The sequence below is a fragment of the Macaca nemestrina genome, chromosome 6 (assembly GCF_043159975.1).
Source record: "Macaca nemestrina isolate mMacNem1 chromosome 6, mMacNem.hap1, whole genome shotgun sequence".
Taxonomy (NCBI): Eukaryota; Metazoa; Chordata; class Mammalia; order Primates; family Cercopithecidae; genus Macaca; species Macaca nemestrina.
This window is the reverse complement of record NC_092130.1, coordinates 126,172,658-126,316,836: the sequence shown is the minus strand read 5'-3', so window position 1 is coordinate 126,316,836 and position 144,179 is coordinate 126,172,658.

Below are 144,179 nucleotides of genomic sequence, written 5' to 3'. Positions count from 1 at the left end.
GCTAGCCTTATTTCTGTGGAATCTGAGAACAGATATTTCGGATCCCTTTGAAGACTATAGGGCCAAAGGAAATATCATCCAATAACAAAGAGAAAGAATCTTTCTGAGAAACGTCATTGTGTTCTGTGAAATAATCACACAGAGTTACAGCTTTCCCCTCAAGTAGTCTTTCTCTAAGACAGTTCTTGTGGAATTGGCAAAGTGATATTTGGAAGCCCATAGAGGGCTACGGTGAAAAAGGAAATATCCTCAGATGAAATCTGGAAAGAAGATTTCTGAGAAACTGCTCTGTGATGTGTGACTTCCACTCAAAGAGTTACATCTGTATTTCGTGGATCTCTTTGCTAGCCTTATTTCTGTGGAATCTGAGAACAGATATTTCGGATCCCTTTGAAGACTATAGGGCCAAAGGAATTATCCTCCGATAACAAAGAGAAAGAAGATTTCTGAGAAAGTTCTTTGTGTTCTGTGTAATCATCCTACAGAGTTACAGCTTTCCCCTAAAGAAGTCTTTCGCTAAGACAGTTCTTGTGGAACTGGCAAAGTGATATTTGGAAGCCCATAGAGGGATATGGTGAGAAAGGATATATCCTCTGATGAAATCTGGAAAGAAGCTTTCTGAGAAACTACTTAGTATTCTGTTAATTCATCTCACAGAGTTACATCTGTATTTCGTGGATCTCTTTGCTAGCCTTATTTCTGTGGAATCTGAGAACAGATATTTCGGATCCCTTTGAAGAATATAGGGCCAAAGAAAATATCCTCCGATAACTAAGAGAAAGAAGCTCTCTGAGAAACATCTTTGTGTTCTGTGTAATCATCTAACAGAGTTACAGCTTTCCCCTCAAGAAGCCTTTCGCTAAGACAGTTCTTGTGGAAATGGCAAAGTGATATTTGGAAGCCCATAGAGGGCTATGGTGAAAAAGGAAATATCCTCCGATGAAATCTGGAAAGAAGCTTTCTGAGAAACTGCTTAGTGTTCCGTTAATTCATCTCACAGGGTTACATCTGTATTTCGTGGATCTCTTTGTTAGCCTTATTTCTGTGGAATCTGAGAACAGATATTTCGGATCCCTTTGTAGACTATATGAACAAGGGAAATATCCTCCGATAACAAATAGAAAGAAGCTTTCTGAGAAACTTCTTTGTGTTCTGTGAAATCATCTCACAGAGTTACAGCTTTCCCCTCAAGAAGCCTTTCGCTAAGGCAGTTCTTGTGGAATTGGCAAAGTGATATTTGGAAGCCCATAGAGGGCTATGGAGAAAAAGGAAATATCCTCCGATAACAAAGAGAAAGAAGCTTTCTGAGAAACTTCTTTGTGTTCTGTGAACTCATCTCACAGAGTTACAGCTTTCCCCTCAAGAAGCCTTTCTCTAAGACAGTTCTTGTGGAAATGGCAAAGTGATATTTGGCAGCCCATAGAGGGCTATGGTGAAAAAGGAAATATCCTCAGATGAAATCTGGAAAGAAGCTTTCTGAGAAACTGCTTAGTGTTCTGTTAATTCATCTAACAGAGTTACATCTTTATTTCGTGGATCTCTTTGCTAGCCTTATTTCTGTGCAATCTGAGAACAGTCATTTTGTATCCCTTTGAAGACTATAGGGCCAAAGGAAATATCCTCCTATAACAAAGAGAAAGAAGCTTTCTGAGAAACTTCTTTGTGTTCTGTGAACTCATCTCACAGAGATACAGCTTTCCCCTCAAGAAGCCTTTCGCTAAGACAGTTCTTGTGGAATTGGCAAAGTGATATTTGGAAGCCCTTAGAGGGCTATGGTGAGAAAGGAAATATCCTCCGATGAAATCTGGAAAGAAGCTTTCTGAGAAACTGCTTAGTGATCTGTTAATTCATCTCTCAGAGTTACGTCTGTATTTCGTGGATCTCTTTGCTAGCCTTATTTCTGTGGAATCTGAGAACAGATATTTCGGATCCCTTTGAAGACTATAGGGCCAAAGGAAATATCATCCAATAACAAAGAGAAAGAATCTTTCTGAGAAACTTCATTGTGTTCTGTGAAATAATCACACAGAGTTACAGCTTTCCCCTCAAGTAGTCTTTCTCTAAGACAGTTCTTGTGGAATTGGCAAAGTGATATTTGGAAGCCCATAGAGGGCTACGGTGAAAAGGAAATATCCTCAGATGAAATCTGGAAAGAAGATTTCTGAGAAACTGCTCTGTGATGTGTGACTTCCACTCAAAGAGTTACATCTGTATTTCGTGGATCTCTTTGCTAGCCTTATTTCTGTGCAATCTGAGAACAGACATTTTGGATCCCTTTGAAGACTATAGGGCCAAAGGAAATATCCTCCTATAACAAAGAGAAAGAAGCTTTCTGAGAAACTTCTTTGTGTTCTGTGTAATCATCTCACAGAGTTACAGCTTTCCCCTCAAGAAGACTTTCGCTAAGACAGTTCTTGTGGAATTGGCAAAGTGATATTTGGAAGCCCATAGAGGTCTATGGTGAAAAAGGAAATATCCTCAGATGAAATCTGGAAAGAATCTTTCTGAGAAACTGCTTAGTGTTCTGTTAATTCATCTCACAGATTTACATCTGTATTTCGTGGATCTCTTTGCTAGCCTTATTTCTGTGGAATCTGAGAACAGATATTTCGGATCCCTTTGAAGACCATAGGGCCAAAGGAAATATCTTCCGATAACAAAGAGAAAGAAGCTTTCTGAGAAACTTCTTTGTGTTCTGTGAACTCATCTCACAGAGATACAGCTTTCCCCTCAAGAAGCCTTTCGCTAAGACAGTTCTTGTGGAATTGGCAAAGTGATATTTGGAAGCCCTTAGAGGGCTATGGTGAGAAAGGAAATATCCTCCTATGAAATCTGGAAAGAAGCTTTCTGAGAAACTGCTTAGTGATCTGTTAATTCATCTCTCAGAGTTACGTCTGTATTTCGTGGATCTCTTTGCTAGCCTTATTTCTGTGGAATCTGAGAACAGATATTTCGGATCCCTTTGAAGACTATAGGGCCAAAGGAAATATCATCCAATAAAAAAGAGAAAGAATCTTTCTGAGAAACTTCATTGTGTTCTGTGAAATAATCACACAGAGTTACAGCTTTCCCCTCAAGTAGTCTTTCTCTAAGACAGTTCTTGTGGAATTGGCAATGTGATATTTGGAAGCCCATAGAGGGCTACGGTGAAAAAGGAATTATCCTCAGATGAAATCTGGAAAGAAATTTTCTGAGAAACTGCTTAGTGTTCTGTTAATTCATCTCACAGAGTTACATCTGTATTTCGTGGATCTCTTTGCTAGCCTTATTTCTGGGGAATCTGAGAACAGATAATTCGGATCCCTTTGAAGACTATAGGGCCAAAGGAAATATCTTCCGATAACAAAGAGAAAGAAGCTTTCTGAGAAACTTCTTTGTGTTCGGTGAAATCATCTCACAGAGATACAGCTTTCCCCTCAAGAAGCCTTTCGCTAAGACAGTTCTTGTGGAATTTTCAAAGTGATATTTGGAAGCCCTTAGAGGGCTATGGTGAGAAAGGAATTATCCTCGGATGAAATCTGGAAAGAAGCTTTCTGAGAAACTGCTTAGTGATCTGTTAATTCATCTCACAGAGTTACGTCTGTATTTCGTGGATGTCTTTGCTAGCCTTATTTCTGTGGAATCTGAGAACAGATGTTTCGGATCCCTTGGAAGACTATAGGGCCAAAGGAAATATCATCCAATAACAAAGAGAAAGACTCTTTCTGAGAAACTTCATTGTGTTCTGTGAAATCATCACACAGAGTTACAGCTTTCCCCTCAAGTAGTCTTTCTCTAAGACAGTTCTTGTGGAATTGGCAATGTGATATTTGGAAGCCCATAGAGGGCTACGGTGAAAAAGGAATTATCCTCAGATGAAATCTGGAAAGAAGCTCTGAGAAACTGCTGAGTGTTCTGTTAATTCATCTCACAGAGTTACATCTGTAATTCGTGGATCTCTTTGCTAGCCTTATTTCTGTGGAATCTGAGAACAGATATTTCGGATCCCTTTGAAGACTATAGGGCCAAAGGAAATATCCTCCGATAACAAAGAGAAAGAAGCTTTCTGAGAAACTTCTTTGTGTTCTGTGTAATCATCTTACAGAGTTACAGCTTTCCCCTCAAGAAGCCTTTCGCTAAGACAGTTCTTGTGGAATTGGCAAAGTGATATTTGGAGGCCCATAGAGGGCTACGGTGAAAAAGGAAATATCCTCAGATGAAACCTGGAAAGAAGCTTTCTGAGAAACTGCTTAGTGTTCTGTTAATTCATCTCACAGAGTTACATCTGTATTTCGTGGATCTCTTTGCTTGCCTTATTTGTGTGGAATCTGAGAACAGATATTTCGGATCCCTTTGAAGACTATAAGGCCAAAGGAAATATCCTCCGATAACAAAGAGAAAGAAGCTTTCTGAGAAACTTCTCTGTGTTCTGTGTAATCATCTCACAGAGTTACAGCTTTCCCCTCAAGAAGCCTTTCACTAAGACAGTTCTTGTGGAAATGGCAAAGTGATAGTTGGAAACACATAGATGGCTATGGTGAAAAAGGAAATATCCTCAGATGAAATCTGGAAAGAAGCTTTCTGAGAAACTGCTTAGTGTTCTGTTAATTCAACTCACAGAGTTACATCTGTATTTCGTGGATCTCTTTGCTAGCCTTATTTCTGTGGAATCGGAGAACAGATATTTTGGATCCCTTTGAAGACTATAGGGCCAAAGGAAATATCCTCCTATAACAAAGAGAAAGAAGCTTTCTGAGAAACTTCTTTGTGTTCTGTGAAATCATCTCACAGAGTTACACCTTTCTCCTCAAGAAGCCTTTCGCTAAGACAGTTCTTGTGGAATTGGCAAAGTGATATTTGGAAGCCCATAGAGGGATATGGTGAAAAAGGAAATATCCTCAGATGAAATCAGGAAAGAAGCTTTCTGAGAAACTGCTTAGTGTTCTGTTAATTCATCTCACAGAGTTACATCTGTATTTCGTGGATCTCTTTGCTAGCCTTATTTCTGTGGAATCTGAGAACAGATATTTCGGATCCCTTTTTTAGACTATATGAACAAGGGAAATATCCTCCGATAACAAATAGAAAGAAGCTTTCTGAGAAACTTCTTTGTGTTCTGTGAAATCATCTCACAGAGTTACAGCTTTCCCCTCAAGAAGCGTTTCGCTAAGACAGTTCTTGTGGAATTGGCAAAGTGATATTTGGAAGCCAATAGAGGGCTATGGTGAAAAAGGAAATATCCTCCGATAACAAAGAGAAAGAAGCTTTCTGAGAAACTTCTTTGTGTTCTGTGTAATCATCTCACAGAGTTACAGCTTTCCCCTCAAGTAGTCTTTCGCTAAGACAGTTCTTGTGGAATTGGCAAAGTGATATTTGGAAGCCCATAGAGGGCTATGGTGAAAAAGGAAATATCCTCCGATGAAATCCGGAAAGAAGCTTTCTGAGAAACTGCTTAGTGTTCTGTTAATTCATCTCACAGAGTTACATCTGTATTTCGTGGATCTCTTTGCTAGCCTTATTTCTGTTCAATCTGAGAACAGATATTTCGGATCCCTTTGAAGACTATAGGGCCAAAGTAAATATCTTCCGATAACAAAGAGAAAGAATCTTTCTGAGAAACTTCTTTGTGTTCTGTGTAATCATCTCACAGAGTTACAGCTTTCCCCTCAAGAAGACATTCGCTAAGACAGTTCTTGTGGAATTGGCAAAGTGATATTTGGAAGCCCATAGAGGGCTATGGTGAAAAAGGAAATATCCTCAGATGAAATCTGGAAAGAATCTTTCTGAGAAACTGCTTAGTGTTCTCTTAATTCATCTCACAGAGTTACATCTGTATTTCGTGGATCTCTTTGCTAGCCTTATTTCTGTGGAATCTGAGAACAGATATTTCGGATCCCTTTGAAGACCATAGGGCCAAAGGAAATATCTTCCGATAACAAAGAGAAAGAAGCTTTCTGAGAAACTTCTTTGTGTTCTGTGAACTCATCTCACAGAGATACAGCTTTCCCCTCAAGAAGCCTTTCGCTAAGACAGTTCTTGTGGAATTGGCAAAGTGATATTTGGAAGCCCTTAGAGGGCTATGGTGAGAAAGGAAATATCCTCCGATGAAATCTGGAAAGAAGCTTTCTGAGAAACTGCTTAGTGATCTGTTAATTCATCTCTCAGAGTTACGTCTGTATTTCGTGGATCTCTTTGCTAGCCTTATTTCTGTGGAATCTGAGAACAGATATTTCGGATCCCTTTGAAGACTATAGGGCCAAAGGAAATATCATCCAATAACAAAGAGAAAGAATCTTTCTGAGAAACTTCATTGTGTTCTGTGAAATAATTACACAGAGTTACAGCTTTCCCCTCAAGTAGTCTTTCTCTAAGACAGTTCTTGTGGAATTGGCAATGTGATATTTGGAAGCCCATAGAGGGCTACGGTGAAAAAGGAATTATCCTCAGATGAAATCTGGAAAGAAATTTTCTGAGAAACTGCTTAGTGTTCTGTTAATTCATCTCACAGAGTTACATCTGTATTTCGTGGATCTCTTTGCTAGCCTTATTTCTGGGGAATCTGAGAACAGATATTTCGGATCCCTTTGAAGACTGCAGGGCCAAAGGAAATATCTTCCGATAACAAAGAGAAAGAAGCTTTCTGAGAAACTTCTTTGTGTTCTGTGAAATCATCTCACAGAGTTACAGCTTTCCCCTCAAGAAGACTTTCGCTAAGACAGTTCTTGTGGAATTGGCAAAGTGATATTTGGAAGCCCATAGAGGGCTATGGTGAAAAAGGAAATATTCTCAGATGAAATCTGGAAAGAAGCTTTCTGAGAAACTGCTCTGTGATGTGTGACTTCCACTCAAAGAGTTATATCTGTATTTCGTGGATTTCTTTGCTCGCCTTATTTCTGTGGAATCTGAGAACAGATATTTCGGATCCCTTTGAAGACTATAGGGCCAAAGGAAATATCTTCCGATAACAAAGAGAAAGAAGCTTTCTGAGAAACTTCTTTGTGTTCTGTGAAATCATCTCACAGAGTTACAGCTTTCCCCTCAAGAAGCCTTTCTCTATGACAGTTCTTGTGGAATTGGCAAAGTGATATTTGGAAGTCCTTAGAGGGCTATGGTGAAAAAGGGAATATCCTCAGATGAAATCTGGAAAGAAGCTTTCTGAGAAACTGCTTAGTGTTCTGTTAATTCACCTCACAGAGTTACATCTGTAATTCGTGGATCTCTTTGCTAGCCTTATTTCTGTGGAATCTGAGAACAGATATTTCGGATCCCTTTGAAGACTATAAGGCCAAAGGAAATATCCTCCGATAACAAAGAGAAAGAAGCTTTCTGAGAATCTTCTTTGTGTTCTGTGAAATCATCTCATAGAGTTACAGCTTTCCCCTCAAGAAGCCTTTCGCTAAGACAGTTCTTCTGGAATTGGCAAAGAGATATTTGGTAGCCCATAGAGGGCTATGGTGAAAAAGGAAATATCCTCCGATGAAATCTGGAAAGAAGCTTTCTGAGAAACTGCTTAGTGTTCTGTTAATTCATCTCACAGCGTTACATCTGTATTTCGTGGATCTCTTTGCTGGCCTTATTTCCTGGGAATCTGAGAACAGATATTTCGGATCCCATTGAAGACTATAAGGGCAAAGGAAATATCTTCCGATAACAAAGAGAAAGAAGCTTTCTGAGAAACTTCTTTGTGTTCTGTGAAATCATCTCACAGAGTTACAGCTTTCCCCTCAAGAAGCCTTTCGCTAAGACAGTTCTTGTGGAATTGGCAAAGTGATATTTGGAAGCCCCTAGAGGGCTATGGTGAGAAAGGAAATATCCTCAGATGAAATCTGGAAAGAAGCTTTCTGAGAAACTGCTTAGTGTTCTTTTAATTCATCTCACAGAGTTACATCTGTATTTCGTGGATCTCTTTGCTAGCCTTATTTCTGTGGAATCTGAGAACAGATATTTCGGATCCCTTTGAAGACTATAGGGCCAAAGGAAATATCCTCCGATAACAAAGAGAAAGAAGCTTTCTGAGAAACTTCTTTGTGTTCTGTGTAATCATCTCACAGAGTTACAGCTTTCCCCTCAAGAAGCCTTTCGCCAAGACAGTTCTTCTGGAATTTTCAAAGTGATATTTGGAAGCACATAGAGGGCTATGGTGAAAAAGGAAATATCCTCAGAAGAAATCTGGAAAGAAGCTTTCTGAGAAACTGCTTAGTGTTCTGTTAATTCATCTCACAGAGTTACATCTGTGTTTCGTGGATCTCTTTGCTAGCCTTATTTCGGTGGAATCTGAGAACAGATATTTCGGATCCCTTTGAAGACTAAAGGGCCAAAGGAAATATCCTCCGATATCAAAGATAAAGAAGCTTTCTGAGAAACTTCTTTGTGTTCTGTGAAATCATCTCAGAGAGTTAGAGCTTTCCCCTCAAGAAGCCTTTCTCTAGGACAGTTCTTGCGGAATTGGCAAAGTGATATTTGGAAGCCCATAGTGGGCTATGGTGAAAAAGGAAATATCCTCAGAGGAAATCTGGAAAGAAGCTTTCTGAGAAACTGCTTAGTGTTCTGTTAATTCATCTCACAGAGTTACATCTGTATTTCGTAGATCTCTTTGCTAGCCTTATTTCTGTGAAATCTGAGAACAGATATTTTGGATCCCTTTGAAGACTATAGGGCCAAAGGAAATATCCTCCTAAAACAAAGAGAAAGAAGCTTTCTGAGAAACTTCTTTGTGTTCTGTGTAATCATCTCACAGAGTTACAGCTTTCCCCTCAAGAAGCCTTTCGCTAAGACAGTTCTTGTGGAATTGGAAAAGTGATATTTAGAAGCCCTTAGAGGGCTATGGTGAAAAAGGAAATATCCTCAGATGAAATCTGGCAAGAAGATTTCTGAGAAACTGCTCTGTGATGTGTGACTTCCACTCACAGAGTTACATCTGTATTTCGTGGATCTCTTTGCTAGCCTTATTTCTGTGGAATCTGAGAACAGATATTTCGGATCCCTTTGAAGACTATAGGGCCAAAGGAAATATCCTCCGATAACTAAGAGAAAGAAGATTTCTGAGAAAGTTCTTTGTGTTCTGTGTAATCATCTCACAGAGTTACAGCTTTCCCCTCAAGAAGCCTTTCGTTAAGACAGTTCTTGTGGAATTGGCAAAGTGATATTTGGAAGCCCATAGAGGGATATGGTGAGAAAGGAAATATCCTCTGATGAAATCTGGAAAGAAGCTTTCTGAGAAACTGCTTAGTATTCTGTTAATTCATCTCACAGAGTTACATCTGTATTTCGTGGATCTCTTTGCTAGCCTCATTTCTGTGGAATCTGAGAACAGATATTTCGGATCCCTTTGAAGACTATAGGGCCAAAGAAAATATCCTCCGATAACTAAGAGAAAGAAGCTTTCTGTGAAACTTCTTTGTGTTCTGTGTAATCATCTCACAGAGTTACAGCTTTCCCCTCAAGAAGCCTTTCACTAAGACAGTTCTTGTGGAATTGGCAAAGTGATATTTGGAAGCCCATAGAGGGCTATGGTGAAAAAGGAAATATCCTCCGTTGAAATCTGGAAAGAAGCTTTCTGAGAAACTGCTTACTGTTCTGTTAATTCATCTCACAGAGTTACATCTGTATTTCGTGGATCTCTTCGCTAGCCTTATTTCTGTGGAATCTGAGAACAGATATTACGGATACCTTTGTAGACTATATGAACAAGGGAAATATAAACCGATAACAAAGAGAAAGAAGCTTTCTGAGAAACTTCTTTGTGTTCTGTGTAATCATCTCACAGAGTTACAGCTTTCCCTCAAGAAGCCTTTCGCTAAGACAGTTCTTGTGGAATTGGCAAAGTGATATTTGGAAGCCCATAGAGGTCTATGTTGAAAAAGGAAATATCCTCAGATGATCTGGAAAGAAGCTTTCTGAGAAACTGCTTAGTGTTCTGTTAATTCACCTCACAGAGTTACATCTGTATTTCGTGGATCTCTTTGCTAGCCTTATTTCTGTGGAATCTGAGAACAGATATTTCGGATCCCTTTGAAGACTATAAGGCCAAAGGAAATATCCTCCGATAACAAAGAGAAAGAAGCTTTCTGAGAATCTTCTTTGTGTTCTGTGAAATCATCTCATAGAGTTACAGCTTTCCCCTCAAGAAGCCTTTTGCTAAGACAGTTCTTCTGGAATTGGCAAAGTGATATTTGGTAGCCCATAGAGGGCTATGGTGAAAAAGGAAATATCCTCCGATGAAATCTGGAAAGAAGCTTTCTGAGAAACTGCTTAGTAATCTGTTAATTCATCTCACAGAGTTACATCAATATTTCGTGGATCTCTTTGCTAGCCTTATTTCTGTGGAATCTGAGAACAGATATTTCGGATCCCTTTGAAGAGTATAGGGCCAAAGGAAATATCCTCCGATAACAATGAGAAAGAAGCTTTCTGAGAAACTTCTTTGTGTTCTGTGAAATCATCTCAGAGAGTTACAGCTTTCCCCTCAAGAAGTCTTTCTCTAAGTCAGTTCTTGTGGAACTGGCAAAGTGATATTTGGAAGCCCTTAGAGGGCTATGGTGAGAAAGGAAATATCCTCCGATGAAATCTGGAAAGAAGCTTTCTGAGAAACTGCTTAGTGATCTGTTAATTCATCTCTCAGAGTTACGTCTGTATTTCGTGGATCTCTTTGCTAGCCTTATTTCTGTGGAATCTGAGAACAGATATTTCGGATCCCTTTGAAGACTATAGGGCCAAAGGAAATATCATCCAATAACAAAGAGAAAGAATCTTTCTGAGAAACTTCATTGTGTTCTGTGAAATAATCACACAGAGTTACAGCTTTCCCCTCAAGTAGTCTTTCTCTAAGACAGTTCTTGTGGAATTGGCAAAGTGATATTTGGAAGCCCATAGAGGGCTACGGTGAAAAGGAAATATCCTCAGATGAAATCTGGAAAGAAGATTTCTGAGAAACTGCTCTGTGATGTGTGACTTCCACTCAAAGAGTTACATCTGTATTTCGTGGATCTCTTTGCTAGCCTTATTTCTGTGCAATCTGAGAACAGACATTTTGGATCCCTTTGAAGACTATAGGGCCAAAGGAAATATCCTCCTATAACAAAGAGAAAGAAGCTTTCTGAGAAACTTCTTTGTGTTCTGTGTAATCATCTCACAGAGTTACAGCTTTCCCCTCAAGAAGACTTTCGCTAAGACAGTTCTTGTGGAATTGGCAAAGTGATATTTGGAAGCCCATAGAGGGCTATGGTGAAAAAGGAAATATCCTCAGATGAAATCTGGAAAGAATCTTTCTGAGAAACTGCTTAGTGTTCTGTTAATTCATCTCACAGATTTACATCTGTATTTCGTGGATCTCTTTGCTAGCCTTATTTCTGTGGAATCTGAGAACAGATATTTCGGATCCCTTTGAAGACCATAGGGCCAAAGGAAATATCTTCCGATAACAAAGAGAAAGAAGCTTTCTGAGAAACTTCTTTGTGTTCTGTGAACTCATCTCACAGAGATACAGCTTTCCCCTCAAGAAGCCTTTCGCTAAGACAGTTCTTGTGGAATTGGCAAAGTGATATTTGGAAGCCCTTAGAGGGCTATGGTGAGAAAGGAAATATCCTCCGATGAAATCTGGAAAGAAGCTTTCTGAGAAACTGCTTAGTGATCTGTTAATTCATCTCTCAGAGTTACGTCTGTATTTCGTGGATCTCTTTGCTAGCCTTATTTCTGTGGAATCTGAGAACAGATATTTCGGATCCCTTTGAAGACTATAGGGCCAAAGGAAATATCATCCAATAACAAAGAGAAAGAATCTTTCTGAGAAACTTCATTGTGTTCTGTGAAATAATCACACAGAGTTACAGCTTTCCCCTCAAGTAGTCTTTCTCTAAGACAGTTCTTGTGGAATTGGCAATGTGATATTTGGAAGCCCATAGAGGGCTACGGTGAAAAAGGAATTATCCTCAGATGAAATCTGGAAAGAAATTTTCTGAGAAACTGCTTAGTGTTCTGTTAATTCATCTCACAGAGTTACATCTGTATTTCGTGGATCTCTTTGCTAGCCTTATTTCTGGGGAATCTGAGAACAGATAATTCGGATCCCTTTGAAGACTATAGGGCCAAAGGAAATATCTTCCGATAACAAAGAGAAAGAAGCTTTCTGAGAAACTTCTTTGTGTTCGGTGAAATCATCTCACAGAGATACAGCTTTCCCCTCAAGAAGCCTTTCGCTAAGACAGTTCTTGTGGAATTTTCAAAGTGATATTTGGAAGCCCTTAGAGGGCTATGGTGAGAAAGGAATTATCCTCGGATGAAATCTGGAAAGAAGCTTTCTGAGAAACTGCTTAGTGATCTGTTAATTCATCTCACAGAGTTACGTCTGTATTTCGTGGATGTCTTTGCTAGCCTTATTTCTGTGGAATCTGAGAACAGATGTTTCGGATCCCTTGGAAGACTATAGGGCCAAAGGAAATATCATCCAATAACAAAGAGAAAGACTCTTTCTGAGAAACTTCATTGTGTTCTGTGAAATCATCACACAGAGTTACAGCTTTCCCCTCAAGTAGTCTTTCTCTAAGACAGTTCTTGTGGAATTGGCAATGTGATATTTGGAAGCCCATAGAGGGCTACGGTGAAAAAGGAATTATCCTCAGATGAAATCTGGAAAGAAGCTCTGAGAAACTGCTGAGTGTTCTGTTAATTCATCTCACAGAGTTACATCTGTATTTCGTGGATCTCTATGCTAGCCTTATTTCTGTGGAATCTGAGAACAGATATTTCGGATCCCTTTGAAGACTATAGGGCCAAAGGAAATATCCTCCGATAACAAAGAGAAAGAAGCTTTCTGAGAAACTTCTTTGTGTTCTGTGTAATCATCTTACAGAGTTACAGCTTTCCCCTCAAGAAGCCTTTCGCTAAGACAGTTCTTGTGGAATTGGCAAAGTGATATTTGGAGGCCCATAGAGGGCTACGGTGAAAAAGGAAATATCCTCAGATGAAACCTGGAAAGAAGCTTTCTGAGAAACTGCTTAGTGTTCTGTTAATTCATCTCACAGAGTTACATCTGTATTTCGTGGATCTCTTTGCTTGCCTTATTTGTGTGGAATCTGAGAACAGATATTTCGGATCCCTTTGAAGACTATAAGGCCAAAGGAAATATCCTCCGATAACAAAGAGAAAGAAGCTTTCTGAGAAACTTCTCTGTGTTCTGTGTAATCATCTCACAGAGTTACAGCTTTCCCCTCAAGAAGCCTTTCACTAAGACAGTTCTTGTGGAAATGGCAAAGTGATAGTTGGAAACACATAGATGGCTATGGTGAAAAAGGAAATATCCTCAGATGAAATCTGGAAAGAAGCTTTCTGAGAAACTGCTTAGTGTTCTGTTAATTCAACTCACAGAGTTACATCTGTATTTCGTGGATCTCTTTGCTAGCCTTATTTCTGTGGAATCGGAGAACAGATATTTTGGATCCCTTTGAAGACTATAGGGCCAAAGGAAATATCCTCCTATAACAAAGAGAAAGAAGCTTTCTGAGAAACTTCTTTGTGTTCTGTGAAATCATCTCACAGAGTTACACCTTTCTCCTCAAGAAGCCTTTCGCTAAGACAGTTCTTGTGGAATTGGCAAAGTGATATTTGGAAGCCCATAGAGGGATATGGTGAAAAAGGAAATATCCTCAGATGAAATCAGGAAAGAAGCTTTCTGAGAAACTGCTTAGTGTTCTGTTAATTCATCTCACAGAGTTACATCTGTATTTCGTGGATCTCTTTGCTAGCCTTATTTCTGTGGAATCTGAGAACAGATATTTCGGATCCCTTTTTTAGACTATATGAACAAGGGAAATATCCTCCGATAACAAATAGAAAGAAGCTTTCTGAGAAACTTCTTTGTGTTCTGTGAAATCATCTCACAGATTTACAGCTTTCCCCTCAAGAAGCGTTTCGCTAAGACAGTTCTTGTGGAATTGGCAAAGTGATATTTGGAAGCCAATAGAGGGCTATGGTGAAAAAGGAAATATCCTTCGATAACAAAGAGAAAGAAGCTTTCTGAGAAACTTCTTTGTGTTCTGTGTAATCATCTCACAGAGTTACAGCTTTCCCCTCAAGAAGTCTTTCGCTAAGACAGTTCTTGTGGAATTGGCAAAGTGATATTTGGAAGCCCATAGAGGGCTATGGTGAAAAAGGAAATATCCTCCGATGAAATCCGGAAAGAAGCTTTCTGAGAAACTGCTTAGTGTTCTGTTAATTCATCTCACAGAGTTACATCTGTATTTCGTGGATCTCTTTGCTAGCCTTATTTCTGTTCAATCTGAGAACAGATATTTCGGATCCCTTTGAAGACTATAGGGCCAAAGTAAATATCTTCCGATAACAAAGAGAAAGAATCTTTCTGAGAAACTTCTTTGTGTTCTGTGTAATCATCTCACAGAGTTACAGCTTTCCCCTCAAGAAGACATTCGCTAAGACAGTTCTTGTGGAATTGGCAAAGTGATATTTGGAAGCCCATAGAGGGCTATGGTGAAAAAGGAAATATCCTCAGATGAAATCTGGAAAGAATCTTTCTGAGAAACTGCTTAGTGTTCTCTTAATTCATCTCACAGAGTTACATCTGTATTTCGTGGATCTCTTTGCTAGCCTTATTTCTGTGGAATCTGAGAACAGATATTTCGGATCCCTTTGAAGACCATAGGGCCAAAGGAAATATCTTCCGATAACAAAGAGAAAGAAGCTTTCTGAGAAACTTCTTTGTGTTCTGTGAACTCATCTCACAGAGATACAGCTTTCCCCTCAAGAAGCCTTTCGCTAAGACAGTTCTTGTGGAATTGGCAAAGTGATATTTGGAAGCCCTTAGAGGGCTATGGTGAGAAAGGAAATATCCTCCGATGAAATCTGGAAAGAAGCTTTCTGAGAAACTGCTTAGTGATCTGTTAATTCATCTCTCAGAGTTACGTCTGTATTTCGTGGATCTCTTTGCTAGCCTTATTTCTGTGGAATCTGAGAACAGATATTTCGGATCCCTTTGAAGACTATAGGGCCAAAGGAAATATCATCCAATAACAAAGAGAAAGAATCTTTCTGAGAAACTTCATTGTGTTCTGTGAAATAATTACACAGAGTTACAGCTTTCCCCTCAAGTAGTCTTTCTCTAAGACAGTTCTTGTGGAATTGGCAATGTGATATTTGGAAGCCCATAGAGGGCTACGGTGAAAAAGGAATTATCCTCAGATGAAATCTGGAAAGAAATTTTCTGAGAAACTGCTTAGTGTTCTGTTAATTCATCTCACAGAGTTACATCTGTATTTCGTGGATCTCTTTGCTAGCCTTATTTCTGGGGAATCTGAGAACAGATATTTCGGATCCCTTTGAAGACTGCAGGGCCAAAGGAAATATCTTCCGATAACAAAGAGAAAGAAGCTTTCTGAGAAACTTCTTTGTGTTCTGTGAAATCATCTCACAGAGTTACAGCTTTCCCCTCAAGAAGACTTTCGCTAAGACAGTTCTTGTGGAATTGGCAAAGTGATATTTGGAAGCCCATAGAGGGCTATGGTGAAAAAGGAAATATTCTCAGATGAAATCTGGAAAGAAGCTTTCTGAGAAACTGCTCTGTGATGTGTGACTTCCACTCAAAGAGTTATATCTGTATTTCGTGGATCTCTTTGCTCGCCTTATTTCTGTGGAATCTGAGAACAGATATTTCGGATCCCTTTGAAGACTATAGGGCCAAAGGAAATATCTTCCGATAACAAAGAGAAAGAAGCTTTCTGAGAAACTTCTTTGTGTTCTGTGAAATCATCTCACAGAGTTACAGCTTTCCCCTCAAGAAGCCTTTCTCTATGACAGTTCTTGTGGAATTGGCAAAGTGATATTTGGAAGTCCTTAGAGGGCTATGGTGAAAAAGGGAATATCCTCAGATGAAATCTGGAAAGAAGCTTTCTGAGAAACTGCTTAGTGTTCTGTTAATTCACCTCACAGAGTTACATCTGTAATTCGTGGATCTCTTTGCTAGCCTTATTTCTGTGGAATCTGAGAACAGATATTTCGGATCCCTTTGAAGACTATAAGGCCAAAGGAAATATCCTCCGATAACAAAGAGAAAGAAGCTTTCTGAGAATCTTCTTTGTGTTCTGTGAAATCATCTCATAGAGTTACAGCTTTCCCCTCAAGAAGCCTTTCGCTAAGACAGTTCTTCTGGAATTGGCAAAGAGATATTTGGTAGCCCATAGAGGGCTATGGTGAAAAAGGAAATATCCTCCGATGAAATCTGGAAAGAAGCTTTCTGAGAAACTGCTTAGTGTTCTGTTAATTCATCTCACAGCGTTACATCTGTATTTCGTGGATCTCTTTGCTGGCCTTATTTCCTGGGAATCTGAGAACAGATATTTCGGATCCCATTGAAGACTATAAGGGCAAAGGAAATATCTTCCGATAACAAAGAGAAAGAAGCTTTCTGAGAAACTTCTTTGTGTTCTGTGAAATCATCTCACAGAGTTACAGCTTTCCCCTCAAGAAGCCTTTCGCTAAGACAGTTCTTGTGGAATTGGCAAAGTGATATTTGGAAGCCCCTAGAGGGCTATGGTGAGAAAGGAAATATCCTCAGATGAAATCTGGAAAGAAGCTTTCTGAGAAACTGCTTAGTGTTCTTTTAATTCATCTCACAGAGTTACATCTGTATTTCGTGGATCTCTTTGCTAGCCTTATTTCTGTGGAATCTGAGAACAGATATTTCGGATCCCTTTGAAGACTATAGGGCCAAAGGAAATATCCTCCGATAACAAAGAGAAAGAAGCTTTCTGAGAAACTTCTTTGTGTTCTGTGTAATCATCTCACAGAGTTACAGCTTTCCCCTCAAGAAGCCTTTCGCCAAGACAGTTCTTCTGGAATTTTCAAAGTGATATTTGGAAGCACATAGAGGGCTATGGTGAAAAAGGAAATATCCTCAGAAGAAATCTGGAAAGAAGCTTTCTGAGAAACTGCTTAGTGTTCTGTTAATTCATCTCACAGAGTTACATCTGTGTTTCGTGGATCTCTTTGCTAGCCTTATTTCGGTGGAATCTGAGAACAGATATTTCGGATCCCTTTGAAGACTAAAGGGCCAAAGGAAATATCCTCCGATATCAAAGATAAAGAAGCTTTCTGAGAAACTTCTTTGTGTTCTGTGAAATCATCTCAGAGAGTTAGAGCTTTCCCCTCAAGAAGCCTTTCTCTAGGACAGTTCTTGCGGAATTGGCAAAGTGATATTTGGAAGCCCATAGTGGGCTATGGTGAAAAAGGAAATATCCTCAGAGGAAATCTGTAAAGAAGCTTTCTGAGAAACTGCTTAGTGTTCTGTTAATTCATCTCACAGAGTTACATCTGTATTTCGTAGATCTCTTTGCTAGCCTTATTTCTGTGAAATCTGAGAACAGATATTTTGGATCCCTTTGAAGACTATAGGGCCAAAGGAAATATCCTCCTAAAACAAAGAGAAAGAAGCTTTCTGAGAAACTTCTTTGTGTTCTGTGTAATCATCTCACAGAGTTACAGCTTTCCCCTCAAGAAGCCTTTCGCTAAGACAGTTCTTGTGGAATTGGAAAAGTGATATTTAGAAGCCCTTAGAGGGCTATGGTGAAAAAGGAAATATCCTCAGATGAAATCTGGCAAGAAGATTTCTGAGAAACTGCTCTGTGATGTGTGACTTCCACTCACAGAGTTACATCTGTATTTCGTGGATCTCTTTGCTAGCCTTATTTCTGTGGAATCTGAGAACAGATATTTCGGATCCCTTTGAAGACTATAGGGCCAAAGGAAATATCCTCCGATAACTAAGAGAAAGAAGATTTCTGAGAAAGTTCTTTGTGTTCTGTGTAATCATCTCACAGAGTTACAGCTTTCCCCTCAAGAAGCCTTTCGTTAAGACAGTTCTTGTGGAATTGGCAAAGTGATATTTGGAAGCCCATAGAGGGATATGGTGAGAAAGGAAATATCCTCTGATGAAATCTGGAAAGAAGCTTTCTGAGAAACTGCTTAGTATTCTGTTAATTCATCTCACAGAGTTACATCTGTATTTCGTGGATCTCTTTGCTAGCCTCATTTCTGTGGAATCTGAGAACAGATATTTCGGATCCCTTTGAAGACTATAGGGCCAAAGAAAATATCCTCCGATAACTAAGAGAAAGAAGCTTTCTGTGAAACTTCTTTGTGTTCTGTGAAATCATCTCACAGAGTTACAGCTTTCCCCTCAGGAAGCCTTTCGCTAAACAGTTCTTGTGGAATTGGCAAAGTGATATTTGGAAGCCCATAGAGGGCAATGGTGAAAAAGGAAATATCCTCAGATGAAATCTGGAAAGAAGCTTTCTGAGAAACTGCTCTGTGATGTGTGACTTCCACTCACAGAGTTCCATCTGTATTTCGTGGATATCTTTGCTAGCCTTATTTCTGTGAAATATGAGAACAGATATTTCGGATCCCTTAGAAGACTATAGGGCCAAAGGAAATATCCTCCGATCACTAAGAGAATGAAGCTTTCTGAGAAAGTTCTTTGTGTTCTGTGTAATCATCTCACAGGGTTACAGCTTTTCCCTCAAGAAGCCTTTCGCTAAGACAGTTCTTGTGGAATTGGCAAAGTGATATTTGGAAGCCCATAGAGGGCTACGGTGAAAAAGGAAATATCCTCAGATGAAATCTGGAAAGAAGCTTTCTGAGAAACTGCTCTGTGATGTGTGACTTCCACTCAAAGAGTAATATCTGTATTTCGTGGATCTCTTTGCTAGCCTTATTTCTGTGGAATCTGAGAACAGATATTTCGGATCCCTTTGAAGACTATAAGGCCAAAGGAAATATCCTCCGATAACAAAGAGAAAGAAGCTTTCTGAGAAACTTCTTTGTGTTCTGTGAAATCATCTCACAGAGTTACAGCTTTCCCCTCAAGAAGCCTTTTGCTAAGACAGTTCTTCTGGATTTGCCAAGTGATATTTGGTAGCCCATAGTGGGCTACGGTGAAAAGGAAATATCCTCAGATGAAATCTGGAAAGAAGCTTTCTGAGAAACTGCTGTGTGATGTGTGGCTTCCACTCACAGAGTTACATCTGTATTTCGTGGATCTCTTCGCTAGCATTATTTCTGTGGAATCAGAGAACAGATATTTCGGATCCCTTTGAAGACTACAGGGCCAAAGAAAATATCCTCCGATAACTAAGAGAAAGAAGCTTTCTGAGAAACTTCATTCTGTTCTGTGTAATCATCTCACAGAGTTACAGCTTTCCCCTCAAGAAGCCTTTCGCTAAGACAGTTCTTGTGGAATTGGCAAAGTGATATTTGGAAGCCCATAGAGGGCCATGGTGAAAAAGGAAATATCCTCCGATGAAATCTGGAAAGAAGCTTTCTGAGAAACTGCTTAGTGTTCTGTTAATTCATCTCACAGAGTTACATCTGTATTTCCTGGATCTCTTCGCTAGCCTTATTTCTGTGGAATCTGAGAACAGATATTACGGATCCCTTTGTAGACTATATGAACAAGGGAAATATCCTCCGATAACAAAGAGAAAGAAGCTTTCTGAGAAACTTCTTTGTGTTCTGTGAAATCATCTCACAGAGTTACAGCTTTCCCCTCAAGAAGCCTTTCGCTAAGACAGTTCTTGTGAAATTGGCAAAGTGATATTTGGAAACCCATAGAGGGCGATGGTGAAAAAGGAAATATCCTCGGATGAAATCTGGAAAGAAGGTTTCTGAGAAACTGCTTAGTGTTCTGTTAATTCATCTCACAGAGTTACATCTGTATTTCGTGGATCTCTTTGCTAGCCTTATTTCTGTGGAATCTGAGAACAGATATTTCGGATCCCTTTGAAGATTATAGGGCCAAAGGAAATGTCCTCCGATAACAAAGAGAAAGAAGCTTTCTGAGAAACTTCTTTGTTTTTGTGAAATCATCTCACAGAGTTACAGCTTTCCCCTCAAGAAGCCTTTCGCTAAGACAGTTCTTGTGGAATTGGCAAAATGATATTTGGAAGCCCATAGAGGGCTGTGGTGAAAAAGGAAATATCCTCAGATGAAATCTGGAAAGAAGCTTTCTGAGAAACTGCTTACTGTTTTATTATTTCATCTCACAGAGTTACATCTGTATTTCGTGGATCTCTTTGCTAGCCTTATTTCTGGGGAATCTGAGAAGAGATATTTCGGATCCCTTTGAAGACTGTAGGGCCAAAGGAAATATCTTCCGATAACAAAGAGAAAGAAGCTTTCTGAGAAACTTCTTTGTGTTCTGTGAAATCATCTCACAGAGTTACAGCTTTCCCCTCAAGAAGCCTTTCGCTAAGACAGTTCTTGTGGAATTGGCAAAGTGATATTTGGAAGCCCATAGAGGGCTATGGTGAAAAAGGAAATATCCTCAGATGAAATCTGGAAAGAAGCTTTCTGAGAAACTGCTCTGTGATGTGTGACTTCCACTCAAAGAGTAATATCTGTATTTCGTGGATCTCTTTGCTAGCCTTATTTCTGTGGAATCTGAGAACAGATATTTCGGATCCCTTTGAAGACTATAGGGCCAAAGGAAATATCTTCCGATAACTAAGAGAATGAAGCTTTCTGAGAAACTTCTTTGTGTTCTCTGAAATCATCTCACAGAGTTACAGCTTTCCCCTCAAGAAGCCTTTCGCTAAGACAGTTCTTGTGGAATTGGCAAAGTGATATTTGGAAGCCCATAGAGGGCTATAGTGAAAAAGGAAATATCCTCAGATGAAATCTGGAAAGAAGGTTTCTGAGAAACTGCTTACTGTTCTGTTAATTCATCTCACAGTGTTACATCTGTATTTCGTGGATCTCTTTGCTAGCCTTATTTCTGTGGAATCTGAGTACAGATATTTCGGATCCCTTTGAAGACTATAGGGCCAAAGGAAATATCCTCCGATAACAAAGAGAATGAAGCTTTCTGAGAAACTTCTTTGTGTTCTTTTAAATCATCTCACAGAGTTACAGCTTTACAATCAAGAAGCCTTTTGCTGAGACAGTTCTTCTGGAATTGGAAAAGTGATATTTGGTAGCCCATAGAGGGCTATGGTGAAAATGGAAATATCCTCCGACGAAATCTGGAAAGAAGCTTTCTGAGAAACTGTTTAGTGTTCTGTTAATTCATCTCACAGAGGTACATCAATATTTCGTGGATCTCTTTGCTAGCCTTATTTCTGTGGAATCTGAGAACAGATATTTCGGATCCCTTTGAAGACTATAGGGCCAAAGGAAATATCCTCCGATAACAAAGAGAAAGAAGCTTTATGAGAAACTTCTTTGTGTTCTGTGAAATCATCTCACAGAGTTACAGCTTTCCCCTCAAGAAGTCTTTCTCTAAGACAGTTCTTGTGGAATTGGCAAAGTGATATTTGAAAGCCCATAGAGGGCTATGGTGAAAAAGGAAATATCCTCAGATGAAATCTGGAAAGACCCTTTCTGAGAAACTGCTTAGTGTTCTGTTAATTCATCTCACAGAGTTACATCTGTATTTCGTGGATCTCTTTGCTAGCCTTATTTCTGTGCAATCTGAGAACAGATATTTCGGATCCCTTTGAAGACTATAGGGCCAAAGGAAATATCCTCCGATAACAAAGAGAAAGAAGCTTTCTGAGAAACTTCTTTGTGTTCTGTGTAATCATCTCACAGAGTTACAGCTTTCCCCTCAAGAAGCCTTTCGCTAAGGCAGTTCTTGTGGAAATGGCAAAGTGATATTTGGAAGCCCATAGAGGGCTACGGTGAAAAAGGAAATATCCTCAGATGAAATCTCGAAAGAAGCATTCTACGAAACTGCTTAGTGTTCTGTTAATTCATCTCACAGAGTTACATCTGTATTTCGTGGATCTCTTTGCTAGCCTTATTTCTGTTCAATCTGAGAACAGATATTTCGGATCCCTTTGAAGACTATAGTGCCAAAGGAAATATCCTCCGATAACAAAGAGAAAGAAGCTTTCTGAGAAACTTCTTTGTGTTCTGTGTAATCATCTCACAGAGTTACAGCTTTCCCCTCAAGAAGCCTTTCGCTAAGTCAGTTCCTGTGGAATTGGCAAAGTGATATTTGGAATCAAATAGAGGGCCATGGTGAAAAAGGAAATATCCTCAGATGAATCTGGAAAGAAGCTTTCTGAGAAACTGCTTAGTGTTCTGTTAATTCATCTCACAGAGTTACATCTGTATTTCGTGGATCTCTTTGCTAGCATTATTTCTGTGGAATCTGAGAACAGATATTTCGGATCCCTTTGAAGACTATAGGAACAAAGGAAATATCCTCCGATAACAAAGAGAAAGAAGCCCTCTGAGAAACTTCTTTGTGTTCTGTGAAATCATCTCACAGAGTTACAGCTTTCCACTCAAGAAGCCTTTCGCTAACACAGTTCTTGTGTAATTGGCAAAGTGATATTTGAGAGCCCATAGAGGGCTATGGTGAAAAAGGAAATATCCTCAGATGAAATCTGGAAAGAAGCTTTCTGAGAAACTGCTTACTGTTCTGTTAATTCATCTCACAGAGTTATATCTGTATTTCGTGGATCTCTTTGCTAGCCTTATTTCTGTGGAATCTGAGAACAGATATTTCGGATCCCTTTGAAGACTATAGGGCCAAAGGAAATATCCTCCGATAACAAAGAGAAAGAAGCTTTCTGAGGAACTTCTTTGTGTTTTGTGAAATCATCTCACAGAGTTACAGCTTTCCCCTCAAGAAGCCTTTTGCTAAGACAGTTCTTCTGGATTTGCAAAGTGATATTTGGTAGCCCATAGTGGGCTACGGTGAAAAGGAAATATCCTCAGATGAAATCTGGAAAGAAGCTTTCTGAGAAACTGCTGTGTGATGTGTGGCTTCCACTCACAGAGTTACATCTGTATTTCGTGGATCTCTTCGCTAGCCTTATTTCTGTGGAATCTGAGAACAGATATTTCGGATCCCTTTGAAGACTATAGGGCCAAAGGAAATATCCTCCGATAACATAGAGAAAGAAGCTTTCTGAGAAACTTCTTTGTGTTCTGTGAAATCATCTCACAGAGTTATAGCTTTCCCCTCAAGAAGCCTTTCGCTAAGACAGTTCTTGTGGAATTGGCAGAATGATACTTGGAACCCCTAGAGGGAAATGGTGAAAAAGGAAATATCCTCAGATGAATTCTGGAAAGAAGCTTTCTGAGAAACTGCTTAGTGTTCTGTTAATTCATCTCATAGAGTTACATCTGTATTTCGTGGATCTCTTTGCTAGCCTTATTTCCTGGGAATCTGAGAACAGATATTTCGGATCCCTTTGAAGACTATAGGGCCAAAGGAAATATCTTCCGATAACAAAGAGAAAGAAGCTTTCTGAGAAACTTCTTTGTGTTCTGTGAAATCATCTCACAGAGTTACAGCTTTCCCCTCAAGAAGCCTTTCGCTAAGACAGTTCTTGTGGAATTGGCAAAGTGATATTTGGAAGCCCCTAGAGGGCTATGGTGAGAAAGGAAATATCCTCAGAATAAATCTGCAAAGAAGCTTTCTGAGAAACTTCTTAGTGTTCTGTTATTTCATCTCACAGAGTTACATCTTTATTTCGTGAATCTCTTTGCTAGCCTTATTTCTGTGGAATCTGAGAACAGAAATCTCATATCCCTTTGAAGACTCTAGGGCCAAAGGAAATATCTTCCGATAACAAAGAGAAAGAAGCTTTCTGAGAAACTTCTTTGTTTCTGTGAAATCATCTCACAGAGTTACAGCTTTCCCCTCAAGAAGTCTTTCTCTAAGACAGTTCTTGTGGAATTGGCAAAGTGATATTTGGAAGCCCTTAGAGGGCTATGGTGAAAAAGAAATTTTCCTCCGATGAAATCTGGAAAGAAAGTTTCTGAGAAACTGCTTAGTGTTCTGTTAATTCATCTCACAGAGTTACATCTATATTTCGTGGATCTCTTTGCTAGTCTTATTTCTGTGGAATCTGAGAACAGATATTTCGGATCCCTTGGAAGACTATAGGAACAAAGGAAATATCCTCCGATAACAAAGAGAAAGAAGCTTTCTGAGAAACTTCTTTGTGTTCTGTAAAATCATCTCACAGAGTTACAGCTTTCCCCTCAAGAAGCCTTTCGCTAACACAGTTCTTGTGTAATTGGCAAGGTGATATTTGAGAGCCCATAGAGGGCTCTGGTGAAAAAGGAAATATCCTCAGATGAAATCTGGAAAGAAGCTTTCTGAGAAACTGCTTACTGTTCTGTTAATTCATCTCACAGAGTTATATCTGTATTTCGTGGATCTCTTTGCTAGCCTTATTTCTGTGAAATCTGAGAACAGATATTTCGGATCCCTTTGAAGACTATATGGCCAAAGGAAATATCCTCCGATAACAAAGAGAATGAAGCTTTCTGAGAAACTTCTTTGTGTTCTGTGGAATCATCTCACAGAGTTACACCTTTCCCCTCAATAAGCCTTTTGCTAAGACAGTTCTTCTGGAATTGGCAAAGTGATATTTGGTAGCCCATAGAGGGCTACGGTGAAAAGCAAATATCCTCAGATGAAATCTGGAAAGAAGCTTTCTGAGAAACTGCTGTGTGATGTGTGGCTTCCACTCACAGAGTTACATCTGTATTTCGTGGATCTCTTTGCTAGCCTTATTTCTGTGGAATCTGAGAACAGATATTTCGGATCCCTTTGAAGACTATAGAGCCAAAGGAAATATCTTCCGATAACAAAGAGAAAGAAGCTTTCTGAGAAACTTCTTTGTGTTCCGTGAAATCATCTCACAGAGTTATAGCTTTCGCCTCAGGAAGCCTTTCGCTAAGACAGTTCTTGTGGAATTGGCAGAGTGATATTTGAAAGCCCATAGAGGGCTATGGTGAAAAAGGAAATATCCTCAGATGAAATCTGGAAAGAAGCTTTCTGAGAAACTGCTTAGTATTCTGTTAATTTATCTCACAGAGTTACATCTGTATTTCGTGGATCTCTTTGCTAGCCTTATTTCTGGGGAATCTGAGAACAGATATTTCGGATCCCTTTGAAGACTATAGGGCCAAAGGAAATATCTTCCGATAACAAAGAGAAAGAAGCTTTCTGAGAAACTTCTTTGTGTTCTGTGAAATCATCTCACAGAGTTACAGCTTTCCCCTCAAGAAGCCTTTCGCTAAGAGAGTTCTTGTGTAATTGGCAAAGTGATATGTGGAAGCCCATAGAGGGCTATGGTGAAAAAGGAAATATCCTCAGATGAAATCTGGAAAGAAGCTTTCTGAGAAACTGCTTACTGCTCTGTTAATTCATCTCACAGAATTACATCTGTATTTCGTGGATCTCTTTGCTAGCCTTATTTCTGTGGAATCTGAGAACAGATATTTCGGATCCCTTGGAAGACTATAGGAACAAAGGAAATATCCTCCGATAACAAAGAGAAAGAAGCTTTCTGAGAAACTTCTTTGTGTTCTGTAAAATCATCTCACAGAGTTACAGCTTTCCCCTCAAGAAGCCTTTCGCTAACACAGTTCTTGTGTAATTGGCAAGGTGATATTTGAGAGCCCATAGAGGGATATGGTGAAAAAGGAATTATCCTCAGATGAAATCTGGAAAGAAGCTTTCTGAGAAACTGCTTACTGTTTTATTATTTCATCTCACAGAGTTACATCTGTATTTCGTGGATCTCTTTGGTAGCCTTATTTCTGGGGAATCTGAGAAGAGATATTTCGGATCCCTTTGAAGACTGTAGGGCCAAAGGAAATATCTTCCGATAACAAAGAGAAAGAAGCTTTCTGAGAAACTTCTTTGTGTTCTGTGAAATCATCTCACAGAGTTACAGCTTTCCCCTCAAGAAGCCTTTCGCTAAGACAGTTCTTGTGGAATAGGCAAAGTGATATTTGGAAGCCCATAGAGGGCTATGGTGAAAAAGGAAATATCCTCAGATGAAATCTGGAAAGAAGCTTTCTGAGAAACTGCTCTGTGATGTGTGACTTCCACTCAAAGAGTAATATCTGTATTTCGTGGATCTCTGCGCTAGCCTTATTTCTGTGGAATCTGAGAACAGATATTTCGGATCCCTTTGAAGACTATAGGGCCAAAGGAAATATCCTCCGATAACAAAGAGAAAGAAGCTTTCTGAGAAACTTCTTTGTGTTCTCTGAAATCATCTCACAGAGTTAGAGCTTTCCCCTCAAGAAGCCTTTCGTTAAGACAGTTCTTGTGGAATTGGCAAAGTGATATTTCGAAGCCCATAGAGGGCTATGGTGAAAAGGGAAATATCCACAGATGAAATCTGGAAAGAAGCTTTCTGAGAAACTGCTCTGTGATGTGTGACTTCCACTCACAGAGTTACATCTGTATTTCGGGAATCTCTTTGCTAGCCTTATTTCTGGGGAATCTGAGAACAGATATTTCGGATCCCTTTGGCCAAAGGAAATATCCTCCGATAACTAAGAGAAAGAAGCTTTCTGAGAAACTTCTTTGTGTTCTGTGAAATCATCTCACAGAGTTACAGTTTTCCCCTCAAGAAGCCTTCGCTAAGACAGTTCTTGTGGAATTGGCAAAGTGATATTTGGAAGCCCATAGAGGGCTATGGTGAAAAAGGAAATATCCTCCGATGAAATCTGGAAAGAAGCTTTCTGAGAAACTGCTTACTGTTCTGTTAATTCATCTCACTGAGTTACATCTGTATTTCGTGGATCTCTTTGCTTGCCTTATTTCTGTTCAATCTGAGAACACATATTTCGGATCCCTTTGAAGACTATAGGGATAAAAGAAACATCCTCCGATAACAAACAGAAAGAAGCTTTCTGAGAAACTTCTTTGTGTTCTGTGAAATCATCTCACAGAGTTACAGCTTTCCCCTCAAGAAGTCTTTCTCTAAGACAGTTCTTGTGGAATTGGCAAAGTGATGTTTGGAAGCCCATAGAGGGCTATGGTGAAAAAGGAATTATCCTTAGATGAAATCTGGAAAGAAGCTTTCTGAGAAACTGCTTACTGTTCTCTTAATTCATCTCACAGAGTTACATCTGTATTTCTTCGATCTCTTTGCTAGCCTTCTTTCTGTGGAATCTGAGAACAGATATTTCGGATCCCTTTGAAGACTATAGGGCCAAAGGAAATATCCTCCGATAACTAAGAGAAAGAAGCTTTCTGAGAAACTTCTTTGTGTTCTGTGAAAATATCTCACAGAGTTCCAGCTTTCTCCTCAAGAAGCCTTTCGGTAAGACAGTTCTTGTGGAATTGGCAAAGTGATATTTGGAAACCCTTAGAGGGCTATGGTGAAAAAGGAAATATCCTCAGATGAAATCTGGAAAGAAGTTTTCTGAGAAACTGCTCTGTGATGTGTGACTTCCACTCACAGAGTTATATCTGTGTTTCGTGGATCTCTTTGCTAGCCTTATTTCTGTGCAATCTGAGAACAGATATTTTGGATCCCTTTGAAGACTACTGGGCCAAAGGAAATATCCTCCGATAACAAAGAGAAAGAAGCTTTCTGAGAAACTTCTTTGTGTTCTGTGTAATCATCTCACAGAGTTACAGCTTTCCCCTCAAGAAGCCTTTCGCGAAGACAGTTCTTGTGGAAATGGCAAAGTGATATTTGGAAACACATAGTGGGCTATGGTGAAAAAGGAAATATCCTCAGATGAAATCTGGAAAGAAGCTTTCTGAGCAACTGCTTAGTTTTCTATTAATTCATCTCCCAGAGTTACATCTGTATTTCGTGGATCTCTTTGCTAGCCTTATTTCTGGGAAATCTGAGAACAGATATTTCGGATCCCTTTGAAGACTACAGGGCCAAAGGAAATATCTTCCGATAACAAAGAGAAAGAAGCTTTCTGAGAAACTTCTTTGTGTTCTGTGAAATCATCTCACAGAGTTACAGCTTTCCCCTCAAGAAGCCTTTCGCTAAGACAGTTCTTGTGGAATTGGAAAAGTGATATTTGAAAGCCCATAGAGGGCTAAGGTGAAAAAGGAAATATCCTCAGATGAAATCTGGAAAGCAGCTTTTTGAGAAACTGCTCTGTGATGTGTGACTTCCACTCAAAGAGTTATATCTGTATTTCGTGGATCTCTTTGCTAGCCTTATTTCTGTGGAATCTGAGAACAGATATTTCGGATCCCTTTGAAGACTATAGGGCCAAAGGAAATATCCTCCGATAACTAAGAGAAAGAAGCTTTCTGAGAAACTTCTTTGTGTTCTGTGAAATCATCTCACAGAGTTACAGCTTTCCCCTCAAGAAGCCTTTCGCTAAGACAGTTCTTGTGGAATTGGCAAAGTGATATTTGGAAGCTCATAGAGGGCTATGGTGAAAAAGGAAATATCCTCAGATGAAATCTGGAAAGAAGCTTTCTGAGAAACTGCTTACTGTTCTGTTAAATCATCTCACAGAGTTACATCTGTAATTCGTGGATCTCTTTGCTAGCCTTATTTCTGTGGAATCTGAGAACAGATATTTCGGATCCCTATGAAGACTATAGGGCCAAAGGAAATATCTTCCGATAACAAAGAGAAAGAAGCTTTCTGAGAAACTTCTTTGTGTTCTTTGAAATCATCTCACAGAGTTACAGCTTTCCCCTCAAGAAGCCTTTCGCTAAGACAGTTCTTGTGGAATTGCCAAAGTGATATTTTGAAGCCCATAGAGGGCTATGGTGAAAAAGGAAATATCCTCAGATGAAATCTGGAAAGAAGCTTTCTGAGAAACTGCTTAGTGTTCTGTTAATTCATCTCACAGAGTTACATCTGTATTTCGTGGATCTCTTTGCTAGCCTTATTTCTGTGGAATCTGAGAACAGATATTACGGATCCCTTTGTAGACTATATGAACAAGGGAAATATCCTCCGATAACAAAGAGAAAGAAGCTTTCTGAGAAACTTCTTTGTGTTCAGTGAAATCATCTCACAGAGTTACAGCTTTTCCCTCAAGAAGCCTTTCGCTAAGACAGTTCTTGTGAAATTGGCAAAGTGATATTTGGAAACCCATAGAGGGCGATGGTGAAAAAGGAAATATCCTCAGATGAAATCTGGAAAGAAGCTTTCTGAGAAACCGCTTAGTGTTCTGTTAGTTCATCTCACAGAGTTACATCTGTATTTCGTGGATCTCTTTGCTAGCCTTATTTCTGTGGAATCTGAGAACAGATATTTCGGATCCCTTTGAAGATTATAGGGCCAAAGGAAATGTCCTCCGATAACAAAGAGAAAGAAGCTTTCTGAGAAACTTCTTTGTTTCTGTGAAGTCATCTCACAGAGATACAGCTTTCCCCTCAAGAAGCCTTTCGCTAAGACAGTTCTTGTGGAATTGGCAAAGTGATATTTGGAAGCCCATAGAGGGCTGTGGTGAAAAAGGAAATATCCTCAGATGAAATCTGGAAAGAAGCTTTCTGAGAAACTGCTTACTGTTTTATTATTTCATCTCACAGAGTTACATCTGTATTTCGTGGATCTCTTTGGTAGCCTTATTTCTGGGGAATCTGAGAAGAGATATTTCGGATCCCTTTGAAGACTGTAGTGCCAAAGGAAATATCTTCCGATAACAAAGAGAAAGAAGCTTTCTGAGAAACTTCTTTGTGTTCTGTGAAATCATCTCACAGAGTTACAGCTTTCCCCTCAAGAAGCCTTTCGCTAAGACAGTTCTTGTGGAATAGGCAAAGTGATATTTGGAAGCCCATAGAGGGCTATGGTGAAAAAGGAAATATCCTCAGATGAAATCTGGAAAGAAGCTTTCTGAGAAACTGCTCTGTGATGTGTGACTTCCACTCAAAGAGTAATATCTGTATTTCGTGGATCTCTGCGCTAGCCTTATTTCTGTGGAATCTGAGAACAGATATTTCGGATCCCTTTGAAGACTATAGGGCCAAAGGAAATATCCTCCGATAACAAAGAGAAAGAAGCTTTCTGAGAAACTTCTTTGTGTTCTCTGAAATCATCTCACAGAGGTAGAGCTTTCCCCTCAAGAAGCCTTTCGTTAAGACAGTTCTTGTGGAATTGGCAAAGTGATATTTCGAAGCCCATAGAGGGCTATGGTGAAAAGGGAAATATCCACAGATGAAATCTGGAAAGAAGCTTTCTGAGAAACTGCTCTGTGATGTGTGACTTCCACTCACAGAGTTACATCTGTATTTCGTGAATCTCTTTGCTAGCCTTATTTCTGGGGAATCTGAGAACAGATATTTCGGATCCCTTTGGCCAAAGGAAATATCCTCCGATAACTAAGAGAAAGAAGCTTTCTGAGAAACTTCTTTGTGTTCTGTGAAATCATCTCACAGAGTTACAGTTTTCCCCTCAAGAAGCCTTCGCTAAGACAGTTCTTGTGGAATTGGCAAAGTGATATTTGGAAGCCCATAGAGGGCTATGGAGAAAAAGGAAATATCCTCCGATGAAATCTGGAAAGAAGCTTTCTGAGAAACTGCTTACTGTTCTGTTAATTCATCTCACTGAGTTACATCTGTATTTCGTGGATCTCTTTGCTTGCCTTATTTCTGTTCAATCTGAGAACACATATTTCGGATCCCTTTGAAGACTATAGGGATAAAAGAAACATCCTCCGATAACAAAGAGAAAGAAGCTTCCTGAGAAACTTCTTTGTGTTCTGTGAAATCATCTCACAGAGTTACAGCTTTCCCCTCAAGAAGTCTTTCTCTAAGACAGTTCTTGTGGAATTGGCAAAGTGATGTTTGGAAGCCCATAGAGGGCTATGGTGAAAAAGGAATTATCCTTAGATGAAATCTGGAAAGAAGCTTTCTGAGAAACTGCTTACTGTTCTCTTAATTCATCTCACAGAGTTACATCTGTATTTCTTCGATCTCTTTGCTAGCCTTCTTTCTGTGGAATCTGAGAACTGATATTTCGGATCCCTTTGAAGACTATAGGGCCAAAGGAAATATCCTCCGATAACAAAGAGAAAGAAGCTTTCTGAGAAACTTCTTTGTGTTCTGTGTAATCATCTCACAGAGTTACACCTTTCCCCTCAATAAGCCTTTCGCTAAGACAGTTCTTGTGGAATTGGTAAAGTGATATTTGGAAGCCCATAGAGGGCTATGGTGAGAAAGGAAATATCCTCAGATGAAATCTGGAAAGAAGCTTTCTGAGAATCTGCTTACTGTTCTCTTAATTCATCTCACAGAGTTACATCTGTATTTCGTGGATCTCTTTGCTAGCCTTATTTCTGGGGAATCTGAGAACAGATATTTCGGATCCCTTTGAAGGCTATAGGGCCAAAGGAAATATCCTCCGATAACAAAGAGAAAGAAGCTTTCTGAGAAACTTCTTTGTGTTCTGTGAAAATATCTCACAGAGTTCCAGCTTTCTCCTCAAGAAGCCTTTCGGTAAGACAGTTCTTCTGGAATTGGCAAAGTGATATTTGGAAACCCATAGAGGGCTATGGTGAAAAAGGAAATATCCTCAGATGAAATCTGGAAAGAAGCTTTCTGAGAAACTGCTCTGTGATGTGTGACTTCCACTCACAGAGTTATATCTGTGTTTCGTGGATCTCTTTGCTAGCCTTATTTCTGTGCAATCTGAGAACAGATATTTTGGATCCCTTTGAAGACTACTGGGCCAAAGGAAATATCCTCCGATAACAAAGAGAAAGAAGCTTTCTGAGAAACTTCTTTGTGTTCTGTGTAATCATCTCACAGAGTTACAGCTTTCCCCTCAAGAAGACTTTCGCGAAGACAGTTCTTGTGGAAATGGCAAAGTGATATTTGGAAACACATAGTGGGCTATGGTGAAAAAGGAAATATCCTCAGATGAAATCTGGAAAGAAGCTTTCTGAGAAACTGCTTAGTGTTCTGTTAATTCATCTCACAGAGTTACATCTGTATTTCGTGGATCTCTTTGCTAGCCTTATTTCTGGGGAATCTGAGAAGAGATATTTCGGATCCCTTTGAAGACTATAGGGCCAAAGGAAATATCCTGCGATAACAAAGAGAAAGAAGCTTTCTGAGAAACTTCTTTGTGTTCTGTGAAATCATCTCACAGAGTTACAGCTTTCCCCTCAAGAAGTCTTTCTCTAAGACAGTTCTTGTGGAATTGGCAAAGTGATATTTGGAAGCCCATAGAGGGCTATGGTGAAAAAGGAAATATCCTCAGATGAAATCTGGAAAGAAGCTTTCTGAGAAACTGCTTAGTTTTCTATTAATTCATCTCCCAGAGTTACATCTGTATTTCGTGGATCTCTTTGCTAGCCTTATTTCTGGGGAATCTGAGAACAGATATTTCGGATCCCTTTGAAGACTACAGGGCCAAAGGAAATATCTTCCGATAACAAAGAGAAAGAAGCTTTCTGAGAAACTTCTTTGTGTTCTGTGAAATCATCTCACAGAGTTACAGCTTTCCCCTCAAGAAGCCTTTCGCTAAGACAGTTCTTGTGGAATTGGCAAAGTGATATTTGAAAGCCCATAGAGGGCTATGGTGAAAAAGGAAATATCCTCAGATGAAATCTGGAAAGAAGCTTTCTGAGAAACTGCTCTGTGATGTGTGACTTTCACTCAAAGAGTTATATCTGTATTTCGTGGATCTCTTTGCTAGCCTTATTTCTGTGGAATCTGAGAACAGATATTTCGGATCCCTTTGACGACTTTAGGGCCAAAGGAAATATCCTCCGATAACTAAGAGAAAGAAGCTTTCTGAGAAACTTCTTTGTGTTCTGTGAAATCATCTCACAGAGTTACAGCTTTCCCCTCAAGAAGCCTTTCGCTAAGACAGTTCTTGTGGAATTTGCAAAGTGATATTTTGAAGCTCATAGAGGGCTATGGTGAAAAAGAAAATATCCTCAGATGAAATCTGGAAAGAAGCTTTCTGAGAAACTGCTCTGTGATGTGTGACTTCCACTCACAGAGTTACATCTGTGTTTCGTGGATCTCTTTGCTAGCCTTATTTCTGGGGAATCTGAGAACACATATTTCGGATCCCTTTGGCCAAAGGAAATATCCTCCGATAACTAAGAGAAAGAAGCTTTCTGAGAAACTTCTTTGTGTTCTGTGAAATCATCTCACAGAGTTACAGTTTTCCCCTCAAGAAGCCTTCGCTAAGACAGTTCTTGTGGAATTGGCAAAGTGATATTTGGAAGCCCATAGAGGGCTATGGTGAAAAAGGAAATATCCTCCGATGAAATCTGGAAAGAAGCTTTCTGAGAAACTGCTTACTGTTCTGTTAATTCATCTCACTGAGTTACATCTGTATTTCGTGGATCCCTTTGCTTGCCTTATTTCTGCTCAATCTGAGAACACATATTTCGGATATCTTTGAAGACTATAGGGCCAAAAGAAAAATCCTCCGATAACAAAGAGAAAGAAGCTTTCTGAGAAACTTCTTTGTGTTCTGTGAAATCATCTCACAGAGTTACAGCTTTCCCCTCAAGAAGTTTTTCTCTAAGACAGTTCTTGTGGAATTGGCAAAGTGATATTTGGAAGCCCAAAGAGGGCTATGGTGAAAAAGGAATTATCCTCAGATGAAATCTGGAAAGAAGCTTTCTGAGAATCTGCTTACTGTTCTGTTATTTCATCTCACAGAGTTACATCTGTATTTCGTGGATCTCTTTGCTAGCCTTATTTCTGTGGAATCTGAGTACAGATATTTCGGATCCCTTTGAAGACTATAGGGCCAAAGGAAATATCTTCCGATAACAAAGAGAAAGAAGCTTTCTGAGAAACTTCTTTGTGTTCTGTGTAATCATCTCACAGAGTTACAGCTTTCCCCTCAAGAAGCCTTTCGCTAAGACAGTTCTTGTGGAATTGGCAAAGTGATATTTGGAAGCCCATAGCGGGCTATGGTGAAAAAGGAAATATTCTCCGATGAAATCTGGAAAGAAGGTTTCTGAGAAAATGCTTAGTGTTCCGTTAATTCATCCCACAGAATTACATATGTATTACGTGGATTTCTTTGCTAGCCTTATTTTTGTGGAATCTGAGAACAGATATTTCGGATCCCTTTGAAGATAATAGGAACAAAGGAAATATCCTCCGATAACAAAGAGAAAGAAGGTTTCTGAGAAACTTCTTTGTGTTCTGTGAAACAATCTCACAGAGTTACAGCTTTCCCCTCAAGAAGCCTTTCGCTAACACAGTTCTTGAGTAATTGGCAAAGTGATATTTGAAAGCCCCTAGAGGGTTATGGTGAAAAAGGAAATATCCTCAGATGAAATCTGGAAAGAAGCTTTCTGAGAAACTGCTTAGTGTTCTATTAATTCATCTCACAGAGTTACATCTGTATTTCGTGGATCTCTTTGCTAGCCTTATTTCTGTGGAATCTGAGAACAGATATTTCGGATCCCTTTGAAGACTATAGGGCCAAAGGAAATATCCTGCGATTACAAAGAGAAAGAAGCTTTCTGAGAACCTTCTTTGTGTTCTGTGAAATCATCTCACAGAGTTACAGCTTTCCCCTCAAGAAGCCTTTTGCTAAGACAGTTCTTCTGGAATTGGCACAGTGATATTTAGTAGCCCATAGAGCGCTAAGGTGAAAAAGGAAATATCCTCAGATGAAATCTGGAAAGAAGCTTTCTGAGAAACTGCTTACTGTTTTGTTATTTCATCTCACAGAGTTACATCTGTATTTCGTGGATCTCTTCGCTAGCCTTATTTCTGGGGAATCTGAGAACAGATATTTCGGATCCCTTTGAAGACTATAGGGCCAAAAGAAATATCTTCCGATAACAAAGAGAAAGAAGCTTTCTGAGAAACTTCTTTGTGTTCTGTGAAATCATCTCACAGAGTTACAGCTTTCCCCTCAAGAAGCCTTTCGCTAAGACAGTTCCTGTGGAATTGGCAAAGTGATATTTGGAAGCCCATAGAGGGCTATGGTGAAAAAGGAAATATCCTCAGATGAAATCTGGAAAGAAGCTTTCTGAGAAACTGCTTAGTGTTCTGTTAATTCTTCTCACAGTGTTACCACTGTATTTCGTGGATCTCTTTGCTAGCCTTATATCTGTGGAATCTGAGAACAGATATTTCGGATCCCTTTGAAGACTATAGGAACAAAGGAAATATCCTCGGATAACAAATAGAAGAAGCTTTCTGAGAAACTTCTTTGTGTTCTGGTTAATCATCTCACAGAGTTACAGCTTTCCCCTCAAGAAGCCTTTCGCTAATACAGTTCTTGTGTAATTGGCAAAGTGATATTAGAAAGCCCATAGAGGGCTACGGTGAAAAAGGAAATAAACTCAGATGAAATCTGGAAGGAAGCTTTCTGAGAAACTGCTTAGTGTTCTGTCAATTCATCTCACAGAGTTACATCTGTATTTCGTGGATCTCTTTGCTAGCCTTATTTCTGTGGAATCTGAGAACAGATATTTCGGATCCCTTTGAAGACTATAGGGCCAAAGGAAATATCCTCCGACAACAAAGAGAAAGAAGCTTTCTGAGAAACTTCTTTGTTTCTGTGAAATCATCTCATAGAGATACAGCTTTCCCCTCAAGAAGCCTTTCGCTAAGACAGTTCTTGTGGAATTGGCAAAGTGATATTTGGAAGCACATAGAGGGCTAGGGTGAAAAAGGAAATATCCTCAGATGAAATCTGGAAAGAAGCTTTCTGAGAAACTTCTTAGTTTTCCATTAATTCATCTCACAGACTTACATCTGTATTTCGTGGATCTCTTTGCTAGCCTAATTTCTGTGCCAACTGAGAACAGATATTTCGGATCCCTTTGAAGAGTTTAGGGCCAAAGGAAATATCCTCCGATAACAAAGAGAAAGAAGCTTTCTGAGAAACTTCTTTGTGTTCTGTGAAATCATCTCACAGAGTTACAGCTTTCCCCTCAAGAAGCCTTTTGCTAACACAGTTCTTGAGGAATTGGGAAAGTGATATTTGCAAGCCCCTAGAGGGCTATGGTGAAAAAGTAAATATTCTCAGATGAAATCTGGAAAGAAGCTTTCTGAGAAACTGCTTTGTGATGTGAAACTTCCACTCACAGAGTTACATCTGTATTTCGTGGATCTCTTTGCTAGCCTTGTTTCTGGGGAATCTGAGAACAGATATTTCGGATCCCTTTGAAGACTATAGGGCCAAAGGAAATGTCCTCCGATAACAAAGAGAAAGAAGCTTTCTGAGAAACTTCTTTGTGTTCTGTGAAATCATCGCACAGAGTTACAGCTTTCCCCTCAAGAAGCCTTTAGCTTAGACAGTTTTTCTGGAATTGTCAAAGTGATATTTGGTAGCCCATAGAGGGTTGTGTTGAAAAAGGAAATATCCTCAGATGAAATCTGGAAAGAAGCTTTCTGAGAAACTGCTTACTGTTTTGTTATTTCATCTCACAGAGTTACATCTGTATTTCGTGGATCTCCTTGCTAGCCTTATTTCTGGGGAATCTGAGAACAGATATTTCGGATCCCTTTGAAGAATATAGGGCCAAAGGAAATATTCTCCGATAACAAAGAGAAAGAAGCTTTCTGAGAAACTTCTTTGTTTCTGTGAAATCGTCTCACAGAGATACAGCTTTCCCCTCAAGAAGCCTTTCGCTAAGACAGTTCTTGTGGAATTGGCAAAGTGATATTTGGAAGCCCGTAGAGGGCTAGGGTGAAAAAGGAAATATCCTCAGATGAAATCTGGAAAGAAGCTTTCTGAGAAACTGCTCTGTGATGTGTGACTTCGACTCACAGAGTTACCTCTGTATTTCGTGGATCTCTTTGCCAGCCTATTTCTGTGGAATCTGAGAACAGATATTTCGGTTCCCTTTGAAGACTATAGGGCCAAAGGAAATATCCTCCGATAACAAAGAGAAAGAATCTTTCTTAGAAACTTCTTTGTGTTCTGTGAAATCATCTCACAGAGTTACAGCTTTCCTCTCAAGAAGCCTTTCGCTAAGACAGTTCTTGTGGAATTGGCAAAGTGATATTTGGAAGCCCATAGAGGGCTATGGTGAAAAAGGAAATATCCTCAGATGAAACCTGGAAAGAAGCTTTCTGAGAAACTGCTTACTGTTCTGTTAATTCATCTCAAAGAGTTACATCTGTATTTCGTGGATCTCTTTCCTAGCCTTATTCCTGTGGAATCTGCTAACAGATATTTCGGATCCCTTGGAAGACTATAGGGCTAAAGGAAATATCCTCCGATAACAAAGAGAAAGAAGCTTTCTGAGAAACTTCTTTCTGTTCTGTGAAATCATCTCACAGAGTTACAGCTTTCCCCTCAACAAGCCTTTCACTAAGACAGTTCTTCTGGAATTGGCAAAGTGATATTTGGTAGCCCTTAGAGCGCTAAGGTGAAAAAGGAAATATCCTCAGATGAAATCTGGAAAGAAGCTTTCTGAGAAACTGCTCTGTGATGTGTGACTTCCACTCACAGAGTTACATCTGTATTTCGTGGATCACTTTGCTAGCCTTATTTCTGTTGAATCTGAGAACAGATATTTCGGATCCCTTTGAAGACTATAGGAACAAAGGAAATATCCTCCGATAACTAAGAGAAAGAAGCTTTCTGAGAAACTTCTTTGTGTTCTGTGAAATCATCTCACAGAGTTGCAGCTTTCCCCTCAAGAAGCCTTTCGCTAAGACAGTTCCTGTGGAATTGGCAAAGTGATATTTGGAAGCCCATATAGGGCTATGGTGAAAAAGGAAATATACTCCTATGAAATCTGGAAAGAAGCTTTCTGAGAAACTGCTTAGTGTTCTGTTAATTCATCTCACAGAGTTACATCTGTATTTCGTGATCTCTTTGCTAGCCTTATTTCTGTGGAATCTGAAAACAGATATTTCGGATCCCTTTGAAGAGTATAGGACCAAAGGAAATATCCTCCGATAACAAAGAGAAAGAAGCTTTCTGAGAAACTTCTTTGTTTCTGTGAAATCATCTCACAGAGATACAGCTTTCCCCTCAAGAAGCTTTTCGCTAAGACAGTTCTTGTGGAATTGGCAAAGGGATATTTGGAAGCACATAGAGGGCTAGGGTGAAATAGGAAATATCCTCAGATGAAATCTGGAAAGAAGCATTCTGTGAAACTGCTTACTTTTCTATCAATTCATCTCACAGACTTACATCTGTATTTCGTGGATCTCTTTGCAAGTCTTATTTCTGTGCAAACTAAGAACAGATATTTCGGATCCCTTTGAAGACTTTAGGGCCAAAGGAAATATCCTCCGATAACAAAGAGAAAGAAGCTTTCTGAGAAACTTCTTTGTGTTCTGTGTAATCATCTCACAGAGTTACAGCTTTCCCCTCAAGAAGCCTTTCGCTAAGACAGTTCTTGTGGAATTGGCAAAGTGATATTTGGAAGCCCATAGCGGGCTATGGTGAAAAAGGAAATATTCTCCGATGAAATCTGGAAAGAAGGTTTCTGAGAAAATGCTTAGTGTTCCGTTAATTCATCCCACAGAATTACATATGTATTACGTGGATTTCTTTGCTAGCCTTATTTTTGTGGAATCTGAGAACAGATATTTCGGATCCCTTTGAAGATAATAGGAACAAAGGAAATATCCTCCGATAACAAAGAGAAAGAAGGTTTCTGAGAAACTTCTTTGTGTTCTGTGAAACAATCTCACAGAGTTACAGCTTTCCCCTCAAGAAGCCTTTCGCTAACACAGTTCTTGAGTAATTGGCAAAGTGATATTTGAAAGCCCCTAGAGGGTTATGGTGAAAAAGGAAATATCCTCAGATGAAATCTGGAAAGAAGCTTTCTGAGAAACTGCTTAGTGTTCTATTAATTCATCTCACAGAGTTACATCTGTATTTCGTGGATCTCTTTGCTAGCCTTATTTCTGTGGAATCTGAGAACAGATATTTCGGATCCCTTTGAAGACTATAGGGCCAAAGGAAATATCCTGCGATTACAAAGAGAAAGAAGCTTTCTGAGAACCTTCTTTGTGTTCTGTGAAATCATCTCACAGAGTTACAGCTTTCCCCTCAAGAAGCCTTTTGCTAAGACAGTTCTTCTGGAATTGGCACAGTGATATTTAGTAGCCCATAGAGCGCTAAGGTGAAAAAGGAAATATCCTCAGATGAAATCTGGAAAGAAGCTTTCTGAGAAACTGCTTACTGTTTTGTTATTTCATCTCACAGAGTTACATCTGTATTTCGTGGATCTCTTCGCTAGCCTTATTTCTGGGGAATCTGAGAACAGATATTTCGGATCCCTTTGAAGACTATAGGGCCAAAAGAAATATCTTCCGATAACAAAGAGAAAGAAGCTTTCTGAGAAACTTCTTTGTGTTCTGTGAAATCATCTCACAGAGTTACAGCTTTCCCCTCAAGAAGCCTTTCGCTAAGACAGTTCCTGTGGAATTGGCAAAGTGATATTAGAAAGCCCATAGAGGGCTACGGTGAAAAAGGAAATAAACTCAGATGAAATCTGGAAGGAAGCTTTCTGAGAAACTGCTTAGTGTTCTGTCAATTCATCTCACAGAGTTACATCTGTATTTCGTGGATCTCTTTGCTAGCCTTATTTCTGTGGAATCTGAGAACAGATATTTCGGATCCCTTTGAAGACTATAGGGCCAAAGGAAATATCCTCCGACAACAAAGAGAAAGAAGCTTTCTGAGAAACTTCTTTGTTTCTGTGAAATCATCTCATAGAGATACAGCTTTCCCCTCAAGAAGCCTTTCGCTAAGACAGTTCTTGTGGAATTGGCAAAGTGATATTTGGAAGCACATAGAGGGCTAGGGTGAAAAAGGAAATATCCTCAGATGAAATCTGGAAAGAAGCTTTCTGAGAAACTTCTTAGTTTTCCATTAATTCATCTCACAGACTTACATCTGTATTTCGTGGATCTCTTTGCTAGCCTAATATCTGTGCCAACTGAGAACAGATATTTCGGATCCCTTTGAAGAGTTTAGGGCCAAAGGAAATATCCTCCGATAACAAAGAGAAAGAAGCTTTCTGAGAAACTTCTTTGTGTTCTGTGAAATCATCTCACAGAGTTACAGCTTTCCCCTCAAGAAGCCTTTCGCTAATACAGTTCTTGTGTAATTGGCAAAGTGATATTAGAAAGCCCATAGAGGGCTACGGTGAAAAAGGAAATAAACTCAGATGAAATCTGGAAGGAAGCTTTCTGAGAAACTGCTTAGTGTTCTGTAAATTCATCTCACAGAGTTACATCTGTATTTCGTGGATCTCTTTGCTAGCCTTATTTCTGTGGAATCTGAGAACAGATATTTCGGATCCCTTTGAAGACTATAGGGCCAAAGGAAATATCCTCCGACAACAAAGAGAAAGAAGCTTTCTGAGAAACTTCTTTGTTTCTGTGAAATCATCTCATAGAGATACAGCTTTCCCCTCAAGAAGCCTTTCGCTAAGACAGTTCTTGTGGAATTGGCAAAGTGATATTTGGAAGCACATAGAGGGCTAGGGTGAAAAAGGAAATATCCTCAGATGAAATCTGGAAAGAAGCTTTCTGAGAAACTTCTTAGTTTTCCATTAATTCATCTCACAGACTTACATCTGTATTTCGTGGATCTCTTTGCTAGCCTAATATCTGTGCCAACTGAGAACAGATATTTCGGATCCCTTTGAAGAGTTTAGGGCCAAAGGAAATATCCTCCGATAACAAAGAGAAAGAAGCTTTCTGAGAAACTTCTTTGTGTTCTGTGAAATCATCTCACAGAGTTACAGCTTTCCCCTCAAGAAGCCTTTTGCTAACACAGTTCTTGAGGAATTGGGAAAGTGATATTTGCAAGCCCCTAGAGGGCTATGGTGAAAAAGTAAATATTCTCAGATGAAATCTGGAAAGAAGCTTTCTGAGAAACTGCTTTGTGATGTGAAACTTCCACTCACAGAGTTACATCTGTATTTCGTGGATCTCTTTGCTAGCCTTGTTTCTGGGGAATCTGAGAACAGATATTTCGGATCCCTTTGAAGACTATAGGGCCAAAGGAAATGTCCTCCGATAACAAAGAGAAAGAAGCTTTCTGAGAAACTTCTTTGTGTTCTGTGAAATCATCGCACAGAGTTACAGCTTTCCCCTCAAGAAGCCTTTAGCTTAGACAGTTTTTCTGGAATTGTCAAAGTGATATTTGGTAGCCCATAGAGGGTTGTGTTGAAAAAGGAAATATCCTCAGATGAAATCTGGAAAGAAGCTTTCTGAGAAACTGCTTACTGTTTTGTTATTTCATCTCACAGAGTTACATCTGTATTTCGTGGATCTCCTTGCTAGCCTTATTTCTGGGGAATCTGAGAACAGATATTTCGGATCCCTTTGAAGAATATAGGGCCAAAGGAAATATTCTCCGATAACAAAGAGAAAGAAGCTTTCTGAGAAACTTCTTTGTTTCTGTGAAATCGTCTCACAGAGATACAGCTTTCCCCTCAAGAAGCCTTTCGCTAAGACAGTTCTTGTGGAATTGGCAAAGTGATATTTGGAAGCCCGTAGAGGGCTAGGGTGAAAAAGGAAATATCCTCAGATGAAATCTGGAAAGAAGCTTTCTGAGAAACTGCTCTGTGATGTGTGACTTCGACTCACAGAGTTACCTCTGTATTTCGTGGATCTCTTTGCCAGCCTATTTCTGTGGAATCTGAGAACAGATATTTCGGTTCCCTTTGAAGACTATAGGGCCAAAGGAAATATCCTCCGATAACAAAGAGAAAGAATCTTTCTTAGAAACTTCTTTGTGTTCTGTGAAATCATCTCACAGAGTTACAGCTTTCCTCTCAAGAAGCCTTTCGCTAAGACAGTTCTTGTGGAATTGGCAAAGTGATATTTGGAAGCCCATAGAGGGCTATGGTGAAAAAGGAAATATCCTCAGATGAAACCTGGAAAGAAGCTTTCTGAGAAACTGCTTACTGTTCTGTTAATTCATCTCAAAGAGTTACATCTGTATTTCGTGGATCTCTTTCCTAGCCTTATTCCTGTGGAATCTGCTAACAGATATTTCGGATCCCTTGGAAGACTATAGGGCTAAAGGAAATATCCTCCGATAACAAAGAGAAAGAAGCTTTCTGAGAAACTTCTTTGTGTTCTGTGAAATCATCTCACAGAGTTACAGCTTTCCCCTCAACAAGCCTTTCACTAAGACAGTTCTTCTGGAATTGGCAAAGTGATATTTGGTAGCCCTTAGAGCGCTAAGGTGAAAAAGGAAATATCCTCAGATGAAATCTGGAAAGAAGCTTTCTGAGAAACTGCTCTGTGATGTGTGACTTCCACTCACAGAGTTACATCTGTATTTCGTGGATCACTTTGCTAGCCTTATTTCTGTTGAATCTGAGAACAGATATTTCGGATCCCTTTGAAGACTATAGGAACAAAGGAAATATCCTCCGATAACTAAGAGAAAGAAGCTTTCTGAGAAACTTCTTTGTGTTCTGTGAAATCATCTCACAGAGTTGCAGCTTTCCCCTCAAGAAGCCTTTCGCTAAGACAGTTCCTGTGGAATTGGCAAAGTGATATTTGGAAGCCCATATAGGGCTATGGTGAAAAAGGAAATATACTCCGATGAAATCTGGAAAGAAGCTTTCTGAGAAACTGCTTAGTGTTCTGTTAATTCATCTCACAGAGTTACATCTGTATTTCGTGATCACTTTGCTAGCCTTATTTCTGTGGAATCTGAAAACAGATATTTCGGATCCCTTTGAAGAGTATAGGACCAAAGGAAATATCCTCCGATAACAAAGAGAAAGAAGCTTTCTGAGAAACTTCTTTGTTTCTGTGAAATCATCTCACAGAGATACAGCTTTCCCCTCAAGAAGCTTTTCGCTAAGACAGTTCTTGTGGAATTGGCAAAGGGATATTTGGAAGCACATAGAGGGCTAGGGTGAAATAGGAAATATCCTCAGATGAAATCTGGAAAGAAGCATTCTGTGAAACTGCTTACTTTTCTATCAATTCATCTCACAGACTTACATCTGTATTTCGTGGATCTCTTTGCAAGTCTTATTTCTGTGCAAACTAAGAACAGATATTTCGGATCCCTTTGAAGACTTTAGGGCCAAAGGAAATATCCTCCGATAACAAAGAGAAAGAAGCTTTCTGAGAAACTTCTTTGTGTTCTGTGAAATCATCTCACAGAGTTACAGCTTTCCCCTCAAAAAGCCTTTTGCTAAGACAGTTCTTCTGGAATTGGCAAAGTGATATTTGGAAGCCCCTAGAGGGCTATGGTGAAAAAGTAAATATTCTCAGATGAAATCTGGAAAGAAGCTTTCTGAGAAACTGCTTTGTGATGTGTAACTTCCACTCACAGACTTACATCTATATTTCGTGGATCTCTTTGCTAGCCTTATTTCTGTGGAATCTGAGAACAGACATTTCGGATCACTTTGAAGACTATAGGGCCAAAGGAAATATCCTCCGATAACAAAGAGAAAGAAGCTTTCTGAGAAACTTCTTTGTGTTCTGTGAAATCATCTCACAGAGTTACAGCTTTACCCTCAAGAAGTCTTTCTCTAAGACAGTTCTTGTGGAATTGGCAAAGTGATATTTGGGAGCCCATAGAGGGCTATGGTGAAAAAGGAATTATCCTCAGATGAAATCTGGAAAGAAGCTTTCTGAGAAACTGCTTAGTGTTTTCTTAATTCATCTCACAGAGTTACATCTGTATTTCGTGGATCTCTTTGCTAGCCTTATTTCTGTGGAATCTGAGAACAGATATTTCGGATCCCTTTGAAGACTATAGGGCCAAAGGAAATATCCTCCGATAACAAAGAGAAAGAAGCTTTCTGAGAAACTTCTTTGTGTTCTGTGAAATCATCTCACAGAGTTACAGCTTTCCCCTCAAGAAGCCTTTCGCTAAGACAGTTCTTGTGTAATTGGCAAAGTGATATTTGGAAGCCCATAGAGGGCTATGGTGAAAAAGGAAATATCCTCAGATGAAATCTGGAAAGAAGCTTTCTGAGAAACTGCTTACTGTTCTGTTAATTCATCTCAAAGAGTTACATCTGTATTTCGTGGATCTCTTTGCTAGCCTTATTCCTGTGGAATCTGAGAACAGATATTTCGGATCCCTTGGAAGACTATAGGAACAAAGAAATATCCTCCGATAACAAAGAGAAAGAAGATTTCTGAGAAACTTCTTTGTGTTCTGTGAAATCATCTCACAGAGTTACAGCTTTCCCCTCAAGAAGCCTTTTGCTAAGACAGTTCTTCTGGAATTGGGAAAGTGATATTTGGTAGCCCATAGAGGGCTACGGTGAAAATGAAATATCCTCAGATGAAATCTGGAAAGAAGCTTTCTGAGAAACTGCTGTGTGATATGTGGCTTCCACTCACAGAGTTACATCTGTATTTCGTGGATCTCTTTGCTAGCCTTATTTCTGTGGAATCTGAGAACAGATATTTCGGATCCCTTTGAAGACTATAGGGCCAAAGGAAATATCCTCCGATAACAAAGAGAAAGAAGCTTTCTGAGAAACTTCTTTGTGTTCTGTGAAATCATCTCACAGAATTATAGCTTTACCCTCAGGAAGCCTTTCGCTAAGACAGTTCTTGTGGAATTGGCAAAGTGATATTTGGAAGCCCAAAGAGGGCTATGGTGAAAAAGGAAATATCCTCAGATGAAATCTGGAAAGAAGCTTTCTGAGAAACTGCTTAGTGTTCTGTTAATTCATCTCACAGAGTTACATCTGTATTTCGTGGCTCTCCTTGCTAGCCTTATTTCTGGGGAATCTGAGAACAGATATTTCGGATGTCTTTGAAGACAATAGTGCAAAAGGAAATATCTTCCGATAACAAAGAGAAAGAAGCTTTCTGAGAAACTTCTTTGTGTTCTGTGAAATCATCTCACAGAGTTACAGCTTTCCCGTCAAGAAGCCTTTGGCTAAGACAGTTCTTGTGGAATTGGCAAAGTGTTATTTCGAAGCCCATAGGGGGCTATGGTGAAAAGGGATATATCCACAGATGAAATCTGGAAAGAAGCTTTCTAGAAACTGCTCTGTGATATGTGACTTCCACTCACAGAGTTACATCTGTATTTCGTGAATCTCTTTGCCAGCCTTATTTCTGTGGAATCTGAGAACAGATATTTCGGATTCCTTTGGCCAAAGGAAATATCCTCCGATAACTAAGAGAAAGAAGCTTTCTGAGAAACTTCTTTCTGTTCTGTGAAATCATCTCACAGAGTTACAGCTTTCCTCACAAGAAGCATTTCGCTAAGACAGTTCTTGTGGAATTGGCAAAGTGATATCTGGAAGCTCATAGAGGGCTATGGTTAAAAATTAAATATCCTCATATGAAATCTGGAAAGAAGCTTTCTGAGAAACTGCTTAGTGTTCTGTTAATTCATCTCAGAGCGTTACATCTGTATTTCGTGGATCTCTTTGCTAGCCTTATTTCTGTGGAATCTGAGAACAGATATTTCGGATCCCTTTGAAGACTATAGGGCCAAAGGAAATATCCTGCGATAACACAGAGAAAGAAGCTTTCTGAGAAACTTCTTTGTGTTCTGTGTAATCATCTCACAGAGTTACAGCTTTCCCCTCAAGAAGCCTTTCGCTAAGTCAGTTCTTGTGGAATTGGCAAAGTGATATGTGGAAGCCCATAGAGGGCTATGGTGAAAAAGGAAATATCCTCAGATGAAATCTGGAAAGAAGCTTTCTGATCAACTGCTCTGTGATGTGTGACTTCCACTCACAGAGTTACATCTGTATTTCGTGGATCTCTTTGCTAGCCTTTTTTCTGTGGAATCTGAGAACAGATATTTCGGATCCCTTTGAAGACTTTAGGGCCAAAGGAAATATCTTCCGATAACAAAGAGAAAGAAGCTTTCTGAGAAACTTCTTTGTGTTCTGTGAAATCATCTCACAGAGTTACAGCTTTCCCCTCAAGAAGCCTTTCGCTAAGACAGTTCTTGTGGAATTGGGAAAGTGTTATTTCGAAGCCCATAGAGGGCTATGGTGAAAAGGGAAATATCCACAGATGAAATCTGGAAAGAAGCTTTCTGAGAAACTTCTCTGTGATGTGTGACTTCCACTCACTGAGTTACATCTGTATTTCGTGAATCTCTTTGCCAGCCTTATTTCTGTGGAATCTGAGAACAGATATTTCGGATTCCTTTGGCCAAAGGAAATATCCTCCGATAACTAAGAGAAAGAAGCTTTCTGAGAAACTTCTTTGTGTTCTGTGAAATCATCTCACAGAGTTACAGCTCTCCCCTCAAGAATTCTTTCTCTAAGACAGTTCTTGTGGAATTGGCAAAGTGATATTTGGAAGCCCTTAGAGGGCTATGGTGAAAAAGGAATTATCCTCAAATGAAATCTGGAAAGAAACTTTCTGAGAAACTGTTTAGTGTTCTGTTAATTCATCTCACAGAGTTACATCTCTATTTCGTTTATCTCTTTGCTAGTCTTATTTCTGTGGAATCTGAGAACAGATATTTCAGATCCCTTTGAAGACTATAGGGCCAAAGGAAATATCCTCCGATAACAAAGAGAAAGAAGCTTTCTGAGAAACTTCTTTGTGTTCTGTGAAATCATCTCACAGAGTTACAGCTTTCCTCTCAAGAAGCATTTCGCTAAGACAGTTCTTGTGGAATTGGCAAAGTGATATTTGGAAGCTCATAGAGGGCTATGGTTAAAAATTAAATATCCTCAGATGAAATCTGGAAAGAAGATTTCTGAGAAACTGCTTAGTGTTCTGTTAATTCAACTCACAGAGTTACATCTGTATTTCGTGAATCTCTTTGCTAGCCTTATTTCTGTGGAATCTGAGAACAGATATTTCGGATCCCTTTGAAGGCTATAGGGCCAAAGGAAATATCCTCCGATAACAAAGAGAAAGAAGCTCTCTGAGAAACTTCTTTGTGTTCTGTGAAATCATCTCACAGAGTTCCAGCTTTCCCCTCAAGAAGCCTTTCGCTAAGACAGTTCTTGTGGAATTGGCAAAGTAATATTTGGAAGCCCATAGAGGGCTATGGTGAAAAAGGAAATATCCTCAGATGAAATCTGGAAAGAAGCTTTCTGAGAAACTGCTCTGTGATGTGTGACTTCCACTCACAGAGTTACATCTGTGTTTCGTTGGACTCTTTGCTAGCCTTATTTCTGTGGAATCTGAGAACAGATATTTCGGATCCCTTTGAAGACTATAGAGCCAAAGGAAATATCCTCCGATAACTAAGAGAAAGAAGCTTTCTGAGAAACTTCTTTGTATTCTGTGTAATCAGATCACAGAGTTACAGCTTTCTCCTCAAGAAGCCTTTCGCTAAGACAGTTCTTGTGGAATTGGCAAAGTGATATTTGGAAGCCCCTAGAGGGCTATGGTGAAAAAGGAAATATCCACCGATAACAAAGAGAAAGAAGCTTTCTGAGAAACTTCTTTGTGTTCTGTGTAATCATCTCACAGAGTTACAGCTTTCCCCTCAAGAAGCCTTTCGCTAAGACAGTTCTTGTGGAATTGGCAAAGTGATATTTGGAAGCCCATAGCGGGTATGGTGAAAAAGAAAATATCCTCAGATGAAATCTGGAAAGAAGCTTTCTGAGAAAATGCTTAGTGTTCTGTTAATTCAACTCACAGAATTACATATGTATTTCGTGGATTTCTTTGCTAGCCTTATTTCTGTGGAATCTGAGAACAGATATTTCGGATCCCTTTGAAGACTATAGGAACAAAGGAAATATCCTCCGATAACAAATAGAAAGAAGGTTTCTGAGAAACTTCTTTGTGTTCTGTGAAACAATCTCACAGAGTTACAGCTTTCCCCTCAAGAAGCCTTTCTCTAACACAGTTCTTGTGTAATTGGCAAAGTGATATTTGAAAGCCCTTAGAGGGCTATGGTGAAAAAGGAAATATCCTTAGATGAAATCTGGAAAGAAGCTTTCTGAGAAACAGCTTAGTTTTCTATCAATTCATCTCACAGACTTACATCTGTATTTCTTGAATCTCTTTGCTAGCCTAATTTCTGTGCTAACTGAGAACAGACATTTCAGATCCCTTTGAAGACTATAGAGCCAAAGGAAATATCCTCCGATAACTAAGAGAAAGAAGCTTTCTGAGAAACTTCTTCGTATTCTGTGTAATCAGATCACAGAGTTACAGCTTTCTCCTCAAGAAGCCTTTCGCTAAGACAGTTCTTGTGGAATTGGCAAAGTGATATTTGGAAGCCCATAGAGGGCTATGGTGAAAAAGGAAATATCCACCGATAACAAAGAGAAAGAAGCTTTCTGAGAAACTTCTTTGTATTCTGTGAAATCATCTCACAAAGTTGCAGCTTTCCCCTCAAGAAGACATTCGCTAAGACAGTTCTTGTGGAATTGGCAAAGTGATATTTGGAAGCCCATAGAGGGCTATGGTGAAAAAGGAAATATCCTCCGATGAAATCTGAAAAGAAGCTTTCTCAGAAACTGCTTAGTGTTCTGTTAATTCATCTCACAGAGTTACATCTGTATTTCGTGGATCTCTTTGCTAGCCTTATTTCTGTGGAATCTGAAAACAGATATTTCGGATCCCTTTGAAGACTATTGGACCAAAGGAAATATCCTCCCATAACAAAGAGAAAGAAGCTTTCTGAGAAACTTCTTTGTTTCTGTGAAATCATCTCACAGAGATACAGCTTTCCCCTCAAGTAGCCTTTTGCTAAGACAGTTCTTCTGGAATTGGCAAAGTGATATTTGGAAGCCCCTAGAGGGCTATGGTGAAAAAGTAAATATTCTCAGATGAAATCTGGAAAGAAGCTTTCTGAGAAACTGCTTTGTGATGTGTAACTTCCACTCACACACTTACATCTGTATTTCGTGGATCTCTTTGCTAGCCTTATTTCTGGGGAATCTGAGAACAGATATTTCGGATCCCTTTGAAGACTATAGGGCCAAAAGAAATATCTTCCGATAACAAAGAGAAAGAAGCTTTCTGAGAAACTTCTTTGTGTTCTGTGAAATCATCTCACAGAGTTACAGCTTTCCCCTCAAGAAGCCTTTCGCTAAGACAGTTCCTGTGGAATTGGCAAAGTGATATTTGGAAGCCCATAGAGGGCTATGGAGAAAAAGGAAATATCCTCCGATGAAATCTGGAAAGAAGCTTTCTGAGAAACTGCTTAGTGTTCTGTTAATTCATCTCACAAAGATACATTTGTATTTCGTGTATCTCTTTGCTAGCCTTATTTCTGTGGAATCTGAGAACAGATATTTCGGATCCCTTTGTAGACTATAGGAACAAAGGAAATATCCTCGGATAACAAATAGAAAGAAGCTTTCTGAGAAACTTCTTTGTGTTCTGGGAAATCATCTCACAGAGTTACAGCTTTCCCCTCAAGAAGCCTTTCGCTAATACAGTTCTTGTGTAATTGGCAAAGTGATATTATTAAGCCCATAGAGGGCTATGGTGAAAAAGGAAATATCCTCAGATGAAATCTGGAAAGAAGCTTTCTGAGAAACTGCTTAGTGTTCTGTTAATTCATCTCACAGAGTTACATCTGTATTTCGTGGGTCTCTTTGCTAGCCTTATTTCTGTGGAATCTGAGAACAGATATTTCGGATCCCTTTGAAGACTATAGGGCCAAGAGAAATATCCTCCGATAACTAAGAGAAAGAAGCTTTCTGAGAAACTTCTTTGTGTTCTGTGAAATCATCTCACAGAGTTACAGCTTTCCCCTCAAGAAGCTTTTTGCTAAGACAGTTCTTCTGGAATTGGCAAGGTGATATTTGGAATCCCCTAGAGGGCTATGGTGAGAAAGTAAATATTCTCAGATGAAATATGGAAAGAAGCTTTCTGAGATACTGCTTTGTGATGTTAAACTTCCACTCACAGAGTTACATCTGTATTTCGTGGATCTCTTTGCTAGCCTTATTTCTGTGGAATCTGAGAACAGATATTTCGGATCCCTTAGAAGACTATAGGGCCAAAGGAAATGTCCTCCGATAACAAAGAGAAAGTAGCTTTCTGAGAAACTTCTTTGTGTTCTGTGAAATCATCTCACAGAGTTACAGATTTCCCCTCAAGAAGCCTTTTGCTAAGACAGTTCTTCTGGAATTGTCAAAGTGATATTTGGTAGCCCATAGAGAGTTGGGGTGAAAAAGGAAATATCCTCAGATGAAATCTGGAAAGAAGCTTTCTGAGAAACTGCTTACTGTTTTGTTATTTCATCTCACAGAGTTACATCTGTATTTCGTGGATCTGTTTGCTAGCCTTATTTCTGGGGAATCTGAGAACAGATATTTCGGATCCCTTAGAAGACTATAGGGCCAAAGGAAATATCTTCCGAAAACAAAGAGAAAGAAGCTTTCTGAGAAACTTCTTTGTGTTCTGTGAAATCATCTCACAGTGTTACAGCTTTCCCCTCAAGAAGCCTTTCGCTAAGACAGATCCTGTGGAATTGGCAAAGTGAAATTTGGAGGCCCATAGAGGGCTATGGTGAAAAAGGAAATATCCTCCGATGAAATCTGGAAAGAAGCTTTCTGAGAAACTGCTTAGTGTTCTGTTAATTCATCTCACAGAGTTACCTCTATATTTCGTGGATCTCTTTGATAGCCTTATGTCTGTGGAATCTAAGAACAGATATTTCAGATCCCTTTGAAGACTATAGGGCTAAAGGAAATATCCTCCGATAATTAAGAGAAAGAAGCTTTCTGAGAAACTTCTTTGTGTTCTGTGAAATCATCTCACAGAGTTGCAGCTTTCCCCTCAAGAAGCCTTTCGCTAAGACAGTTCCTGTGGAATTGGCAAAGTGATATTTGGTAGCCCATAGAGGGCTATGGTGAAAAAGGAAATGTCCTCCGATGAAATCTGGAAAGAAGCTTTCTGAGAAACTGCTTAGTGTTCTGTTAATTCATCTCACAGAGTTACATCTGTATTTCGTGGATCTCTTTGCTAGCCTTATTTCTGTGGAATCTGAAAACAGATATTTCGGATCCCTTTGAAGACTATAGGACCAAAGGAAATATCCTCCGATAACAAAGAGAAAGAAGCTTTCTGAGAAGCTTCTTTGTTTCTGTGTAATTATCTCACAGAGTTACAGCTTTCCCCTCAAGAAGCCTTTCGCTAAGAGAGTTCTTGTGGAATTGGCAAAGTGATATTTGGAAGCCCATAGAGGACAATGGTGAAAAAGGAATTATAATCAGATGAAATCTGGAAAGAAGCTTTCTGAGAAACTGCTTAGTGTTCTGTTAATTCATCTCACAGAGTTACCTCTATATTTCGTGGATCTCTTTGATAGCCTTATGTCTGTGGAATCTAAGAACAGATATTTCAGATCCCTTTGAAGACTATAGGGCTAAAGGAAATATCCTCCGATAATTAAGAGAAAGAAGCTTTCTGAGAAACTTCTTTGTGTTCTGTGAAATCATCTCACAGAGTTGCAGCTTTCCCCTCAAGAAGCCTTTCGCTAAGACAGTTCCTGTGGAATTGGCAAAGTGATATTTGGTAGCCCATAGAGGGCTATGGTGAAAAAGGAAATGTCCTCCGATGAAATCTGGAAAGAAGCTTTCTGAGAAACTGCTTAGTGTTCTGTTAATTCATCTCACAGAGTTACATCTGTATTTCGTGGATCTCTTTGCTAGCCTTATTTCTGTGGAATCTGAAAACAGATATTTCGGATCCCTTTGAAGACTATAGGACCAAAGGAAATATCCTCCGATAACAAAGAGAAAGAAGCTTTCTGAGAAGCTTCTTTGTTTCTGTGTAATTATCTCACAGAGTTACAGCTTTCCCCTCAAGAAGCCTTTCGCTAAGAGAGTTCTTGTGGAATTGGCAAAGTGATATTTGGAAGCCCATAGAGGACAATGGTGAAAAAGGAATTATAGTCAGATGAAATCTGGAAAGAAGCTTTCTGAGAAACTGCTTAGTGTTCTGTTAATTCATCTCACAGAGTTACATCTGTATTTCGTGGATCTCTTTGCTAGCCTTATATCTGTGGAATCTGAGAACAGATATTTCGGATCCCTTTGAAGACTATAGGGCCAAAGGAAATATCTTCCAAAAACAAAGAGAAAGAAGCTTTCTGAGAAACTTCTTTGTGTTCTGAGAAATCATCTCACAGAGTTACAGCTTTCCCCTCAAGAAGCCTTTCGCTAAGACAGTTCTTGTGGAATTGGCAAAGTGATATTTGGAAGCCCATAGAGGGCTATGGTGAAAAAGGAAATATCCTCAGATGAAATCTGGAAAGAAGTTTTCTGAGAAACTGCTCTGTGATGTGTGAATTCCACTCACAGAGTTACATCTGTATTTCGTGAATCTCTTTCCTAGCCTTATTTCTGTAGAATCTGAGAGCAGATATTTCGGATCCCTTTGAAGACTATAGGGCCAAAGGAAATATCCTCCGATAACAAAGAGAAAGAAGCTTTCTGAGAAACTTCTTTGTGTTCTGTGAAATCATCTCACAGAGTTACAGCTTTCCCCTCAAGAAGCCTTTCGCTAAGACAGTTCTTGTGGAATTGGTAAAGTGATATTTCGAAGCCCATAGAGGGCTATGGTGAAAAAGGAAATATCCTCAGATAAAATCTGGAAAGAAGTTTTCTAAGAAACTGCTTAGTGTTCTGTTAATTCATCTCACAGAGTTACATCTGTATTTCGTGGATCTCTTTGCTAGCCTTATTTCTGTGGAATCTGAGAACAGATATTTCGGATCCCTTTGAAGAGTATAGGGCCAAAGGAAATATGCTCCGATAACAAAGAGAAAGAAGCTTTCTGAGAAACTTCTTTGTGTTCTGTGAAATCATCTCAAAGAGTTACAGCTTTCCCCTCAAGAAGCCTTTTGCTAAGACAGTTCTTCTGGAATTGGCAAAGTGATATTTGGTAGCCCCTAGAGGGCTATGGTGAAAAAGGAAACATCCTCAGAGGAAATCTGGAAAGAAGCTTTCTGAGAAACTGCTCTGTGATGTGTGACTTCCACTCACAGAGTTACATCTGTATTCGTGGATCTCTTTGCTAGCGTTATTTCTGTGGATTCTGAAAACTGATATTTCGGATCCCTATGAAGACTGTAGGGCCAAAGGAAAATTCTTCCTATAACAAAAAGAAAGAAGCTTTCTGAGAAACTTTTTTGTGTTCTATGAAATCATCTTACAGAGTTACAGCTTTCCCCTCAAGAAACCTTTCGCTAAGACAGTTCTTGTGGAATTGGCAAAGTGATATTTGGAAGCCCATAGAGGGCTATGGTGAAAAGGGAAATATCCTCAGATGAAATCTGGAAAGAAGCTTTCTGAGACACTGCTTAGTGTTCTGTTAATTCATCTCACAGAGTTACATCTATATTTCGTGGATCTCTTTGCTAGCCTTATTTCTGTGGAATATGAGAACACATATTTCGGATCCATTTGAAGACTATAGGGCCAAAAGAAATATCCTCCGATAACAAAGAGAAAGAAGCTTTCAGAGAAACTTCTTTGTGTTCTGTGAAATCATCTCACAGAGTTACAGCATTCCCCTCAAGTAGTCTTTCTCAAAGACAGTTCTTGTGGAATTGGCATAGTGATATTTGGAGGCCCATAGAGGGCTATGGTGAAAAAGGAAATATCCTCCGATGAAATCTGGAAAGAAGCTTTCTGAGAAACTGCTTAGTGTTCTGTTAATTCATCTCACAGAGTTACATCTGTATTTCGTGGATCTCTTTGCTAGCCTTATTTCTGTGGAATCTGAGAACAGATATTTCGAATCCCTTTGAAGACTATAGGGCCAAAGGAAATATCCTCCGATAACAAAGAGAAAGAAGCTTTCTGAGAAACTTCTTTGTGTTCTGTGTAATCATCTCACAGAGTTACAGCTTTCCCCTCAAGAAGCCTTTCGCTAAGACATTTTTTGTGGAATTGGAAAACTGATATTTGGAAGCCCATAGAGGGCTATGGTGAAAAAGGAAATATCCTCAGATGAAATCTGGAAAGAAGCTTTCCGAGAAACTGCTTAGTGTTCTGTTAATTCATCTCACAGAGTTACATCTGTATTTCGTGGATCTCTTTGCTAGCCTTATTTCTGTGGAATCTGAAAACAGATATTTCGGATCCCTTTGAAGACTATAGGGCCAAAGGAAATATCTTCCAAAAACAAAGAGAAAGAAGCTTTCTGAGAAACTTCTTTGTGTTCTGAGAAATCATCTCACAGAGTTACAGCTTTCCCCTCAAGAAGCCTTTCGCTAAGACAGTTCTTGTGGAATTGGCAAAGTGATATTTGGAAGCCCATAGAGGGCTATGGTGAAAAAGGAAATATCCTCAGATGAAATCTCGAAAGAAGTTTTCTGAGAAACTGCTCTGTGATGTGTGAATTCCACTCACAGAGTTACATCTGTATTTCGTGAATCTCTTTGCTAGCCTTATTTCTGTGGAATCTGAGAACAGATATTTCGGATCCCTTTGAAGACTATAGGGCCAAAGGAAATATCCTCCGATAACAAAGAGAAAGAAGCTTTCTGAGAAACTTCTTTGTGTTCTGTGAAATCATCTCACAGAGTTACAGCTTTCCCCTCAAGAAGCCTTTCGCTAAGACAGTTCTTGTGGAATTGGCAAAGTGATATTTCGAAGCCCATAGAGGGCTATGGTGAAAAAGGAAATATCCTCAGATAAAATCTGGAAAGAAGTTTTCTAAGAAACTGCTTAGTGTTCTGTTAATTCATCTCACAGAGTTACATCTGTATTTCGTGGATCTCTTTGCTAACCTTATTTCTGTGGAATCTGAGAAAAGATATTTCGGATCCCTTTGAAGAGTATAGGGCCAAAGGAAATATGCTCCGATAACAAAGAGAAAGAAGCTTTCTGAAAAACTTCTTTGTGTTCTGTGAAATCATCTCAAAGAGTTACAGCTTTCCCCTCAAGAAGCCTTTTGCTAAGACAGTTCTTCTGGAATTGGCAAAGTGATATTTGGTAGCCCCTAGAGGGCTATGGTGAAAAAGGAAATATCCTCAGATGAAATCTGGAGAGAAGCTTTCTGAGAAACTGCTCTGTGATGTGTGACTTCCACTCACAGAGTTACATCTGTATTTCGTGGATCTCTTTGCTAGCGTTATTTCTGTGGATTCTGAAAACTGATATTTCGGATCCCTTTAAAGACTATAGGGCCAAAGGAAATATCCTCCGATAACTAAGAGAAAGAAGCTTTCTGAGAAACTTCCTTGTGTTCTGTGAAATCATCTCACAGAGTTACAGCTTTCCCCTCAAGAAGCCTTTCGCTAAGTCAGTTCTTGTGGAATTGAAAAACTGATATTTGGAAGCCCATAGAGGGCTATGGTGAAAAAGGAAATATCCTCAGAGGAAATCTGGAAAGAAGCTTTCTGAGAAACTGCTTAGTGTTCTGTTAATTCATCTCACAGAGTTACATCTGTATTTCGTGGATCTCTTTGCTAGTCTTATTTCTGTGGAGTCTGAGAACAGATATTTCGGATCCCTTTGAAGAATATAGGGCCAAAGGAAATATCCTCCGATAACAAAGAGAAAGAAGCTTTCTGAGAAACTTCTTTGTGTTCTGTGTAATCATCTCACAGAGTTACAGCTTTCCCCTCAAGAAGACTTTCGCTAAGACAGTTCTTTTGGAATTGGCAAAGAGATATTTGGAAGCCCCTAGAGGGCTATGGTGAAAAAGGAAATATCTTCAGATGAAACCTGGAAAGAAGTTTTCTGAGAAACTGCTTAGTGTTCTGTTAATTCATCTCACAGAGTTACATCTGTATTTCGTGGATCTCTTTGCTAGCCTTATTTCTGTGGAATCTGAGAACAGATATTTCGGATCCCTTTGAAGACTATAGGGCCAAAGGAAATATCCTCCGATAACAAAGAGAAAGAAGCTTTCTGAGAATCTTCTTTGTGTTCTGTGAAATCATCTCACAGAGTTACAGCTTTCCCCTCAAGAAGCCTTTCGCTAAGACAGTTCTTGTGGAAATGGCAAAGTGATATTTGGAAGCTCTTAGAGTGCTATCGTGAAAAAGGAAATATCCGCAGATGAAATCTGGAAAGAAGCTTTCTGAGAAACTGCTTAGTGTTCTGTTAATTCATCTCACAGAGTTACATCTATAGTTCGTGGATCTCTTTGCTAGCCTTATTTCAGTGGAATCTGAGAACAGATATTTCGGATCCCTTAGAAGACTATGGGGCCAAAGGAAATATCCTCCGATAACAAAGAGAAAGAAGCTTTCTGAGAAACTTCTTTGTGTTCTATGAAATCATCTCACAGAGTTACAACTTTCCCCTCAAGAAGCCTTTTGCTAAGACAGTTCTTGTGGAATTGGCAAAGTGATATTTGGTAGCCCATAGAGGGCTATGGTGAAAAAGGAAATACCCTCAGATGAAATCTGGAAAGAAGCTTTCTGAGAAGCTGCTCTGTGATGTGTGGCTTCCACTCACAGAGTTACATCTGTATTTCGTGGATCTCTTTGCTAGCCTTATTTCTGTGGAATCAGAGAACAGACATTTCGGATCCCTTTGAAGACTATAGGGCCTAAGGAAATATCCTCCGATAACTAAGAGAAAGAAGCTTTCTGAGAAACTCTTTTGTATTCTGTGAAATCATCTCACAGAGTTGCAGCTTTCCCCTCAAGAAGCCTTTCGCTAAGAGAGTTCTTGTGGAATTGGCAAAGTGATATTTGGAAGCCCTTAGAGGGCTAGGGTGACAAAGGAAATATCCTCCGATGAAATCTGGAAAGAAGCTTTCTGAGAAACTTCTTACTGTTATGTTATTTCATCTCACAGAGTTACATCTGTATTTCGTGGATCTCTTTGCTAGCCTTATTTCTGTGGAATCTGAGAACAGATATTTCGGATCCCTTTGAAGACTATAGGGCCAAAGGAAATATCCTCCGATAACAAAGAGAAAGTAGCTTTCTGAGAAACTTCTTTGTGTTCTGTGAAATCATCTCACAGAGTTACAGCTTTCCCCTCAAGAAGCCTTTCGCTAAGACAGTTCTTGTGGAATTGGCAAAGTGATATTTGGAAGCCCATAGAGGGCTATGGTGAAAAAGGAAACATGCTCAGATGAAATCTGGAAAGAAGCTTTCTGAGAAACTGCTTACTGTTCTGTTATATCATCGCACAGAGTTACATCTGTATTTCGTGGATCTCTTTGCTAGCCTTATTTCTGTTCAATCTGAGAACAGATATTTCGGATCCCTTTGAAGACTATAGGGCCAAAGGAAATAACTTCCGATAACAAAGAGAAAGAAGGTTTCTGAGAAACTTCTTTGTGTTCTGTGAAATCATCTCACAGAGTTACAGCTTTCCCCTCAAGAAGCCTTTCACTAAGACAGTTCTTGTGGAATTGGCAAAGTGATAATTGGAAGCCCATAGGGGGTATGATGAAAAAGGAAATATCCTCAGATGAAATCTGGAAAGAAGCTTTCTGAGAAACTGCTTACTGTTCTGTTAATTCATCTCACAGAGTTACATCTGTATTTCGTGGATCTCTTTGCTAGCCTTATTTCTGTGGAATCTGAGAACAGATATTCCGGATCCCTTTGAAGACTATAGGGCCAAAGGAAATATCCTCCGGTAACAAAGAGAAAGAAGCTTTCTGAGAAACTTCTTTGTGTTCTGTGAAATCATCTCACAGAGTTCCAGCTTTCTCCTCAAGAAGCCTTTCGCTAAGACAGTTCTTGTGGAATTGGCAAAGTGATATTTGGAAGCCCATAGAGGGCTATGGTGAAAAAGGAAATATCCTCAGATGAAATCTGGAAAGAAGCTTTCTGAGAAACTGCTTACTGTTCTGTTATTTCATCTCACAGAGTTACATCTGTATTTCGTGGATCACTTTGTTAGCCTTATTTCTGGCGAATCTGAGAACAGATATTTCGCATCCCTTTGAAGACTATAGGGGCAACGGAAATATCCTCCGATAACAAAGAGAAAGAAGCTTTCTGAGAAACTTCTTTGTGTTCTGTGAAATCATCTCACAGAGTTACGGCTTTCCCCTCAAGAAGCCTTTCGCTAAGACAGTTCTTGTGGAATTGTCAAAGTGATATTTGGAAGCCCATAGAGGGCTATGGTGAAAAAGGAAATATCCTCAGATGAAATCTGGAAAGAAGCTCTGAGAAACTGCTCTGTGATGTGTGACTTCCACTCACAGAGTTACATCTGTATTTCGTGGATCTCTTTGCTAGCCTTATTTCTGTGGAATCTGAGAACAGATATTTCGGATCCCTTTGAAGACTATAGGGCCAAAGGAAATATCCTCCGATAACGAATAGAAAGAAGCTTTCTGAGAAAGATCTTTGTGTTCTGTGAAATGATCTCACAGAGTTACAGCTTTTTCCTCAGGAAGACTTTCGCTAAGACAGTTCTTGTGGAATTGGCAAAGTGATATTTGGAAGCCCATAGAGGGCTATGATTAAAATGGAAAAATCCTCAGATGAAATTTGGAAAGAAGGTTTCTGAGAAACTGCTTAGTGTTCTGTTAATTCATCTCACAGAGTTACATCTGTATTTCGTGGATCTCTTTGCTAGCCTTATTTCTGTGGAATCTGAGAACAGATATTTCGGATCCCTTTGAAGACTATAGGAACAAGGAAATATCCTCCGATAACAAACAGAAAGAAGCTTTCTGAGAAACTTCTTTGTGTTCTGTGAAATCATCACACAGAGTTACAGCTTTCCCCCCAAGAAACCTTTTGCTAAGACAGTTCTTCTGCAATTGGCAAAGTGATATTTGGAAGCCCATAGAGGGCTATGGTGAAAAAGGAATTATCCTCAGATGAAATCTGGAAAGAAGCTTACTGAGAAACTACTCTCTGATGTGTCACTTCCACTCAGAGAGTTACATCTGTATTTCGTGGATCTCTTTGCTAGCCTTATTTCTGTGGAATCTGAGAACAGATATTTCGGATCCCTTTGAAGACTATAGGGCCAAAGGAAATATCCTCCGATAACAAAGAGAAAGAAGCTTTCTGAGAAACTTCTTTGTGTTCTGTGAAATGATCTCACAGAGTTACAGCTTTCCCCTCAAGAAGCCTTTTGCTAAGACAGTTCTTCTGGAATTGGCAAAGTGATATTTGGTAGCCCCTAGAGGGCTATGGTGAAAATGGAAATATCCTCAGATGAAATCTGGAAAGAAGCTTTCTGAGAAACTGCTGTGTGATGTGTGACTTCCACTCACAGAGTTATATCTGTATTTCGTGGATCTCTTTGCTAGCCTTATTTCTGTGGAATCTGAGAACAGATATTTCGGATTTCTTTGAAGACTATAGGGCCAAAGGAAATATCCTCCGATAACAAAGAGAAAGAAGCTTTCTGTAAAACTTCTTTGTGTTCTGTGAAATCATCTCACAAAGATACAGCTTTCCCCTCAAGAAGCCTTTCGCTAAGACAGTTCTTGTGGAATTCGCAAAGTGATATTTGGAAGCCCATAGAGGGCTATGGTGAAAAAGGAAATATCCTCAGATGAAATCTGGAAAGAAGCTTTCTGAGAAACTGATCTGTGATGTGTGACTTCCACTCACAGAGTTATATCTGTATTTCGTGGGTCTCTTAGCTAGCCTTATTTCTGTGGAATCTGAGAACAGATATTTCGTATCCCTTTGAAGACTATAGGGCCAAAGTAAATATCCTCCGATAACAAAGAGAAAGAAGCTTTCTGAGAAACTTCTTTGTGTTCTGTGAAATCATCTCACAGAGTTACAGCATTCCCCTCAAGAAGCCTTTCGCTAAGACAGTTCTTGTGGAATTGGAAAAGTGATATTTGGAAGCCCGTAGAGGGCTACGGTGAAAAAGGAAATATCCTCAGATGAAATCTGGAAAGAAGCTTTCTGAAAAACTGCTTAGAGTTCTGTTAATTCATCTCAAAGAGTTACATCTGTATTTCGTTGATCTCTTTGCTAGCCTTATTTCTGGGGAATCTGAGAACAGATATTTCGGATCCCTATGAAGACTATAGGGCCATAGGAAATATCTTCCGATAACAAAGAGAAAGAGGCTTTCTGAGAAACTTCTGTGTGTTCTATGATATCATCTCACAGAGTTACAGCTTTCCCCTCAAGAAGCCTTTCGCTAAGACAGTTCTTGTGGAATTGGCAAAGGGATATTTGGAAGCCCATAGAGGGCTATGGTGAAAAAGGAAATATCCTCAGATGAAATCTGGAAACAAGCTTTCTGAGAAACTGCTTAGTGTTCTGTTAAATCATCTCACAGAGTTACATCTATAATTCGTGGATCTCTTTGCTAGCCTTATTTCTGTGGAATCTGAGAATAGATATTTCAGATACCTTTGAAGACTATAGGGCCAAAGGAAATATCCTCCGATAACAAAGAGAAAGAAGCTTTCTGAGAAACTTCTTTGTGTTCTATGAAATCATCTCACAGAGTTACAGCTTTCCCCTCAAGAAGCCTTTCGCTAAGACAGTTTTTGTGGAATTGGCAAAGTGATATTTGGAAGCCCATAGAGGGCTATGTTGAAAAAGGAAACATCCTCCGATAACAAAGAGAAAGAAGCTTTCTGAGAAACTTCTTTGTGATCTGTGCAATCATCTCACAGATTTACAGCTTTCCCCTCAAAAAGCCTTTAGCTAAGACAGTTCTTGTGGAATTGGCAAAGTGATATTTGGAAGCCCATAGAGGGCTATGGTGAAAAAGGAAATATCCTCCGATGAAATCTGGAAAGAAACTCTGAGAAACTGCTTAGTGTTCTGTTAATTCATCTCACAGAGTTACATCTGTATTTCGTGGATCTCTTTGCTAGCCTTATTTCTGTGGAATCTGAGAACAGATATTTCGGATCCCTTTGAAGACTGTGGGAACAAAGGAAATATCCTCCGATAACAAAGAGAAAGAAGCTTTCTGAGAAACTTCTTTGTGTTCTGTGAAATCATCTCACAGAGTTACAGCTGTCCCCTCAAGTAGCCTTTCGCTAAGACCGTTCTTGTGGAATTGGAAAAGTGATATTTGGAAGCCCATTGAGGGCTATGGTTAAAAAGGAAATATCCTCAGATGAATTCTGGAAAGAAGCTTTCTGAGAAACTGCTTAGTGTTCTGCTTATTCATCTCACAGAGATACATCTGTATTTTGTGGATCTCTTTGCTAGCCTTATTTCTGTGCAATCTGCGAACAGAAATTTCAGATCCCTTTGAAGACTATAGGGCCAAAGGAAATATCCTCCGATAACAAGAGAAAGAAGCTTTCTGAGAAACTTCTTTGTGTTCTGTGTAATCATCTCACAGAGTTTCCGCTTTCCCCTCAAGAAGACTTTCGTTAAGACAGTTCTTCTGAATTGGCAAAGTGATATTTGGAAGCCCCTAGAGGGCGACGGTGAAAAAGGATATATCCTCAGATAAAATCTGGAAAGAAGCTTTCTGAGAAACTGCTTACTGTTCTGTTAATTCATCTCACAGAGTTACATCTGTATTTCGTGGATCTCTTTGCTAGCCTTATTTCTGTTGAATCTGAGAACAGATATTTCGGATCCCTTTGAAGACTATAGGGGCAACGGAAATATCCTCTGATAACAAAGAGAAAGAAGCTTTCTGAGAAACTTCTTTGTGTTCTGTGAAATCATCTCACAGAGTTACAGCTTTCCCTTCAAGAAGCCTTTTGCTAAGACAATTCTTCTGGAATTGGCAAAATGATATTTGGAAGCCCATAGTGGGCTATGGTGAAAAAGGAATTATCCTCAGATGAAATCTGGAAAGAAGCTTTCTGAGAAACTACTCTGTGATGTGTCACTTCCACTCACAGAGTTACATCTGTATTTCGTGGATCCCTTTGCTAGCCTTATTTCTGTGGAATCTGAGAACAGATATTTCGGATCCCTTTGAAGACTATAGGGCCAAAGGAAATATCCTCCGATAACAAAGAGAAAGAAGCTTTCTGAGAAACTTCTTTGTGTTCTGTGAAATCATCTCACAGAGTTACAGCTTTCCCCTCACGAAGCCTTTTGCTAAGACAGTTCGTCTGGAATTGGCAAAGTGATATTTGGTAGCCCATAGAGGGCTATGGTGAAAAAGGAAATATCCTCCGATGAAATCTGGAAAGAAGCTTTCTGAGAAACTGCTTACTGTTCTGTTAATTCATCTCACAGAGTTACATCTGTATTTCGTGGATCTCTTTGCTAGCCTTATTTCTGTGGAATTTGAGAACAGATATTTCGGATCCCTGTGAAGACTATAGGAACAAAGGAAATATCCTACGATAACAAATAGAAAGAAGCTTTCTGAGAAACTTCTTTGTGTTCTGTGAAATCATCTCACAGAGTTACAGCTATCCCCTCAAGAATCCTTTCGCTAAGACAGTTTTTGTGGAATTGGCAAAGTGATACTTGGAAGCCCATAGAGGGCTATGTTGAAAAAGGAAACATCCTCCGATAACAAAGAGAAAGAAGGTTTCTGAGAAACTTCTTTGTGTTCTGTGTAATCATCTCACAGATTTACAGGTTTCCCCTCAAAAAGCCTTTAGCTAAGACAGTTCTTGTGGAATTGGCAAAGTGATATTTGGAAGCCCATAGAGGGCTATGGTGAAAAAGGAAATATCCTCCGATGAAATCTGGAAAGAAGCTCTGAGAAACTGCTTAGTGTTCTGTTAATTAATCTCACAGAGTTACATCTGTATTTCGTGGATCTCTTTGCTAGCCTTATTTCTGTGGAATCTGAGAACAGATATTTCGGATCCCTTTGAAGACTATAGGGCCAAGAGAAATATCCTCCGATAACTAAGAGAAAGAAGCTTTCTGAGAAACTTCTTTGTGTTCTGTGAAATCATCTCACAGAGTTACAGCTTTCCCCTCAAGAAGCTTTTTGCTAAGACAGTTCTTCTGGAATTGGCAAGGTGATATTTGGAATCCCCTAGAGGGCTATGGTGAGAAAGTAAATATTCTCAGATGAAATATGGAAAGAAGCTTTCTGAGATACTGCTTTGTGATGTTAAACTTCCACTCACAGAGTTACATCTGTATTTCGTGGATCTCTTTGCTAGCCTTATTTCTGTGGAATCTGAGAACAGATATTTCGGATCCCTTAGAAGACTATAGGGCCAAAGGAAATGTCCTCCGATAACAAAGAGAAAGTAGCTTTCTGAGAAACTTCTTTGTGTTCTGTGAAATCATCTCACAGAGTTACAGATTTCCCCTCAAGAAGCCTTTTGCTAAGACAGTTCTTCTGGAATTGTCAAAGTGATATTTGGTAGCCCATAGAGAGTTGGGGTGAAAAAGGAAATATCCTCAGATGAAATCTGGAAAGAAGCTTTCTGAGAAACTGCTTACTGTTTTGTTATTTCATCTCACAGAGTTACATCTGTATTTCGTGGATCTCTTTGCTAGCCTTATTTCTGGGGAATCTGAGAACAGATATTTCGGATCCCTTAGAAGACTATAGGGCCAAAGGAAATATCTTCCGAAAACAAAGAGAAAGAAGCTTTCTTAGAAACTTCTTTGTGTTCTGTGAAATCATCTCACAGTGTTACAGCTTTCCCCTCAAGAAGCCTTTCGCTAAGACAGATCCTGTGGAATTGGCAAAGTGAAATTTGGAGGCCCATAGAGGGCTATGGTGAAAAAGGAAATATCCTCCGATGAAATCTGGAAAGAAGCTTTCTGAGAAACTGCTTAGTGTTCTGTTAATTCATCTCACAGAGTTACCTCTATATTTCGTGGATCTCTTTGATAGCCTTATGTCTGTGGAATCTAAGAACAGATATTTCAGATCCCTTTGAAGACTATAGGGCTAAAGGAAATATCCTCCGATAATTAAGAGAAAGAAGCTTTCTGAGAAACTTCTTTGTGTTCTGTGAAATCATCTCACAGAGTTGCAGCTTTCCCCTCAAGAAGCCTTTCGCTAAGATAGTTCCTGTGGAATTGGCAAAGTGATATTTGGTAGCCCATAGAGGGCTATGGTGAAAAAGGAAATGTCCTCCGATGAAATCTGGAAAGAAGCTTTCTGAGAAACTGCTTAGTGTTCTGTTAATTCATCTCACAGAGTTACATCTGTATTTCGTGGATCTCTTTGCTAGCCTTACTTCTGTGGAATCTGAAAACAGATATTACGGATCCCTTTGAAGACTATAGGACCAAAGGAAATATCCTCCGATAACAAAGAGAAATAAGCTTTCTGAGAACCTTCTTTGTTTCTGTGTAATTATCTCACAGAGTTACAGCTTTCCCCTCAAGAAGCCTTTCGCTAAGAGAGTTCTTGTGGAATTGGCAAAGTGATATTTGGAAGCCCATAGAGGACAATGGTGAAAAAGGAATTATAATCAGATGAAATCTGGAAAGAAGCTTTCTGAGAAACTGCTTAGTGTTCTGTTAATTCATCTCACAGAGTTACATCTGTATTTCGTGGATCTCTTTGCTAGCCTTATATCTGTGGAATCTGAGAACAGATATTTCGGATCCTTTTGAAGACTATAGGGCCAAAGGAAATATCTTCCAAAAACAAAGAGAAAGAAGCTTTCTGAGAAACTTCTTTGTGTTCTGAGAAATCATCTCACAGAGTTACAGCTTTCCCCTCAAGAAGCCTTTCGCTAAGACAGTTCTTGTGGAATTGGCAAAGTGATATTTGGAAGCCCATAGAGGGCTATGGTGAAAAAGGAAATATCCTCGGATGAAATCTGGAAAGAAGTTTTCTGAGAAACTGCTCTGTGATGTGTGAATTCCACTCACAGAGTTACATCTGTATTTCGTGAATCTCTTTCCTAGCCTTATTTCTGTAGAATCTGAGAGCAGATATTTCGGATCCCTTTGAAGACTATAGGGCCAAAGGAAATATCCTCCGATAACAAAGAGAAAGAAGCTTTCTGAGAAACTTCTTTGTGTTCCGTGAAATCATCTCACAGAGTTACAGCTTTCCCCTCAAGAAGCCTTTCGCTAAGACAGTTCTTCTGGAATTGGTAAAGTGATATTTCGAAGCCCATAGAGGGCTATGGTGAAAAAGGAAATATCCTCAGATAAAATCTGGAAAGAAGTTTTCTAAGAAACTGCTTAGTGTTCTGTTAATTCATCTCACAGAGTTACATCTGTATTTCGTGGATCTCTTTGCTAGCCTTATTTCTGTGGAATCTGAGAACAGATATTTCGGATCCCTTTGAAGAGTATAGGGCCAAAGGAAATATGCTCCGATAACAAAGAGAAAGAAGCTTTCTGAGAAACTTCTTTGTGTTCTGTGAAATCATCTCAAAGAGTTACAGCTTTCCCCTCAAGAAGCCTTTTGCTAAGACAGTTCTTCTGGAATTGGCAAAGTGATATTTGGTAGCCCCTAGAGGGCTATGGTGAAAAAGGAAATATCCTCAGAGGAAATCTGGAGAGAAGCTTTCTGAGAAACTGCTCTGTGATGTGTGACTTCCACTCACAGAGTTACATCTGTATTCGTGGATCACTTTGCTAGCGTTATTTCTGTGGATTCTGAAAACTGATATTTCGGATCCCTATGAAGACTGTAGGGCCAAAGGAAAATTCTTCCTATAACAAAAAGAAAGAAGCTTTCTGAGAAACTTTTTTGTGTTTTATGAAATCATCTCACAGAGTTACAGCTTTCCCCTCAAGAAACCTTTCGCTAAGACAGTTCTTGTGGAATTGGCAAAGTGATATTTGGAAGCCCATAGAGGGCTATGGTGAAAAGGGAAATATCCTCAGATGAAATCTGGAAAGAAGCTTTCTGAGACACTGCTTAGTGTTCTGTTAATTCATCTCACAGAGTTACATCTATATTTCGTGGATCTCTTTGCTAGCCTTATTTCTGTGGAATATGAGAACACATATTTCGGATCCATTTGAAGACTATAGGGCCAAAAGAAATATCCTCCGATAACAAAGAGAAAGAAGCTTTCAGAGAAACTTCTTTGTGTTCTGTGAAATCATCTCACAGAGTTACAGCATTCCCCTCAAGTAGTCTTTCTCAAAGACAGTTCTAGTGGAATTGGCATAGTGATATTTGGAAGCCCATAGAGGGCTATGGTGAAAAAGGAAATATCCTCCGATGAAATCTGGAAAGAAGCTTTCTGAGAAACTGCTTAGTGTTCTGTTAATTCATCTCACAGAGTTACATCTGTATTTCGTGGATCTCTTTGCTAGCCTTATTTCTGTGGAATCTGAGAACAGATATTTCGGATCCCTTTGAAGACTATAGGGCCAAAGGAAATATCCTCCGATAACAAAGAGAAAGAAGCTTTCTGAGAAACTTCTTTGTGTTCTGTGTAATCATCTCACAGAGTTACAGCTTTCCCCTCAAGAAGCCTTTCGCTAAGACATTTTTTGTGGAATTGGAAAACTGATATTTGGAAGCCCATAGAGGGCTATGGTGAAAAAGGAAATATCCTCAGATGAAATCTGGAAAGAAGCTTTCTGAGAAACTGCTTAGTGTTCTGTTTATTCATGTCACAGAGTTACATCTGTATTTCGTGGATCTCTTTGCTAGCCTTATTTCTGTGGAATCTGAAAACAGATATTTCGGATCCCTTTGAAGACTATAGGGCCAAAGGAAATATCTTCCAAAAACAAAGAGAAAGAAGCTTTCTGAGAAACTTCTTTGTGTTCTGAGAAATCATCTCACAGAGTTACAGCTTTCCCCTCAAGAAGCCTTTCGCTAAGACAGTTCTTGTGGAATTGGCAAAGTGATATTTGGAAGCCCATAGAGGGCTACGGTGAAAAAGGAAATATCCTCAGATGAAATCTCGAAAGAAGTTTTCTGAGAAACTGCTCTGTGATGTGTGAATTCCACTCACAGAGTTACATCTGTATTTCGTGGATCTCTTTGCTAGCGTTATTTCTGTGGATTCTGAAAACTGATATTTCGGATCCCTTTAAAGACTATAGGGCCAAAGGAAATATCCTCCGATAACTAAGAGAAAGAAGCTTTCTGAGAAACTTCCTTGTGTTCTGTGAAATCATCTCACAGAGTTACAGCTTTCCCCTCAAGAAGCCTTTCGCTAAGTCAGTTCTTGTGGAATTGGAAAACTGATATTTGGAAGCCCATAGAGGGCTATGGTGAAAAAGGAAATATCCTCAGAGGAAATCTGGAAAGAAGCTTTCTGAGAAACTGCTTAGTGTTCTGTTAATTCATCTCACAGAGTTACATCTGTATTTCGTGGATCTCTTTGCTAGTCTTATTTCTGGGGAATCTGAGAACAGATATTTCGGATCCCTATGAAGAATATAAGGCCAAAGGAAAATTCTTCCTATAACAAAAAGAAAGAAGCTTTCTGAGAAACTTTTTTGTGTTCTATGAAATCATCTCACAGAGTTACAGCTTTCCCCTCAAGAAGCCTTTCGCTAAGACAGTACTTGTGGAATTGGCAAAGTGATATTTGGAAGCCCATAGAGGGCTATGGTGAAAAGGGAAATATCCTCAGATGAAATCTTGAAAGAAGCTTTCTGAGAAAGTGCTCTGTGATGTGTGACTTCCACTCACAGAGTTACATCTGTATTTCGTGAATCTCTTTGCTAGCCTTATTTCTGTGGAGTCTGAGAACAGATATTTCGGATCCCTTTGAAGAATATAGGGCCAAAGGAAATATCCTCCGATAACAAAGAGAAAGAAGCTTTCTGAGAAACTTCTTTGTGTTCTGTGTAATCATCTCACAGAGTTACAGCTTTCCCCTCAAGAAGACTTTCGCTAAGACAGTTCTTTTGGAATTGGCAAAGAGATATTTGGAAGCCCCTAGAGGGCTATGGTGAAAAAGGAAATATCTTCAGATGAAACCTGGAAAGAAGTTTTCTGAGAAACTGCTTAGTGTTCTGTTAATTCATCTCACAGAGTTACATCTGTATTTCGTGGATCTCTTTGCTAGCCTTATTTCTGTGGAATCTGAGAACAGATATTTCGGATCCCTTTGAAGACTACAGGGCCAAAGGAAATATCCTCCGATAACAAAGAGAAAGAAGCTTTCTGAGAAACTTCTTTGTGTTCTGTGAAATCATCTCACAGAGTTACAGCTTTCCCCTCAAGAAGCCTTTCGCTAAGACAGTTCTTGTGGAAATGGCAAAGTGATATTTGGAAGCTCTTAGAGTGCTATCGTGAAAAAGGAAATATCCGCAGATGAAATCTGGAAAGAAGCTTTCTGAGAAACTGCTTAGTGTTCTGTTAATTCATCTCACAGAGTTACATCTATAGTTCGTGGATCTCTTTGCTAGCCTTATTTCAGTGGAATCTGAGAACAGATATTTCGGATCCCTTAGAAGACTATGGGGCCAAAGAAAATATCCTCCGATAACAAAGAGAAAGAAGCTTTCTGAGAAACTTCTTTGTGTTCTATGAAATCATCTCACAGAGTTACAACTTTCCCCTCAAGAAGCCTTTTGCTAAGACAGTTCTTGTGGAATTGGCAAAGTGATATTTGGTAGCCCATAGAGGGCTATGGTGAAAAAGGAAATACCCTCAGATGAAATCTGGAAAGAAGCTTTCTGAGAAGCTGCTCTGTGATGTGTGGCTTCCACTCACAGAGTTACATCTGTATTTCGTGGATCTCTTTGCTAGCCTTATTTCTGTGGAATCAGAGAACAGACATTTCGGATCCCTTTGAAGAATATAGGGCCTAAGGAAATATCCTCCGATAACTAAGAGAAAGAAGCTTTCTGAGAAACTCCTTTGTATTCTGTGAAATCATCTCTCAGAGTTGCAGCTTTCCCCTCAAGAAGCCTTTCGCTAAGAGAGTTCTTGTGGAATTGGCAAAGTGATATTTGGAAGCCCTTAGAGGGCTAGGGTGACAAAGGAAATATCCTCCGATGAAATCTGGAAAGAAGCTTTCTGAGAAACTTCTTACTGTTATGTTATTTCATCTCACAGAGTTACATCTGTATTTCGTGGATCTCTTTGCTAGCCTTATTTCTGTGGAATCTGAGAACAGATATTTCGGATCCCTTTGAAGACTATAGGGCCAAAGGAAATATCCTCCGATAACAAAGAGAAAGTAGCTTTCTGAGAAACTTCTTTGTGTTCTGTGAAATCATCTCACAGAGTTACAGCTTTCCCCTCAAGAAGCCTTTCGCTAAGACAGTTCTTGTGGAATTGGCAAAGTGATATTTGGAAGCCCATAGAGGGCTATGGTGAAAAAGGAAACATGCTCAGATGAAATCTGGAAAGAAGCTTTCTGAGAAACTGCTTACTGTTCTGTTATATCATCGCACAGAGTTACATCTGTATTTCGTGGATCTCTTTGCTAGCCTTATTTCTGTTCAATCTGAGAACAGATATTTCGGATCCCTTTGAAGACTATAGGGCCAAAGGAAATAACTTCCGATAACAAAGAGAAAGAAGGTTTCTGAGAAACTTCTTTGTGTTCTGTGAAATCATCTCACAGAGTTACAGCTTTCCCCTCAAGAAGCCTTTCACTAAGACAGTTCTTGTGGAATTGGCAAAGTGATAATTGGAAGCCCATAGGGGGTATGATGAAAAAGGAAATATCCTCAGATGAAATCTGGAAAGAAGCTTTCTGAGAAACTGCTTACTGTTCTGTTAATTCATCTCACAGAGTTACATCTGTATTTCGTGGATCTCTTTGCTAGCCTTATTTCTGTGGAATCTGAGAACAGATATTCCGGATCCCTTTGAAGACTATAGGGCCAAAGGAAATATCCTCCGATAACAAAGAGAAAGAAGCTTTCTGAGAAACTTCTTTGTGTTCTGTGAAATCATCTCACAGAGTTCCAGCTTTCTCCTCAAGAAGCCTTTCGCTAAGACAGTTCTTGTGGAATTGGCAAAGTGATATTTGGAAGCCCATAGAGGGCTATGGTGAAAAAGGAAATATCCTCAGATGAAATCTGGAAAGAAGCTTTCTGAGAAACTGCTTACTGTTCTGTTATTTCATCTCACAGAGTTACATCTGTATTTCGTGGATCACTTTGTTAGCCTTATTTCTGGCGAATCTGAGAACAGATATTTCGCATCCCTTTGAAGACTATAGGGGCAACGGAAATATCCTCCGATAACAAAGAGAAAGAAGCTTTCTGAGAAACTTCATTGTGTTCTGTGAAATCATCTCACAGAGTTACGGCTTTCCCCTCAAGAAGCCTTTCGCTAAGACAGTTCTTGTGGAATTGTCAAAGTGATATTTGGAAGCCCATAGAGGGCTATGGTGAAAAAGGAAATATCCTCAGATGAAATCTGGAAAGAAGCTCTGAGAAACTGCTCTGTGATGTGTGACTTCCACTCACAGAGTTACATCTGTATTTCGTGGATCTCTTTGCTAGCCTTATTTCTGTGGAATCTGAGAACAGATATTTCGGATCCCTTTGAAGACTATAGGGCCAAAGGAAATATCCTCCGATAACGAATAGAAAGAAGCTTTCTGAGAAAGATCTTTATGTTCTGTGAAATGATCTCACAGAGTTACAGCTTTTCCCTCAGGAAGACTTTCGCTAAGACAGTTCTTGTGGAATTGGCAAAGTGATATTTGGAAGCCCATAGAGGGCTATGATTAAAATGGAAAAATCCTCAGATACAATTTGGAAAGAAGGTTTCTGAGAAACTGCTTAGTGTTCTGTTAATTCATCTCACAGAGTTACATCTGTATTTCGTGGATCTCTTTGCTAGCCTTATTTCTGGGGAATCTGAGAACAGATATTTCGGATCCCTTTGAAGACTATAGGGCCAAAAGAAATATCTTCCGATAACAAAGAGAAAGAAGCTTTCTGAGAAACTTCTTTGTGTTCTGTGAAATCATCTCACAGAGTTACAGCTTTCCCTTCAAGAAGCCTTTTGCTAAGACAATTCTTCTGGAATTGGCAAAATGATATTTGGAAGCCCATAGTGGGCTATGGTGAAAAAGGAATTATCCTCAGATGAAATCTGGAAAGAAGCTTTCTGAGAAACTACTCTGTGATGTGTCACTTCCACTCACAGAGTTACATCTGTATTTCGTGGATCCCTTTGCTAGCCTTATTTCTGTGGAATCTGAGAACAGATATTTCGGATCCCTTTGAAGACTATAGGGCCAAAGGAAATATCCTCCGATAACAAAGAGAAAGAAGCTTTCTGAGAAACTTCTTTGTGTTCTGTGAAATCATCTCACAGAGTTACAGCTTTCCCCTCACGAAGCCTTTTGCTAAGACAGTTCGTCTGGAATTGGCAAAGTGATATTTGGTAGCCCATAGAGGGCTATGGTGAAAAAGGAAATATCCTCCGATGAAATCTGGAAAGAAGCTTTCTGAGAAACTGCTTACTGTTCTGTTAATTCATCTCACAGAGTTACATCTGTATTTCGTGGATCTCTTTGCTAGCCTTATTTCTGTGGAATTTGAGAACAGATATTTCGGATCCCTGTGAAGACTATAGGAACAAAGGAAATATCCTACGATAACAAATAGAAAGAAGCTTTCTGAGAAACTTCTTTGTGTTCTGTGAAATCATCTCACAGAGTTACAGCTATCCCCTCAAGAATCCTTTCGCTAAGACAGTTTTTGTGGAATTGGCAAAGTGATACTTGGAAGCCCATAGAGGGCTATGTTGAAAAAGGAAACATCCTCCGATAACAAAGAGAAAGAAGGTTTCTGAGAAACTTCTTTGTGTTCTGTGTAATCATCTCACAGATTTACAGGTTTCCCCTCAAAAAGCCTTTAGCTAAGACAGTTCTTGTGGAATTGGCAAAGTGATATTTGGAAGCCCATAGAGGGCTATGGTGAAAAAGGAAATATCCTCCGATGAAATCTGGAAAGAAGCTCTGAGAAACTGCTTAGTGTTCTGTTAATTAATCTCACAGAGTTACATCTGTATTTCGTGGATCTCTTTGCTAGCCTTATTTCTGTGGAATCTGAGAACAGATATTTCGGATCCCTTTGAAGACTATAGGGCCAAGAGAAATATCCTCCGATAACTAAGAGAAAGAAGCTTTCTGAGAAACTTCTTTGTGTTCTGTGAAATCATCTCACAGAGTTACAGCTTTCCCCTCAAGAAGCTTTTTGCTAAGACAGTTCTTCTGGAATTGGCAAGGTGATATTTGGAATCCCCTAGAGGGCTATGGTGAGAAAGTAAATATTCTCAGATGAAATATGGAAAGAAGCTTTCTGAGATACTGCTTTGTGATGTTAAACTTCCACTCACAGAGTTACATCTGTATTTCGTGGATCTCTTTGCTAGCCTTATTTCTGTGGAATCTGAGAACAGATATTTCGGATCCCTTAGAAGACTATAGGGCCAAAGGAAATGTCCTCCGATAACAAAGAGAAAGTAGCTTTCTGAGAAACTTCTTTGTGTTCTGTGAAATCATCTCACAGAGTTACAGATTTCCCCTCAAGAAGCCTTTTGCTAAGACAGTTCTTCTGGAATTGTCAAAGTGATATTTGGTAGCCCATAGAGAGTTGGGGTGAAAAAGGAAATATCCTCAGATGAAATCTGGAAAGAAGCTTTCTGAGAAACTGCTTACTGTTTTGTTATTTCATCTCACAGAGTTACATCTGTATTTCGTGGATCTCTTTGCTAGCCTTATTTCTGGGGAATCTGAGAACAGATATTTCGGATCCCTTAGAAGACTATAGGGCCAAAGGAAATATCTTCCGAAAACAAAGAGAAAGAAGCTTTCTTAGAAACTTCTTTGTGTTCTGTGAAATCATCTCACAGTGTTACAGCTTTCCCCTCAAGAAGCCTTTCGCTAAGACAGATCCTGTGGAATTGGCAAAGTGAAATTTGGAGGCCCATAGAGGGCTATGGTGAAAAAGGAAATATCCTCCGATGAAATCTGGAAAGAAGCTTTCTGAGAAACTGCTTAGTGTTCTGTTAATTCATCTCACAGAGTTACCTCTATATTTCGTGGATCTCTTTGATAGCCTTATGTCTGTGGAATCTAAGAACAGATATTTCAGATCCCTTTGAAGACTATAGGGCTAAAGGAAATATCCTCCGATAATTAAGAGAAAGAAGCTTTCTGAGAAACTTCTTTGTGTTCTGTGAAATCATCTCACAGAGTTGCAGCTTTCCCCTCAAGAAGCCTTTCGCTAAGATAGTTCCTGTGGAATTGGCAAAGTGATATTTGGTAGCCCATAGAGGGCTATGGTGAAAAAGGAAATGTCCTCCGATGAAATCTGGAAAGAAGCTTTCTGAGAAACTGCTTAGTGTTCTGTTAATTCATCTCACAGAGTTACATCTGTATTTCGTGGATCTCTTTGCTAGCCTTACTTCTGTGGAATCTGAAAACAGATATTACGGATCCCTTTGAAGACTATAGGACCAAAGGAAATATCCTCCGATAACAAAGAGAAATAAGCTTTCTGAGAACCTTCTTTGTTTCTGTGTAATTATCTCACAGAGTTACAGCTTTCCCCTCAAGAAGCCTTTCGCTAAGAGAGTTCTTGTGGAATTGGCAAAGTGATATTTGGAAGCCCATAGAGGACAATGGTGAAAAAGGAATTATAATCAGATGAAATCTGGAAAGAAGCTTTCTGAGAAACTGCTTAGTGTTCTGTTAATTCATCTCACAGAGTTACATCTGTATTTCGTGGATCTCTTTGCTAGCCTTATATCTGTGGAATCTGAGAACAGATATTTCGGATCCTTTTGAAGACTATAGGGCCAAAGGAAATATCTTCCAAAAACAAAGAGAAAGAAGCTTTCTGAGAAACTTCTTTGTGTTCTGAGAAATCATCTCACAGAGTTACAGCTTTCCCCTCAAGAAGCCTTTCGCTAAGACAGTTCTTGTGGAATTGGCAAAGTGATATTTGGAAGCCCATAGAGGGCTATGGTGAAAAAGGAAATATCCTCGGATGAAATCTGGAAAGAAGTTTTCTGAGAAACTGCTCTGTGATGTGTGAATTCCACTCACAGAGTTACATCTGTATTTCGTGAATCTCTTTCCTAGCCTTATTTCTGTAGAATCTGAGAGCAGATATTTCGGATCCCTTTGAAGACTATAGGGCCAAAGGAAATATCCTCCGATAACAAAGAGAAAGAAGCTTTCTGAGAAACTTCTTTGTGTTCCGTGAAATCATCTCACAGAGTTACAGCTTTCCCCTCAAGAAGCCTTTCGCTAAGACAGTTCTTCTGGAATTGGTAAAGTGATATTTCGAAGCCCATAGAGGGCTATGGTGAAAAAGGAAATATCCTCAGATAAAATCTGGAAAGAAGTTTTCTAAGAAACTGCTTAGTGTTCTGTTAATTCATCTCACAGAGTTACATCTGTATTTCGTGGATCTCTTTGCTAGCCTTATTTCTGTGGAATCTGAGAACAGATATTTCGGATCCCTTTGAAGAGTATAGGGCCAAAGGAAATATGCTCCGATAACAAAGAGAAAGAAGCTTTCTGAGAAACTTCTTTGTGTTCTGTGAAATCATCTCAAAGAGTTACAGCTTTCCCCTCAAGAAGCCTTTTGCTAAGACAGTTCTTCTGGAATTGGCAAAGTGATATTTGGTAGCCCCTAGAGGGCTATGGTGAAAAAGGAAATATCCTCAGAGGAAATCTGGAGAGAAGCTTTCTGAGAAACTGCTCTGTGATGTGTGACTTCCACTCACAGAGTTACATCTGTATTCGTGGATCACTTTGCTAGCGTTATTTCTGTGGATTCTGAAAACTGATATTTCGGATCCCTATGAAGACTGTAGGGCCAAAGGAAAATTCTTCCTATAACAAAAAGAAAGAAGCTTTCTGAGAAACTTTTTTGTGTTTTATGAAATCATCTCACAGAGTTACAGCTTTCCCCTCAAGAAACCTTTCGCTAAGACAGTTCTTGTGGAATTGGCAAAGTGATATTTGGAAGCCCATAGAGGGCTATGGTGAAAAGGGAAATATCCTCAGATGAAATCTGGAAAGAAGCTTTCTGAGACACTGCTTAGTGTTCTGTTAATTCATCTCACAGAGTTACATCTATATTTCGTGGATCTCTTTGCTAGCCTTATTTCTGTGGAATATGAGAACACATATTTCGGATCCATTTGAAGACTATAGGGCCAAAAGAAATATCCTCCGATAACAAAGAGAAAGAAGCTTTCAGAGAAACTTCTTTGTGTTCTGTGAAATCATCTCACAGAGTTACAGCATTCCCCTCAAGTAGTCTTTCTCAAAGACAGTTCTAGTGGAATTGGCATAGTGATATTTGGAAGCCCATAGAGGGCTATGGTGAAAAAGGAAATATCCTCCGATGAAATCTGGAAAGAAGCTTTCTGAGAAACTGCTTAGTGTTCTGTTAATTCATCTCACAGAGTTACATCTGTATTTCGTGGATCTCTTTGCTAGCCTTATTTCTGTGGAATCTGAGAACAGATATTTCGGATCCCTTTGAAGACTATAGGGCCAAAGGAAATATCCTCCGATAACAAAGAGAAAGAAGCTTTCTGAGAAACTTCTTTGTGTTCTGTGTAATCATCTCACAGAGTTACAGCTTTCCCCTCAAGAAGCCTTTCGCTAAGACATTTTTTGTGGAATTGGAAAACTGATATTTGGAAGCCCATAGAGGGCTATGGTGAAAAAGGAAATATCCTCAGATGAAATCTGGAAAGAAGCTTTCTGAGAAACTGCTTAGTGTTCTGTTAATTCATCTCACAGAGTTACATCTGTATTTCGTGGATCTCTTTGCTAGCCTTATTTCTGTGGAATCTGAAAACAGATATTTCGGATCCCTTTGAAGACTATAGGGCCAAAGGAAATATCTTCCAAAAACAAAGAGAAAGAAGCTTTCTGAGAAACTTCTTTGTGTTCTGAGAAATCATCTCACAGAGTTACAGCTTTCCCCTCAAGAAGCCTTTCGCTAAGACAGTTCTTGTGGAATTGGCAAAGTGATATTTGGAAGCCCATAGAGGGCTACGGTGAAAAAGGAAATATCCTCAGATGAAATCTCGAAAGAAGTTTTCTGAGAAACTGCTCTGTGATGTGTGAATTCCACTCACAGAGTTACATCTGTATTTCGTGGATCTCTTTGCTAGCGTTATTTCTGTGGATTCTGAAAACTGATATTTCGGATCCCTTTAAAGACTATAGGGCCAAAGGAAATATCCTCCGATAACTAAGAGAAAGAAGCTTTCTGAGAAACTTCCTTGTGTTCTGTGAAATCATCTCACAGAGTTACAGCTTTCCCCTCAAGAAGCCTTTCGCTAAGTCAGTTCTTGTGGAATTGGAAAACTGATATTTGGAAGCCCATAGAGGGCTATGGTGAAAAAGGAAATATCCTCAGAGGAAATCTGGAAAGAAGCTTTCTGAGAAACTGCTTAGTGTTCTGTTAATTCATCTCACAGAGTTACATCTGTATTTCGTGGATCTCTTTGCTAGTCTTATTTCTGGGGAATCTGAGAACAGATATTTCGGATCCCTATGAAGAATATAAGGCCAAAGGAAAATTCTTCCTATAACAAAAAGAAAGAAGCTTTCTGAGAAACTTTTTTGTGTTCTATGAAATCATCTCACAGAGTTACAGCTTTCCCCTCAAGAAGCCTTTCGCTAAGACAGTACTTGTGGAATTGGCAAAGTGATATTTGGAAGCCCATAGAGGGCTATGGTGAAAAGGGAAATATCCTCAGATGAAATCTTGAAAGAAGCTTTCTGAGAAAGTGCTCTGTGATGTGTGACTTCCACTCACAGAGTTACATCTGTATTTCGTGAATCTCTTTGCTAGCCTTATTTCTGTGGAGTCTGAGAACAGATATTTCGGATCCCTTTGAAGAATATAGGGCCAAAGGAAATATCCTCCGATAACAAAGAGAAAGAAGCTTTCTGAGAAACTTCTTTGTGTTCTGTGTAATCATCTCACAGAGTTACAGCTTTCCCCTCAAGAAGACTTTCGCTAAGACAGTTCTTTTGGAATTGGCAAAGAGATATTTGGAAGCCCCTAGAGGGCTATGGTGAAAAAGGAAATATCTTCAGATGAAACCTGGAAAGAAGTTTTCTGAGAAACTGCTTAGTGTTCTGTTAATTCATCTCACAGAGTTACATCTGTATTTCGTGGATCTCTTTGCTAGCCTTATTTCTGTGGAATCTGAGAACAGATATTTCGGATCCCTTTGAAGACTACAGGGCCAAAGGAAATATCCTCCGATAACAAAGAGAAAGAAGCTTTCTGAGAAACTTCTTTGTGTTCTGTGAAATCATCTCACAGAGTTACAGCTTTCCCCTCAAGAAGCCTTTCGCTAAGACAGTTCTTGTGGAAATGGCAAAGTGATATTTGGAAGCTCTTAGAGTGCTATCGTGAAAAAGGAAATATCCGCAGATGAAATCTGGAAAGAAGCTTTCTGAGAAACTGCTTAGTGTTCTGTTAATTCATCTCACAGAGTTACATCTATAGTTCGTGGATCTCTTTGCTAGCCTTATTTCAGTGGAATCTGAGAACAGATATTTCGGATCCCTTAGAAGACTATGGGGCCAAAGAAAATATCCTCCGATAACAAAGAGAAAGAAGCTTTCTAAGAAACTTCTTTGTGTTCTATGAAATCATCTCACAGAGTTACAACTTTCCCCTCAAGAAGCCTTTTGCTAAGACAGTTCTTGTGGAATTGGCAAAGTGATATTTGGTAGCCCATAGAGGGCTATGGTGAAAAAGGAAATACCCTCAGATGAAATCTGGAAAGAAGCTTTCTGAGAAGCTGCTCTGTGATGTGTGGCTTCCACTCACAGAGTTACATCTGTATTTCGTGGATCTCTTTGCTAGCCTTATTTCTGTGGAATCAGAGAACAGACATTTCGGATCCCTTTGAAGAATATAGGGCCTAAGGAAATATCCTCCGATAACTAAGAGAAAGAAGCTTTCTGAGAAACTCCTTTGTATTCTGTGAAATCATCTCTCAGAGTTGCAGCTTTCCCCTCAAGAAGCCTTTCGCTAAGAGAGTTCTTGTGGAATTGGCAAAGTGATATTTGGAAGCCCTTAGAGGGCTAGGGTGACAAAGGAAATATCCTCCGATGAAATCTGGAAAGAAGCTTTCTGAGAAACTTCTTACTGTTATGTTATTTCATCTCACAGAGTTACATCTGTATTTCGTGGATCTCTTTGCTAGCCTTATTTCTGTGGAATCTGAGAACAGATATTTCGGATCCCTTTGAAGACTATAGGGCCAAAGGAAATATCCTCCGATAACAAAGAGAAAGTAGCTTTCTGAGAAACTTCTTTGTGTTCTGTGAAATCATCTCACAGAGTTACAGCTTTCCCCTCAAGAAGCCTTTCGCTAAGACAGTTCTTGTGGAATTGGCAAAGTGATATTTGGAAGCCCATAGAGGGCTATGGTGAAAAAGGAAACATGCTCAGATGAAATCTGGAAAGAAGCTTTCTGAGAAACTGCTTACTGTTCTGTTATATCATCGCACAGAGTTACATCTGTATTTCGTGGATCTCTTTGCTAGCCTTATTTCTGTTCAATCTGAGAACAGATATTTCGGATCCCTTTGAAGACTATAGGGCCAAAGGAAATAACTTCCGATAACAAAGAGAAAGAAGGTTTCTGAGAAACTTCTTTGTGTTCTGTGAAATCATCTCACAGAGTTACAGCTTTCCCCTCAAGAAGCCTTTCACTAAGACAGTTCTTGTGGAATTGGCAAAGTGATAATTGGAAGCCCATAGGGGGTATGATGAAAAAGGAAATATCCTCAGATGAAATCTGGAAAGAAGCTTTCTGAGAAACTGCTTACTGTTCTGTTAATTCATCTCACAGAGTTACATCTGTATTTCGTGGATCTCTTTGCTAGCCTTATTTCTGTGGAATCTGAGAACAGATATTCCGGATCCCTTTGAAGACTATAGGGCCAAAGGAAATATCCTCCGATAACAAAGAGAAAGAAGCTTTCTGAGAAACTTCTTTGTGTTCTGTGAAATCATCTCACAGAGTTCCAGCTTTCTCCTCAAGAAGCCTTTCGCTAAGACAGTTCTTGTGGAATTGGCAAAGTGATATTTGGAAGCCCATAGAGGGCTATGGTGAAAAAGGAAATATCCTCAGATGAAATCTGGAAAGAAGCTTTCTGAGAAACTGCTTACTGTTCTGTTATTTCATCTCACAGAGTTACATCTGTATTTCGTGGATCACTTTGTTAGCCTTATTTCTGGCGAATCTGAGAACAGATATTTCGCATCCCTTTGAAGACTATAGGGGCAACGGAAATATCCTCCGATAACAAAGAGAAAGAAGCTTTCTGAGAAACTTCATTGTGTTCTGTGAAATCATCTCACAGAGTTACGGCTTTCCCCTCAAGAAGCCTTTCGCTAAGACAGTTCTTGTGGAATTGTCAAAGTGATATTTGGAAGCCCATAGAGGGCTATGGTGAAAAAGGAAATATCCTCAGATGAAATCTGGAAAGAAGCTCTGAGAAACTGCTCTGTGATGTGTGACTTCCACTCACAGAGTTACATCTGTATTTCGTGGATCTCTTTGCTAGCCTTATTTCTGTGGAATCTGAGAACAGATATTTCGGATCCCTTTGAAGACTATAGGGCCAAAGGAAATATCCTCCGATAACGAATAGAAAGAAGCTTTCTGAGAAAGATCTTTGTGTTCTGTGAAATGATCTCACAGAGTTACAGCTTTTCCCTCAGGAAGACTTTCGCTAAGACAGTTCTTGTGGAATTGGCAAAGTGATATTTGGAAGCCCATAGAGGGCTATGATTAAAATGGAAAAATCCTCAGATACAATTTGGAAAGAAGGTTTCTGAGAAACTGCTTAGTGTTCTGTTAATTCATCTCACAGAGTTACATCTGTATTTCGTGGATCTCTTTGCTAGCCTTATTTCTGGGGAATCTGAGAACAGATATTTCGGATCCCTTTGAAGACTATAGGGCCAAAAGAAATATCTTCCGATAACAAAGAGAAAGAAGCTTTCTGAGAAACTTCTTTGTGTTCTGTGAAATCATCTCACAGAGTTACAGCTTTCCCCTCAAGAAGCCTTTCGCTAAGACAGTTCCTGTGGAATTGGCAAAGTGATATTTGGAAGCCCATAGAGGGCTATGGTGAAAAAGGAAATATCCTCCGATGAAATCTGGAAAGAAGCTTTCTGAGAAACTGCTTAGTGTTCTGTTAATTCATCTCACAAAGATACATTTGTATTTCGTGTATCTCTTTGCTAGCCTTATTTCTGTGGAATCTGAGAACAGATATTTCGGATCCCTTTGTAGACTATAGGAACAAAGGAAATATCCTCGGATAACAAATAGAAAGAAGCTTTCTGAGAAACTTCTTTGTGTTCTGGGAAATCATCTCACAGAGTTACAGCTTTCCCCTCAAGAAGCCTTTCGCTAATACAGTTCTTGTGTAATTGGCAAAGTGATATTATTAAGCCCATAGAGGGCTATGGTGAAAAAGGAAATATCCTCAGATGAAATCTGGAAAGAAGCTTTCTGAGAAACTGCTTAGTGTTCTGTTAATTCATCTCACAGAGTTACATCTGTATTTCGTGGGTCTCTTTGCTAGCCTTATTTCTGTGGAATCTGAGAACAGATATTTCGGATCCCTTTGAAGACTATAGGGCCAAGAGAAATATCCTCCGATAACTAAGAGAAAGAAGCTTTCTGAGAAACTTCTTTGTGTTCTGTGAAATCATCTCACAGAGTTACAGCTTTCCCCTCAAGAAGCTTTTTGCTAAGACAGTTCTTCTGGAATTGGCAAGGTGATATTTGGAATCCCCTAGAGGGCTATGGTGAGAAAGTAAATATTCTCAGATGAAATATGGAAAGAAGCTTTCTGAGATACTGCTTTGTGATGTTAAACTTCCACTCACAGAGTTACATCTGTATTTCGTGGATCTCTTTGCTAGCCTTATTTCTGTGGAATCTGAGAACAGATATTTCGGATCCCTTAGAAGACTATAGGGCCAAAGGAAATGTCCTCCGATAACAAAGAGAAAGTAGCTTTCTGAGAAACTTCTTTGTGTTCTGTGAAATCATCTCACAGAGTTACAGATTTCCCCTCAAGAAGCCTTTTGCTAAGACAGTTCTTCTGGAATTGTCAAAGTGATATTTGGTAGCCCATAGAGAGTTGGGGTGAAAAAGGAAATATCCTCAGATGAAATCTGGAAAGAAGCTTTCTGAGAAACTGCTTACTGTTTTGTTATTTCATCTCACAGAGTTACATCTGTATTTCGTGGATCTGTTTGCTAGCCTTATTTCTGGGGAATCTGAGAACAGATATTTCGGATCCCTTAGAAGACTATAGGGCCAAAGGAAATATCTTCCGAAAACAAAGAGAAAGAAGCTTTCTGAGAAACTTCTTTGTGTTCTGTGAAATCATCTCACAGTGTTACAGCTTTCCCCTCAAGAAGCCTTTCGCTAAGACAGATCCTGTGGAATTGGGAAAGTGAAATTTGGAGGCCCATAGAGGGCTATGGTGAAAAAGGAAATATCCTCCGATGAAATCTGGAAAGAAGCTTTCTGAGAAACTGCTTAGTGTTCTGTTAATTCATCTCACAGAGTTACCTCTATATTTCGTGGATCTCTTTGATAGCCTTATGTCTGTGGAATCTAAGAACAGATATTTCAGATCCCTTTGAAGACTATAGGGCTAAAGGAAATATCCTCCGATAATTAAGAGAAAGAAGCTTTCTGAGAAACTTCTTTGTGTTCTGTGAAATCATCTCACAGAGTTGCAGCTTTCCCCTCAAGAAGCCTTTCGCTAAGACAGTTCCTGTGGAATTGGCAAAGTGATATTTGGTAGCCCATAGAGGGCTATGGTGAAAAAGGAAATATCCTCCGATGAAATCTGGAAAGAAGCTTTCTGAGAAACTGCTTAGTGTTCTGTTAATTCATCTCACAGAGTTACATCTGTATTTCGTGGATCTCTTTGCTAGCCTTATTTCTGTGGAATCTGAAAACAGATATTTCGGATCCCTTTGAAGACTATAGGACCAAAGGAAATATCCTCCGATAAAAAAGAGAAAGAAGCTTTCTGAGAAGCTTCTTTGTTTCTGTGTAATTATCTCACAGAGTTACAGCTTTCCCCTCAAGAAGCCTTTCGCTAAGAGAGTTCTTGTGGAATTGGCAAAGTGATATTTGGAAGCCCATAGAGGACAATGGTGAAAAAGGAATTATAATCAGATGAAATCTGGAAAGAAGCTTTCTGAGAAACTGCTTAGTGTTCTGTTAATTCATCTCACAGAGTTACATCTGTATTTCGTGGATCTCTTTGCTAGCCTTATATCTGTGGAATCTGAGAACAGATATTTCGGATCCCTTTGAAGACTATAGGGCCAAAGGAAATATCTTCCAAAAACAAAGAGAAAGAAGCTTTCTGAGAAACTTCTTTGTGTTCTGAGAAATCATCTCACAGAGTTACAGCTTTCCCCTCAAGAAGCCTTTCGCTAAGACAGTTCTTGTGGAATTGGCAAAGTGATATTTGGAAGCCCATAGAGGGCTATGGTGAAAAAGGAAATATCCTCAGATGAAATCTGGAAAGAAGTTTTCTGAGAAACTGCTCTGTGATGTGTGAATTCCACTCACAGAGTTACATCTGTATTTCGTGAATCTCTTTCCTAGCCTTATTTCTGTAGAATCTGAGAGCAGATATTTCGGATCCCTTTGAAGACTATAGGGCCAAAGGAAATATCCTCCGATAACAAAGAGAAAGAAGCTTTCTGAGAAACTTCTTTGTGTTCTGTGAAATCATCTCACAGAGTTACAGCTTTCCCCTCAAGAAGCCTTTCGCTAAGACAGTTCTTGTGGAATTGGTAAAGTGATATTTCGAAGCCCATAGAGGGCTATGGTGAAAAAGGAAATATCCTCAGATAAAATCTGGAAAGAAGTTTTCTAAGAAACTGCTTAGTGTTCTGTTAATTCATCTCACAGAGTTACATCTGTATTTCGTGGATCTCTTTGCTAGCCTTATTTCTGTGGAATCTGAGAACAGATATTTCGGATCCCTTTGAAGAGTATAGGGCCAAAGGAAATATGCTCCGATAACAAAGAGAAAGAAGCTTTCTGAGAAACTTCTTTGTGTTCTGTGAAATCATCTCAAAGAGTTACAGCTTTCCCCTCAAGAAGCCTTTTGCTAAGACAGTTCTTCTGGAATTGGCAAAGTGATATTTGGTAGCCCCTAGAGGGCTATGGTGAAAAAGGAAACATCCTCAGAGGAAATCTGGAGAGAAGCTTTCTGAGAAACTGCTCTGTGATGTGTGACTTCCACTCACAGAGTTACATCTGTATTCGTGGATCTCTTTGCTAGCGTTATTTCTGTGGATTCTGAAAACTGATATTTCGGATCCCTATGAAGACTGTAGGGCCAAAGGAAAATTCTTCCTATAACAAAAAGAAAGAAGCTTTCTGAGAAACTTTTTTGTGTTCTATGAAATCATCTCACAGAGTTACAGCTTTCCCCTCAAGAAACCTTTCGCTAAGACAGTTCTTGTGGAATTGGCAAAGTGATATTTGGAAGCCCATAGAGGGCTATGGTGAAAAGGGAAATATCCTCAGATGAAATCTGGAAAGAAGCTTTCTGAGACACTGCTTAGTGTTCTGTTAATTCATCTCACAGAGTTACATCTATATTTCGTGGATCTCTTTGCTAGCCTTATTTCTGTGGAATATGAGAACACATATTTCGGATCCATTTGAAGACTATAGGGCCAAAAGAAATATCCTCCGATAACAAAGAGAAAGAAGCTTTCAGAGAAACTTCTTTGTGTTCTGTGAAATCATCTCACAGAGTTACAGCATTCCCCTCAAGTAGTCTTTCTCAAAGACAGTTCTTGTGGAATTGGCATAGTGATATTTCGAAGCCCATAGAGGGCTATGGTGAAAAAGGAAATATCCTCCGATGAAATCTGGAAAGAAGCTTTCTGAGAAACTGCTTAGTGTTCTGTTAATTCATCTCACAGAGTTACATCTGTATTTCGTGGATCTCTTTGCTAGCCTTATTTCTGTGGAATCTGAGAACAGATATTTCGAATCCCTTTGAAGACTATAGGGCCAAAGGAAATATCCTCCGATAACAAAGAGAAAGAAGCTTTCTGAGAAACTTCTTTGTGTTCTGTGTAATCATCTCACAGAGTTACAGCTTTCCCCTCAAGAAGCCTTTCGCTAAGACATTTTTTGTGGAATTGGAAAACTGATATTTGGAAGCCCATAGAGGGCTATGGTGAAAAAGGAAATATCCTCAGATGAAATCTGGAAAGAAGCTTTCTGAGAAACTGCTTAGTGTTCTGTTAATTCATCTCACAGAGTTACATCTGTATTTCGTGGATCTCTTTGCTAGCCTTATTTCTGTGGAATCTGAAAACAGATATTTCGGATCCCTTTGAAGACTATAGGGCCAAAGGAAATATCTTCCAAAAACAAAGAGAAAGAAGCTTTCTGAGAAACTTCTTTGTGTTCTGAGAAATCATCTCACAGAGTTACAGCTTTCCCCTCAAGTAGTCTTTCTCAAAGACAGCTCTTGTGGAATTGGCATAGTGATATTTCGAAGCCCATAGAGGGCTATGGTGAAAAAGGAAATATCCTCCGATGAAATCTGGAAAGAAGCTTTCTGAGAAACTGCTTAGTGTTCTGTTAATTCATCTCACAGAGTTACATCTGTATTTCGTGGATCTCTTTGCTAGCCTTATTTCTGTGGAATCTGAGAACAGATATTTCGAATCCCTTTGAAGACTATAGGGCCAAAGGAAATATCCTCCGATAACAAAGAGAAAGAAGCTTTCTGAGAAACTTCTTTGTGTTCTGTGTAATCATCTCACAGAGTTACAGCTTTCCCCTCAAGAAGCCTTTCGCTAAGACATTTTTTGTGGAATTGGAAAACTGATATTTGGAAGCCCATAGAGGGCTATGGTGAAAAAGGAAATATCCTCAGATGAAATCTGGAAAGAAGCTTTCTGAGAAACTGCTTAGTGTTCTGTTAATTCATCTCACAGAGTTACATCTGTATTTCGTGGATCTCTTTGCTAGCCTTATTTCTGTGGAATCTGAAAACAGATATTTCGGATCCCTTTGAAGACTATAGGGCCAAAGGAAATATCTTCCAAAAACAAAGAGAAAGAAGCTTTCTGAGAAACTTCTTTGTGTTCTGAGAAATCATCTCACAGAGTTACAGCTTTCCCCTCAAGAAGCCTTTCGCTAAGACAGTTCTTGTGGAATTGGCAAAGTGATATTTGGAAGCCCATAGAGGGCTACGGTGAAAAAGGAAATATCCTCAGATGAAATCTCGAAAGAAGTTTTCTGAGAAACTGCTCTGTGATGTGTGAATTCCACTCACAGAGTTACATCTGTATTTCGTGAATCTCTTTGCTAGCCTTATTTCTGTGGAATCTGAGAACAGATATTTCGGATCCCTTTGAAGACTATAGGGCCAAAGGAAATATCCTCCGATAACAAAGAGAAAGAAGCTTTCTGAGAAACTTCTTTGTGTTCTGTGAAATCATCTCACAGAGTTACAGCTTTCCCCTCAAGAAGCCTTTCGCTAAGACAGTTCTTGTGGAATTGGCAAAGTGATATTTCGAAGCCCATAGAGGGCTATGGTGAAAAAGGAAATATCCTCAGATAAAATCTGGAAAGAAGTTTTCTAAGAAACTGCTTAGTGTTCTGTTAATTCATCTCACAGAGTTACATCTGTATTTCGTGGATCTCTTTGCTAACCTTATTTCTGTGGAATCTGAGAACAGATATTTCGGATCCCTTTGAAGAGTATAGGGCCAAAGGAAATATGCTCCGATAACAAAGAGAAAGAAGCTTTCTGAAAAACTTCTTTGTGTTCTGTGAAATCATCTCAAAGAGTTACAGCTTTCCCCTCAAGAAGCCTTTTGCTAAGACAGTTCTTCTGGAATTGGCAAAGTGATATTTGGTAGCCCCTAGAGGGCTATGGTGAAAAAGGAAATATCCTCAGATGGAATCTGGAGAGAAGCTTTCTGAGAAACTGCTCTGTGATGTGTGACTTCCACTCACAGAGTTACATCTGTATTTCGTGGATCTCTTTGCTAGCGTTATTTCTGTGGATTCTGAAAACTGATATTTCGGATCCCTTTAAAGACTATAGGGCCAAAGGAAATATCCTCCGATAACTAAGAGAAAGAAGCTTTCTGAGAAACTTCCTTGTGTTCTGTGAAATCATCTCACAGAGTTACAGCTTTCCCCTCAAGAAGCCTTTCGCTAAGTCAGTTCTTGTGGAATTGGAAAACTGATATTTGGAAGCCCATAGAGGGCTATGGTGAAAAAGGAAATATCCTCAGAGGAAATCTGGAAAGAAGCTTTCTGAGAAACTGCTTAGTGTTCTGTTAATTCATCTCACAGAGTTACATCTGTATTTCGTGGATCTCTTTGCTAGTCTTATTTCTGGGGAATCTGAGAACAGATATTTCGGATCCCTATGAAGAATATAAGGCCAAAGGAAAATTCTTCCTATAACAAAAAGAAAGAAGCTTTCTGAGAAACTTTTTTGTGTTCTATGAAATCATCTCACAGAGTTACAGCTTTCCCCTCAAGAAGCCTTTCGCTAAGACAGTACTTGTGGAATTGGCAAAGTGATATTTGGAAGCCCATAGAGGGCTATGGTGGAAAGGGAAATATCCTCAGATGAAATCTTGAAAGAAGCTTTCTGAGAAAGTGCTCTGTGATGTGTGACTTCCACTCACAGAGTTACATCTGTATTTCGTGAATCTCTTTGCTAGCCTTATTTCTGTGGAGTCTGAGAACAGATATTTCGGATCCCTTTGAAGAATATAGGGCCAAAGGAAATATCCTCCGATAACAAAGAGAAAGAAGCTTTCTGAGAAACTTCTTTGTGTTCTGTGTAATCATCTCACAGAGTTACAGCTTTCCCCTCAAGAAGACTTTCGCTAAGACAGTTCTTTTGGAATTGGCAAAGAGATATTTGGAAGCCCCTAGAGGGCTATGGTGAAAAAGGAAATATCTTCAGATGAAACCTGGAAAGAAGTTTTCTGAGAAACTGCTTAGTGTTCTGTTAATTCATCTCACAGAGTTACATCTGTATTTCGTGGATCTCTTTGCTAGCCTTATTTCTGTGGAATCTGAGAACAGATATTTCGGATCCCTTTGAAGACTATAGGGCCAAAGGAAATATCCTCCGATAACAAAGAGAAAGAAGCTTTCTGAGAAACTTCTTTGTGTTCTGTGAAATCATCTCACAGAGTTACAGCTTTCCCCTCAAGAAGCCTTTCGCTAAGACAGTTCTTGTGGAAATGGCAAAGTGATATTTGGAAGCTCTTAGAGTGCTATCGTGAAAAAGGAAATATCCGCAGATGAAATCTGGAAAGAAGCTTTCTGAGAAACTGCTTAGTGTTCTGTTAATTCATCTCACAGAGTTACATCTATAGTTCGTGGATCTCTTTGCTAGCCTTATTTCAGTGGAATCTGAGAACAGATATTTCGGATCCCTTAGAAGACTATGGGGCCAAAGAAAATATCCTCCGTTAACAAAGAGAAAGAAGCTTTCTGAGAAACTTCTTTGTGTTCTATGAAATCATCTCACAGAGTTACAACTTTCCCCTCAAGAAGCCTTTTGCTAAGACAGTTCTTGTGGAATTGGCAAAGTGATATTTGGTAGCCCATAGAGGGCTATGGTGAAAAAGGAAATACCCTCAGATGAAATCTGGAAAGAAGCTTTCTGAGAAGCTGCTCTGTGATGTGTGGCTTCCACTCACAGAGTTACATCTGTATTTCGTGGATCTCTTTGCTAGCCTTATTTCTGTGGAATCAGAGAACAGACATTTCGGATCCCTTTGAAGACTATAGGGCCTAAGGAAATATCCTCCGATAACTAAGAGAAAGAAGCTTTCTGAGAAACTCCTTTGTATTCTGTGAAATCATCTCACAGAGTTGCAGCTTTCCCCTCAAGAAGCCTTTCGCTAAGAGAGTTCTTGTGGAATTGGCAAAGTGATATTTGGAAGCCCTTAGAGGGCTAGGGTGACAAAGGAAATATCCTCCGATGAAATCTGGAAAGAAGCTTTCTGAGAAACTTCTTACTGTTATGTTATTTCATCTCACAGAGTTACATCTGTATTTCGTGGATCTCTTTGCTAGCCTTATTTCTGTGGAATCTGAGAACAGATATTTCGGATCCCTTTGAAGACTATAGGGCCAAAGGAAATATCCTCCGATAACAAAGAGAAAGTAGCTTTCTGAGAAACTTCTTTGTGTTCTGTGAAATCATCTCACAGAGTTACAGCTTTCCCCTCAAGAAGCCTTTCGCTAAGACAGTTCTTGTGGAATTGGCAAAGTGATATTTGGAAGCCCATAGAGGGCTATGGTGAAAAAGGAAACATGCTCAGATGAAATCTGGAAAGAAGTTTTCTGAGAAACTGCTTACTGTTCTGTTATATCATCGCACAGAGTTACATCTGTATTTCGTGGATCTCTTTGCTAGCCTTATTTCTGTTCAATCTGAGAACAGATATTTCGGATCCCTTTGAAGACTATAGGGCCAAAGGAAATAACTTCCGATAACAAAGAGAAAGAAGGTTTCTGAGAAACTTCTTTGTGTTCTGTGAAATCATCTCACAGAGTTACAGCTTTCCCCTCAAGAAGCCTTTCACTAAGACAGTTCTTGTGGAATTGGCAAAGTGATAATTGGAAGCCCATAGGGGGTATGATGAAAAAGGAAATATCCTCAGATGAAATCTGGAAAGAAGCTTTCTGAGAAACTGCTTACTGTTCTGTTAATTCATCTCACAGAGTTACATCTGTATTTCGTGGATCTCTTTGCTAGCCTTATTTCTGTGGAATCTGAGAACAGATATTCCGGATCCCTTTGAAGACTATAGGGCCAAAGGAAATATCCTCCGATAACAAAGAGAAAGAAGCTTTCTGAGAAACTTCTTTGTGTTCTGTGAAATCATCTCACAGAGTTCCAGCTTTCTCCTCAAGAAGCCTTTCGCTAAGACAGTTCTTGTGGAATTGGCAAAGTGATATTTGGAAGCCCATAGAGGGCTATGGTGAAAAAGGAAATATCCTCAGATGAAATCTGGAAAGAAGCTTTCTGAGAAACTGCTTACTGTTCTGTTATTTCATCTCACAGAGTTACATCTGTATTTCGTGGATCACTTTGTTAGCCTTATTTCTGGCGAATCTGAGAACAGATATTTCGCATCCCTTTGAAGACTATAGGGGCAACGGAAATATCCTCCGATAACAAAGAGAAAGAAGCTTTCTGAGAAACTTCTTTGTGTTCTGTGAAATCATCTCACAGAGTTACGGCTTTCCCCTCAAGAAGCCTTTCGCTAAGACAGTTCTTGTGGAATTGTCAAAGTGATATTTGGAAGCCCATAGAGGGCTATGGTGAAAAAGGAATTATCCTCAGATGAAATCTGGAAAGAAGCTTTCTGAGAAACTACTCTCTGATGTGTCACTTCCACTCAGAGAGTTACATCTGTATTTCGTGGATCTCTTTGCTAGCCTTATTTCTGTGGAATCTGAGAACAGATATTTCGGATCCCTTTGAAGACTATAGGGCCAAAGGAAATATCCTCCGATAACAAAGAGAAAGAAGCTTTCTGAGAAACTTCTTTGTGTTCTGTGAAATGATCTCACAGAGTTACAGCTTTCCCCTCAAGAAGCCTTTTGCTAAGACAGTTCTTCTGGAATTGGCAAAGTGATATTTGGTAGCCCCTAGAGGGCTATGGTGAAAATGGAAATATCCTCAGATGAAATCTGGAAAGAAGCTTTCTGAGAAACTGCTCTGTGATGTGTGACTTCCACTCACAGAGTTATATCTGTATTTCGTGGATCTCTTTGCTAGCCTTATTTCTGTGGAATCTGAGAACAGATATTTCGGATTTCTTTGAAGACTATAGGGCCAAAGGAAATATCCTCCGATAACAAAGAGAAAGAAGCTTTCTGTAAAACTTCTTTGTGTTCTGTGAAATCATCTCACAAAGATACAGCTTTCCCCTCAAGAAGCCTTTCGCTAAGACAGTTCTTGTGGAATTCGCAAAGTGATATTTGGAAGCCCATAGAGGGCTATGGTGAAAAAGGAAATATCCTCAGATGAAATCTGGAAAGAAGCTTTCTGAGAAACTGATCTGTGATGTGTGACTTCCACTCACAGAGTTATATCTGTATTTCGTGGGTCTCTTAGCTAGCCTTATTTCTGTGGAATCTGAGAACAGATATTTCGTATCCCTTTGAAGACTATAGGGCCAAAGTAAATATCCTCCGATAACAAAGAGAAAGAAGCTTTCTGAGAAACTTCTTTGTGTTCTGTGAAATCATCTCACAGAGTTACAGCATTCCCCTCAAGAAGCCTTTCGCTAAGACAGTTCTTGTGGAATTGGAAAAGTGATATTTGGAAGCCCGTAGAGGGCTACGGTGAAAAAGGAAATATCCTCAGATGAAATCTGGAAAGAAGCTTTCTGAAAAACTGCTTAGAGTTCTGTTAATTCATCTCAAAGAGTTACATCTGTATTTCGTCGATCTCTTTGCTAGCCTTATTTCTGGGGAATCTGAGAACAGATATTTCGGATCCCTATGAAGACTATAGGGCCATAGGAAATATCTTCCGATAACAAAGAGAAAGAGGCTTTCTGAGAAACTTCTGTGTGTTCTATGATATCATCTCACAGAGTTACAGCTTTCCCCTCAAGAATCCTTTCGCTAAGACAGTTCTTGTCGAATTGGCAAAGGGATATTTGGAAGCCCATAGAGGGCTATGGTGAAAAAGGAAATATCCTCAGATGAAATCTGGAAACAAGCTTTCTGAGAAACTGCTTAGTGTTCTGTTAAATCATCTCACAGAGTTACATCTATATTTCGTGGATCTCTTTGCTAGCCTTATTTCTGTGGAATCTGAGAACAGATATTTCAGATACCTTTGAAGACTATAGGGCCAAAGGAAATATCCTCCGATAACAAAGAGAAAGAAGCTTTCTGAGAAACTTCTTTGTGTTCTATGAAATCATCTCACAGAGTTACAGCTTTCCCCTCAAGAAGTCTTTCTCTAAGACAGTTCTTGTGGAATTGGCAAAGTGATATTTGGAAGCCCATAGAGGGCTATGGTGAAAAAGGAATTATCCTCAGATGAAATCTGGAAAGAAGCTTTCTGAGAAACTGCTTAGTGTTCTGTTAATTCATCTCACAGAGTTACATCTGTATTTAGTGGATCTCTTTGCTAGCCTTATTTCTGTGGAATCTGAGAATAGATATTTCGGATCCCTTTGAAGACTATAGGGACAAAGGAAATATCCGCTGATAACAAAGAGAAAGAAGCTTTCTGAGAAACTTCTTTGTGTTCTGTGAAATCATCTCACAGAGTTACAGCTTTCCCCTCAAGAAGCCTTTCGCTAAGACAGTTTTTGTGGTATTGGCAAAGTGATATTTGGAAGCCCATAGAGGGCTATGTTGAAAAAGGAAACATCCTCCGATAACAAAGAGAAAGAAGCTTTCTGAGAAACTTCTTTGTGATCTGTGTAATCATCTCACAGATTTACAGCTTTCCCCTCAAAAAGCCTTTAGCTAAGACAGTTCTTGTGGAATTGGCAAAGTGATATTTGGAAGCCCATAGAGGGCTATGGTGAAAAAGGAAATATCCTCCGATGAAATCTGGAAAGAAACTCTGAGAAACTGCTTAGTGTTCTGTTAATTCATCTCACAGAGTTACATCTGTATTTCGTGGATCTCTTTGCTAGCCTTATTTCTGTGGAATCTGAGAACAGATATTTCGGATCCCTTTGAAGACTGTGGGAACAAAGGAAATATCCTCCGATAACAAAGAGAAAGAAGCTTTCTGAGAAACTTCTTTGTGTTCTGTGAAATCATCTCACAGAGTTACAGCTGTCCCCTCAAGTAGCCTTTCGCTAAGACCGTTCTTGTGGAATTGGAAAAGTGATATTTGGAAGCCCATTGAGGGCTATGGTTAAAAAGGAAATATCCTCAGATGAATTCTGGAAAGAAGCTTTCTGAGAAACTGCTTAGTGTTCTGCTTATTCATCTCACAGAGATACATCTGTATTTTGTGGATCTCTTTGCTAGCCTTATTTCTGTGCAATCTGCGAACAGATATTTCAGATCCCTTTGAAGACTATAGGGCCAAAGGAAATATCCTCCGATAACAAGAGAAAGAAGCTTTCTGAGAAACTTCTTTGTGTTCTGTGTAATCATCTCACAGAGTTACCGCTTTCCCCTCAAGAAGACTTTCGTTAAGACAGTTCTTCTGAATTGGCAAAGTGATATTTGGAAGCCCCTAGAGGGCGACGGTGAAAAAGGATATATCCTCAGATAAAATCTGGAAAGAAGCTTTCTGAGAAACTGCTTACTGTTCTGTTAATTCATCTCACAGAGTTACATCTGTATTTCGTGGATCTCTTTGCTAGCCTTATTTCTGTTGAATCTGAGAACAGATATTTCGGATCCCTTTGAAGACTATAGGGGCAACGGAAATATCCTCTGATAACAAAGAGAAAGAAGCTTTCTGAGAAACTTCTTTGTGTTCTGTGAAATCATCTCACAGAGTTACAGCTTTCCCTTCAAGAAGCCTTTTGCTAAGACAATTCTTCTGGAATTGGCAAAATGATATTTGGAAGCCCATAGTGGGCTATGGTGAAAAAGGAATTATCCTCAGATGAAATCTGGAAAGAAGCTTTCTGAGAAACTACTCTGTGATGTGTCACTTCCACTCACAGAGTTACATCTGTATTTCGTGGATCCCTTTGCTAGCCTTATTTCTGTGGAATCTGAGAACAGATATTTCGGATCCCTTTGAAGACTATAGGGCCAAAGGAAATATCCTCCGATAACAAAGAGAAAGAAGCTTTCTGAGAAACTTCTTTGTGTTCTGTGAAATCATCTCACAGAGTTACAGCTTTCCCCTCAAGAAGCCTTTTGCTAAGACAGTTCGTCTGGAATTGGCAAAGTGATATTTGGTAGCCCATAGAGGGCTATGGTGAAAAAGGAAATATCCTCAGATGAAATCTGGAAAGAAGCTTTCTGAGAACTGCTCTGTGATGTGTGACTTCCACTCACAGAGTTATATCTGTATTTCGTGCATCTCTTTGCTAGCCTTATTTTTGTGGAATCTGAGAACAGATATTTCGGATCCCTTTGAAGACTATAGGGCCAAAGGAAATATCCTCCGATAACAAGAGAAAGAAGCTTTCTGAGAAACTTCTTTGTTTTCTATGAAATCATCTCAGAGAGATACAGCTTTCCCTTCAAGAAGACTTTCGGTAAGACAGTTCTTGTGGAATTGGCAAAGTGATATTTGGAAGCCCATAGAGGGCTATGGTGAAAAAGGAAATATCCTCAGATGAAATCTGATAAGAAGCTTTCTGAGAAACTGCTTACTGTTCTGTTAATTCATCTCACAGAGTTACATCTGTATTTCGTGTATCTCTTTGCTAGCCTTATTTCTGTTCAATCTGAGAACAGATATTTCGGATCCCTTTGAAGACTATAGGGCCAAAGGAAATATCCTCCGATAACAAAGAGAAAGAAGCTTTCTGAGAAACTTCTTTGTGTTCTGTGTAATCATCTCACAGAGTTGCAGCTTTCCCCTCAAGAAGCCTCTCGCTAAGACAGTTCTTGTGGAATTGGCAAAGTGATATTTGGGAGCCCATAGAGGGCTATGGTGAAAAAGGAAATATCCTCCGATGAAATCTGGAAAGAAGCTTTCTGAGAAACTGCTTACTGTTCTGTTAATTCATCTCACAGAGTTACATCTGTATTTCGTGGATCTCTTTGCTAGCCTTATTTCTGTGGAATTTGAGAACAGATATTTCGGATCCCTGTGAAGACTATAGGAACAAAGGAAATATCCTACGATAACAAATAGAAAGAAGCTTTCTGAGAAACTTCTTTGTGTTCTGTGAAATCATCTCACAGAGTTACAGCTTTCCCCTCAAGAATCCTTTCGCTAAGACAGTTTTTGTGGAATTGGCAAAGTGATACTTGGAAGCCCATAGAGGGCTATGTTGAAAAAGGAAACATCCTCCGATAACAAAGAGAAAGAAGGTTTCTGAGAAACTTCTTTGTGTTCTGTGTAATCATCTCACAGATTTACAGCTTTCCCCTCAAAAAGCCTTTAGCTAAGACAGTTCTTGTGGAATTGGCAAAGTGATATTTGGAAGCCCTTAGAGGGCTATGGTGAAAAAGGAAATATCCTCCGATGAAATCTGGAAAGAAGCTCTGAGAAACTGCTTAGTGTTCTGTTAATTCATCTCACAGAGTTACATCTGTATTTCGTGGATCTCTTTGCTAGCCTTATTTCTGTGGAATCTGAGAACAGATATTTCGGATCCCTTGGAAGACTATGGGAACAAAGGAAATATCCTCCGATAACAAAGAGAAAGAAGCTTTCTGAGAAACTTCTTTGTGTTCTGTGAAATCATCTCACAGAGTTACAGCTGTCCCCTCAAGAAGCCTTTCGCTAAGACCGTTCTTGTGGAATTGGAAAAGTGATATTTGGAAGCCCATTGAGGGCTATGTTGAAAAAGGAAATATCCTCAGATGAAATCTGGAAAGAAGCTTTCTGTGAGACTGCTCTGTGATGTGTCACTTGCACTCACAGAGTTACATCTGTATTTCGTGGATCTCTTTGCTAGCCGTATTTCTGTGGAATCTGAGACAGATATTTCGGATCCCTTTGAAGACTATAGGGCCAAAGGAAATATCCTCCGATAACAAAGAGAAAGAAGCTTTCTGTGAAACCTCTTTGTGTTCTGTGAAATCATCTCACAGAGTTACAGCTTTCCCTTAAAGTAGCCTTTTGCTAAGACAGTTCTTCTGGAATTGGCAAAGTGATATTTGGTAGCCCATAGAGGGCTATGGTGAAAAAGGAAATATCCTCAGATGAAATCTGGAAAGAAGCTTTCTGAGAAACTGCCCTGTGATGTGTGACTTCCACTCACAGAGTTACATCTGTATTTCGTGGATCTCTTTGCTAGCCTTATATCTGTGGAATCTGAGAACAGATATTTCAGATACCTTTGAAGACTATAGGGCCAAAGGAAATATCCTCCGATAACAAAGAGAAAGAAGCTTTCTGAGAAACTTCTTTGTGTTCTATGAAATCATCTCACAGAGTTACAGCTTTCCCCTCAAGAAGTCTTTCTCTAAGACAGTTCTTGTGGAATTGGCAAAGTGATATTTGGAAGCCCATAGAGGGCTATGGTGAAAAAGGAATTATCCTCAGATGAAATCTGGAAAGAAGCTTTCTGAGAAACTGCTTAGTGTTCTGTTAATTCATCTCACAGAGTTACATCTGTATTCAGTGGATCTCTTTGCTAGCCTTATTTCTGTGGAATCTGTGAATAGATATTTCGGATCCCTTTGAAGACTATAGGGACAAAGGAAATATCCGCTGATAACAAAGAGAAAGAAGCTTTCTGAGAAACTTCTTTGTGTTCTGTGAAATCATCTCACAGAGTTACAGCTTTCCCCTCAAGAAGCCTTTCGCTAAGACAGTTTTTGTGGTATTGGCAAAGTGATATTTGGAAGCCCATAGAGGGCTATGTTGAAAAAGGAAACATCCTCCGATAACAAAGAGAAAGAAGCTTTCTGAGAAACTTCTTTGTGATCTGTGTAATCATCTCACAGATTTACAGCTTTCCCCTCAAAAAGCCTTTAGCTAAGACAGTTCTTGTGGAATTGGCAAAGTGATATTTGGAAGCCCATAGAGGGCTATGGTGAAAAAGGAAATATCCTCCGATGAAATCTGGAAAGAAACTCTGAGAAACTGCTTAGTGTTCTGTTAATTCATCTCACAGAGTTACATCTGTATTTCGTGGATCTCTTTGCTAGCCTTATTTCTGTGGAATCTGAGAACAGATATTTCGGATCCCTTTGAAGACTGTGGGAACAAAGGAAATATCCTCCGATAACAAAGAGAAAGAAGCTTTCTGAGAAACTTCTTTGTGTTCTGTGAAATCATCTCACAGAGTTACAGCTGTCCCCTCAAGTAGCCTTTCGCTAAGACCGTTCTTGTGGAATTGGAAAAGTGATATTTGGAAGCCCATTGAGGGCTATGGTTAAAAAGGAAATATCCTCAGATGAATTCTGGAAAGAAGCTTTCTGAGAAACTGCTTAGTGTTCTGCTTATTCATCTCACAGAGATACATCTGTATTTTGTGGATCTCTTTGCTAGCCTTATTTCTGTGCAATCTGCGAACAGATATTTCAGATCCCTTTGAAGACTATAGGGCCAAAGGAAATATCCTCCGATAACAAGAGAAAGAAGCTTTCTGAGAAACTTCTTTGTGTTCTGTGTAATCATCTCACAGAGTTACCGCTTTCCCCTCAAGAAGACTTTCGTTAAGACAGTTCTTCTGAATTGGCAAAGTGATATTTGGAAGCCCCTAGAGGGCGACGGTGAAAAAGGATATATCCTCAGAAAAAATCTGGAAAGAAGCTTTCTGAGAAACTGCTTACTGTTCTGTTAATTCATCTCACAGAGTTACATCTGTATTTCGTGGATCTCTTTGCTAGCCTTATTTCTGTTGAATCTGAGAACAGATATTTCGGATCCCTTTGAAGACTATAGGGGCAACGGAAATATCCTCTGATAACAAAGAGAAAGAAGCTTTCTGAGAAACTTCTTTGTGTTCTGTGAAATCATCTCACAGAGTTACAGCTTTCCCTTCAAGAAGCCTTTTGCTAAGACAATTCTTCTGGAATTGGCAAAATGATATTTGGAAGCCCATAGTGGGCTATGGTGAAAAAGGAATTATCCTCAGATGAAATCTGGAAAGAAGCTTTCTGAGAAACTACTCTGTGATGTGTCACTTCCACTCACAGAGTTACATCTGTATTTCGTGGATCCCTTTGCTAGCCTTATTTCTGTGGAATCTGAGAACAGATATTTCGGATCCCTTTGAAGACTATAGGGCCAAAGGAAATATCCTCCGATAACAAAGAGAAAGAAGCTTTCTGAGAAACTTCTTTGTGTTCTGTGAAATCATCTCACAGAGTTACAGCTTTCCCCTCAAGAAGCCTTTTGCTAAGACAGTTCGTCTGGAATTGGCAAAGTGATATTTGGTAGCCCATAGAGGGCTATGGTGAAAAAGGAAATATCCTCAGATGAAATCTGGAAAGAAGCTTTCTGAGAACTGCTCTGTGATGTGTGACTTCCACTCACAGAGTTATATCTGTATTTCGTGCATCTCTTTGCTAGCCTTATTTTTGTGGAATCTGAGAACAGATATTTCGGATCCCTTTGAAGACTATAGGGCCAAAGGAAATATCCTCCGATAACAAGAGAAAGAAGCTTTCTGAGAAACTTCTTTGTTTTCTATGAAATCATCTCAGAGAGATACAGCTTTCCCTTCAAGAAGACTTTCGTTAAGACAGTTCTTGTGGAATTGGCAAAGTGATATTTGGAAGCCCATAGAGGGCTATGGTGAAAAAGGAAATATCCTCAGATGAAATCTGATAAGAAGCTTTCTGAGAAACTGCTTACTGTTCTGTTAATTCATCTCACAGAGTTACATCTGTATTTCGTGTATCTCTTTGCTAGCCTTATTTCTGTTCAATCTGAGAACAGATATTTCGGATCCCTTTGAAGACTATAGGGCCAAAGGAAATATCCTCCGATAACAAAGAGAAAGAAGCTTTCTGAGAAACTTCTTTGTGTTCTGTGTAATCATCTCACAGAGTTACAGCTTTCCCCTCAAGAAGCCTCTCGCTAAGACAGTTCTTGTGGAATTGGCAAAGTGATATTTGGGAGCCCATAGAGGGCTATGGTGAAAAAGGAAATATCCTCCGATGAAATCTGGAAAGAAGCTTTCTGAGAAACTGCTTACTGTTCTGTTAATTCATCTCACAGAGTTACATCTGTATTTCGTGGATCTCTTTGCTAGCCTTATTTCTGTGGAATTTGAGAACAGATATTTCGGATCCCTGTGAAGACTATAGGAACAAAGGAAATATCCTACGATAACAAATAGAAAGAAGCTTTCTGAGAAACTTCTTTGTGTTCTGTGAAATCATCTCACAGAGTTACAGCTTTCCCCTCAAGAATCCTTTCGCTAAGACAGTTTTTGTGGAATTGGCAAAGTGATACTTGGAAGCCCATAGAGGGCTATGTTGAAAAAGGAAACATCCTCCGATAACAAAGAGAAAGAAGGTTTCTGAGAAACTTCTTTGTGTTCTGTGTAATCATCTCACAGATTTACAGCTTTCCCCTCAAAAAGCCTTTAGCTAAGACAGTTCTTGTGGAATTGGCAAAGTGATATTTGGAAGCCCTTAGAGGGCTATGGTGAAAAAGGAAATATCCTCCGATGAAATCTGGAAAGAAGCTCTGAGAAACTGCTTAGTGTTCTGTTAATTCATCTCACAGAGTTACATCTGTATTTCGTGGATCTCTTTGCTAGCCTTATTTCTGTGGAATCTGAGAACAGATATTTCGGATCCCTTGGAAGACTATGGGAACAAAGGAAATATCCTCCGATAACAAAGAGAAAGAAGCTTTCTGAGAAACTTCTTTGTGTTCTGTGAAATCATCTCACAGAGTTACAGCTGTCCCCTCAAGAAGCCTTTCGCTAAGACCGTTCTTGTGGAATTGGAAAAGTGATATTTGGAAGCCCATTGAGGGCTATGTTGAAAAAGGAAATATCCTCAGATGAAATCTGGAAAGAAGCTTTCTGTGAGACTGCTCTGTGATGTGTCACTTGCACTCACAGAGTTACATCTGTATTTCGTGGATCTCTTTGCTAGCCGTATTTCTGTGGAATCTGAGACAGATATTTCGGATCCCTTTGAAGACTATAGGGCCAAAGGAAATATCCTCCGATAACAAAGAGAAAGAAGCTTTCTGTGAAACCTCTTTGTGTTCTGTGAAATCATCTCACAGAGTTACAGCTTTCCCCTAAAGAAGCCTTTTGCTAAGACAGTTCTTCTGGAATTGGCAAAGTGATATTTGGTAGCCCATAGAGGGCTATGGTGAAAAAGGAAATATCCTCAGATGAAATCTGGAAAGAAGCTTTCTGAGAAACTGCTCTGTGATGTGTGACTTCCACTCACAGAGTTACATCTGTATTTCGTGGATCTCTTTGCTAGCCTTATTTCTGTGGAATCTGAGAACTGATATTTTGTATCCCTTTGAAGTCTATTGGGCCAAAGGAAATATCCTCCGATAACAAAGAGAAAGAAGCTTTCTGAGAAACTTCTTTGTGTTCTGTGTAATCATCTCACAGAGTTACAGCTTTCGCCTCAAGAAGCCTTTCGCTAAGACAGTTCTTGTGGAATTTGGCAAAGTGATATTTGGGAGCCCATAGAGGGCTATGGTGAAAAAGGAAATATCCTCAGATGAAATCTGGAAAGAAGCTTTCTGAGAAACTGCTTAGTGTTCTCTTAATTCATCTCACAGATTTACATCTGTATTTCGTGGATCTCTTTGCTAGCCTTATTTCTGTGGAATCTGAGAACAGATATTTCGGATCCCTTTGAAGACTATAGGGCCAAAGGAAATATCCTCCGATAACAAAGAGAAAGAAGCTTTCTGAAAAACTTCTTTGTGTTCTGTGTAATCATCTCACAGAGTTACAGCTTTCCCCTCAAGTAGCCTTTCGCTAAGACAGTTCTTGTGGAATTGGAAAAGTGATATTTGGGAGCCCATAGAGGGCTATGGCGAAAACGGAAATATCCTCCGATGAAATCTGGAAAGAAGCTTTCTGAGAAACTGCTTACTGTTTTGTTAATTCATCTCAAAGAGTTACATCTGTATTTCGTGGATCTCTTTGCTAGCCTTATTTCTGTGCAATCTGAGAACAGATATTTTGGATCCCTTTGAAGACTTTAGGGCCAAAGGAAATATCCGCCGATAACTAAGAGAAAGAAGCTTTCTGAGAAACTTCTTTGTGTTCTGTGAAATCATCTCACATTGATACAGCCTTCCCCACAAGACGCCTTTCGCTAAGACTGTTCTTGTGGAAATGGCAAAGTGATATTTGGAAGCCCATAGAGGGCTATGGTGAAAAAGGAAATATCCTCAGATGAAATCTGGAAAGATGCTTTCTGAGAAACTGCTTAGTGTTCTGTTAATTCATCTCAGAGAGTTACATCTGTATTTGGTGGATCTCTTTGCTAGCCTTATTTCTGTTCAATCTGAGAACAGATATTTCGGATCGCTTTGAAGACTATAGGGCCAAAGGAAATATCCTCCGATAACAAAGAGAAAGAAGCTTTCTGAGAAACTTCTTGGTGTTCTGTGTAATCATCTCACAGAGTTACAGCTTTCCCCTCAAGAAGCCTCTCGCTAAGACAGTTCTTGTGGAATTGGCAAAGTGATATCTGGGAGCCCATAGAGGGCTATGGTGAAAAAGGAAATATCCTCCGATGAAATCTGGAAAGAAGCTTTCTGAGAAACTGCTTACTGTTCTGTTAATTCATCTCACAGAGTTACATCTGTATTTCGTGGATCTCTTTGCTAGCCTTATTTCTGTGGAATTTGAGAACAGATATTTCGGATCCCTGTGAAGACTATAGGAACAAAGGAAATATCCTACGATAACAAATAGAAAGAAGCTTTCTGAGAAACTTCTTTGTGTTCTGTGAAATCATCTCACAGAGTTACAGCTTTCCCCTCAAGAAGCCTTTCGCTAAGACAGTTTTTGTGGAATTGGCAAAGTGATATTTGGAAGCCCATAGAGGGCTATGTTGAAAAAGGAAACATCCTCCGATAACAAAGAGAAAGAAGCTTTCTGAGAAACTTCTTTGTGTTCTGTGTAATCATCTCACAGATTTACAGCTTTCCCCTCAAAAAGCCTTTAGCTAAGACAGTTCTTGTGGAATTGGCAAAGTGATATTTGGAAGCCCATAGAGGGCTATGGTGAAAAAGGAAATATCCTCCGATGAAATCTGGAAAGAAACTCTGAGAAACTGCTTAGTGTTCTGTTAATTCATCTCACAGAGTTACATCTGTATTTCGTGGATCTCTTTGCTAGCCTTATTTCTGTGGAATCTGAGAACAGATATTTCGGATCCCTTTGAAGACTGTGGGAACAAAGGAAATATCCTCCGATAACAAAGAGAAAGAAGCTTTCTGAGAAACTTCTTTGTGTTCTGTGAAATCATCTCACAGAGTTACAGCTGTCCCCTCAAGAAGCCTTTCGCTAAGACCGTTCTTGTGGAATTGGAAAAGTGATATTTGGAAGCCCATTGAGGGCTATGGTTAAAAAGGAAATATCCTCAGATGAAATCTGGAAAGAAGCTTTCTGTGAAACTGCTCTGTGATGTGTCACTTGCACTCACAGAGTTACATCTGTATTTCGTGGATCTCTTTGCTAGCCGTATTTCTGTGGAATCTGAGAACAGATATTTCGGATCCGTTTGAAGACTATAGGGCCAAAGGAAATATCCTCCGATAACAAAGAGAAAGAAGCTTTCTGTGAAACCTCTTTGTGTTCTGTGTAATCATCTCACAGAGTTACAGCTTTCCCCTCAAGAAGCCTTTCGCTGAGACAGTTCTTGTGGAATTGGAAAAGTGATATTTGGGAGCCCATAGAGGGCTATGGTGAAAACGGAAATATCCTCCGATGAAATCTGGAAAGAAGCTTTCTGAGAAACTGCTTACTGTTCTGTTAATTCATCTCACAGAGTTACATCTGTATTTCGTGGATCTCTTTGCTAGCCTTATTTCTGTTCAATCTGAGAACAGATATTTCGGATCCCTTTGAAGACTATAGGGCCAAAGGAAATATCCTCCGATAACAAAGAGAAAGAAGCTTTCTGAAAAACTTCTTTGTGTTCTGTGTAATCATCTCACAGAGTTACAGCTTTCCCCTCAAGTAGCCTTTCGCTAAGACAGTTCTTGTGGAATTGGAAAAGTGATATTTGGGAGCCCATAGAGGGCTATGGCGAAAACGGAAATATCCTCCGATGAAATCTGGAAAGAAGCTTTCTGAGAAACTGCTTACTGTTTTGTTAATTCATCTCAAAGAGTTACATCTGTATTTCGTGGATCTCTTTGCTAGCCTTATTTCTGTGCAATCTGAGAACAGATATTTTGGATCCCTTTGAAGACTTTAGGGCCAAAGGAAATATCCGCCGATAACTAAGAGAAAGAAGCTTTCTGAGAAACTTCTTTGTGTTCTGTGAAATCATCTCACATTGTTACAGCCTTCCCCACAAGAAGCCTTTCGCTAAGACTGTTCTTGTGGAAATGGCAAAGTTATATTTGGAAGCCCATAGAGGGCTATGGTGAAAAAGGAAATATCCTCAGATGAAATCTGGAAAGATGCTTTCTGAGAAACTGCTTAGTGTTCTGTTAATTCATCTCACAGAGTTACATCTGTATTTGGTGGATCTCTTTGCTAGCCTTATTTCTGTTCAATCTGAGAACAGATATTTCGGATCCCTTTGAAGACTATAGGGCCAAAGGAAATATCCTCCGATAACAAAGAGAAAGAAGCTTTCTGAGAAACTTCTTGGTGTTCTGTGTAATCATCTCACAGAGTTACAGCTTTCCCCTCAAGAAGCCTCTCGCTAAGACAGTTCTTGTGGAATTGGCAAAGTGATATCTGGGAGCCCATAGAGGGCTATGGTGAAAAAGGAAATATCCTCTGATGAAATCTGGAAAGAAGCTTTCTGAGAAACTGCTTACTGTTCTGTTAATTCATCTCACAGAGTTACATCTGTATTTCGTGGATCTCTTTGCTAGCCTTATTTCTGTGGAATTTGAGAACAGATATTTCGGATCCCTGTGAAGACTATAGGAACAAAGGAAATATCCTACGATAACAAATAGAAAGAAGCTTTCTGAGAAACTTCTTTGTGTTCTGTGAAATCATCTCACAGAGTTACAGCTTTCTCCTCAAGAAGCCTTTCGCTAAGACAGTTTTTGTGGAATTGGCAAAGTGATATTTGGAAGCCCATAGAGGGCTATGTTGAAAAAGGAAACATCCTCCGATAACAAAGAGAAAGAAGCTTTCTGAGAAACTTCTTTGTGTTCTGTGTAATCATCTCACAGATTTACAGCTTTCCCCTCAAAAAGCCTTTAGCTAAGACAGTTCTTGTGGAATTGGCAAAGTGATATTTGGAAGACCATAGAGGGCTATGGTGAAAAAGGAAATATCCTCCGATGAAATCTGGAAAGAAACTCTGAGAAACTGCTTAGTGTTCTGTTAATTCATCTCACAGATTTACATCTGTATTTCGTGGATCTCTTTGCTAGCCTTATTTCTGTGGAATCTGAGAACAGATATTTCGGATCCCTTTGAAGACTGTGGGAACAAAGGAAATATCCTCCGATAACAAAGAGAAAGAAGCTTTCTGAGAAACTTCTTTGTGTTCTGTGAAATCATCTCACAGAGTTACAGCTGTCCCCTAAAGAAGCCTTTCGCTAAGACCGTTCTTGTGGAATTGGAAAAGTGATATTTGGAAGCCCATTGAGGGCTACGGTGAAAAAGGAAATATCCTCAGATGAAATCTGGAAAGAAGCTTTCTGTGAAACTGCTCTGTGATGTGTCACTTGCTCTCACAGAGTTACATCTGTATTTCGTGGATCTCTTTGCTAGCCGTATTTCTGTGGAATCTGAGAACAGATATTTCGGATCCCTTTGAAGACTATAGGGCCAAAGGAAATATCCTCCGATAACAAAGAGAAAGAAGCTTTCTGAAAAACTTCTTTGTGTTCTGTGTAATCATCTCACAGAGTTACAGCTTTCCCCTCAAGAAGCCTCTCGCTAAGACAGTTCTTGTGGAATTGGCAAAGTGATATCTGGGAGCCCATAGAGGGCTATGGTGAAAAAGGAAATATCCTCTGATGAAATCTGGAAAGAAGCTTTCTGAGAAACTGCTTACTGTTCTGTTAATTCATCTCACAGAGTTACATCTGTATTTAGTGGATCTCTTTGCTAGCCTTATTTCTGTGGAATCTGAGAATAGATATTTCGGATCCCTTTGAAGACTATAGGGACAAAGGAAATATCCGCTGATAACAAAGAGAAAGAAGCTTTCTGAGAAACTTCTTTGTGTTCTGTGAAATCATCTCACAGAGTTACAGCTTTCCCCTCAAGAAGCCTTTCGCTAAGACAGTTTTTGTGGTATTGGCAAAGTGATATTTGGAAGCCCATAGAGGGCTATGTTGAAAAAGGAAACATCCTCCGATAACAAAGAGAAAGAAGCTTTCTGAGAAACTTCTTTGTGATCTGTGTAATCATCTCACAGATTTACAGCTTTCCCCTCAAAAAGCCTTTAGCTAAGACAGTTCTTGTGGAATTGGCAAAGTGATATTTGGAAGCCCATAGAGGGCTATGGTGAAAAAGGAAATATCCTCCGATGAAATCTGGAAAGAAACTCTGAGAAACTGCTTAGTGTTCTGTTAATTCATCTCACAGAGTTACATCTGTATTTCGTGGATCTCTTTGCTAGCCTTATTTCTGTGGAATCTGAGAACAGATATTTCGGATCCCTTTGAAGACTGTGGGAACAAAGGAAATATCCTCCGATAACAAAGAGAAAGAAGCTTTCTGAGAAACTTCTTTGTGTTCTGTGAAATCATCTCACAGAGTTACAGCTGTCCCCTCAAGTAGCCTTTCGCTAAGACCGTTCTTGTGGAATTGGAAAAGTGATATTTGGAAGCCCATTGAGGGCTATGGTTAAAAAGGAAATATCCTCAGATGAATTCTGGAAAGAAGCTTTCTGAGAAACTGCTTAGTGTTCTGCTTATTCATCTCACAGAGATACATCTGTATTTTGTGGATCTCTTTGCTAGCCTTATTTCTGTGCAATCTGCGAACAGATATTTCAGATCCCTTTGAAGACTATAGGGCCAAAGGAAATATCCTCCGATAACAAGAGAAAGAAGCTTTCTGAGAAACTTCTTTGTGTTCTGTGTAATCATCTCACAGAGTTACCGCTTTCCCCTCAAGAAGACTTTCGTTAAGACAGTTCTTCTGAATTGGCAAAGTGATATTTGGAAGCCCCTAGAGGGCGACGGTGAAAAAGGATATATCCTCAGATAAAATCTGGAAAGAAGCTTTCTGAGAAACTGCTTACTGTTCTGTTAATTCATCTCACAGAGTTACATCTGTATTTCGTGGATCTCTTTGCTAGCCTTATTTCTGTTGAATCTGAGAACAGATATTTCGGATCCCTTTGAAGACTATAGGGGCAACGGAAATATCCTCTGATAACAAAGAGAAAGAAGCTTTCTGAGAAACTTCTTTGTGTTCTGTGAAATCATCTCACAGAGTTACAGCTTTCCCTTCAAGAAGCCTTTTGCTAAGACAATTCTTCTGGAATTGGCAAAATGATATTTGGAAGCCCATAGTGGGCTATGGTGAAAAAGGAATTATCCTCAGATGAAATCTGGAAAGAAGCTTTCTGAGAAACTACTCTGTGATGTGTCACTTCCACTCACAGAGATACATCTGTATTTCGTGGATCCCTTTGCTAGCCTTATTTCTGTGGAATCTGAGAACAGATATTTCGGATCCCTTTGAAGACTATAGGGCCAAAGGAAATATCCTCCGATAACAAAGAGAAAGAAGCTTTCTGAGAAACTTCTTTGTGTTCTGTGAAATCATCTCACAGAGTTACAGCTTTCCAATCAAGAAGCCTTTTGCTAAGACAGTTCGTCTGGAATTGGCAAAGTGATATTTGGTAGCCCATAGAGGGCTATGGTGAAAAAGGAAATATCCTCAGATGAAATCTGGAAAGAAGCTTTCTGAGAACTGCTCTGTGATGTGTGACTTCCACTCACAGAGTTATATCTGTATTTCGTGCATCTCTTTGCTAGCCTTATTTTTGTGGAATCTGAGAACAGATATTTCGGATCCCTTTGAAGACTATAGGGCCAAAGGAAATATCCTCCGATAACAAGAGAAAGAAGCTTTCTGAGAAACTTCTTTGTTTTCTATGAAATCATCTCAGAGAGATACAGCTTTCCCTTCAAGAAGACTTTCGGTAAGACAGTTCTTGTGGAATTGGCAAAGTGATATTTGGAAGCCCATAGAGGGCTATGGTGAAAAAGGAAATATCCTCAGATGAAATCTGATAAGAAGCTTTCTGAGAAACTGCTTACTGTTCTGTTAATTCATCTCACAGAGTTACATCTGTATTTCGTGTATCTCTTTGCTAGCCTTATTTCTGTTCAATCTGAGAACAGATATTTCGGATCCCTTTGAAGACTATAGGGCCAAAGGAAATATCCTCCGATAACAAAGAGAAAGAAGCTTTCTGAGAAACTTCTTTGTGTTCTGTGTAATCATCTCACAGAGTTACAGCTTTCCCCTCAAGAAGCCTCTCGCTAAGACAGTTCTTGTGGAATTGGCAAAGTGATATTTGGGAGCCCATAGAGGGCTATGGTGAAAAAGGAAATATCCTCCGATGAAATCTGGAAAGAAGCTTTCTGAGAAACTGCTTACTGTTCTGTTAATTCATCTCACAGAGTTACATCTGTATTTCGTGGATCTCTTTGCTAGCCTTATTTCTGTGGAATTTGAGAACAGATATTTCGGATCCCTGTGAAGACTATAGGAACAAAGGAAATATCCTACGATAACAAATAGAAAGAAGCTTTCTGAGAAACTTCTTTGTGTTCTGTGAAATCATCTCACAGAGTTACAGCTTTCCCCTCAAGAATCCTTTCGCTAAGACAGTTTTTGTGGAATTGGCAAAGTGATACTTGGAAGCCCATAGAGGGCTATGTTGAAAAAGGAAACATCCTCCGATAACAAAGAGAAAGAAGGTTTCTGAGAAACTTCTTTGTGTTCTGTGTAATCATCTCACAGATTTACAGCTTTCCCCTCAAAAAGCCTTTAGCTAAGACAGTTCTTGTGGAATTGGCAAAGTGATATTTGGAAGCCCTTAGAGGGCTATGGTGAAAAAGTAAATATCCTCCGATGAAATCTGGAAAGAAGCTCTGAGAAACTGCTTAGTGTTCTGTTAATTCATCTCACAGAGTTACATCTGTATTTCGTGGATCTCTTTGCTAGCCTTATTTCTGTGGAATCTGAGAACAGATATTTCGGATCCCTTGGAAGACTATGGGAACAAAGGAAGTATCCTCCGATAACAAAGAGAAAGAAGCTTTCTGAGAAACTTCTTTGTGTTCTGTGAAATCATCTCACAGAGTTACAGCTGTCCCCTCAAGAAGCCTTTCGCTAAGACCGTTCTTGTGGAATTGGAAAAGTGATATTTGGAAGCCAATTGAGGGCTATGTTGAAAAAGGAAATATCCTCAGATGAAATCTGGAAAGAAGCTTTCTGTGAGACTGCTCTGTGATGTGTCACTTGCACTCACAGAGTTACATCTGTATTTCGTGGATCTCTTTGCTAGCCGTATTTCTGTGGAATCTGAGACAGATATTTCGGATCCCTTTGAAGACTATAGGGCCAAAGGAAATATCCTCCGATAACAAAGAGAAAGAAGCTTTCTGTGAAACCTCTTTGTGTTCTGTGAAATCATCTCACAGAGTTACAGCTTTCCCCTAAAGAAGCCTTTTGCTAAGACAGTTCTTCTGGAATTGGCAAAGTGATATTTGGTAGCCCATAGAGGGCTATGGTGAAAAAGGAAATATCCCCAGATGAAATCTGGAAAGAAGCTTTCTGAGAAACTGCTCTGTGATGTGTGACTTCCACTCACAGAGTTACATCTGTATTTCGTGGATCTCTTTGCTAGCCTTATTTCTGTGGAATCTGAGAACTGATATTTTGTATCCCTTTGAAGTCTATTGGGCCAAAGGAAATATCCTCCGATAACAAAGAGAAAGAAGCTTTCTGAGAAACTTCTTTGTGTTCTGTGTAATCATCTCACAGAGTTACAGCTTTCGCCTCAAGAAGCCTTTCGCTAAGACAGTTCTTGTGGAATTTGGCAAAGTGATATTTGGGAGCCCATAGAGGGCTATGGTGAAAAAGGAAATATCCTCAGATGAAATCTGGAAAGAAGCTTTCTGAGAAACTGCTTAGTGTTCTCTTAATTCATCTCACAGATTTACATCTGTATTTCGTGGATCTCTTTGCTAGCCTTATTTCTGTGGAATCTGAGAACAGATATTTCGGATCCCTTTGAAGACTATAGGGCCAAAGGAAATATCCTCCGATAACAAAGAGAAAGAAGCTTTCTGAAAAACTTCTTTGTGTTCTGTGTAATCATCTCACAGAGTTACAGCTTTCCCCTCAAGTAGCCTTTCGCTAAGACAGTTCTTGTGGAATTGGAAAAGTGATATTTGGGAGCCCATAGAGGGCTATGGCGAAAACGGAAATATCCTCCGATGAAATCTGGAAAGAAGCTTTCTGAGAAACTGCTTACTGTTTTGTTAATTCATCTCAAAGAGTTACATCTGTATTTCGTGGATCTCTTTGCTAGCCTTATTTCTGTGCAATCTGAGAACAGATATTTTGGATCCCTTTGAAGACTTTAGGGCCAAAGGAAATATCCGCCGATAACTAAGAGAAAGAAGCTTTCTGAGAAACTTCTTTGTGTTCTGTGAAATCATCTCACATTGATACAGCCTTCCCCACAAGACGCCTTTCGCTAAGACTGTTCTTGTGGAAATGGCAAAGTGATATTTGGAAGCCCATAGAGGGCTATGGTGAAAAAGGAAATATCCTCAGATGAAATCTGGAAAGATGCTTTCTGAGAAACTGCTTAGTGTTCTGTTAATTCATCTCACAGAGTTACATCTGTATTTGGTGGATCTCTTTGCTAGCCTTATTTCTGTTCAATCTGAGAACAGATATTTCGGATCCCTTTGAAGACTATAGGGCCAAAGGAAATATCCTCCGATAACAAAGAGAAAGAAGCTTTCTGAGAAACTTCTTGGTGTTCTGTGTAATCATCTCACAGAGTTACAGCTTTCCCCTCAAGAAGCCTCTCGCTAAGACAGTTCTTGTGGAATTGGCAAAGTGATATCTGGGAGCCCATAGAGGGCTATGGTGAAAAAGGAAATATCCTCCGATGAAATCTGGAAAGAAGCTTTCTGAGAAACTGCTTACTGTTCTGTTAATTCATCTCACAGAGTTACATCTGTATTTCGTGGATCTCTTTGCTAGCCTTATTTCTGTGGAATTTGAGAACAGATATTTCGGATCCCTGTGAAGACTATAGGAACAAAGGAAATATCCTACGATAACAAATAGAAAGAAGCTTTCTGAGAAACTTCTTTGTGTTCTGTGAAATCATCTCACAGAGTTACAGCTTTCCCCTCAAGAAGCCTTTCGCTAAGACAGTTTTTGTGGAATTGGCAAAGTGATATTTGGAAGCCCATAGAGGGCTATGTTGAAAAAGGAAACATCCTCCGATAACAAAGAGAAAGAAGCTTTCTGAGAAACTTCTTTGTGTTCTGTGTAATCATCTCACAGATTTACAGCTTTCCCCTCAAAAAGCCTTTAGCTAAGACAGTTCTTGTGGAATTGGCAAAGTGATATTTGGAAGCCCATAGAGGGCTATGGTGAAAAAGGAAATATCCTCAGATGAAATCTGGAAAGAAGCTTTCTGAGAAACTGCTCTGTGATGTGTGACTTCCACTCACAGAGTTACATCTGTATTTCGTGGATCTCTTTGCTAGCCTTATTTCTGTGGAATCTGAGAACTGATAATTTGGATCCCTTTGAAGTCTATTGGGCCAAAGGAAATATCCTCCGATAACAAAGAGAAAGAAGCTTTCTGAGAAACTTCTTTGTGTTCTGTGTAATCATCTCACAGAGTTACAGCATTCCCCTCAAGAAGCCTTTCGCTAAGACAGTTCTTGTGGAATTTGGCAAAGTGATATTTGGGAGCCCATAGAGGGCTATGGTGAAAAAGGAAATATCCTCCGATGAAATCTGGAAAGAAGCTTTCTGAGAAACTGCTTAGTGTTCTGTTAGTTCATCTCACAGAGTTACATCTATATTTCGTGGATCTCTTTGCTAGCCTTATTTCTGTGGAATCTGAGAACAGATATTTCGGATCCCTTTGAAGACTATAGGGCCAAAGCAAATATCCTCCGATAACAAAGAGAAAGAAGCTTTCTGAGAAACTTCTTTGTGTTCTGTGAAGTCATCTCACAGAGTTACAGCTTTCCCCTCAAGAAGCCTTTCGCTAAGACAGTTCTTGTGTAATTGGCAAAGTGATATTTGGAAGCCCATAGAGGGCTATGGTGAAAAAGGAAATATCCTCAGATGAAATCTGGAAAGAAGCTTTCTGAGAAACTGCTTAGTGTTCTCTTAATTCATCTCACAGAGTTACATCTGTATTTCGTGGATCTCTTTGCTAGCCTTATTTCTGTGGAATCTGAGAACAGATATTTCGGATCCCTTTGAAGACTATAGGGCCAAAGGAAATATCCTCCGATAACAAAGAGAAAGAAGCTTTCTGAAAAACTTCTTTGTGTTCTGTGTAATCATCTCACAGAGTTACAGCTTTCCCCTCAAGTAGCCTTTCGCTAAGACAGTTCTTGTGGAATTGGAAAAGTGATATTTGGGAGCCCATAGAGGGCTATGGCGAAAACGGAAATATCCTCCGATGAAATCTGGAAAGAAGCTTTCTGAGAAACTGCTTACTGTTTTGTTAATTCATCTCACAGAGTTACATCTGTATTTCGTGGATCTCTTTGCTAGCCTTATTTCTGTTCAATCTGAGAACAGATATTTTGGATCCCTTTGAAGACTTTAGGGCCAAAGGAAATATCCGCCGATAACTAAGAGAAAGAAGCTTTCTGAGAAACTTCTTTGTGTTCTGTGAAATCATCTCACATTGTTACAGCCTTCCCCACAAGAAGCCTTTCGCTAAGACTGTTCTTGTGGAAATGGCAAAGTGATATTTGGAAGCCCATAGAGGGCTATGGTGAAAAAGGAAATATCCTCAGATGAAATCTGGAAAGATGCTTTCTGAGAAACTGCTTAGTGTTCTGTTAATTCATCTCACAGAGTTACATCTGTATTTCGTGGATCTCTTTGCTAGCCTTATTTCTGTGGAATCTGAGAACAGATATTTCGGATCCCTTTGAAGACTGTGGGAACAAAGGAAATATCCTCCGATAACAAAGAGAAAGAAGCTTTCTGAGAAACTTCTTTGTGTTCTGTGAAATCATCTCACAGAGTTACAGCTGTCCCCTCAAGAAGCCTTTCGCTAAGACCGTTCTTGTGGAATTGGAAAAGTGATATTTGGAAGCCCATTGAGGGCTATGGTTAAAAAGGAAATATCCTCAGATGAAATCTGGAAAGAAGCTTTCTGTGAAACTGCTCTGTGATGTGTCACTTGCACTCACAGAGTTACATCTGTATTTCGTGGATCTCTTTGCTAGCCGTATTTCTGTGGAATCTGAGAACAGATATTTCGGATCCCTTTGAAGACTATAGGGCCAAAGGAAATATCCTCCGATAACAAAGAGAAAGAAGCTTTCTGAAAAACTTCTTTGTGTTCTGTGTAATCATCTCACAGAGTTACAGCTTTCCCCTCAAGAAGCCTTTCGCTAAGACAGTTCTTGTGGAATTGGAAAAGTGATATTTGGGAGCCCATAGAGGGCTATGGTGAAAACGGAAATATCCTCTGATGAAATCTGGAAAGAAGCTTTCTGAGAAACTGCTTACTGTTCTGTTAATTCATCTCACAGAGTTACATCTGTATTTCGTGTATCTCTTTGCTAGCCTTATTTCTGTTCAATCTGAGAACAGATATTTCGGATCCCTTTGAAGACTATAGGGCCAAAGGAAATATCCTCCGATAACAAAGAGAAAGAAGCTTTCTGAGAAACTTCTTTGTGTTCTGTGTAATCATCTCACAGAGTTACAGCTTTCCCCTCAAGAAGCCTCTCGCTAAGACAGTTCTTGTGGAATTGGCAAAGTGATATTTGGGAGCCCATAGAGGGCTATGGTGAAAAAGGAAATATCCTCCGATGAAATCTGGAAAGAAGCTTTCTGAGAAACTGCTTACTGTTCTGTTAATTCATCTCACAGAGTTACATCTGTATTTCGTGGATCTCTTTGCTAGCCTTATTTCTGTGGAATTTGAGAACAGATATTTCGGATCCCTGTGAAGACTATAGGAACAAAGGAAATATCCTACGATAACAAATAGAAAGAAGCTTTCTGAGAAACTTCTTTGTGTTCTGTGAAATCATCTCACAGAGTTACAGCTTTCCCCTCAAGAATCCTTTCGCTAAGACAGTTTTTGTGGAATTGGCAAAGTGATATTTGGAAGCCCATAGAGGGCTATGTTGAAAAAGGAAACATCCTCCGATAACAAAGAGAAAGAAGCTTTCTGAGAAACTTCTTTGTGTTCTGTGTAATCATCTCACAGATTTACAGCTTTCCCCTCAAAAAGCCTTTAGCTAAGACAGTTCTTGTGGAATTGGCAAAGTGATATTTGGAAGCCCATAGAGGGCTATGGTGAAAAAGGAAATATCCTCCGATGAAATCTGGAAAGAAGCTCTGAGAAACTGCTTAGTGTTCTGTTAATTCATCTCACAGAGTTACATCTGTATTTCGTGGATCTCTTTGCTAGCCTTATTTCTGTGGAATCTGAGAACAGATATTTCGGATCCCTTTGAAGACTATGGGAACAAAGGAAATATCCTCCGATAACAAAGAGAAAGAAGCTTTCTGAGCAACTTCTTTGTGTTCTGTGAAATCATCTCACAGAGTTACAGCTGTCCCCTCAAGAAGCCTTTCGATAAGACCGTTCTTCTGGAATTGGAAAAGTGATATTTGGAAGCCCATTGAGGGCTATGTTGAAAAAGGAAATATCCTCAGATGAAATCTGGAAAGAAGCTTTCTGTGAAACTGCTCTGTGATGTGTAACTTGCACTCACAGAGTTACATCTGTATTTCGTGGATCTCTTTGCTAGCCGTATTTCTGTGGAATCTGAGAACAGATATTTCGGATCCCTTTGAAGTCTATAGGGCCAAAGGAAATATCCTCCGATAACAAAGAGAAAGAAGCTTTCTGTGAAACCTCTTTGTGTTCTGTGAAATCATCTCACAGAGTTACAGCTTTCCCCTGAGGAAGCCTTTTCTTAAGACAGTTCTTCTGGAATTGGCAAAGTGATATTTGGTAGCCCATAGAGGGCTATGGTGAAAAAGGAAATATCCTCAGATGAAATCTGGAAAGAAGCTTTCTGAGAAACTGCTCTGTGATGTGTGACTTCCACTCACAGAGTTACATCTGTATTTCGTGGATCTCTTTGCTAGCCTTATTTCTGTGGAATCTGAGAACAGATATTTCGGTTCCCTTTGAAGACTATAGGGCCAAAGGAAATATCCTCCGATAACAAAGAGAAAGAAGCTTTCTGAGAAACTTCTTTGTGTTCTGTGAAATCATCTCACAGAGTTACAGCTTGCCCCTCAAGAAGCCTTTCGCTAAGACAGTTCTTGTGGAATTGGCAAAGTGATATTTGGAAGCCCATAGAGGGCTATGGTGAAAAAGGAAATATCCTCAGATGAAATCTGGAAAGAAGCTTTCTGAGAAACTGCTCTGTGATGTGTGACTTCCACTCACAGAGTTACATCTGTATTTCGTGGATCTCTTTGCTAGCCTTATTTCTGTGGAATCTGAGAACTGATATTTTGTATCCCTTTGAAGTCTATTGGGCCAAAGGAAATATCCTCCGATAACAAAGAGAAAGAAGCTTTCTGAGAAACTTCTTTGTGTTCTGTGTAATCATCTCACAGAGTTACAGCTTTCGCCTCAAGAAGCCTTTCGCTAAGACAGTTCTTGTGGAATTTGGCAAAGTGATATTTGGGAGCCCATAGAGGGCTATGGTGAAAAAGGAAATATCCTCAGATGAAATCTGGAAAGAAGCTTTCTGAGAAACTGCTTAGTGTTCTCTTAATTCATCTCACAGATTTACATCTGTATTTCGTGGATCTCTTTGCTAGCCTTATTTCTGTGGAATCTGAGAACAGATATTTCGGATCCCTTTGAAGACTATAGGGCCAAAGGAAATATCCTCCGATAACAAAGAGAAAGAAGCTTTCTGAAAAACTTCTTTGTGTTCTGTGTAATCATCTCACAGAGTTACAGCTTTCCCCTCAAGTAGCCTTTCGCTAAGACAGTTCTTGTGGAATTGGAAAAGTGATATTTGGGAGCCCATAGAGGGCTATGGCGAAAACGGAAATATCCTCCGATGAAATCTGGAAAGAAGCTTTCTGAGAAACTGCTTACTGTTTTGTTAATTCATCTCAAAGAGTTACATCTGTATTTCGTGGATCTCTTTGCTAGCCTTATTTCTGTGCAATCTGAGAACAGATATTTTGGATCCCTTTGAAGACTTTAGGGCCAAAGGAAATATCCGCCGATAACTAAGAGAAAGAAGCTTTCTGAGAAACTTCTTTGTGTTCTGTGAAATCATCTCACATTGATACAGCCTTCCCCACAAGACGCCTTTCGCTAAGACTGTTCTTGTGGAAATGGCAAAGTGATATTTGGAAGCCCATAGAGGGCTATGGTGAAAAAGGAAATATCCTCAGATGAAATCTGGAAAGATGCTTTCTGAGAAACTGCTTAGTGTTCTGTTAATTCATCTCACAGAGTTACATCTGTATTTGGTGGATCTCTTTGCTAGCCTTATTTCTGTTCAATCTGAGAACAGATATTTCGGATCCCTTTGAAGACTATAGGGCCAAAGGAAATATCCTCCGATAACAAAGAGAAAGAAGCTTTCTGAGAAACTTCTTGGTGTTCTGTGTAATCATCTCACAGAGTTACAGCTTTCCCCTCAAGAAGCCTCTCGCTAAGACAGTTCTTGTGGAATTGGCAAAGTGATATCTGGGAGCCCATAGAGGGCTATGGTGAAAAAGGAAATATCCTCCGATGAAATCTGGAAAGAAGCTTTCTGAGAAACTGCTTACTGTTCTGTTAATTCATCTCACAGAGTTACATCTGTATTTCGTGGATCTCTTTGCTAGCCTTATTTCTGTGGAATTTGAGAACAGATATTTCGGATCCCTGTGAAGACTATAGGAACAAAGGAAATATCCTACGATAACAAATAGAAAGAAGCTTTCTGAGAAACTTCTTTGTGTTCTGTGAAATCATCTCACAGAGTTACAGCTTTCCCCTCAAGAAGCCTTTCGCTAAGACAGTTTTTGTGGAATTGGCAAAGTGATATTTGGAAGCCCATAGAGGGCTATGTTGAAAAAGGAAACATCCTCCGATAACAAAGAGAAAGAAGCTTTCTGAGAAACTTCTTTGTGTTCTGTGTAATCATCTCACAGATTTACAGCTTTCCCCTCAAAAAGCCTTTAGCTAAGACAGTTCTTGTGGAATTGGCAAAGTGATATTTGGAAGCCCATAGAGGGCTATGGTGAAAAAGGAAATATCCTCAGATGAAATCTGGAAAGAAGCTTTCTGAGAAACTGCTCTGTGATGTGTGACTTCCACTCACAGAGTTACATCTGTATTTCGTGGATCTCTTTGCTAGCCTTATTTCTGTGGAATCTGAGAACTGATATTTTGGATCCCTTTGAAGTCTATTGGGCCAAAGGAAATATCCTCCGATAACAAAGAGAAAGAAGCTTTCTGAGAAACTTCTTTGTGTTCTGTGTAATCATCTCACAGAGTTACAGCATTCCCCTCAAGAAGCCTTTCGCTAAGACAGTTCTTGTGGAATTTGGCAAAGTGATATTTGGGAGCCCATAGAGGGCTATGGTGAAAAAGGAAATATCCTCCGATGAAATCTGGAAAGAAGCTTTCTGAGAAACTGCTTAGTGTTCTGTTAGTTCATCTCACAGAGTTACATCTATATTTCGTGGATCTCTTTGCTAGCCTTATTTCTGTGGAATCTGAGAACAGATATTTCGGATCCCTTTGAAGACTATAGGGCCAAAGCAAATATCCTCCGATAACAAAGAGAAAGAAGCTTTCTGAGAAACTTCTTTGTGTTCTGTGAAGTCATCTCACAGAGTTACAGCTTTCCCCTCAAGAAGCCTTTCGCTAAGACAGTTCTTGTGTAATTGGCAAAGTGATATTTGGAAGCCCATAGAGGGCTATGGTGAAAAAGGAAATATCCTCAGATGAAATCTGGAAAGAAGCTTTCTGAGAAACTGCTTAGTGTTCTCTTAATTCATCTCACAGAGTTACATCTGTATTTCGTGGATCTCTTTGCTAGCCTTATTTCTGTGGAATCTGAGAACAGATATTTCGGATCCCTTTGAAGACTATAGGGCCAAAGGAAATATCCTCCGATAACAAAGAGAAAGAAGCTTTCTGAAAAACTTCTTTGTGTTCTGTGTAATCATCTCACAGAGTTACAGCTTTCCCCTCAAGTAGCCTTTCGCTAAGACAGTTCTTGTGGAATTGGAAAAGTGATATTTGGGAGCCCATAGAGGGCTATGGCGAAAACGGAAATATCCTCCGATGAAATCTGGAAAGAAGCTTTCTGAGAAACTGCTTACTGTTTTGTTAATTCATCTCACAGAGTTACATCTGTATTTCGTGGATCTCTTTGCTAGCCTTATTTCTGTTCAATCTGAGAACAGATATTTTGGATCCCTTTGAAGACTTTAGGGCCAAAGGAAATATCCGCCGATAACTAAGAGAAAGAAGCTTTCTGAGAAACTTCTTTGTGTTCTGTGAAATCATCTCACATTGTTACAGCCTTCCCCACAAGAAGCCTTTCGCTAAGACTGTTCTTGTGGAAATGGCAAAGTGATATTTGGAAGCCCATAGAGGGCTATGGTGAAAAAGGAAATATCCTCAGATGAAATCTGGAAAGATGCTTTCTGAGAAACTGCTTAGTGTTCTGTTAATTCATCTCACAGAGTTACATCTGTATTTCGTGGATCTCTTTGCTAGCCTTATTTCTGTGGAATCTGAGAACAGATATTTCGGATCCCTTTGAAGACTGTGGGAACAAAGGAAATATCCTCCGATAACAAAGAGAAAGAAGCTTTCTGAGAAACTTCTTTGTGTTCTGTGAAATCATCTCACAGAGTTACAGCTGTCCCCTCAAGAAGCCTTTCGCTAAGACCGTTCTTGTGGAATTGGAAAAGTGATATTTGGAAGCCCATTGAGGGCTATGGTTAAAAAGGAAATATCCTCAGATGAAATCTGGAAAGAAGCTTTCTGTGAAACTGCTCTGTGATGTGTCACTTGCACTCACAGAGTTACATCTGTATTTCGTGGATCTCTTTGCTAGCCGTATTTCTGTGGAATCTGAGAACAGATATTTCGGATCCCTTTGAAGACTATAGGGCCAAAGGAAATATCCTCCGATAACAAAGAGAAAGAAGCTTTCTGAAAAACTTCTTTGTGTTCTGTGTAATCATCTCACAGAGTTACAGCTTTCCCCTCAAGAAGCCTTTCGCTAAGACAGTTCTTGTGGAATTGGAAAAGTGATATTTGGGAGCCCATAGAGGGCTATGGTGAAAACGGAAATATCCTCTGATGAAATCTGGAAAGAAGCTTTCTGAGAAACTGCTTACTGTTCTGTTAATTCATCTCACAGAGTTACATCTGTATTTCGTGTATCTCTTTGCTAGCCTTATTTCTGTTCAATCTGAGAACAGATATTTCGGATCCCTTTGAAGACTATAGGGCCAAAGGAAATATCCTCCGATAACAAAGAGAAAGAAGCTTTCTGAGAAACTTCTTTGTGTTCTGTGTAATCATCTCACAGAGTTACAGCTTTCCCCTCAAGAAGCCTCTCGCTAAGACAGTTCTTGTGGAATTGGCAAAGTGATATTTGGGAGCCCATAGAGGGCTATGGTGAAAAAGGAAATATCCTCCGATGAAATCTGGAAAGAAGCTTTCTGAGAAACTGCTTACTGTTCTGTTAATTCATCTCACAGAGTTACATCTGTATTTCGTGGATCTCTTTGCTAGCCTTATTTCTGTGGAATTTGAGAACAGATATTTCGGATCCCTGTGAAGACTATAGGAACAAAGGAAATATCCTACGATAACAAATAGAAAGAAGCTTTCTGAGAAACTTCTTTGTGTTCTGTGAAATCATCTCACAGAGTTACAGCTTTCCCCTCAAGAATCCTTTCGCTAAGACAGTTTTTGTGGAATTGGCAAAGTGATATTTGGAAGCCCATAGAGGGCTATGTTGAAAAAGGAAACATCCTCCGATAACAAAGAGAAAGAAGCTTTCTGAGAAACTTCTTTGTGTTCTGTGTAATCATCTCACAGATTTACAGCTTTCCCCTCAAAAAGCCTTTAGCTAAGACAGTTCTTGTGGAATTGGCAAAGTGATATTTGGAAGCCCATAGAGGGCTATGGTGAAAAAGGAAATATCCTCCGATGAAATCTGGAAAGAAGCTCTGAGAAACTGCTTAGTGTTCTGTTAATTCATCTCACAGAGTTACATCTGTATTTCGTGGATCTCTTTGCTAGCCTTATTTCTGTGGAATCTGAGAACAGATATTTCGGATCCCTTTGAAGACTATGGGAACAAAGGAAATATCCTCCGATAACAAAGAGAAAGAAGCTTTCTGAGCAACTTCTTTGTGTTCTGTGAAATCATCTCACAGAGTTACAGCTGTCCCCTCAAGAAGCCTTTCGATAAGACCGTTCTTCTGGAATTGGAAAAGTGATATTTGGAAGCCCATTGAGGGCTATGTTGAAAAAGGAAATATCCTCAGATGAAATCTGGAAAGAAGCTTTCTGTGAAACTGCTCTGTGATGTGTAACTTGCACTCACAGAGTTACATCTGTATTTCGTGGATCTCTTTGCTAGCCGTATTTCTGTGGAATCTGAGAACAGATATTTCGGATCCCTTTGAAGTCTATAGGGCCAAAGGAAATATCCTCCGATAACAAAGAGAAAGAAGCTTTCTGTGAAACCTCTTTGTGTTCTGTGAAATCATCTCACAGAGTTACAGCTTTCCCCTGAGGAAGCCTTTTCTTAAGACAGTTCTTCTGGAATTGGCAAAGTGATATTTGGTAGCCCATAGAGGGCTATGGTGAAAAAGGAAATATCCTCAGATGAAATCTGGAAAGAAGCTTTCTGAGAAACTGCTCTGTGATGTGTGACTTCCACTCACAGAGTTACATCTGTATTTCGTGGATCTCTTTGCTAGCCTTATTTCTGTGGAATCTGAGAACAGATATTTCGGTTCCCTTTGAAGACTATAGGGCCAAAGGAAATATCCTCCGATAACAAAGAGAAAGAAGCTTTCTGAGAAACTTCTTTGTGTTCTGTGAAATCATCTCACAGAGTTACAGCTTGCCCCTCAAGAAGCCTTTCGCTAAGACAGTTCTTGTGGAATTGGCAAAGTGATATTTGGAAGCCCATAGAGGGCTATGGTGAAAAAGGAAATATCCTCAGATGAAATCTGGAAAGAAGCTTTCTGAGAAACTGCTCTGTGATGCGTGACTTCCACTCACAGAGTTACATTTGTATTTCGTGGATCTCTTTGCTAGCCTTATTTCTGTAGAATCTGAGAACAGATATTTCGGATCCCTTTGAAGACTATAGGGCCAAAGGAAATATCCTCCGATAACAAAGAGAAAGAAGCTTTCTGAGAAACTTCTTTGTGTTCTGTGAAATCATCTCACAGAGTTACAGCTTTCCCCTCAAGAAGCCTTTCCCTTAGACAGTTCTTGTGTAATTGGCAAAGTGATATTTGGAAGCCCTTAGAGGGCTATGGTGAAAAAGGAAATATCCTCAGATGAATTCTGGAAAGAAGCTTTCTGAGAAACTGCTTGGTATTCTGTTAATTCATCTCCCAGAGTTACATGTGTATTTCGTGGATCTCTTTGCTAGCCTTATTTCTGTTCAATCTGAGAACAGATATTTTGGATCCCTTTGAAGACTATAGGGCCAAAGGAAATATCCTCCGATAACTAAGAGGAAGTAGCTTTGTGTAAAACTTCTTTGTGTTCTGTGAAATCATCTCACAGAGTTACAGCTTTCCCCTCAAGAAGCCCTTTGCTAAGACAGTTCTTCTGGAATTGGCAAAGTGATATTTGGAAACCCATAGAGGGCTATGGTGAAAAAGGAAATATCCTCAGATGAAATCTGGAAAGAATCTGTCTGAGAAACTGCTTAGTGTTCTGTTAATTCATCTCACAGAGTTACATCTGTATTTCATGGATCTCTTTGCTAGCCTTATTTCTGTGGAATCTGAGAACAGATATTTCGGATCCCTTTGAAGACTATAGGGCCAAAGGAAATATCCTCCGATAACAAAGAGAAAGAAGCTTTCTGAGAAACTTCTTTGTGTTCTGTGTAATCATCTCACAGAGTTACAGCTTTCCCCTCAATAAGCCTTTCGCTAAGACAGTTCTTGTGGAATTTGGCAAAGTGATATTTGGGAGCCCATAGAGGGCTATGGTGAAAAAGGAAATATCCTCCGATGAAATCTGGAAAGAAGCTTTCTGAGAAACTGCTTAGTGTTCTGTTAATTCATCTCACAGAGTTACATCTATATTTCGTGGATCTCTTTGCTAGCCTTATTTCTGTGGAATCTGAGAACAGATATTTCGGATCCCTTTGAAGACTATAGGGCCAAAGCAAATATCCTTCGATAACAAAGAGAAAGAAGCTTTCTGAGAAACTTCTTTGTGTTCTGTGAAGTCATATCACAGAGTTACAGCTTTCCCCTCAAGAAGTCTTTCTCTAAGACAGTTCTTGTGGAATTGGCAAAGTGATATTTGGAAGCCCATAGAGGGCTATGCTGAAAAAGGAATTATCCTCAGATGAAATCTGGAAAGAAGCTTTCTGAGAAACTGCTCACTGTTCTGTTAGTTCATCTCACAGAATTACATCTGTATTTCGTGGATCTCTTTGCTAGCCTTATTTCTGTTCAATCTGAGAACAGATATTTCGGATCCCTTTGAAGACTATAGGGCCAAAGGAAATATCCTCTGATAACAAAGAGAAAGAAGCTTTCTGAGAAACTTCTTTGTGTTCTGTGTAATCATCTTACAGAGTTACAGCTTTCCCCTCAAGAAGCCTTTCGATAAGACAGTTCTTGTGTAATTGGCAAAGTGATATTTGGAAGCCCATAGAGGGCTATGGTGAAAAAGGAAATATCCTCCGATGAAATCTGGAAAGAAGCTTTCTGAGAAACTGATTAGTGTTCTCTTAATTCAAATCACAGAGTTACATCTGTATTTCGTGGATCTCTTTGCAAGCCTTATTTCTGTGGAATCTGAGAACAGATATTTCGGATCCCTTTGAAGACTATAGGGCCAAAGGAAATATCCTCCGATAACTAAGAGAAAGAAGCTTTCTGAGAAACTTCTTTGTGTTCTGTGAAATCATCTCACAGAGTTACAGCTTTCCCCTCAGGAAGCCTTTCGCTAAGACAGTTCTTGTGGAATTGGCAAAGTGAGATTTCGAAGCCCATAGAGGGCTATGATGAAAAAGGAAATATCCTCAGATAAAATCTGGAAAGAAGCTTTCTGAGAAACTGCTTACTGTTCTGTTAATTCATCTCACAGAGTTACATCTGTATTTCGTGGATCTCTTTGCTAGCCTTATTTCTGTGGAATCTGAGAACAGATATTTCGGATCCCTTTGAAGACTATAGGGCCAAAGGAAATATCCTCCGATAACAAAGAGAAAGAAGCTTTCTGAGAAACATCTTTGTGTTCTGTGTAATCATCTCACAGAGTTACAGCTTTCCCCTCAAGAAGCCTTTAGCTAAGACAGTTCTTGTGGAATTGGCAAAGTGATATTTGGAAGCCCATAGAGGGCTATGGTGAAAAAGGAAATATCCTCCGATGAAATCTGGAAAGAAACTCTGAGAAACTGCTTAGTGTTCTGTTAATTCATCTCACAGAGTTACATCTGTATTTCGTGGATCTCTTTGCTAGCCTTATTTCTGTGGAATCTGAGAACAGATATTTCGGATCCCTTTGAAGACTGTGGGAACAAAGGAAATATCCTCCAATAACAAAGAGAAAGAAGCTTTCTGAGAAACTTCTTTGTGTTCTGTGAAATCATCTCACAGAGTTACAGCTGTCCCCTCAAGAAGCCTTTCGCTAAGACCGTTCTTGTGGAATTGGAAAAGTGATATTTGGAAGCCCATTGAGGGCTATGGTGAAAAAGGAAATATCCTCAGATGAAATCTGGAAAGAAGCTTTCTGTGAAACTGCTCTGTGATGTGTCACTTGCACTCACAGAGTTACATCTGTATTTCGTGGATCTCTTTGCTAGCCGTATTTCTGTGGAATCTGAGAACAGATATTTCGAATCCCTTTGAAGACTATAGGGCCAAAGGAAATATCCTCCGATAACAAAGAGAAAGAAGCTTTCTGTGAAACTTCTTTGTGTTCTGTGAAATCATCTCACAGAGTTACAGCTTTCCCCTAAAGAAGCCTTTTGCTAAGACAGTTCTTCTGGAATTGGCAAAGTGATATTTGGTAGCCCATAGAGGGCTATGGTGAAAAAGAAAATATCCTCAGATGAAATCTGGAAAGAAGCTTTCTGAGAAACTGCTCTGTGATGTGTGACTTCCACTCACAGAGTTACATCTGTATTTCGTGGATCTCTTTGCTAGCCTTATTTCTGTGGAATCTGAGAACTGATATTTTGGATCCCTTTGAAGTCTATTGGGCCAAAGGAAATATCCTCCGATAACAAAGAGAAAGAAGCTTTCTGAGAAACTTCTTTGTGTTCTGTGTAATCATCTCACAGAGTTACAGCTTTCCCCTCAAGAAGCCTTTCGCTAAGACAGTTCTTGTGGAATTTGGCAAAGTGATATTTGGGAGCCCATAGAGGGCTATGGTGAAAAAGGAAATATCCTCCGATGAAATCTGTAAAGAAGCTTTCTGAGAAACTGCTTAGTGTTCTGTTAATTCATCTCAGAGAGTTACATCTGTATTTCGTGGATCTCTTTGCTAGCCTTATTTCTGTTCAATCTGAGAACAGATATTTCGGATGCCTTTGAGGACTATAGGGCCAAAGGAAATATCCTCCGATAACAAGAGAAAGAAGCTTTCTGAGAAACTTCTTTGTGTTCTGTGTAATCATCTCACAGAGTTACCGCTTTCCCCTCAAGAAGACTTTCGCTAAGACAGTTCTTCTGAATTGGCAAAGTGATATTTGGAAGCCCCTAGAGGGCGACGGTGAAAAAGGATATATCCTCAGATAAAATCTGGAAAGAAGCTTTCTGAGAAACTGCTTACTGTTCTGTTAATTCATCTCACAGAGTTACATCTGTATTTCGTGGATCTCTTTGCTAGCCTTATTTCTGTTGAATCTGAGAACAGATATTTCGGATCCCTTTGAAGACTATAGGGGCAACGGAAATATCCTCTGATAACAAAGAGAAAGAAGCTTTCTGAGAAACTTCTTATGTTCTGTGAAATAATCTCACAGAGATACAGCTTTCCCCTCAAGAAGCCTTTTGCTAAGACAGTTCTTCTGGAATTGGCAAAGTGATATTTGGTAGCCCATAGAGGGCTATGGTGAAAAAGGAAATATCCTCAGATGAAATCTGGAAAGAAGCTTTCTGAGAACTGCTCTGTGATGTGTGACTTCCACTCACAGAGTTATATCTGTATTTCGTGGATCTCTTTGCTAGCCTTATTTTTGTGGAATCTGAGAACAGATATTTCGGATCCCTTTGAAGACTATAGAGCCAAAGGAAATATCCTCGGATAACAAAGAGAAAGAAGCTTTCTGAGAAACTTCTTTGTGTTCTGTGAAATCATCTCACAGAGATACAGCTTTCCCTTCAAGAAGCCTTTCGGTAAGACAGTTCTTGTGGAATTGGCAAAGTGATATTTGGAAGCCCATAGAGGGCTATGGTGAAAAAGGAAATATCCTCAGATGAAATATGGAAAGAAGCTTTCTGAGAAACTGATCTGTAATGTGTGACTTCCACTCACAGAGTTATATCTGTATTTCGTGGATCTCTTTGCTAGTCTTATTTCTGTGGACTCTGAGAACAGATATTTCTGATCCCTTTGAAGACTATAGGGCCAAAGGAAATATCCTCCGATAACAAAGAGAAAGAAGCTTTCTGAAAAACTTCTTTGTGTTCTGTGTAATCATCTCACAGAGTTACAGCTTTCCCCTCAAGAAGCCTTTCGCTAAGACAGTTCTTGTGGAATTGGAAAAGTGATATTTGGGAGCCCATAGAGGGCTATGGTGAAAACGGAAATATCCTCCGATGAAATCTGGAAAGAAGCTTTCTGAGAAACTGCTTACTGTTCTGTTAATTCATCTCACAGAGTTACATCTGTATTTCGTGGATCTCTTTGCTAGCCTTATTTCTGTTCAATCTGAGAACAGATATTTCGGATCCCTTTGAAGACTATAGGGCCAAAGGAAATATCCTCCGATAACAAAGAGAAAGAACCTTTCTGAGAAACTTCTTTGTGTTCTGTGTAATCATCTCACAGAGTTACAGCTTTCCCCTCAAGAAGCCTTTAGCTAAGACAGTTCTTGTGGAATTGGCAAAGTGATATTTGGAAGCCCATAGAGGGCTATGGTTAAAAAGGAAATATCCTCAGATGAAATCTGGAAAGAAGCTTTCTGAGAAACTGCTCTGTGATGTGTGACTTCCACTCACAGAGTTACATCTGTATTTCGTGGATCCCTTTGCTAGCCTTATTTCTGTGGAATCTGAGAACAGATATTTTGGATCCCTTTGAAGACTATAGGGCCAAAGCAAATATCCTCCGATAACAAAGAGAAAGAAGCTTTCTGAGAGACTATTTGTGTTCTGTGAAATCATCTCACAGAGATACAGCTTTCACCTCAAGAAGCCTTTCCTTAAGACAGTTCTTTCGGAATTGAGAAAGTGATATTTGGAAGCCCATAGAGGGCTGTGGTGAAAAAGGAAATATCCTCAGATGAAATCTGGAAAGAAGCTTTCTGAGAAACTGCTTAGTGTTCTGTTAATTCATCTCACAGAGTTACATCTCTATTTCGTGGATCTCTTTGCTAGCCTTATTTCTGTGGAATCTGAGAACAGATATTTCGGATCCCTTTGAAGACTATAGGGCCAAAGGAAATATCCTCCGATAACAAAGAGAAAGAAGCTTTCTGAGAAACTTCTTTCTGTTCTGTGTAATCGTCTCACAGAGTTACAGCTTTCCCCTCAAGAAGCCTTTCGCTAAGACAATTCTTGTGGAATTGGCAAAGTGATATTTGGATGCCCATAGAGGGCTATGGTGAAAAAGGAAATATCCTCAGATGAAATCTGGAAAGAAGCTTTCTGAGAAACTGCTCTGTGATGTGTGACTTCCACTCACAGAGTTACATCTGTATTTCGTGGATCTCTTTGCTAGCCTTATTTCTGTGGAATCTGAGAACAGATATTTCGGATCCCTTTGAAGACTATAGGGCCAAAGGAAATATCCTCCGATAACAAAGAGAAAGAAGCTTTCTGAGAAACTTCTTTCTGTTCTGTGAAATCATCTTACAGAGATACAGCTTTCCTCTCAAGAAGCCTTTCACTAAGACAGTTCTTGTGGAATTGGCAAAGTGATATTTGGAAGCCCATAGAGGTCTACGGTGAAAAAGGAAATATCCTCAGATGAAATCTGGAAAGAAGCTTTCTGAGAAACTGCTTAGTGTTCTGTTAATTCATCTCACAGAGTTACATCTGTATTTCGTGGATCTCTTTGCTAGCCTTATTTCTGTGGAATCTGAGAACAGATATTTCGGATCCCTTTGAAGACTATAGGGCCAAAGCAAATATCCTTGGATAACAAAGAGAAAGAAGCTTTCTGAGAAACTTCTTTGTGTTCTGTGAAGTCATCTCACAGCGTTACAGCTTTCCCCTCAAGAAGTCTTTCTCTAAGACAGTTCTTGTTGAATTGGCAAAGTTATATTTGGAAGCCCATAGAGGGCTATGGTGAAAATGGAATTATCCTCAGATGAAATCTGGAAAGAAGCTTTCTGAGAAACTGCTTACTGTTCTGTTAATTCATCTCACAGAATTACATCTGTATTTCGTGGATCTCTTTGCTAGCCTTATTTCTGTTCAATCTGAGAACGGATATTTCGGATCCCTTTGAAGACTATAGGGCCAAAGGAAATATCCTCTGATAACAAAGAGAAAGAAGCTTTCTGAGAAACTTTTTTGTGTTCCGTGTAATCATCTTACAGAGTTACAGCTTTCCCCTCAAGAAGCCTTTCGCTAAGACAGTTCTTGTGTAATTGGCAAAGTGATATTTGGAAGCCCATAGAGGGCTATAGTGAAAAAGGAAATATCCTCAGATGAAATCTGGAAAGAAGCTTTCTGAGAAACTGCTTAGTGTTCTCTTAATTCATCTCACAGAGTTACATCTGTATTTCGTGGATCTCTTTGCTAGCCTTATTTCTGTGGAATCTGAGAACAGATATTTCGGATCCCTTTGAAGACTATAGGGCCAAAGGAAATATCCTCCGATAACTAAGAGAAAGAAGCTTTCTGAGAAACTTCTTTGTGTTCTGTGAAATCATCTCACTGAGTTACAGCTTTCCCCTCAGGAAACCTTTCGCTAAGACAGTTCTTGTGGAATTGGCAAAGTGATATTTGGAAGCCCATAGAGGGCTATGATGAAAAAGGAAATATCCTCAGATAAAATCTGGAAAGAAGCTTTCTGAGAAACTGCTTACTGTTCTGTTAATTCATCTCACAGAGTTACATCTGTATTTCGTGGATCTCTTTGCTAGCCTTATTTCTGTGGAATCTGAGAACAGATATTTCGGATCCCTTTGAAGTCTATAGGGCCAAAGGAAATATCCTCCGATAACAAAGAGAAAGAAGCTTTCTGAGAAACTTCTTTGTTTTCTGTGAAATCATCTCACAGAGTTACAGCTTTCCCTTCAAGAAGCCTTTCGCTAAGACAGTTCTTGTGGAATTGGCAAAGTGATATTTGGAAGCCCATAGAGGGCTATGGTGAAAAAGGAAATATCCTCAGATGAAATCTGGAAAGAAGCTTTCTGAGAAACTGCTCTGTGTTGTGTGACTTCCACTCACAGCGTTACATCTGTATTTCGTGGATCTCTTTGCTAGCCTTATTTCTGTGGAATCTGAAAACAGATATTTCGGATCACTTTGACTATAGGGCAAAAGGAAATATCCTCCGATAACAAAGAGAAAGAAGCTTTCTGAGAAACTTCTTTGTGTTCTGTGAAATCATCTCACAGAGTTACAGTTTTCCCCTCAAGAAGCCTTTCGGTAAGACAGTTCTTGCGGAAATGGCAAAGTGATATTTGGAAGCCCATAGAGGGCTATGGTGAAAAAGGAAATATCCTCAGATGAAATCTGGAAAGATGCTTTCTGAGAAACTGCTTAGTGTTCTGTTAATTCATCTCACAGAGTTACATCTGTATTTCGTGGATCTCTTTGCTAGCCTTATTTCTGTTCAATCTGAGAACAGATATTTCGGATCCCTTTGAAGACTATAGGGCCAAAGGAAATATCCTCCGATTACTAAGAGAAAGAAGCTTTCTGAGAAACTCCTTTGTGTTCTGTGTAATCATGTCACAGAGTTACAGCTTTCCCCTCAAGAAGCCTCTCGCTAAGAAAGTTCTTGTGGAATTGGCAAAGTGATATTTGGGAGCCCATAGAGGGCTATGGTGAAAAAGGAAATATCCTACGATGAAATCTGGAAAGAAGCTTTCTGAGAAACTGCTTAGTGTTCTGTTAATTCATCTCACAGAGTTACATCTGTATTTCGTGGATCTCTTTGCTACCCTTATTTCTGTTCAATCTGAGAACAGATATTTCGGATCCCTGTGAAGACTATAGGAACAAAGGAAATATCCTACGATAACAAATAGAAAGAGGCTTTCTGAGAAACTTCTTTGTGTTCTGTGAAATCATCTCACAGAGTTACAGCTTTCCCCTCACGAAGCCTTTCGCTAAGACAGTTTTTGTGGAATTGGCAAAGTGATATTTGGAAACCCATAGAGGGCTATGTTGAAAAACGAAACATCCTCCGATAACAAAGAGAAAGAAGCTTTCTGAAAAACTTCTTTGTGTTTTGTGTAATCATCTCACAGTTTTACAGCTTTCCCCTCAATAAGCCCTTAGCTAAGACAGTTCTTGTGGAATTGGCAAAGTGATATTTGGAAGCCCATAGAGGGCTATGGTGAAAAAGGAAATATCCTCCGATGATATCTGGAAAATAGCTTTGAGAACCTGCTTAGTGTTCTGTTAATTCATCTCACAGAGTTACATCTGTATTTCGTGGATCTCTTTGCTAGCCTTTTTTCTTTGGAATCTGAGAACAGATATTTTGGATCCCTTTGAAGACTATAGGAACAAAGGAAATATCCTCCGATAACAAAGAGAAAGAAGCTTTCTGAGAAACTTCTTTGTGTTCTGTGAAATCATCTCACAGAGTTACAGATGTCCCCTCAAGAAGCCTTTCGCTAAAACCGTTCTTGTGGAATTGGAAAAGTGATATTTGGAAGCCCATTGAGGGCTATGGTGATAAAGGAAATATACTCAGATGAAATCTGGAAAGAAGCTTTCTGAGAAACTGCTCTGTGATGTGTCACTTCCACTCACAGAGTTACATCTGTATTTCGTGGATCTCTTTGCTAGCCTTATTTCTGTTCAATCTGAGAACAGATATTTCGGATCCCTTTGAAGACTATAGGGCCAAAGGAAATATCCTCTGATAACAAAGAGAAAGAAGCTTTCTGAGAAACTTTTTTGTGTTCCGTGTAATCATCTTACAGAGTTACAGCTTTCCCCTCAAGAAGCCTTTCGCTAAGACAGTTCTTGTGTAATTGGCAAAGTGATATTTGGAAGCCCATAGAGGGCTATGGTGAAAAAGGCAGTACCCTCAGATGAAATCTGGAAAGAAGCTTTCTGAGAAACTGCTTAGTGTTCTGTTAATTCATCTCACAGAGTTACATCTGTATTTCGTGGATCTCTTTGCTAGCCTTATTTCTGTGCAATCTGAGAACAGATATTTTGGATACCTTTGAAGACTATAGGGCCAAAGGAAATATCCTCCGATAACAAAGAGAATGAAGCTTTCTGAGAAACTTCTTTGTGTTCTGTGTAATCATCTCACAGAGTTACAGCTTTCCCATCAAGAAGCCTTTCGCTAAGACAGTTCTTGTGGAAATGGCAAAGTGATATTTGGAAGCACATAGAGGGCTATGGTGAAAAAGGAAATATCCTCAGATGAAATCTGGAAAGAAGCTTTCTTAGAAACTGCTTAGTATTCTGTTAATTCATCTCACAGAGTTACATCTGTATTTCGTGGATCTCTTTGCTAGCCTTATTTCTGTGGAATCTGAGAACAGATATTTCGGATCCCTTTGACGAATATAGGGCCAAAGGAAATATACTCCAATAACAAAGAGAAAGAAGGTTTCTGAGAAACTTCTTTGTGTTCTGTGAAATCATCTCACAGAGTTACAGCTTTCCCCTCAAGAAGCCTTTCGCTAAGACAGTTCTTGTGGAATTGGCAAAGTGATATTTGGAAGCCCATAGAGGGCTATGGTGAAAAAGGAAATATCCTAAGATTAAATCTGGAAAGAAGTTTTCTGAGAAACTGCTTAGTGTTCTGTTAATTCATCTCACAGAGTTACATCTGTATTTCGTGGATCTCTTTGCTAGACTTATTTTTGTGGAATCTGAGAACAGATATTTCGGATCCCGTTGAAGACTATAGGGCCAAAGGAAATATCCTCCGATAACAAAGAGAAAGAAGCTTTCTGAGAAACTTCTTTGTGTTCTGTGAAATCATCTCACAGAGTTACAGCTTTCCCCTCAAGAAGCCTTTCGCTAAGACAGTTCTTGTGGAATTGGCAAAGTGATATTTGGAAGCCCATAGAGGGCTATAGTGAAAAACGAAATATCATCACATGAAATCTGGAAAGAAGCTTTCTGAGAAACTGCTTAGTGTTCTGTTAATTCATCTCACAGAGTTACATCTGTATTTCGTGGATCTCTTTGCTAGCCTTATTTCTGTGCAATCTGAGAACAGATATTTTGGATCCCTTTGAAGACTATAGGGCCAAAGGAAATATCCTCCGATAACAAAGAGAATGAAGCTTTCTGAGAAACTTCTTTGTGTTCTGTGTAATCATCTCACAGAGTTACAGCTTTCCCATCAAGAATCCTTTCGCTAAGACAGTTCATGTGGAAATGGCAAAGTGATATTTGGAAGCACATAGAGGGCTAAGGTGAAAAAGGAAATATCCTCAGATGAAATCTGGAAAGAAGCTTTCTGAGAAACAGCTTAGTATTCTGTTAATTCATCTCACAGAGTTACGTCTGTATTTCGTGGATCTCTTTGCTAGCCTTATTTCTGTTCAATCTGAGAACAGATATTTCGGATGCTTCTGAGGACTATAGGGCCAAAGGAAATATCCTCCGATAACAAAGAGAAAGAAGATTTCTGAGAAACTTCTATGTGTTCTGTGTAATCATCTCACAGAGTTACAGCTTTCCCCTCAAGAAGCCTTTCGCTAAGACAGTTCTTGTGGAATTGGCAAAGTGATATTTGGAAGCCCATAGAAGGCTATGGTGAAAAAGGAAATATCCTCCAATGAAATCTGGAAAGAAGCTTTCTGAGAAACTGCTTAGTGTTCTGTAAATTCATCTCACAGAGTTACATCTGTATTTCGTGTATCTCTTTGCTAGCCTTATTACTGTGGAATCTGAGAACAGATATTTCGGATCCCTTGGAAGACTATAGGAACAAAGGAAATATCCTCCGATATCAAAGAGAAAGAAGCTTTCTGAGAAACTTCTTTGTGTTCTGCGAAATCATCTCACAGAGTTACAGCTTTCCCCTCAAGAAGCCTTTCGCTAAGACTGTTCTTGTGGAATTGGCATAGCGATATTTGAAATCCCATAGAGGACTATGGTGAAAAAGGAAATATCCTCAGATGAAATCCGGGAAAGAAGGTTTCTGAGAAACTGCTTAGTGTTCTGTTAATTCATCTCACAGAGTTACATCTGTATTTCGTGGATCTCTTTGCCAGCATTTCTTCTGTGGAATCTGAGAAGAGATATTTCGGATCCCTTTGAGGACTATAGGTCCAAAGGAAATATCTTCCGATAACAAAGAGAAAGAAGCTTTCTGAGAAACTTCTTTGTGTTCTGTGAAATCATCTCACAGAGTTACAGCTTTCCCCTCAAGAAGCCTTTCGCTAAGACAGTTCTTGTGGAATTGGCAAAGTGATATTTGGAAGCCCTAAGAAGGCTATGGTGAAAAAGGAAATATCGCCAGATGAAGTCTGGAAAGAAGCTTTCTGAGAAACTGCTTAGTGTTCTGTTAATTCATCTCACAGAGTTAATCTGTATTTCGTGGATCTCTTTGGTAGCCTTATTTCTGTTCAATCTGAGAACAGATATTTCGGATCACTTTGAGGAGCATAGGGCCAAAGGAAATATCTTCCGATAACAAAGAGAAAGAAGTTTTCTGAGAAACTTCTTTTTGTTCTGTGAAATCATCTCACAGAGTTACAGCTTTCCCCTAAAGAAGCCTTTCGCTAAGACAGTTCTTGTGGAATTGACAAAGTGATATTTGGAAGCCCATAGAGGGCTATGCTGAAAAAGGAAATATCCTCAGATGAAATCTGGAAAGAAGCTTTCTGAGAAACTGCTTAGTGTTCTGTTATTTCATCTCACAGAGTTACATCTGTATTTCGTGGATCTCTTTGCTAACCTTATTTCTGTGGAATCTGAGAGCAGATATTTCGGGTCCCTTTGAAGACTATAGGGCCAAAGGAAATATCCTCCGATAACAAAGGGAAAGAAGCTTTATGAGAAACTTCTTTGTGTTCTGTGTAATCATCTCACAGAGTTACAGTTTTCCACTCAAGAAGCCTTTCGCTAAGACAGTTCTTGTGGAATTGCCAAAGTGATATATGGAAGCCCATAGAGGGCTATGTTGAAAAAGGAAATATCCTCCGATGAAATCTGGAAAGAAGCTTTCTGAGTAACTGCTTAGTGTTCTGTTAATTCATCTCACAGAGATACATCTGTATTTCGTGGTTCTCTTGGCTAGCCATATTTCTGTGGAATCTGAGAACAGATATTTCGGATCCCTTTGAAGACTATAGGGCCAAAGGAAATATCCTCCGATAACAAAGAGAAAGAAGCTTTCTGAGAAACTTCTTTGTGTTCTGTGAAATCATCTCAGTGAGATACAGCTTTCTCCTCAAGAATCCTTTCGCTAAGACAGTTCTTTTGGAATTCGCAAAGTGATATTTGGAAGCCCATAGATGGCTACGGTGAAAAAGAAAATATCCTCAGATGAAATCTGGAAAGAAGCTTTCTGAGAAACTGCTCTGTGATGTGTGACTTCAACTCACAGAGTTACATCTGTATTTCGTGGATCTCTTTGCTGGCCTTATTTCTGTGGAATCTGAGAACAGATATTTCGGATCCCTTTGAAGACTATAGGGCCAAAGGAAATATCCTCCGATAACTAAGAAAAAGAAGCTTTCTGAGAAACTTCTTTGTGTTCTCTGAAATGATCTCACAGAGTTACTGCTTTGCCATCAAGAAGCCTTTCGCTAAGACAGTTCTTGTTGAATTGGCAAAGTGATATTTGGAAGCCCATAGAGGGCTATGGTGAAAAAGGCAATATCCTCAGATGAAATCTGGAAAGAAGCTTTCTGAGAAACTGCTCTGTGATGTGTGACTTCCACTCACAGAGTTACATCTGTATTTCGTGGATCCCTTTGCTAGCCTTATTTCTGTGGAATCTGAGAACAGATATTTTGGATCCCTTTGAAGACTATAGGGCCAAAGCAAATATCCTCCGATAACAAAGAGAAAGAAGCTTTCTGAGAGACTATTTGTGTTCTGTGAAATCATCTCACAGAGATACAGCTTTCACCTCAAGAAGCCTTTCCTTAAGACAGTTCTTTCGGAATTGAGAAAGTGATATTTGGAAGCCCATAGAGGGCTGTGGTGAAAAAGGAAATATCCTCAGATGAAATCTGGAAAGAAGCTTTCTGAGAAACTGCTTAGTGTTCTGTTAATTCATCTCACAGAGTTACATCTCTATTTCGTGGATCTCTTTGCTAGCCTTATTTCTGTGGAATCTGAGAACAGATATTTCGGATCCCTTTGAAGACTATAGGGCCAAAGGAAATATCCTCCGATAACAAAGAGAAAGAAGCTTTCTGAGAAACTTCTTTCTGTTCTGTGTAATCGTCTCACAGAGTTACAGCTTTCCCCTCAAGAAGCCTTTCGCTAAGACAATTCTTGTGGAATTGGCAAAGTGATATTTGGATGCCCATAGAGGGCTATGGTGAAAAAGGAAATATCCTCAGATGAAATCTGGAAAGAAGCTTTCTGAGAAACTGCTCTGTGATGTGTGACTTCCACTCACAGAGTTACATCTGTATTTCGTGGATCTCTTTGCTAGCCTTATTTCTGTGGAATCTGAGAACAGATATTTCGGATCCCTTTGAAGACTATAGGGCCAAAGGAAATATCCTCCGATAACAAAGAGAAAGAAGCTTTCTGAGAAACTTCTTTCTGTTCTGTGAAATCATCTTACAGAGATACAGCTTTCCTCTCAAGAAGCCTTTCACTAAGACAGTTCTTGTGGAATTGGCAAAGTGATATTTGGAAGCCCATAGAGGTCTACGGTGAAAAAGGAAATATCCTCAGATGAAATCTGGAAAGAAGCTTTCTGAGAAACTGCTTAGTGTTCTGTTAATTCATCTCACAGAGTTACATCTGTATTTCGTGGATCTCTTTGCTAGCCTTATTTCTGTGGAATCTGAGAACAGATATTTCGGATCCCTTTGAAGACTATAGGGCCAAAGCAAATATCCTCCGATAACAAAGAGAAAGAAGCTTTCTGAGAAACTTCTTTGTGTTCTGTGAAGTCATCTCACAGCGTTACAGCTTTCCCCTCAAGAAGTCTTTCTCTAAGACAGTTCTTGTTGAATTGGCAAAGTTATATTTGGAAGCCCATAGAGGGCTATGGTGAAAATGGAATTATCCTCAGATGAAATCTGGAAAGAAGCTTTCTGAGAAACTGCTTACTGTTCTGTTAATTCATCTCACAGAATTACATCTGTATTTCGTGGATCTCTTTGCTAGCCTTATTTCTGTTCAATCTGAGAACGGATATTTCGGATCCCTTTGAAGACTATAGGGCCAAAGGAAATATCCTCTGATAACAAAGAGAAAGAAGCTTTCTGAGAAACTTTTTTGTGTTCCGTGTAATCATCTTACAGAGTTACAGCTTTCCCCTCAAGAAGCCTTTCGCTAAGACAGTTCCTGTGTAATTGGCAAAGTGATATTTGGAAGCCCATAGAGGGCTATAGTGAAAAAGGAAATATCCTCAGATGAAATCTGGAAAGAAGCTTTCTGAGAAACTGCTTAGTGTTCTCTTAATTCATCTCACAGAGTTACATCTGTATTTCGTGGATCTCTTTGCTAGCCTTATTTCTGTGGAATCTGAGAACAGATATTTCGGATCCCTTTGAAGACTATAGGGCCAAAGGAAATATCCTCCGATAACTAAGAGAAAGAAGCTTTCTGAGAAACTTCTTTGTGTTCTGTGAAATCATCTCACTGAGTTACAGCTTTCCCCTCAGGAAACCTTTCGCTAAGACAGTTCTTGTGGAATTGGCAAAGTGATATTTGGAAGCCCATAGAGGGCTATGATGAAAAAGGAAATATCCTCAGATAAAATCTGGAAAGAAGCTTTCTGAGAAACTGCTTACTGTTCTGTTAATTCATCTCACAGAGTTACATCTGTATTTCGTGGATCTCTTTGCTAGCCTTATTTCTGTGGAATCTGAGAACAGATATTTCGGATCCCTTTGAAGTCTATAGGGCCAAAGGAAATATCCTCCGATAACAAAGAGAAAGAAGCTTTCTGAGAAACTTCTTTGTTTTCTGTGAAATCATCTCACAGAGTTACAGCTTTCCCTTCAAGAAGCCTTTCGCTAAGACAGTTCTTGTGGAATTGGCAAAGTGATATTTGGAAGCCCATAGAGGGCTATGGTGAAAAAGGAAATATCCTCAGATGAAATCTGGAAAGAAGCTTTCTGAGAAACTGCTCTGTGTTGTGTGACTTCCACTCACAGCGTTACATCTGTATTTCGTGGATCTCTTTGCTAGCCTTATTTCTGTGGAATCTGAAAACAGATATTTCGGATCACTTTGACTATAGGGCAAAAGGAAATATCCTCCGATAACAAAGAGAAAGAAGCTTTCTGAGAAACTTCTTTGTGTTCTGTGAAATCATCTCACAGAGTTACAGTTTTCCCCTCAAGAAGCCTTTCGGTAAGACAGTTCTTGCGGAAATGGCAAAGTGATATTTGGAAGCCCATAGAGGGCTATGGTGAAAAAGGAAATATCCTCAGATGAAATCTGGAAAGATGCTTTCTGAGAAACTGCTTAGTGTTCTGTTAATTCATCTCACAGAGTTACATCTGTATTTCGTGGATCTCTTTGCTAGCCTTATTTCTGTTCAATCTGAGAACAGATATTTCGGATCCCTTTGAAGACTATAGGGCCAAAGGAAATATCCTCCGATTACTAAGAGAAAGAAGCTTTCTGAGAAACTCCTTTGTGTTCTGTGTAATCATGTCACAGAGTTACAGCTTTCCCCTCAAGAAGCCTCTCGCTAAGAAAGTTCTTGTGGAATTGGCAAAGTGATATTTGGGAGCCCATAGAGGGCTATGGTGAAAAAGGAAATATCCTACGATGAAATCTGGAAAGAAGCTTTCTGAGAAACTGCTTAGTGTTCTGTTAATTCATCTCACAGAGTTACATCTGTATTTCGTGGATCTCTTTGCTACCCTTATTTCTGTTCAATCTGAGAACAGATATTTCGGATCCCTGTGAAGACTATAGGAACAAAGGAAATATCCTACGATAACAAATAGAAAGAAGCTTTCTGAGAAACTTCTTTGTGTTCTGTGAAATCATCTCACAGAGTTACAGCTTTCCCCTCACGAAGCCTTTCGCTAAGACAGTTTTTGTGGAATTGGCAAAGTGATATTTGGAAACCCATAGAGGGCTATGTTGAAAAACGAAACATCCTCCGATAACAAAGAGAAAGAAGCTTTCTGAAAAACTTCTTTGTGTTTTGTGTAATCATCTCACAGTTTTACAGCTTTCCCCTCAATAAGCCCTTAGCTAAGACAGTTCTTGTGGAATTGGCAAAGTGATATTTGGAAGCCCATAGAGGGCTATGGTGAAAAAGGAAATATCCTCCGATGATATCTGGAAAATAGCTTTGAGAACCTGCTTAGTGTTCTGTTAATTCATCTCACAGAGTTACATCTGTATTTCGTGGATCTCTTTGCTAGCCTTTTTTCTTTGGAATCTGAGAACAGATATTTTGGATCCCTTTGAAGACTATAGGAACAAAGGAAATATCCTCCGATAACAAAGAGAAAGAAGCTTTCTGAGAAACTTCTTTGTGTTCTGTGAAATCATCTCACAGAGTTACAGATGTCCCCTCAAGAAGCCTTTCGCTAAAACCGTTCTTGTGGAATTGGAAAAGTGATATTTGGAAGCCCATTGAGGGCTATGGTGATAAAGGAAATATACTCAGATGAAATCTGGAAAGAAGCTTTCTGAGAAACTGCTCTGTGATGTGTCACTTCCACTCACAGAGTTACATCTGTATTTCGTGGATCTCTTTGCTAGCCTTATTTCTGTTCAATCTGAGAACAGATATTTCGGATCCCTTTGAAGACTATAGGGCCAAAGGAAATATCCTCTGATAACAAAGAGAAAGAAGCTTTCTGAGAAACTTTTTTGTGTTCCGTGTAATCATCTTACAGAGTTACAGCTTTCCCCTCAAGAAGCCTTTCGCTAAGACAGTTCTTGTGTAATTGGCAAAGTGATATTTGGAAGCCCATAGAGGGCTATGGTGAAAAAGGCAGTACCCTCAGATGAAATCTGGAAAGAAGCTTTCTGAGAAACTGCTTAGTGTTCTGTTAATTCATCTCACAGAGTTACATCTGTATTTCGTGGATCTCTTTGCTAGCCTTATTTCTGTGCAATCTGAGAACAGATATTTTGGATACCTTTGAAGACTATAGGGCCAAAGGAAATATCCTCCGATAACAAAGAGAATGAAGCTTTCTGAGAAACTTCTTTGTGTTCTGTGTAATCATCTCACAGAGTTACAGCTTTCCCATCAAGAAGCCTTTCGCTAAGACAGTTCTTGTGGAAATGGCAAAGTGATATTTGGAAGCACATAGAGGGCTATGGTGAAAAAGGAAATATCCTCAGATGAAATCTGGAAAGAAGCTTTCTTAGAAACTGCTTAGTATTCTGTTAATTCATCTCACAGAGTTACATCTGTATTTCGTGGATCTCTTTGCTAGCCTTATTTCTGTGGAATCTGAGAACAGATATTTCGGATCCCTTTGACGAATATAGGGCCAAAGGAAATATACTCCAATAACAAAGAGAAAGAAGGTTTCTGAGAAACTTCTTTGTGTTCTGTGAAATCATCTCACAGAGTTACAGCTTTCCCCTCAAGAAGCCTTTCGCTAAGACAGTTCTTGTGGAATTGGCAAAGTGATATTTGGAAGCCCATAGAGGGCTATGGTGAAAAAGGAAATATCCTAAGATTAAATCTGGAAAGAAGTTTTCTGAGAAACTGCTTAGTGTTCTGTTAATTCATCTCACAGAGTTACATCTGTATTTCGTGGATCTCTTTGCTAGACTTATTTTTGTGGAATCTGAGAACAGATATTTCGGATCCCGTTGAAGACTATAGGGCCAAAGGAAATATCCTCCGATAACAAAGAGAAAGAAGCTTTCTGAGAAACTTCTTTGTGTTCTGTGAAATCATCTCACAGAGTTACAGCTTTCCCCTCAAGAAGCCTTTCGCTAAGACAGTTCTTGTGGAATTGGCAAAGTGATATTTGGAAGCCCATAGAGGGCTATAGTGAAAAACGAAATATCATCACATGAAATCTGGAAAGAAGCTTTCTGAGAAACTGCTTAGTGTTCTGTTAATTCATCTCACAGAGTTACATCTGTATTTCGTGGATCTCTTTGCTAGCCTTATTTCTGTGCAATCTGAGAACAGATATTTTGGATCCCTTTGAAGACTATAGGGCCAAAGGAAATATCCTCCGATAACAAAGAGAATGAAGCTTTCTGAGAAACTTCTTTGTGTTCTGTGTAATCATCTCACAGAGTTACAGCTTTCCCATCAAGAATCCTTTCGCTAAGACAGTTCATGTGGAAATGGCAAAGTGATATTTGGAAGCACATAGAGGGCTAAGGTGAAAAAGGAAATATCCTCAGATGAAATCTGGAAAGAAGCTTTCTGAGAAACAGCTTAGTATTCTGTTAATTCATCTCACAGAGTTACGTCTGTATTTCGTGGATCTCTTTGCTAGCCTTATTTCTGTTCAATCTGAGAACAGATATTTCGGATGCTTCTGTGGACTATAGGGCCAAAGGAAATATCCTCCGATAACAAAGAGAAAGAAGATTTCTGAGAAACTTCTATGTGTTCTGTGTAATCATCTCACAGAGTTACAGCTTTCCCCTCAAGAAGCCTTTCGCTAAGACAGTTCTTGTGGAATTGGCAAAGTGATATTTGGAAGCCCATAGAAGGCTATGGTGAAAAAGGAAATATCCTCCAATGAAATCTGGAAAGAAGCTTTCTGAGAAACTGCTTAGTGTTCTGTAAATTCATCTCACAGAGTTACATCTGTATTTCGTGTATCTCTTTGCTAGCCTTATTACTGTGGAATCTGAGAACAGATATTTCGGATCCCTTGGAAGACTATAGGAACAAAGGAAATATCCTCCGATATCAAAGAGAAAGAAGCTTTCTGAGAAACTTCTTTGTGTTCTGCGAAATCATCTCACAGAGTTACAGCTTTCCCCTCAAGAAGCCTTTCGCTAAGACTGTTCTTGTGGAATTGGCATAGCGATATTTGAAATCCCATAGAGGACTATGGTGAAAAAGGAAATATCCTCAGATGAAATCCGGGAAAGAAGGTTTCTGAGAAACTGCTTAGTGTTCTGTTAATTCATCTCACAGAGTTACATCTGTATTTCGTGGATCTCTTTGCCAGCATTTCTTCTGTGGAATCTGAGAAGAGATATTTCGGATCCCTTTGAGGACTATAGGTCCAAAGGAAATATCTTCCGATAACAAAGAGAAAGAAGCTTTCTGAGAAACTTCTTTGTGTTCTGTGAAATCATCTCACAGAGTTACAGCTTTCCCCTCAAGAAGCCTTTCGCTAAGACAGTTCTTGTGGAATTGGCAAAGTGATATTTGGAAGCCCTAAGAAGGCTATGGTGAAAAAGGAAATATCGCCAGATGAAGTCTGGAAAGAAGCTTTCTGAGAAACTGCTTAGTGTTCTGTTAATTCATCTCACAGAGTTAATCTGTATTTCGTGGATCTCTTTGGTAGCCTTATTTCTGTTCAATCTGAGAACAGATATTTCGGATCACTTTGAGGAGCATAGGGCCAAAGGAAATATCTTCCGATAACAAAGAGAAAGAAGTTTTCTGAGAAACTTCTTTTTGTTCTGTGAAATCATCTCACAGAGTTACAGCTTTCCCCTAAAGAAGCCTTTCGCTAAGACAGTTCTTGTGGAATTGACAAAGTGATATTTGGAAGCCCATAGAGGGCTATGCTGAAAAAGGAAATATCCTCAGATGAAATCTGGAAAGAAGCTTTCTGAGAAACTGCTTAGTGTTCTGTTATTTCATCTCACAGAGTTACATCTGTATTTCGTGGATCTCTTTGCTAACCTTATTTCTGTGGAATCTGAGAGCAGATATTTCGGGTCCCTTTGAAGACTATAGGGCCAAAGGAAATATCCTCCGATAACAAAGGGAAAGAAGCTTTATGAGAAACTTCTTTGTGTTCTGTGTAATCATCTCACAGAGTTACAGTTTTCCACTCAAGAAGCCTTTCGCTAAGACAGTTCTTGTGGAATTGCCAAAGTGATATATGGAAGCCCATAGAGGGCTATGTTGAAAAAGGAAATATCCTCCGATGAAATCTGGAAAGAAGCTTTCTGAGTAACTGCTTAGTGTTCTGTTAATTCATCTCACAGAGATACATCTGTATTTCGTGGTTCTCTTGGCTAGCCATATTTCTGTGGAATCTGAGAACAGATATTTCGGATCCCTTTGAAGACTATAGGGCCAAAGGAAATATCCTCCGATAACAAAGAGAAAGAAGCTTTCTGAGAAACTTCTTTGTGTTCTGTGAAATCATCTCAGTGAGATACAGCTTTCTCCTCAAGAATCCTTTCGCTAAGACAGTTCTTTTGGAATTCGCAAAGTGATATTTGGAAGCCCATAGATGGCTACGGTGAAAAAGAAAATATCCTCAGATGAAATCTGGAAAGAAGCTTGCTGAGAAACTGCTCTGTGATGTGTGACTTCAACTCACAGAGTTACATCTGTATTTCGTGGATCTCTTTGCTGGCCTTATTTCTGTGGAATCTGAGAACAGATATTTCGGATCCCTTTGAAGACTATAGGGCCAAAGGAAATATCCTCCGATAACTAAGAAAAAGAAGCTTTCTGAGAAACTTCTTTGTGTTCTCTGAAATGATCTCACAGAGTTACTGCTTTGCCATCAAGAAGCCTTTCGCTAAGACAGTTCTTGTTGAATTGGCAAAGTGATATTTGGAAGCCCATAGAGGGCTATGGTGAAAAAGGCAATATCCTCAGATGAAATCTGGAAAGAAGCTTTCTGAGAAACTGGTCTATGATGTGTGACTTCCACTCACAGAGTTACATCTGTATTTCGTGGATCTCTTTGCTAGCCTTATTTCTGTGGAATCTGAGAATAGATATTTCGGATCCCTTTGAAGACTATAGGGCTAAAGGAAATATCCTCCGATAACAAAGAGAAAGAAGCTTTCTGAGAAACTTCTTTGTGTTCTGTGAAATCATCTCAGAGAGTTACAGCTTTCCCCTCAAGAAGCCTTTCGCTAAGACAGTTCTTGTGTAATTGGCAATGTGATATTTGAAAGCCCATAGAGGGCTATGGTGAAAAAGGAAATATCATCAGATGAAATCTGGAAAGAAGCTTTCTGAGAAACTGCTTAGTGTTCTGTTAATTCATCTCACAAAGATACATCTGTATTTCGTGGATCTCTTTGCTAGCCTTATTTCTGTGGAATCTGAGAACAGATATTTCGGATCTCTTTGAAGACTATAGGATCAAAGGAAATATCCTCCGATAACAAAGAGAAAAAAGCTTTCTGAGAAACTTCTTTGTGTTCTGTGAAATCAACTCACAGAGTTACAGCTTTCCACTCAAGAAGCCTTTCGCTAAGACAGTTCTTGTGGAATTGGCAAAGTGATATTTGGAAGCCCATAGAGGGCTATGGTGAAAAAGGAAATATCCTCAGATGAAATCTGGAAAGAAGCTTTCGGAGAAACTGCTTACTGTTCTGTTAATTCATCTCACACAGTTACATCTGTATTTCGTGGATCTCTTTGCTAGCCTTATTTCTGTGGAATCTGATAGCAGATATTTCGGATCCCTTTGAAGACTATAGGGCCAAAGGAAATATCCTCCGATAACAAAGAGAAAGAAGCTTTCTGAGAAACTTCTTTGTGTTCTGTGAAATCATCTCACAGAGTTACAGCTTTCCGCTCAAGAAGCCTTTCGCTAAGACAGTTCTTGTGGAATCGGCAAAGTGATATTTGGAAGCCCATAGAGGGCTATGGTGAAAAAGGCAATATCCTCAGATGAAATCTGGAAGGAAGCTTTCTGAGAAACTGCTATATGATGTGTGACTTCCACTCACAGAGTTACATCTGTATTTCGTGGATCTCTTTGCTAGCCTTATTTCTGTGGAATCTGAGAACAGATATTTCGGATCCCTTTGAAGACTACAGTGCCAAAGGAAATATCCTCCGATAACAAAGAGAAAGAAGCTTTCTGAGAAACTTCTTTGTGTTCTGTGAAATCATCTCGGAGAGTTACAGCTTTCCCCTCAAGAAGCCTTTTGCTAAGACAGTTCTTGTGTAATTGGCAATGTGATAATTGAAAGCCCATAGAGGGCTATGGTGAAAAAGGAAATATCATCAGATGAAATCTGGAAAGAAGCTTTCTGAGAAACTGCTTAGTATTCTGTTAATTCATCTCACAGAGATACATCTGTATTTCGTGGATCTCTTTGCTAGCATTATTTCTGTGGAATCTGAGAACAGATATTTCGGATCCCTTTGAAGACTATAGGTGCAAAGGAAATATCCTCCGATAACAAAGAGAAAAAAGCTTTCTGAGAAACTTCTTTGTGTTCTGTGAAGTCATCTCACAGAGTTACAGCTTTCCCCTCAAGAAGCCTTTCGCTAAGACAGTTCTTGTGGAATTGGCAAAGTGATATTTGGAAGCCCATAGAGGGCTATGGTGAAAAAGGAAATATACTCAGATGAAATCTGGAAAGAAGCTTTCTGAGAAACTGCTCTATGATGTGTGACTTCCACTCACAGAGATACATCTGTATTTCGTGGATCTCTTTGCTAGCCTTATTTCTGTTTAATATGAGAAGAGATATTTCGGATCCCTTTGAAGACACTAGGGCCAAAGGAAATATCCTCCGATAACAAAGAGAAAGAAGCTTTCTGAGAAACTTCTTTGTGTTCTGTGAAATCATCTCAGAGAGTTACAGCTTTCCCCTCAAGAAGCCTTTCGCTAATACAGTCCTTGTGTAATTGGCAATGTGATATTTGAAAGCCCATAGAGGGCTATGGTGAAAAAGGAAATATCCTCAGATGAAATCTGGAAAGAAGCTTTCTGAGAAACTGCTTAGTGTTCTGTTAATTCATCTCACAGAGATACATCTGTATTTCGTGGATCTCTTTGCTAGCCTTATTTCTGTGGAATCTGAGAACAGATATTTCGGATCCCTTTGAAGACTATAGGTCCAAAGGATATATCCTCCGATAACAAAGAGAAAAAAGCTTTCTGAGAAACTTCTTTTGTTCTGTGAAATCATCTCACAGAGTTACAGCTTTCCCCTCAAGAAGCCTTTCGCTAAGACAGTTCTTGTGGAATTGGCAAAGTGATATTTGCAAGTCCATTGAGGGCTATGGTGAAAAAGGAAATATCCTCAGATGAAATCTGGAAAGAAGCTTTCTGAGAAACTGCTTAGTGTTCTGTTAATTCATCTCACAGAGTTACATCTGTATTTCGTGGATCTCTTTGCTAGCCTTATTTCTGTGGAATCTGAGAACAGATATTTCGGATCCCTTTGAAGACTATAGGTCCAAAGGAAATATCCTCCTATAACAAAGAGAAAAAAGCTTTCTGAGAAACTTCTTTGTTTTCTGTGAAATCATCTCACAGAGTTACAGCTTTCCCCTCAAGAAGCCTTTCGCTAAGACAGTTCTTGTGGAATTGGCAAAGTGATATTTGGAAGCCCATAGAGGGCTACGGTGAAAAAGGAAATATCCTCAGATGAAATCTGGAAAGAAGCTTTCTGAGAAACTGGTCTATGATGTGTGACTTCCACTCACAGAGTTACATCTGTATTTCGTGGATCTCTTTGCTAGCCTTATTTCTGTTTAATCTGAGAAGAGATATTTCGGATCCCTTTGAAGACTCTAGGGTCAAAGGAAATATCCTCCGATAACAACGAGAAAGAAGCTTTCTGAGAAACTTCTTTGTGTTCTGTGAAATCATCTCAGAGAGTTACAGCTTTCCCCTCAAGAAGCCTTTCGCTAAGACAGTCCTTGTGTAATTGGCAATGTGATATTTGAAAGCCCATAGTGGGCTATGGTGAAAAAGGAAATATCATCAGATGAAATCTGGAAAGAAGCTTTCTGAGAAATTGTTTAGTGTTCTGTTAATTCATCTCACAGAGATACATCTGTATTTCGTGGATCTCTTTGCTAGCCTTATTTCTGTGGAATCTGAGAACGGATATTTCGGATCCCTTTGAAGACTATAGGTCCAAAGGAAATATCCTCCGATAACAAAGAGAAAAAAGCTTTCTGAGAAACTTCTTTGTGTTCTGTGAAATCATCTCACAGAGTTACAGCTTTCCCCTCAAGAAGCCTTTCGCTAAGACAGTTCTTGTGGAATTGGCAATGTGATATTTGGAAGCCCATAGAGGGCTATGGTGAAAAAGGAAATATCCTCAGATGAAATCTGGAAAGAAGCTTTCTGAGAAACTGCTCTATGATGTGTGACTTCCACTCACAGAGTTACATCTGTATTTCGTGGATCTCTTTGCTAGCCTTATTTCTGTTTAATCTGAGAAGAGATATTTCGGATCCCTTTGAAGACTCTAGGGCCAAAGGAATTATCTTCCGATAACAAAGAGAAAGAAGCTTTCTGAGAAACTTCTTTGTGTTCTGTGAAATCATCTCAGAGAGTTACAGCTTTCCCCTCAAGAAGCCTTTCGCTAATACAGTTCTTGTGTAATTGGCAATGTGATATTTGAAAGCCCATAGAGGGCTATGGTGAAAAAGGAAATATCATCAGATGAAATCTGGAAAGAAGCTTTCTGAGAAACTGCTTAGTGTTCTGTTAATTCATCTCACAGAGATACATCTGTATTTCGTGGATCTCTTTGCTAGCCTTATTTCTGTGGAATCTGAGAACAGATATTTCGGATCCCTTTGAAGACTATAGGGCCAAAGGAAATATCCTCCGATAACAAAGAGAAAGAAGCTTTCTGAGAAACTTCTTTGTGTTCTGTGAAATCATCTCACAGAGTTACAGCTTTCCCCTCAAGAAGCCTTTCGCTAAGACAGTTCTGGTGGAATTGGCAAAGTGATATTTGGGAGCCCTTAGAGGGCTATGGTGAAAAAGGAAATATCCTCAGATGAAATGTGGAAAGAAGTTTTCTGAGAATCTGCTTAGTGTTCTGTTAATTCATCTCACAGAGTTACATCTGTATTTCGTGGATCTCTTTGCTAGCCTTATTTCTGTGGAATCTGAGAACAGATATTTCGAATGCCTTTGCAGTTTATAGGAACAAAGAAAATATCCTCCGATAACAAAGAGAAAGAAACTTTCTGAGAAACTTCTTTGTGTTCTGTGAAATCATCTCACAGCGTTACAGCTTTCCCCTCAAGAAGCCTTTCGCTAAGACAGTTCTTGTGTAATTGGCAAAGTGATATTTGAAAGCCCATAGAGGGCAACGGTGAAAAAGGAAATATCCTCAGATGAAATCTGGAAAGAAGCTTTC